The sequence below is a fragment of the Nomascus leucogenys genome, chromosome 18 (assembly GCF_006542625.1).
Source record: "Nomascus leucogenys isolate Asia chromosome 18, Asia_NLE_v1, whole genome shotgun sequence".
Taxonomy (NCBI): Eukaryota; Metazoa; Chordata; class Mammalia; order Primates; family Hylobatidae; genus Nomascus; species Nomascus leucogenys.
Window position 1 is genome coordinate 54,214,912 of NC_044398.1, and position 144,179 is coordinate 54,359,090.

At 40.1% G+C, this 144,179-nt stretch overlaps 1 protein-coding gene and 1 long non-coding RNA gene across 3 annotated transcripts; one reads left to right on the top strand and one right to left on the bottom strand.

The window, feature by feature from the left end:
- Positions 1-1,967: 1,967 nt before the first annotated feature.
- LOC105738962 lies at positions 1,968-25,520 on the bottom strand. The gene is made up of 2 exons (XR_001114804.1): positions 25,203-25,520; positions 1,968-2,412 (listed from the first exon to the last, which is right to left on the bottom strand). It is a non-coding gene; the product is annotated as an uncharacterized LOC105738962 (long non-coding RNA).
- Positions 24,300-97,989, top strand: MKX (mohawk homeobox). Of its 2 annotated transcripts, XM_012502757.2 has the most exons (7): positions 24,300-24,442; positions 26,636-26,905; positions 28,683-28,842; positions 34,806-34,959; positions 35,388-35,723; positions 95,312-95,345; positions 95,451-97,989. In XM_012502757.2, the coding sequence occupies exons 2-7, from the start codon at positions 26,718-26,720 to the stop codon at positions 95,635-95,637; spliced, it is 1,059 nt and encodes a 352-aa protein (XP_012358211.2). In that variant the 5' UTR covers positions 24,300-24,442; positions 26,636-26,717; the 3' UTR covers positions 95,638-97,989. The 2 variants fall into 2 exon arrangements, with proteins under 2 accessions (XP_012358211.2, XP_030654509.1); XM_030798649.1 differs by lacking the exon at positions 95,312-95,345 and having other exon boundaries at positions 95,451-95,601.
- Positions 97,990-144,179: the final 46,190 nt, after the last annotated feature.

Below are 144,179 nucleotides of genomic sequence, written 5' to 3' on the forward strand. Positions count from 1 at the left end.
TAATACATCTTCCTATTTATTTGAATAATGTGACTTTATTTTATTATTTTATTTATCACATAAATAAATAAATAATAAATTTATTTAAATAAATTTTGATATGCTAATCACATATTCTATTTCTAGCTGATTAAGTATAGTATCTGTAATCATTTTTATTTCAGAAGTTGGGCTTTTAGTCAACACACTTAGTCCCTAGGTTAACATTTTTTCTTTGGAAAAGTCAGATTCAAATGCTATCAAATTATATCACTTTAGCAAACATTGCTCTTTCCAGAAAATTAAACTGGATTCTATATCTAATAATTTAAATTCTGAAAACAATGGTTTTCATGCTGTTTCTGAGCAGTGGAGGTTCTATCTGTGAAACATAAATTCAGTAGTATTCTCCATGAAGTGTGATGGACGATCAGCACATTCCTTCACCATCCCAATGACAGAATTCATTTCTGTCCTTCCTGGATGTATTAGTCTGTTCTCACACTGCAAATAAAGACATACCTGAGACTGGATAATTTATAAAGAAAAAGAGGTTGAATTGACTCACAGTTCCACATGGCTGGGGAGACCTCACAATCGTGGTGGGAGGCGAAAGCCACGTCCTACTTGGTGGCAGGCAAGAGAGAGAATGAGAGACTTATCCACTACCATGAGAACAGTATGGGGGAACCACCCCCATGATTCAATTATCTCCCACCAGGTCCCTCCCACAACACGTGGGAATTATGGGAGCTACAATTCAAGATGAGATTTGGGTGGGAACACAGAGCCAAACCATATCACTGGATTTATGTGTAACTGGAATATTCATTTTTTATACAGTTTTCTACATTCCAAAACCAGAAGACAGGGTATTTTAGAAGCCTAACGCAATGGTTTACAAGCTGTTCCCTAGAAATAGTTGTCCGGAGTTGCCTTAGGAGGTGTGTAGAAAGTAGGGGAAAAAAATCAAAGCAGAGAGAGGCTGGAGTTTGTAATATGGGAGATGGTGACTGGGCAGGACCTCTAGGCTCATATTTGCAAGAGAAATAGGCTATGTGGGGATCACATATGATCTCAGTGGCTTCACACCACAAATGCTATTTCTTGCTCCACAAACACCAGTGCAGACCAAAAAGCCTTCTCTTTCATCTGGTAAACCCATCTGCCACCATTGTGTGATGCCACTATATGTTAAAGACTGCTGTTGCTGCAATAAGAAAGGAGAAATGGAGGGTCCATGGAGGATTTTAGGGCCAGCTTGGATGTGGCAGTCTCCACTGGCCAGAATACAGTCACATGGCCCCTGTCTAACTTCCAGGGAGCCCAGGAAACCTCAGGAAGCACCTGGGATCCACAGCAAGTACAAATGATTTCTGCCACAAGACCTGACCCCCATTCCAATAAGAGCAGTGATTTGTATATTTCTTTACTTGTATGTAATATTTCCAAGGGGGATTTTATTTGAAGAGTTTCCTGGCTCAAAAGAAAAACATGTGTTAAGGCACCGATCTAATAATAAAAATGACTATTTCAAATCTAAGATGGCACAATTTAGGTATACTTTGGAGAATATAAAATTGGTGCTTTTGTGGTTTGCTCAAGTTGAGGGAGATTGATGGTAACAGGGTGATGTACTGACTTGTCAGAATCAAGAAAAAAGAGGTTGGGCATGGTGGTTCATGTCTGTAGTCCTAGTGCTTTGGGAGGCCGAGACAGGAGGATTGCTTGAACTCAGAAGTTCAAGACCAGCCTGGGCAACATAGTAAGACCCCATCTCTACCAAAAAAAAAAAATTGGCTGGACATGGTGGTGTGTGCCTGTAGTTCTAGCTACTCAGGCGGCTGAGAGGAGAAAACCGCCTGGGTCCAAGTGTTTGGGGCTACAGTGAGCCATGATCCCACCACTGTGGTACAGCCTGGACAACAAAGCAAGACCTTTTCTCTACAAGAAAATAAAATAAATCTTAAAAAAGAAAGAAGACATCATCACATATATAGAAGTTGAATTTATGTGAATATGAATGCCCATCATCCATTCCAATCTTTTTTAGCCTTCTTGTCTGACAGAGGCTGGAAAACTCAGGTCTGTGTTTCCAAAACTCCTTTGCAACTTGGATTCTGAATGTGACTGATCTGACAAATCAAATGCATTCCATGTGCGATACAGCATTTGGAAGTACGGTGGAGGCCTCACCTCTGTGGTTTTCTATTTCTTTCAGCAGTCCGTCTCATGGAGACATTTCAGGTTTTTGTTCCAGAATTAGCAGACTTTCTGGTGGTGTCCACATACAAGAGTCCCATGGGTGTCAGAGGTGAGGTGCAGGCCATCAGTGCTGTTGATGGGAATCACAGTCCTGCAACTAGCAGCAGTGGTGGTTTCTTGATCACAGCACTTCCTGACTGACGCACAGTGGGGTGGTGCTCTGGAGCTCTGAAAGAGACAGAAGCTCTTCCAGTACTTCTGCTCTGCAATGTACTTAGGAAGTCATTTCTGAAAACCTAGCACTGAGGGGTTAACCTGATCAGGTCTGCCAGATGCAGCCACCCTCTTGCTTTTGGTCATTTTTATTTCCATGAATCCGAAGGCCATGAGCTGAATGCTACAATGTCACCTTCACTGGCCACCTTATCGACAACACTTATAAGTCACCATGGTAATGGTCACTTCAGTTGTTTTTCAGGAACTTGGGACAGCTCCTATCCAGTTCAAACTGATTGAGACCACCCTTCAACGGGGCCTGTGCAAATGCCCAAGAGCTGACCTTTTGACATGAGAGGACCCAAAACTCTACCTGTAGATCATGTTAATAATGCCATTTTCTGAACATATGTCCTATGAAATGCCAGGCACCCTGACTACACTTGTGCAGATCACTGATTACTTCATTTTTCCTACAGCCAATCACCTTTTCCCATGCTTTAGACCACCCTGCTTCTCCAACCCATAAATATTCCTAAGCCTCATCTTCAAGGAGGTGGATTTGAGACCTGCTCTCCCACCTCCTCGTTTGGCTGCCTTGTGAATAAACTCTCTTTTGCAAAACACGTGTCACAGTGACTGATTTACTGTGTGTGGGCAGAAGGGACCTGGACCAGGTTGATACCAAATCTACTCAGAGTTTACTTCCCTTCTTCCTGCTCTTAAGCTCTTAATGATTTTCCTTGTCATTTAATGTCCTGTAATCAATCTTTTCCTCATTGAACTAGCTAGAGTGGATTCCGTTTGCACCAATTAAGCCCTAACTGCTACAAGACCCACATGTGGGACAATTATAAATCTTACCTTGATAAAAAGAAAAAGAAAATGACAGTAATATGTGGGAACATCTTAGTAACTTGCTTAAATGATCTCCCTCATCCTGTACCAGGCTAAATGCTACTCTTGTGCAGTCCCTACTTCTTAGCATTTTGTAGAAGCTGCTGGATTTCATAAATGAGCTGAACTTGGCCAAAGATGAGAGATGAGAAGAAAATGGCCCCAAAAATGTGACAGAGATAGCTGGGCACAGTGGCTCTCACCTGTAATCCCAGCACTTTGGGAGGCCGAGGTGGGTAGGTCACCTGAGGTCAGGCATTCAAGACCAGCTTGGCCAACATGGAGAAACCCCATCTCTACTAAAAATACAAAAATTAGCGGGATGTGGTGGTGCATGCCTGTAGTCCCCACTACTCAGGAGGCTGAGGCAGGACAATTGCTTAAATCCAGGAGGCAGAGGTTGCAGTGAGCCTAGATTGTGCCATTGCACTCCAGCCTGGGTGACAAAAGCAAAACTCTGCCTCAAAAAAAAAAAAAAAAAAAAAAGAAAACAGAAATGTGACAGAGGCTTTCCCTCCTTTTTTCCATTGCAGAGATCAGCAAACACTTTCTGTAAAAAGGCCAGACAGAAAATATTTTAGGCTTCATGGGCTGTGTGATCTCTTTAGGGACTACTTAAATCTACAATTGTAGTATGACAGTAGCCATAGATATTCTATACACAGGTATGGCTATGTCATCCTAATAAAACTTTATTTACAAAAATAGGCAGTGAGCCAGACTGGGCTTACAGATCATAGTTTGCGGATCCCTCTTCTACAGTAATAGTGTCCTTAATTTGCAGATAGGAACATGGCCACCTGGAATAAAGACTGCATTTCCCAGCCTTTCATGCAGCCAGGTGTGGCCAAGTGATTAACTGTGACCTATGAGATGCAAACAGTAGTGTGAGGAACTCCTAGGAAAGGCCATTAAAAAGTGTTGGGAACGAGGAAGCATGCATTTCTATTTCCCGTTCGTTCTCCTTTTCTCCTGGTTGGAATGTGGTCATAATGGCTGAAACCCTGGCAGCCATTTTAGACTGGATAATGATCTCAAGACAGAAAGCCTTGCATTGGGGAAGCAACAAAATAGAAAGTGACTAGATCCTTGACATGTAGGAATGTCAGGTGGATTTCTTGAACGTGAGAAGAAAGTAAGCAACCATCTTGTTTAAACTATTTTGATTTGGAGTTTTTCTGTTATAGCCAAACAATCTTAACAGATCAGGCAAAAATTCAAAAAGCATAGCAAATGAATGAGGACTGCTCAGTACCTAATTTTTGCTGGATTAATAAATGACTGTGAATTGAAGTATGCACTACATGAAATAAGGCTATTGGGACTTGTCTCAAAGATCTAAATGTCACCTTGAAGTACAAAATGCAAAAAGGTATTTGGTTTATATATTTGCAATACCAAATTTCAGCATATGAAGTATCTTTGTAGAAAGTCATTTGGTATTTTCATAATATAAAATAGAGAAAACTAAACTTCATTAAAGAGGATTAAAATAAGTCTAAATCTAGTTATAAAATGTGGATTAAAAATTTATAACTAGGGGCTTGGCACAGTGGCTCATGTCTGTAATTCCTGCCAAGGCCAGAGGACTGCTTGAGGCCAGGACTTGGACACCAGCCTGGGCAACACAGACAGACCCTGTCTCTACAGAGAAAAAATTTAAAATTTGCTGGGGATGATGGGTGCACCTGTACTCCTAGTTACCAGAAGGCTGAGGCAGGAGGATCCCTTGAGCCCAGGAGTTCAAGGCTGCAGTGAGCTATGATGACACAACTGCACTCCAGCCTGGGGGAGAGTGAGACTCTGTCTCTAAAAATAAACAATTAAAAAATTGTAATTAAAACACTCAGCAATTGTACGCTAAACTACCAACATAGTGTTCAGATTTATATCCATGTTCTAATCACTGTGCTACAGAAATAGCTTACTAACTAGTCATACAAATATTTCTCTACACAAAATAAATCATCCCATAGAGGTAGCTTTTCTAATGCCTGTCCATGCCCTTACCCCTCTCTATAATGAGTGTATCTCATTGGGTTCTATTTGTTTTTCTAAGTTAAGAAGAGAAAGACGAAACTAAGCTATAGCTGAGGGTTTTCTAAAGAAACAAATTATGTTGTGTGTATTTAAGGTATACAATATGATATTATGGGATACATATGCAGAGTAAAAAGGTTAATATAGTGAAACAAATTAACAAACATGTCTATCAACTCACACAGTTATTCATCTTTTTATTTGTTTTTGTGGCAGGAGCAGCTAAAATCTACTCATTTAGCATAAATCTTAAATACAGTAGAATTGTATTATCTATAACCTTCATCTTGTACATTAGATCTCTAGACTTGTTTATGCTACATATCTGCTACTTTGTATTCGCCGACCCACATGTCCCCATTTCTTCTCCCCTCCCCGACCCCTGCTGACCATTGTTGTATGCTCTGTCTCTGTATATTTGAAAACTTTTTAGATTCCACATATAAGTAAGATTATGCAATATTTTCCTCTCTGTGCCTGAAGAATTTCACTTAACATAATATCCTCCAGGCCCATCCATGTTGTGGCAAATGGCAACATCTGCTTCTTTTTTAGGGCTGAATAATACTCCATTCTGTATATAAATCACCGTACACACCCTTGCTATTCAAAGTGTGGTCCTTGAGCCATCAGCCCCACCTAGGAGCTTGTTAGGAATGCAGAATCTCTGGCCACACAGTATCGGAATCTGGTTTTAATAAGATCCCAAGGTGAATTGCACGCAAGTTAAAGTTTGAGACTGTTTGAGAATACTGCTTTTCAATTCTTTTGTACTGACATCAAGTAACAAATACGCTTTAACTTCTCTCAACTCTTTCAATCTCAAAAATACTAGTCACCTAAATAGAATGTTTCTGTACTTCTAAACTACCTACCAAGCACCAAAACAAAAAAAGGACTAAAATTAAAACATAGGTCTCATAGCATCACCTATTTTCCCATTGGGGGAAAAGGGAATATGTTTTCATTTCAAAGCACTTCTTTTTCCTAGGAAGCATCTAGGATTAGGCTCATCTCTTCTGATCCTCAGCTGAAGATGAAGAAAGAGATTCTAGTGATAAATTCTAACAATCAGGCGGGGTGCAATGGCTCACTCCTGTAATCCCAGCACTTTGGGAGGCCGAGGCGGGCAGATCACGAGGTCAGGAGATCGAGACCATGCTGGCTAACATGGTGAAACCCCATCTCTACCAAAAATACAAAAAATTAGCCAGGCGAGGTGGCGGGCACCTGTAGTCTCAGCTACTCGGGAGGCTGAGGCAGGAGAATGGTGCGAACCCGGGGGGCAGAGCCTGCAGTGAGCCGAGATGGCGCCACTGCACTCCAGCTTGGGCGACAGCGAGACTCTGTCTCAAAAAAAAAAAAAAATTCCAACAATCAGATGCCATACCTGTAGAATCTCTTGGGGATCCTACAGAGTCTGTTAAATTCTGATGAATAAAACTAATAGTTTTTTTATTGAGATATCAATTTTATTACAGGTCTGCAACAGTAAGTTATTATTTAGTACTATTTCCACTACATATATGTCAGTTTCATATCATTTCGAGAATATAAAAACTTGTATTACAAAGTAGAAATTGTGTTTTTCCCCCCAAAGAAAATCTCTGCTTGCAGTCCTGCTTGGTTAATACATCCAAATCTATGCTTCAGGTACTTGAAGGAGAGCCGCAAATGTAACTACAAGTTTAAAATGTAAACTTTGAAGAAAAGTTTACAGCTTCTAGAATTAAAATACTGAAAAGAAAAGTAAAAACAATTTCTAACCTTTGTCAAAGAATGATATCCCCCTTTTGGGGATATTTTTAAATATATTGGGTGGAATTCCATGATGGCTTAATTATGGCCTTGACTAAATGTGGAAAGACAGATTCTGTTGCCTTCTCAAGGTCTCTTTTCAATGAATAGTCTCTGTACAAATAGCATTTGCTATAAATAAAATTTCACAGTGAAAATCAACCCAAGCACATTGTACCTTATACCATTTTATTTTCTAAACTTTGGCTGAAATATTCAGAAATATTGGCAACTATATTACTTCTTTGGAAGAAAAACTAAGTAGTGAGATTCTTGGGCCCTTTTATGCTGGGAGTTTTAAAGAATTTTAGTACATTCCTGATAACTCTTAGAACTCACATCCTATGTATTTAAAAAGTTATTTTCCTGCCATTTTGACATATCAGCTCATATCTGAATTAAAGGCCTGTTTAAATGTCTAGATCAAGAACAGGAAGATTCATTAGAGATCTGTTGGTTGAATCCTGTATGGTTTCCTATCTGGCAATTTTAGGGACCAATTGTAGGGACCACCCATCCCACGTTGCAAAACACTGGAGGGTTTACTGGGATACATGATTTTTCAGTGCTAACACTGAGACAGTTGGTCACGCTACAATTTAGCAATATATTTTTCAGAGTGTGTGTGTATCTGTGTGTGTGTTAGTGAGTGGTTATGGGGTGTGTGTGCTTCTGTGTATGTGTGTCTGTGTGGAGGTGCATGGTGTGTGTATGTGTTTATGTCTGTGGATGTGTATGTGTGTATAAGCATGTGCGTTCAGATACATTTATTGTTATTATTTTTTTCCATGTGTTTAACATCCTTTTAGAGGATAATGACCAAATATAATACTTTTTCCAATCCCTGTTCTATGTGTGCAAGTAAGCCAGTAGTTAGGTATTTATCAACTCATCTTTAAGAAAAGTAAAACCTAAAATTCAGTATTTGCATTTTAAATAAAAAGAAAAATTCTCAAAAGAGAGACGTCTTGTCTTGACGATAGTATAGGTAACAGTTTTTGAAATGGTGTTTCCTTTCCAGCCCTAATAAACCCATATTTCAGGGGTGAATTCATTTTTAATTATGCAAAGCCGATAGACAGAGCCTTATATGGCAGCATACTGCCATTAGAAGAGGACATTCTCTGGGCCAAGTGGCTCAACATGTGTAACAAAAGATATTCTCACTTGCTTGTCAATTCTTTTTTTTTTAAATGTTCATAACATTGTGAAGTTGGCTGTATCTGCTGCTTTTAAATAACACTTCAGTGTAAAAACAACTGATGCTGAGTTGTTCAACTTATAACTTCTTAGATCCAAAATGTTGTCAGGATTAAGTGGCAGTTTTTACAAAGCCAATAAACTCTGTGATTTTCTTAGATGGAAACAATGAAAATCCATAACTGAATAATGATATTCAAAAAGGAGAAAGCCCCTCACCACGTACACATTTGAGGCAGTTATTAATTAAGCTCCTTATTCTAAAAACATATGTCTAATGGAAAAACTTTAACACTTATCCTGCTTTTCCAGTAAGACTATATTTCAGGACAACCAAAAAACACCACTTCATCTAGTGGGGTTTTATAAGAGAATACCATCTGTGAAGAGAGATAAAAAACTGAATGCTATGATAATCATTGTCAATCCCTAATGAAATTATTGACCCAGGCGAGAATTATCAACTAGTGTTGGAAGCAACTGATCTTAAAAGGATGAATGGGCAATCAGACATTCGCCGAGTACCAAAGTAATGCCAAAGCTTTCTCGCTAGTCACAGGTGAGAAATGTAAGTGTACAATAGAGGGACCAGGTTTTCATCACCAGAATCCAGTGATCAAGTTTAACCTCACTTATGGTGCAACCATCGAATATCATGTCTCCTGCTGTGACACACAATAAAATGCAAACCACCACCTGTGACGTATTCTACGAAAATGCTCAGTGTGAATCCAGCAAACTTTCAAATCTAACTTCTGCTTATGGAAAGCAGAGGGCATGAGAGAGTCAAATAACAGCACCAGAAAGCTTGCAGACAAATGAAGAAGGTGGAGAATTCTGTGGAGTCATTGGTCCAGCCCATCCAACAAGTCAGTGTGTTGCGAAAAAACATTAGGGATGGTGATTGATTGGAAAAAAACTTGGAGACAATACAACTAGATTCAAGATGTGGGCCTAGATTTGACTCTAGTTTGGACAGACTGGTTCTGAAGGGTGCTTTGAAGACAATGAAGATCTCAAATATGGATAAATTATAACATAAAGATTTATCAAATTTTAAAGTTAAAGCTCATTAACGTAGAAAACCAGGTTACAAAATAAGTTGCAAAGTATTATCTCATTTATACTAAAATATAAATATATGTAAATTATCTGAACGAATCTTTCAAATAGTTTTAACAGAAATAATCCCTGGGTGGTAGGAATATAGTGCTTTTATTTTCTTATTTTTGCTTATCTTATTTTCTAGCTTTCTTATTGCACAGATACAGCTTTTGTAACAATAAGTTGTATTTATTGGTTAAGAAACTAAAAGAATTGTGTGCTGAGGGTGGGAATTCCACAGTTCAATGACATCAGGGTTTTAGACCTTTCTGAGACCGAGCGCTGATCACTGCAATCAGTTTTGATGACTTTAAATAGAGAATTTGGATTAGGAGACCAGAGGTGAATTATAATCAGCTGGTCCAGAGCCAGGTCAGCACTTTAACTCTTCGTGTCCACAACTGAAGTTGTCAACACAGCCCAGATTTGCTGGACTCTTGGCTTTTATATGATCTCAAGCTCAGATTTTCAGCTGGAAAGGATTGATAATGAGACTGTGTGCTTACGGTGTTGCATTACATGAAAAGATACACATGAGAGCCCTAGAACAATGTCTAGCATCTAAGAGCTCCATAAATATCAGCTCTTGTTCCTGTGATTGTCTCTCACAGTGAAGGATTCCATTGTCCCCTGAGTCACTTAGGGCTGCAGGCCATCCTGGAGGCTCCCTCACTCCTCCCACAATGACCCAGTGGCATCTGTGGCTGCTCCATTCTTATAGAAAGAAAACCAAAATAATGGACATAAGATACGGGACTTCCATCATCCAGCATTTGCCCATTTATTGGCAGTCTTCTCATTTCACTTTCCGTTATGCATCCTAAGCTTCAGCCTTAAGCCACAATAATTTGTTCATCTTCTTGAGGATGTGACTATCATCCTCAAGGATATCTAATGTATAGTTATATAAAAGCGAAACGCATATAAAACACTCTTCATCTGCCCCCTTCAGGTAAAGATGACATTTAACAGTAATTGAGAAAATAACTGCCTTCCAAAAGACACTTAGGATTTAGAAATGTACCTGTCATTGTGTGATTTTGTTTCTGAAAATAACTTGTATTTTCTATTGAAAAACTCTGATTCTACTTAAAAACTTGGAAAAGGAATTTTCAAATCTACTTTAAAATCTCTTTAAAAGTTGCAGGGAATATGATAGTCATTTTTAAAAATAAAAGTGCCACACTTTTGGACTAATTTATAAGAAAAACTGACTGATATCAAAGAAGGCTTAAAAGCATAATCTCAAGCAAGCGCCTTTGTAAAATTTGCGGATGGGGTGGTAAATATAGTCAGAAATCCACCTCTTCTGTAGGAATCTATGTTTTGTCCTGAGATATCTGGGATTTTAGGGATGGCAGCAGTATGAAAAATGAAAAAAAAAAGGAAGCTAATGAGCAACATGAAAGTTTAGAACTTACTGGTAAAAGTAAGTACATAGTCAAATTCAGAATACTCTAATACTGCAATGGTGGTATGTAAATTATGTATATATTTAGTATGCAGGTTAAAAGACAAAATTATTAAAAATAACAATAGCTACAACAATTTACGAAGTGATACATAACATAAAAATATGTAAATTGTGGCCGGGCGCGGTGGTTCACGCTTGTAATCCCAGCACTTTGGGAGGTCGAGGCAGGCGGATCACGAGGTCAGGAGATCGAGACCACGGTGAAACCCCGTCTCTACTAAAAATACAAAAAAAAAAAAATTAGCCGGGCGTGGTGGCGGGCGCCTGTAGTCCCAGCTACTCGGAGAGGCTGAGGCAGGAGAATGGCGTGAACCCGGGAGGCGGAGCTTGCAGTGAGCCGAGATCGCGCCACTGCACTCCAGCCTGGGCGACAGAGCGAGATTCCGTCTCAAAAAAAAAAAAAAAAAAAAAAAAAAATGTAAATTGTGACATCACAAACGTAAAATGGGGGGAGCAGAAGTTAAGTTGTTTAAAACCAAAAACTGACAAACGGGATCTTATTAAACTAAAGGGCTTCTGCACAGCAAAAGAAACCATCAACAGAGTAAACAGACAACCTACAGAATGGGAGAAAAGTTTGGCAAACTATGCATCTGACAAAGGTCTAATATCCAGCATCTATAAGGAACTTAAACCAATTTACAAGAAAAAAACAAATAACCTTATTAAAAAGTGGGCAAAAAGCATGAACACCGTTCAAAAGAAGACATATATGCAGCCAAGAAGCATATGAAAAAAGCTCAACATCACTAATCATTAGAGAAATGCAAATCAAAACCACAATGAGATACCATCTCATGCCAGTCAGAATGGCTATTACTAAAAAGTCAAAAAATAACAGATGCTTGTGAGGTCGTGGAGAAAAAGGAACATTTCTACACTGTTGGTGGGAGTGTAAATTAGTTCAACCATTGTGGAAAACAGTGTGACTGTTTTTTAAGTATGAAGCAATTCAAATTACATTGCTTTCACTAAAAATAGCTTTGTTGATAATATTAATTATTTATTGACATAACATTTTGGTGGGAACAAAAATGTATTTGTATCATTAATAGAAAAAATTATTTTAAAATAGTGTTTATTTCATTGTTGCCTCTTTAAAAACCTTTCCATTTTTGCATGTTTTACAATTTACAAAATATATTAGCCCAATTGTACATCTATACCATCCATTACCAGTAAATGACTATATATCTATTAGAGCAGGCTGCCCTAAATATTTTTTACTGATAAGAATGTACAATCAAAAAAGTTTGAGGGCCATTGCTCCAGACCAATTTTCCTCAATGTGCGGTTTGAGAAACATCTATATCAGCACCATTATAGAGCCTGAAGCCCAGAAAACCTGACTTTGAGCATCTATAGGTGGGATGTGGAACCTGCATTTCTAACAAGTACCCCATGCTTGTGGTTCAACGGGTTGAAAAGCCTAGCACTGAGGGAAATAAAAAGCATTCCGTGGAGACCACGAATGCTTAGGAATAAGGCATTCTACTGACAGCCATAGGCTATATACAGTATCCATAGTCAGCAGTCTCCTTATTAGTCTTATTGAATTTGCAAGACCAATCTTAAGTGTATAAACTTCTTAGCCTCAGCAAAGAAATTATTTCCTAAAGGAAGATTCTGCAATAATTGCCCCTGTAAAAAATGTATGTTACCCACATGGGGCTTTATAGAGACTGCTACGGGCTGAATGTGTCCTCTCAAATTCATATATTGAAACTTATTCTCCAATTCGATAAGCTAAATGAGTCCTCTCAAATTCATATATTGAAACTTAATTGCCAGTGTGATAACATTAAGATAAGTGGAGCACTTAGGAGGTGATTAAGTCATGAGGGTGGAGCTCTCATGGATGGAATTAGGACATTATTTCCTAATGAAGGCCTTGAGTGAGTGGGTTCATTCCCTTCCCATTCTTCTGCCATGTGAGATGCAGCAAGAAGGCCCTCACCAGACACCAGATGCTAGCACCCTGATCTTGGACTTCCCAGCCTCCAGAACTGTAAGAAAGAAATTTCTATTCTTTATAAATTATCCAGCCTCAGGTATTTTGTTATAACAGCACAAAAGAACTAAGACGGTGGCCCTGCCATTGCAATTCCAGGGGCTGAATTATGTATTAATCATTGTGGGATCATCAGAGGATAAACTCATGAAAGGCTTCAGTTAGTGCAATTTCTTTTTCATTAATCAGAGGGCCAAGTTTAATAATTTTTAAAAAATGAGTAGATAAATAAACACTTCGAATAACCATGCCACCCTTAAACCCAGGCAAAGGGCTACTGCCCTGAATCCTTCTTTTAAAAGGCCTGCATCACACACACACACACAGTCATTTGGGATTGCGTGCTGAACAGGGCGCAGTGCAACTCTAAACCTAAATGTCTGCTCTTGTGACAACATCATTCAGGCCCATGGAAATTCTTCTACACATTGTTTGCTTTATGTCCTTAAAGTAAAAGGTGATCACATCCAAATGTTGTAAAGGTTTGGGTTGCACTGCTGAGAACACTGGAGGTGAACGCTGCAGGTGAACACTGCTTCTGAGAGCTGAGAGAAAAGACCAGTTAATCAACTCAACAGACCTTCCTTTTCAGAGAGCATGAATGCAATATATCTTTGCCTTATGCAGTATTGTTTCCCAGTAGTGCCTGGTATCATTTTTTTTGCTCATCTGTCACCTGGTTCTGGAGGTATTCAATATTTAGCAAAGCTTTGCAATAGTTGCAACTGGTAGCAAAAGAATGTTTTGCAATATTAAACAATTCATATCACACTTAAATCAGTAATTGTATAAATTTTGACAAATCACTCATGAAATCTGATATCAATACTTTCCATTGAAACCAGCCATGTATTGAACACTAGCAATGCAAATAATTTGTATAAAGATATTTTAAATTAATTTTCCAAAGATTAAATAAAATTTTAGATTTATTTGAAATTTTATATTCATTGTTTTTCTCTTTTAATTTTATACATAATTATTTTAGAATAAAAATAGCATTTCATAAATGATACATGAAAATGAGTTTAATTTAAACACCTGCCATATTTATTTCAATATACATTCTTTATAAAAACATATTCAGATTTTAAACACTTAATAGAATTGCATTTACTTGTAATCCTTCAGAACACAAATTAAGAGAAAATATTGATTATAATAACAGTGATTTTTGCTTAAAGACAAGAAAATTAAATTTAATATAATAAATATATTTTATATTTCTTTTATTACTCATTTAAACACTGCAAGCTTAACAGCAAGATATCCAGACATGTACAATAACAATTAAATGTAATTGTCTTTAACATTTTTCTAACTAAAGTCCTAACTTTCTATATGGTTTTTGATTTTCCAGCGAGATGGTATGTTCGTCAAGGTAGAAGGATGGGGCATATGTTACTTAAGTGTTTTAGCTTGATTTACAGGGTTTAAATATTTAGACATATGGTACGTGGGCGTCATTCGTACTCTTGCCTTAGGCTCCACAAATGTTAGGGGTAAGCCTGACGACCGTAACAATGAAAACAAGACAAAACAAAACAAAACAGAGACAAAATAATCAAAGAGGATCATGAAGTTGTAGGGCCACTGTCACCTTTTTCCTCAAAGCTACTGGTTTTCACCCCTCTTGGAATAGGCCACTTATAATCATGTCTACTCCCATAAGAAAACAACATTTCAGGGTCACTGAGGCTATTCCAAAGCATATTATTTTTCATTGTCCGGTGGAAAAGATGTTCTCCAGATTTTGAGAACCCTCAGAATATTCAGCAATAATTGGCTTCTGGGTGTGAGCCCGCACATGAAGATGAACATGAAGTGGAGCCTTTCTACCATGACGCTGAAGTTGTTAAAATCATCCTATTACAGGTGACACTGACCCTCCACTGCTCCCCACCTAGAAAAAATGTCACATACAGAATGAAAAGTGAACGTATTAGCATTGAGTTTCTACCTGTGAAGTGAGGAGTCGGAAGGTGTATAGCTGCATGTTTAGTTGTACCTGAAATTATGGAGACAAGGGTTTAGAGTTCTTTCTCTCTACCCTTCCTATATACCTTCAAAGAAGGGGCAGAGTTAAGTGATATAGCACATGAGCTCTAGGGTCTGCCTGACTGGGTTCAAATCCCAGCTCCACTAGTCACCAACTTTGTGATTTACGGTAATCCTATGCCTAGATGTCCTCTTCTGCAAAATGGGTACTAAAGGGTGGCTGTGAGAATTACATGAGTTAATTGCTTAGAATAGTGTGTGGATTCATAGGAAGTGCTTTGTATGTATTATGTAATTTTAAAATATCCTTTATTATGTCACCATTTATGAGTCTGGAAGAGTAGTATCAGGACATATGTCTTGGGCTGCCTGCTACTGCAGGTCTAAGAAAAAGTGTGACGTTTGGATATTGCAAGACTTCCCCTATCCTAGACTTCAGGCTGTTTAAATTATACAATTTAGGCCTGGCATGGTGGTTCGTGCTTGCAATCCCAGCAACTTGGGAAGCTGAGGCCAGGAGTTTGAGACCAGTCTGGACAACATCAGACACATCTGGACACACCTCTACAAAAAAAAAAATTAGAAATTAGCTGAGTGTGGTGGTATGTATCTGTAATCCCAGCTACTCGGGAAGCTGAGATGAGAAGATCTCTTGGGTTCAGGAGTTCAAGGATACAGTGAGCTATGATCACGTTACTGTACTACAGCCTGGGCAACAGAGCAAGATCCTATCTCTAACAATTTACATTAATAAACAAATAGTATATAATTAATTGGCCTAATGCCTTTTTCCTTTTCCCTTTCTACTAGCCCAAACTCCTTTCTCAGCAGGATTCATGATAGCCTACTCCATCAAAGCACTTTTAACAAACATCAGAGAAAAGCAGAACAAAATGATGCTCACACCTGCTGCCTGGCCTGAGGTTCCCTGGCCCAGATACTTGGGCAAGAATTAATCTTTCTTGTGCAGAGAATGAGTGGAGCCCCAGGAATGACTTCACTGCCACCCATAACAAGTTTATGCACAGAACACCTCTGTTCCAATCCCTCTCTCCCTTTAGCACTTTTCCAAAACAGGGGTTTTATAAAAGTGGGTTGCAGGGAGGTAGGTTAGATAAAGGCACGCACAGGGAAGAAAAGTCACAAGCTAACCTCTGTGTGTCTACCATTACCGCATTTTTTTTTCTCAACGGAAGTCCTAAAAATCTTTCTTGAAACCCAGAAGTTTTTGGCATAACGTTCAAAACAGCCTGATGTAAGAGGTGAAAATACTGTTTTTCAATCAGGCTCAAATTTCTGAAATAATGCTCTCTTTTGCATGTTTTCAGGAAGGATGTTGTGTAATATGGTTACAAAATTTTTAGCAGACACATAAAATGGTCATTCTATCATCTTTACGCTCCCTCATGCATTGCTACAGATAACTTATAGATTTACTGGATTCAAGCAACTTTATATCAGACACCCTAAAGCTTTTTAGATGAGGTATATTTATTTTCCGGTGCTTTCTTAACAGGTTTGTAAGCCAGGCAAGGATCGTGTCTTTTAAATCAGATTTGATGCAGTTCTTGGCACAGAACTTTGCATGCAGGTGCTCCATAAATACTTATTGTTGATTATTAAAAAGCAAACAATAAAAAATAGTTCAAATTTGGTGAGTTTTTTGGGGTGGTGGTGGTGGGGTGTCAGTCAGAAAACAGTAAGCGTTGAAAATTAATCAGCATTTTCCATGATTACATAAAACATAAGCATCAAAACCCAAGTACTAATACTGCACCTAAAGGCAGATCATATCAATAACTAAGGCATATCACATCAATAACTAAGGCATATCATATCAATAACTAAGGCACATCACATCAATAACTAAGGCATATCATATCATATCAATAACTAAGAAGAGGAAGAAAGAAAGGAAGGGAAGAAGGGAAAGAGAGGGTGAGGGGAAGGATGTAAGCAAGAAGGGAGGGAAAGAGGAAGAAAGAAATGAAGGAAGGGAGGGAGGGAGGAAGAGAGGAAGAAAAGATGGAAAGAAGGGAGAGAGGAAGAAAGGGGGGAAGGAAGGGAGGGAAAAGAGAGAGGGAGAAAGAAAGGAAGGAAGGGAGGGGGATAGAGGAAGGAAGGAGGAAAAAGAGAGAGAAGGACAAAGGGAGAGAGAGTAAAGAAAAGAAGGAAAGGAAAGGAGAAATGAAAGGAAATGAAAAAGGGAAGGGAAGGGAAGGGGAGGCAAGGGAGGGGAGGGGAGGAGAGGAGAGGGGAGGGGAGGGGAAAGGAAGGGAAGGGAAGGGGAAGGAGAGGAAAGGGGAAAGGAAAACAAAGGAAAAATTAAGATTTTTAAAAACAGTATAACACCAAATAAATGTAAAAATAATTAGGCCGATTCTCTAAACACATGCAACACAGTCTCAGGAGGCAAGGGGAGGAAGCACATTTTCTTTCCATCTCCTTTCCAGATCGCCCTGGTGTAGCAGCCTCTAGGCATCTAGAAAGCACTTTTCTTAAGCCCACCTGTGGCCACTGGGATCATTTTTTTTTTTACAAGTGTCTATTACTTAGGGTAAAGACTAAGTTCCTTTACCAAGGAAGCCCCCAAATACAGTGACTTAAATAAGGGGCATTTGTCTCCTTTGCAATGAGAGCTGAGTAGTGCAAGTCATGGGTCAGAAAACACAACCCCTCTCTGGCAAAATGCAGCTCGTGGCCTATTCCAATTTCTCAGGTAAGAATCGCTTTTACATCTTTAACTGGTTGGAAATAAAAAATAAAAGGAACAACACTATTGTGTGTGTATGTCTCTTCTCACGCTGCTAATAAAGATATATCTGAGACGGGGTAATTTATAAAGGAAAGAGGTTTAATGAACTCGCAGTTCCACATGGATGGGGAGGCCTCACAATTATGGCAGAAGGAGAATGAGGAGCAAAAGGACGTCTTATATGGTGGCAGCCAAGAAAGCTGCTGCAGGGGAGCTCCCTTTTATAAAACCATCAGATCTAATGAGACTTATTCACTATCACCACTATCACAGGAACAGCACGGGAAAGACCTGCCCCCATGATTCAATTACCTCCCACCGGGTCCCTCCCAGGACACGTGGGAATTATGGGAGCTACAATTCGAGATGAGATTTTGGTGAGGATACAGCCAAACCATATCAGCGAGAATGAGAATGACATAAATTCAATCTTCAGTGCCATTCAATCAAGTCTTACTGGAACACATCAACATTCATTCCTTAACTCGTTCGTAGTCAAATCTTGTCTACAGTTGCTTCTGCACCGCAATGATAGAGTTCAATTATCATGGGGGAGATCACAGGGCCCAGAAAGCCTTTGCTATCTGGCCCTTTACAGAAAAAGGTTTTTGGACCCAGGTTAGGTTAGCCTGATAGCTCTCACTGGAGTGGTTCATTCAAAGCCACAGGTTCCCTTTCTCTTGCGATTCTGCTGTTTCTTAGGTTATTATCTGCTTGGCTGACATGGGTCACTGCCTGTTACGGACTGACCTGTATCCCCTCAAAACTCATATGTGACACCCTAACCCCCAGTGGGACTGAACTTGGAGACAAGGCCTTTAATGAGGTGATTAAAGTTAAATGAGGTCAGCCAGGGATGTTGGCTCACCTTGGGTGGCTGAGGTGTGTGGATCACTTGAGGTCAGGAGTTCGAGACCAGCCTGGCCAACATAGCAAAACCCCATCTCTACTAAAAATACAAAAATCAGGTTGGCCACGTGGCAGGCACCTGTAACCCCAGCTGTTCAGGAGGCTGAGGCAGGAGAATTGCTTGAACCTGGGAGGCAGAGGTTGCAGTGAGCCAAGATAGCTCCACTGCACTCCAGCCTGGGTGACAGAATTAGACTCTGTCTCAGAAAAAAAAAAAAAAAAGTTAAATGAAGTTACAACAGTGGGATCCTAATTTGCTACAACTGGTGTCCTTTTTAAAAAGAGGGAGAGGTAGCAGACCTCTCTCTCTCTCTCTCTCTTTCTCCTCCTCTCTCCCCCACCCCAGCATGAGCACAGAGAAAAGGTCATGTGAGGATGCAGTAAGAAGGTGCTGTCTGCAAGCCAGTGGGAGGGGGAGAGAATTCACCAGAAACCAACCCTGCCAGCACCTTGATCTTGGACTTTGAGTCTCCAAAACTGTGAGAAAATACATTTCTGTTGTTTAAGCCACCCAGTCTGTGATATTCTGTGATGGCAGCTGGAGTGAACTAATACCCTGCCACATCCATGCTCCAACCCTTGGACACAGGAAGAGTTAAAGGGGAGAGAAGGGCAGCAATTTCCTTCTAAGCTTGTTGAGCAGAAGTTGCACACACATTGCTCCTGCTCACATTCAGTCCTTTGGTGAATTTATTCACTTATCCTACACAGATCAAAAATGAAAACAGAGAAGATGGATTTGGGGAGGGTCAACCAAAAGCATGACACATTTTGGAGCACATATCATGATTAAATATTTAAAATCTACTGATTTCCTGAAGTCCATTAGGTTTCATATGTAGAGCTGTACTGGCCTAGGGACAAAAGTCTTCACTATTTTTATTTAAAAGGACACTTTTTGACATAAAGCCTAATTGATTCTCAAACTAGAAGAGACTTCTGAAAGTAATTCTAGTATTTAAGTGTAAATGCATATTTTAAGGATGAAATATTCTGCCAGTTCTCCTCTAGACCCCAATGTATAGTATATTTTCTTGTGTGTAATATAGTGGACTCTAATTTGAGATCACTGAAGATACTTCGGTATCAAGAGAAAAGATGGGTTGTTAGGGGTCAGTGTCACATCAGGTCCCGTCTCAAGCAAGACCTGGAGTAGAACAAGACGTTAACCCACTTGGATCCCAGTTCTATTGATTGCTTATTATGTGTATTTTCTGCACTTATACATAGTTAATGGTTTTTAAAATTGTGGTGATAAAGTACTTGCATTTCTGGCCAGAATGAATTTGACTCATATATAATCATTATCAAAGGTTCCTATCTTGACTAGCTGCTTTGTGAAGAAAAAAAATTAATTCCCATTCCATGAAAAGTTGAGCAAGGAGAGAAGTACATTTTACTTTTTCAAACAATGGATGCTTTTTCATCATTTTTACAAATAATCTTATATTGCTTGTGATAGGTTATCCCTTCTTTGTTACATGATGTGTTTGAAAAGCTATGTGCAGTCACACTGTACTGTGGAAAATACAGCTGCTGGAAACTGATCTTCTGCTTCTAAGCTGATAAATTACTTCATCCTAGAACACCATTGAATCAACCATCTCAATCTGAACCATAACTTACTAAGAAGCCAAGTGGAAACAATTTTTTAAAGCATTAGATGAAAATACAAAAAGAAAAAAAAAACCTTCTTAAGCAAGATACAAAAACCAGAATTCAAAAAAGGAGACTGACATACTGATCTATTTACATTTAATCATTCTGTGAGACAAAGACAAAATAGATAAAAGTCAAGTCACAGACCAGGTAACATATTTGCAACATGTAAAAATATATATAGTGGAAAAAATGATTTATAAATAAGCATTATAAATCAATAAGGCATCTCATAAGGATATAAGCAAGGCAATTCAATTAAGAAATGCAAATGGATTATAAAGGAAAATGTTTTCAAACAATGAGGCATTATTTTACTCACCATTTAGGCAAACGTTATGAAGACTGAATATATGCAATGCTGTGTAGCATGTGAGGAAATTGGAGCGTGCGTGTGTCAGCGGTGGTGTAGGTTGGAGAAAAATTTGGAAGTATCTATCAAAATGTAAAAACCGTGTTTCCTTCAACCTAGAAATTCTACGTCTGGGTAACTATTCCTAGAGAAACACGTATGCATATACAGAAATAATCATATGCAAGGATGTTTGATGTTTATATAGTGAAAATTGGAAAGACAGACATATTCTTAGGAGAATGGTTAAGTAGATTATGGAGTCTTATGTAACAGTTTAAAAGAAGGAGTTACATGTATGCCTACTAATACATAAGCTCTTTAGGACATGACTGAATGAAAAAGCAAGAATTAGTTTAATACTCAGTATGTATATGTACGTTTATATACAGCCTCGTTTATTTTAAAAATTCATAAAGCAAAACTATAATTTATTTATTTTATGCATGTATGTAAATGCATAGAAAAAACTTGAGCAGATGCATATCCAACCTGCAATTGCCAGCTTTGGGTGGTTTCTCTGCAGAATGTGATTGGGTGGAAGTGGCTGAGAGGGACTTTCGCTTGTATTCTTCTTTGTTTGAGAGTGGATTTATGCAAAAGACCCTCCCTGTAAGAAGGCGTTATTCATTCTATATTATTTATGGAACTAAAATTAACTTATAATCAAAGCAGAAACACCTTGTGAGATCCTTCGTGGCCACCCATTCTACTACTTAGCTCACAGTGTTTCTGCAGCCGTATCTCTCACCACTTGTTCTGTTGTTCCCCTTACACACTCCAGTATGTATCTCTGCCATCAAACTGGCCACGTGTGAGCTGAACCTGCTATTTGTTCATTAACTTACTATTTTAAACCATTTGAGCCGGAAGTTGTAGTCATTCTCTGGCTTTGTAGTTTGCTTTATTGCTCATAAGTAATAACTGGAAAAAGGAGTTTTAAAACACTCATTATTTTCAAACACTTCGGCTAATATTTATTCTGAAATGTCAGGGTAACTTGGTAAAATATCAAAATGCTAAAACTGAAGACTTATTTTTTTTCTTTACCAGGAAGTAATAATTACATATATTTATAACTGCAGAGTCCAATATAATGAATTAATATTTCTTCCAAATGTTCTTACTTAACATCTTTCTAGCTTTAGCAAAGCAATATCTTACTTTCACATTAAAAAAAAACCCTTCATAATAGTGTAAGGCAGTTTGTGGAAAATTTATTATCATCGTCATTTTACGCTATACTAAATTCAGGCTAAACCATCGTCAAATTAACCAGAATTAAGATCAGGGCTCAAGTCTTCTGACTTCTGGTCTAAGTTGTTGGGTGTTTTGGGTTTTTTTCCCCCCTGCATAAGGCCATCTTCCACAAACTACATATGCTTTCTTAAAACTTTTAAAACTTTCTGAAACTGGAAGCTTTACTTCTGAGGATTATATATAGCATTTCACATACTGACATTGGATATAGCACAAGAAGCTAAGTAACATTTATTTTAGAAATAGGTGTCATTTAATAATGAATGTATTTGAACTGTGGGTTAAAATGAAGACAACACTTCCCTTTTGCATAGAGGATAAAACTTGCAAAAATAAAATAAATGCCCATTTGTATATTACAGAGGGATATTTCACACCATTTCACTTCTAGAATGGATCCTTCACTCTTCTTTCATTTTTAAATGGATTTTAATTATTAAATCATAGTCTAAGGGAATTACCATATGTTAATTTTTTAGTGAGTTGAGGCTTACTCAAATGTATTTTATTCCTATATCAAATGAAAAGTATTTTTGCATTAAGATTCTTGCTGTATATTTCATTTCAGACTTTAAGAAAACAAATATTACATGTAAGTATATCTTAAATAAAAGCGTTCTAAATGCATTTTTTAACTGAGTAAATATAGTTAAGTACTGAAACAACAAAATTCATTTGTCCTATACTAACATGTACTATAGTATATAGCCCAAAAAGTTAGTAGAATACTGGGAAATTGCAAGTAACTGTATCATGCCTATAGCTTTACCTGGGACAGCTGACCAAAAAATGTTTCAGGGGTGTGTTAGAGCTGATTTCATTACAATTCCCGGTGACTAACGCCACTGATAGAGACCTTAAAAGAGAAGGTGGCTCTTTCGTCCTATGAATTATCAATTAGATCTGCTCCTGTGGTGAAATTTGTTAGCTGAAAATTGGTGGCTGACACCTTAGGATTTACCCCTGTCTTTAAGTTCCTACAGCGAGGTCTGTAGACCAGAAGCCTGTACTGAACTCACACCACAAGGGCAGCGCCAAAGACAAGATGCAAGCCTGCAACAGCAAGTTATATAACGAAAGAGAACCGAGGACATCAGAACATGCTCCAATGATACTTTGTATCTTCCTGGTGCGCAAAAATGTAAACCGGCCTTCCTTTGTGGTTTACATTGTACCACTCCACAACGGTTTGCTATCGTGTAATTTAGGAGGTGACACATATGAAATTTGAGGGTGTGATTAGTCTGTAAAATAATAGCTTTGATATATATTTTAACCACTTCTAGCACCCCCCCAACACACACACACCACACACACACACACACACGAAGAAGATGCTAAGGTGGGCCACTGCCCCTGCTCTGGCCAGCCACATTTAGAGGGGAAAAGGACAAATGGTGCTATTTCTTTAAGCTTGGTGGGGGGAAATCTAAGTTTGTTCTTTAAAAAGGGCGAAAGTTCGCTAGGACCACAGGGCCTTCGGCGAGAGCGCAGGCAGCTTCGTCTTGGCACCTTGGGGATCTTCTGGGCTGCCAGAAGCTCTGAGCTTGCAGTTGTACCTAAACCGCCGCTTTCGATACTTATATTTGCGGTAATGCTAGGAAGCAAAGTATCATCACTCAGAGAATCTGGTAGCCATTCTCTCTCTTTGCCCTGTGTCCCAGCTTGTGATTCTTCTAAGTTCCATCTCCTTTGCTGCGTGCAGATCCCTGGCTCTGGGCGCGCCTCCTCTTCTGCACTTGGGTCACCGCAGGTTGGCCACCTGGGCTCAACTCATCCCATCCTTGCTTTCCCCCATCCCCATACCCAGCGGCGGCGGCAGCCTCACCAGCCCTTGTCCACGAGGTGAAAGTGTGCCTGGCTTTGACTGAGACAACTAGGACCCCAGAAGCCCATTGACATCAGAAAAGAGGCTCCTGGGCGCTAGCACTTCCCGCAATACGCTCCAGGGCTGTAGGTGCAAAACCAAGCTCTAACTTCCCTCCAGCTAATCGAGAGGAAAATACAGGGCGCGTCACAGTGGCCTCTCCCGCCTAGCCACGCGCGGTGAAATTTCCGGCAATCGGGCCAGCTAAGACACGGGATTTGCACCGCAGCCTCTCAGCTTGTGGAGCCGGAGCCGAGCGCTCCCGGCAGCTTCTCCAATTTCTCTCCTAAAGTGCGAAAGGAAAAGCCCCGTCTGCTCCACGACTGCAAGGCCGGCGGATCTGGGAGCTGCGACCGGCTCCGGAGGACTCGGCGGGCCCGGGGCTCCCCGGCAGCGGCTCCTCCGCTAGGGGTTAACAGCAGCCCCCGCGGCAGGGCGGGCGCGGACGCTTCCTCTCCACCCGCCCGGGAACGTGGATACCGCGCCCGCAGGATGTTCGCCGGCTGGGCCCGGCAGTCAGGAAACATGAGAAGGCCTCGCTATTCCTGTTCCCGGGCGGCGCGCGCCGGGCTGGGTAAATAAAGCCGAGACGACGGCGGTGGCGGTGGTGAGCGCGCTGGAGCCCGCGTGGAGAACATGCGGCGGGGATGGGAGTGCGCCTAGTCTCGAGGCGGGAGAGCCAGCCGCCCTGCAGCCGGCCGCCGGCCCCGCAGCCACAGGTACAGCCCCCGCGTCGCCGTGTCCCAGCCGGCTGCCGCGGAACGCCAGGCTCGCTCTGGCCCCTGCGCCCTGGGCGACCGTGCTCTCCCCGCCCTTCCCCCAACTTCCCTCCAAGGTCTGGTGGAGACGCGCCCGGGTGGCGGCCAAGGCTGGCCCAAGGGTCTGCGCGGAGCCTGGGAGCCCACCTGGCCGCGCCTCCTTTGCTTTAAAATTATTCGCCGGCGTTGGGGGAGGGGGATACTTCTGCAGGGAGTGACCTCCCCGGCCACAGTCTGGAGTGAATCGGGGTAAGTGATTTGAGAAGAGGCGCGGGTGGCCGCGCGCGGGAGTCCTGGGAGGGTCAGGAAGTGTGGTTCACACGCCCCCGGACCCCTTGCGACAGGACAGCTCTCGGACCTTTGCCATCGCTTGCCTCTGAGCCTGCTGCCTGCAGACCTAGAGCGCGCCGGGTGTCTGTGTCTGCGATCTCTACGTGGGCTTGGGGCTGCCGGGGAAGGGTCTGAGGTGGCTAACCTTGTGGTGACTTCGCTAGGAAAATCACGTCGTCGCATCTAAGAGGACGCGCTGGGGTGGCGCGGAGAAGGCCGGGCCAGGGAAGGGTGTCTTGTACAAATAAAGCAGCATGAACACACATCCCTAAGGGCACTGATTTTAAAAGAAAACACCAACGCGAGTCTTAACTGTAGAACAGGGGCTGCGAGCACGAAAATTCTCTTTGACACTTATCGCCGAGGCTATGTGCACACTCCAGGCACGTACCTGTCTGCGCGGGAGGACGCAGTCCTAGGGGACACGCGGCATCCAGCAGAGGTCTGACTTCACTTCCCTACGAACACAGACCGTAGCCGTCGTTTGATCGCGGTGGCCACCGTCCTAAATGTCACGAGTGGCCTCTGCTGCGGTGGCCGGAGGGCGGGGCGGGGGCGTTGGCGAGTGTGGGCACTTGGCGAGGCAGAGGGTGTGTGTGTGTGTGTGTGTGTATGCGCGCGCGCGTGTGTTACTGGAGTAGCAGCCCATGCCGCGGCTGGACGGGTAAAGGGGGCGCTGGCAGCGAAGCTGAGGCAGCTCGGAGGAAACGGGAGCTGTCCCGAGGCGCGAGGCGGGGAGATGGGGCGGGCGAGGGCGGCCGCGCGCCTTGGGGCTATAACTCTGCGGCTCCGCGGCAGCGCGGACTTGCTCCTGACGCCCGTGAGCGGCAGGCAGAGGCTCAGGGCCTCCGCGACCCCAGAGGTGAGCTGCTGGCTCTCCCTGACAGTGGCAGCCGTGGCCCGGGAGGTGCGCCGACCAAGCTGTCTCCTGCCTTGGGCTTCTGACACCTTTACAGCCTCTGAAAGGGTCCCCGGAGACACCCTTCAGGGACGGGTGTCGAGGGGCTCCGAGCCCGCGGCTGACACCCGCGCTGCGGAAGAGAATGGCACTGATTGAGGGCTCTGGGGACCTGGGTCCTGGCGCCTTGGACCTTAGGACCATGCACGTCCCGGGGCGCGTTGGGGGATGTTAGGAAGATTCGGGGAGAGAAGGGGGAGAAGTGGTGCTTTCGTCCTGACGCCACTTAACTTTTCCTTGTCCTTGAACCCAACCTCACCCCGGGGAACCTTAGCGGACAGAAGATGCGGGGGTTTCAACCAAACCATCCACGATCTAGAAAACACGAAAATCCCCCAAATTCCGGTATGGCCTGGGACTCATGAGCTGGGGGGTCTTGCGGATGCTGTTGGCACATTACCCCAAATCTTCCCTTCCATCCAACCCCTCCTGACGCCCCGAGTTGGGGCTCCCAGAGGCTTTAGTCTTCTGCTGTGATTGAAGAACCACGGGCGGCCTCACGCCGGTCGCGCTCCGCAGTCCGAAGTATGCCTCTCCCAGATTCAAACTGAAACCCAAAGGCACGTTTGAGAATTCGTTTCCTTTGCCTGTGCGGGTGAATGATTCCCGGTTGTAGTTCTGGGGAGGGAAGGGATGGGAGGATCGATCGCCTGGCAAGGAAGAGGGCAGGTACCTGTCCCGGAAGCCTGCAGGGGCGGGGGCGTGTAGCCAACTGGGGAGAGCCGCAGGGTCCCTGCCGGTTGCAGCAGCGCCGCTCCTCCCCTCGGCTCCGCAGCCCGGCGACCCGGCCAAGTTCAAGGCCCTGGACCTGCAGGGGTCTGAGCACTCTCAGCCAGTAAGTAACGAGATGCACCTTCCTCTCCTAGAAGCCGAGCCCCGCTGCGGAGCTCCCGGCGGCCCAGCCCCGAGGCTCTGGGGCCGCGCCGCGCGTCCCTGCCAACCGGCACCATGAACACCATCGTCTTCAACAAGCTCGGCGGTGCGGTGCTGTTTGAGGATGGAGGCGCCTCGGAGCGGGAGCGGGGTGGCCGGCCCTACAGCAGTATACTGGACAGTCCTCACGCCCGCCCCGAGGTGGGCATTCCCGACGGCCCGCCCCTCAAGGACAACCTCGGCCTGAGACACCGGAGGACCGGGTATGCGCACTCCCCTGGGGGCCCTGCCTGCCTGCGGCCCGGAGGGGTGGGGGCGGTGAGCTGTGCCGGGGTCCCGTGGCAACGCGGGCGTGTGGACGGGAAAGGGCCCGGAGTTCCCTGGGAGTGCAGGTCTGCCCCTCCAGGGCTCGCGCGTTCTCAGTTAAGGGGCTCCTATCTTAAAACATGAGGGATCAATTCGTCGGGGCAGCTCCAAGGAGCTTGGTGGAGACTAAGGGCGCCAGGAGCTGCCCCTCGGCCCTCGGCTGCCTGGACCTCGGAGTTGGGGGTTATTTGCCCCTCTCCGGACTGCGGGTGCCGGTGCGCGGCTAAGGGCGAGGAAAAAGGACTGAGCTGTGTGCAGAGAAACAGGCGAAGCCGAGCAGTCGGGGAGTCCAGGCTCAGGCTCCGCGGACTTCTCTTCGGTCACCACAGCCCCTCGCCAGAGCCCCGCGGCTCGCCTGGCCCAAGGAGTCGGGAAGGTCGCCTCCCGGCAGGGAGTCGCAGGCGTGCACGCGGCTCGGCGGGGCCAGCGGCGAACCCGGAGGGGGAGGCCCCGGGCTTGCGGGGCCGGGTTTGAGTTTAGCGGGGTGAGGGGTATGCTGGGGGGCAGTAGCTTGCGGGTGGGCCAGCTGCTCAGACTGCCGGTGAGTGGAGGGCAGGCTCTGCCTGGCCCGATCCCGGCGGCTCCCCGGGCGCCCCGCCGGGGAGGAGCAGCCTTCCTGGCGGCCTCCACCTGAACGATTGCATCAGCTGCTTGTTCTGCGGCGTCGCTGCTTAGTAAAACAGAGATTCGGTTTCGTCAAAATGTTACTACCAGTCGCTTCGGGTGGAATTGCATTTCAAAGTGTTTAAAGAGGCAGAAACCCAGGAGGCTCCGGCGCAGGCGCGCAAGCCTCGGGGAGCGGCTGGGCTCGCAGGCGGCCGCGCGCGACACCTCCCGGACCCGTGCGGGAGCGCAGCGCCCCAGGCCACACTCCAGGCTCCAGGCTCCAGGCTCCAGGCTCCAGGCTCCAGGCTCCAGGCTCCAGGCTCTTGGCTGCCTCTGCCTCTACCCTCTCTGAATATGCTTTTCCTGAGGTCTTTTTACTTTACCTGATGGGACAGAGCTTGCCGTACTTTTAACCTTCCCTTAGTCGGGAAACGGCCCGACAGTGCTTTTGGGTTCTGCAGCTTTCCTCCACAAACCACCACCTCCTTTGGAAAGTTTCCCCCTTTTCCTGAAAGATCAAAGGAAATAGCTTAAAGAGAGCCGGGGCGGCAGTGCTCCTTTGCTTTATTCCCTATGTCCAGTCGGCGACCTTTCCCCTGACCACAAGCGACGGAAAGCCTCTGGGAGCAGACAAGAGATCCCCGAGGGAAGTTTCGAGAGCCAGCTGCATACCCTGCCAGGCCTGCCAGGCCTGCCAGGCCAGGGCCACTCGAGGGCGCGGCGCCAGCGGGCGAGGGAAGGGTAGCAGTTAGCCCCGCTGCCCAGATCCGCGACTGGAATAGCAGTTTTCTTCAAATCACTTGACCTTCGTCTCCTAAACCTCTAACCTTGGGGTATTGGGTTCAAGGTATCCCCCTATTCAAGATAAACCTATCGAAATGATCTCCCCATCCAGAAACTGTGTGGCTCCCACTTCCTGCCTCTCCCAAACTCTGGGCGCGCGCAGAGCAGGGGCGCAAGGCAGGAATGCGCAGCTTGGATGCGGGGCCCGGGCTTGGCCGGGGCGTGGAGGGGCCGGGCGGGCAACCGCGTCGCTCACCAGGGCCTCCTCCTCTGCCCACGTTCCAGCGCCCGGCAGAATGGCGGGAAGGTGAGGCACAAGCGGCAGGCCCTGCAAGACATGGCGCGGCCCCTCAAGCAGTGGCTTTACAAGCATCGTGACAACCCGTACCCCACCAAGACCGAGAAGATACTCTTGGCCCTCGGCTCGCAGATGACTCTAGTGCAGGTAATCAGGATCCATTAACCCCCTGATCCGTTTCCCGGCGAGGGGCTGAAGAGCAGGAACGCTTAGGGTTCGTGTGGCTCTCCACGTGGCGCTTCTACCTGGAGAGGGCTGGAGCCGAGCTGTGGGAGTTTCTGAATTACCTCTCACCCTCATCCCTCAGTTCAGTGCAGATGCTCCGTGCGGGAGAGAATGCAGGATGCGCTGTCAGGGAGGGAAGGGAAAAGTAAACTGCAGACTTATGAGAAGGTTCAACACTAGTGAGCATCAGAATCGCCTGGAGAGCTTAAAACACAAATCGCTAGGCCCCACCTCCGAGTTTCGGATTCAGCAGGTCTGGAGTGAGACCATCATTTGTATCTCTTACAAGGCCCCAGGTGTTACTGAAGCTGAGGCTAGGGAGGAACCCCACTTTGAGAACCACGCAGTATGACGCTCCATATTAAGGCCCAATATTAAAGCTCAGGTACAGAGTAACTTTCAAAATTACCATTACTGACAGCTAGGAGTAGGGGATAGAAAGACAAGAAATGATATTTGGATCAACAACCCCCCCAACTTATTATTATTTTTTAATAGGAAGCATCCTAAGCATTAGCTGCAATCCGCAGCATTTTGCTCCTGATGCTTTTCTGCTGGGCTTAAGGAGAGGAGGCAGATTTCAGATGGTTGGGTTACTTTGCCAAGTGTAGAGAAATGGTGCAAAGTTTGTGTGTTCTCTGGTAGCAGCGTTACTTTACATTTGACTAGCTTTTCAAAACCGAATCTTACTGTTCACAAAACCACGATGTTGTAGGCAGCTACTATCAGAATTTTACACTTGACATAATCAAGAGTTGGGGCAGTTGTGTCAGTAAAAGACAGAGAGGACTGGAAATAAATAATTCTGGAACAAATGCTCTTCCCATCATGTCACAGTTTTTTTAAAATAAATGCGGTGGCTTGAACTTTTTACATGCAAACAGGCAAATTTATTCAGAAAGAAGAGGAGGAGGAGCTACATCAGGTGAGAAGTTTTGCACATTGCAGTAGCATTACCTGACTGTGAAAATTTGGCCATTCCACTAAATTTACAGTAAGCAGGAACTCCAAAAAGAAAAAAGGAACTAGTGGATAAAATAAAAATTGCTTTCCAGAGTATTTAAAATTTCCCTTTAGGAATTACTGGAAAGTTGGACAAGGCATGAAAGTTGACTTATAGTCAGGCTATCAATGCTAGAATATGTAATTTCTGCTTATTTTCAGAATATAATTATATACAAAGACATCTGTTTTCTTTCGTATTATCAGGCAGTGGTATTAATAGTGATTTGCTGCAGCAGTGGAGGGGAAAATTAATTTAGTGTTCTTGGCTTAATATCTGTTTAACATAAAACTATGAATCTTTTAGCGATTTACCAAAGTAGTTCCTAAATAAATTATTCCAGTCAGAAAAACCTGACTTATGAAAATAAATAACCTATGTTAAAATTTCAGTTTAAATAAGTATGCTATTTCTTTTTAAAATACACTAATTTATAGAGTTATTTGAATATTTCACAGTGATGTCAGCAATGAAACACTAGGTTATTTTGGCCAATTATATAGCTTTATATTTAATAGAGGCTATTCTTTCATACAGAAAGCAAAAGGACATTTATGCCATGTTTTAGGACTTTTTAAATTATGAAGTAGCATTTGTCATTAGGAGAGCCATTTAAACTTTCTTTTGGAGTAGTTTTGTTGAGCTGCAATACAAGTAGTTATAATTTTAAATTATTTGCCACCTGTAATGATAGTTCAAATACAAATAAAAATGCTTTTTACATTTAGATCTTGGTAAGGCTATTACATTTTTAAAATATGCTTTACATGAAATTTTCATTCAAAACACTTTTTTTCCTCTTACACTAGTGCTCAGAAAATAAAAATGCACAAAAATATGTAATTTTAAGTGGGGTAAAATAGTTTTTATAATAATAAATGACAACCGTATAATGATTTCAAATTTTATTATTAATGAAGCTGGTTTCTGAAACTTTAAAGTGATAGTGGAAAAAATAAAAATGTATAGAATTACCAATGGATCTTATGGCTGATCCTATGGCTGATCATTGTTCAAATGCTATAGAAGTACACTCTGTACTCTCAAAATATAAACAGCTTTATTGTGGAATAGTATAAAATGGTATGTGATTGGGGTTTGTATTATTGCAGGACATGGAACTTACCAAGGAATAATGAGTAGATGTTAATGCTTCCTCCTCTAATAATGGAAGTCTCATATTCCTGTGATATGTCCACATACAATTTGTTAAAACTGCTATGTTCCAAGATTCTGTCTCCTTTGTTGACATAACTCTGTTTTTGCTTGGTATTGAGTGTGCCTGCTGAGATATATATGCCATTATCAGCTACAAGGCTTATTATAACTGTTAAATGTTCAACAAAATCTCAGATCAGTCCTTATTCATTATTCCAAGTGTTATATTACATGGTGTGGAAATGAAGTGCTCAATATTTCAGTTGAATAGCTCAGAAGTTCATTAATTCAGTGTGTTCAAACATGGACAGATGCCAGTTTATCCCTTTGGGTGTACTGTAACAATTGCTCTGTCAACATGATGAATGTAAACACCTTTGTTAGAGTAGGATGAATATTATTTAGTTTTCCCTCCCAGCTTCTAGATGTTTGGCTTTCTAATATTTCACTATAAAATATGGGAGATAGACAGATAGATACTGATATAAATTATAATTATATAAATTAGTCATACCTAACTATCTCCCATATTTTATAGTGAAAGCTTAGACGCCCAAACGTCTATACATATATACACATATAGCATTCAGTTTGATATTAAAATTCTGCTCCAGAACCTTTTCTTGATAAGGAGACCTGTTTCATGTAAAATACAATTTGAAGAGAATATGAACGACAACCCGAAGGAATCCATATAGATTAAAAGTGGAAAATTTGAACCGATATTTTTACCTTCAGTGAAACAGATGGAATTTGCATTAATTCATCAAGAAAGAAATGCAAAACAAGTATATGCAAATTTGTTAACCAACTGTTTGCTGTTTGCAGGACCTACTGCAAATACGCATTAAAGACTTTGGAGTGTGTCTAGCTGTTAGGTTGTACTGAAAAAAACAAAACAAAAAACCCCAGCAGAATACATATATTACCAGATTGGGTGGTGGCCAGTTTATGAAATCAGTTTTAAAACAGTCTATATTAGACATCAGCAAACCTTTCTGGAAAATCACCTAAAGTGTAACTATTATAATATGGTTAAAAAAAAAGACTATGAGTATATAAAACATAAAAGAGGTATGACTCCTATACATGAAAAGTTAGTTAATCCCCTATGACATTTAAATTATTTAAATGTTCCCCCATTTTTGTCTGTTAGAAGGGTAGTGTATTACTTTTTTTTTTAATGAAGGCCATTGCATTTTCATTATAAGAAGACTTTCATAAGAATTGGATTTTACACTGTACTATGTGTGGTTGCTGTGTGAAGACTTAAGGTTAGTTAAGATTTAAGGTTAGTCTGAATTATATCCTGTTTAGTAAAGAAAGTTACAAAAATGTTTTGGAGTTGAATTCTAGTAAATATGAATGATCTAGGGGAAGTTGCAGGCTGTACTCTGTGTGTGAAAGGAGCAAAGAAGGACAAAAACACTCTTGCTGGAGACAGTACTGGTCAACAGAGGGAGGTTAGTACCTAGTAGAAAGGAAATTAACATTGCTGTAGGGGAACTCGGGCTGTATTCACCCACCTTAATTTTTAGAGCTAGCAAGGATATTAGGAACCATCAAATCCATTTTAGAGATGAAGAATTCAAAGTTCAGAAAAGTTGAATAATTTATCCAAATTCACACAGCATGGTTTTGGCAAATTCAGAACAGGAAGCCAGGTCCTCTTCCATTGTGTGGTGATTATGGGATAACAGGACATTTATGAGGATTTGAAGAAGTGAAGTGATTAAATCAAAATGGTGCATCAATTCTTGAATTTGATGATAGTTGCTAAGATCCATTTAAGAGAACAGAATGGAAGACAGGGAAGTTAGAAAGAGAAATGTTTTCAAATTCCCAGTTAGTAGTATGGTTAGATAAAGTAGTTGGATGAAGATTTTGGCAGTGAGTTGAAGAATCCAAGGGAAGTTTGAGAAATTTCATGAAGAAAGGGATCAGGCTCCTTGTGCTTCCACAGCTAATGTTCACTGGTGTATCCCAGTTAATTATTATGTAGTTCTTTTCCACGAGTCCTTCCAGGAGTGCAGAAGACAAAGCTTATTCATTCCTAGGACTTAACATCATGGCTAAAGTACAATAGTCACTCAATAATTTTGTTGTCTGTCTGTAGAGAATGGGAAGGACTGAGAATTTGAAGTCAGACTGAATCTTGGTAATAGTAACATAGCTTAGCAGGAAGAAGTATTGGTGGACTGACTTCTGAAATTCTATAGTGAGATAATAAGTCATTGCATATAAATTTGAAAGGATAACTATCATTGCTTCAGGTACAAAGAAGATAATATGGACTATATTGAATATTAAATACATATGGGAAACCCACCATGTGCTTACCCATGAGGACAGGGAGAAAAAGTATAATTTGAGGTTTTTTCAAAGTAGAATAATAAGGACTTGAGTAATGCACAAAAAATGTGTATTTATAGTATAAATCTAGAAAAAAAGTAGAAATTTCCAGTGCAAACATTGCCACACAAACCATTATAGTAATCTGGCCTTTCTTCAAAGCCTAGCTTAAATTCCTCAGTTTGGTCATGTTCTGGACCAAACTGGCAGAAAGACTTCATTCTCTTCCCATGTTTCATTCTTTTAAAGGCAAGTATCGCCCTTTTGAGTTTCTAAAAATCTATGCACTGATGATAACCTGATATTTTAGAAGAAATCTCAAGTATCAAATCCAGTAGCATCTTAAAAAAAAAAAAGAGTGGAAGTAGCTTTTCTTTGTCTTGAAATGTTTCTTTCTTTGCCTTCACCTATTTGTCTAAGAAACACTTGACTTTTGGCTTAAAGTGAGGAGTTCTTTGGTTTATTTTCCCCCTCTTCACCGATGGCTCTACCTCTGCTTGTTTTGCTAGCTCCGCTTTTGGAAGCGAACAGGTCCCACCTTTTACATCTCTAATGGTTTCCAAAGCTTGGTCCTTGACCCTGCTTTCATTCTCTCTACTCTTGCAGCTTTGACTATTACCTCTGTGCCTTTTCCTCTTGAATTTGCTCATCCCCTCCCTTCAATCTCAGATACCACTTTTATTTTCTTACCAGACATGTCACCAATATTAGCACCTCGAACTAGACATTGCCCAAGCCAAACATATCATTTTATCCTCAAAAAGTTTTATCTCTTTCCTCAAATGCACTACCCTTCTCTTGGTTCCACAGGTTTGATGACTCAAGGTCATCTTTAACTCTTCCCTCTTCCTCAACCCCTACAATTTCTCTGGAATTTCACTTCTATTTGTTCCTGCGTCCTCTTTATCGGGAATGCACTTCCCTTCCCTCTCGACCTGATCTATTCTGGACTTTCTTCAAAGGCTCACTTAAATTCCTCAAAAAGGCTGGAGTCATATATGAAAGTAACCCCTTTTTCCTTTGGACTCCTGTATCATTTTAATGTCTTGTCTGCCATTCATCACATTCTTTCTTATATTAGTTATTTGTATACCCTCCTACTTCTCTTACTGGACTTTCCTCTTACTAAAATTTTTTGATGTCAAGGCCTTTTCATTTTTCCTTATTCCACAAATACACTAAATGCTCAGTGCCTGTAGTAAGCAACATGTTTGTCAAATGAATGAATGGATGTGAATGTCCAGTATTCTTATGTCCTGGGAATATTTAATGATCAGAGGTGCTAAGAGAGGCTTAGCTCCTTTATGAGAAAATAATTGCACCATGGATAATGTTTTTAAGTTTTGTTAATTGAAAAATAATACCGTTTTAGGTGTCAAATTGGTTTGCTAATGCAAGACGTCGGCTTAAGAATACTGTTCGACAGCCAGATTTAAGCTGGGCTTTGAGAATAAAGTTATATAACAAGTATGTTCAAGGCAATGCTGAACGGCTTAGCGTAAGCAGTGATGACTCATGTTCTGAAGGTTTGTTAATATTTTTATTTTGCTTTCTTTATTTTGCCTCTATAGCAAGTTCACCATAATTGCTATTTTTAAGGTTGCTCTCACAAAATATGATGGTGCCATAATGGTTCTTTTTTATTGCATGAAGTAACTTCATTTTTATAATACTATAAATGACCAAAGGAATGATGGCCATTTCCTCTTGTTTATAGATATACCATGTGTCAGAATAACATATTCAGTGAAATTCATTAAAATTAAAATACGATAAGTGAGAGATGACATAAATATTTTCTTTCATTGCCTAAAAATTGATCTTGAATATCAAAGATAATTTTATATACTTTAAATATATTTCCTTTATATATTTTTAAGGATTAAATATAAGAGTTGGGTGGCTGGGGGAAAGTATGCATACCATCCTACTTAGTGATACTGTTCCACTTTAGATGGAGAAAATCCTCCAAGAACCCACCTGAACGAAGGGGGCTATAATACCCCAGTTCACCATCCCGTGATTAAAAGTGAGAGTTCGGTCATCAAAGCAGGAGTGAGGCCAGAGTCACGGGCCAGTGAGGACTATGTGGCACCCCCCAAATACAAGAGCAGCTTGTTGAACCGTTACCTTAATGACTCTTTGAGACATGTCATGGCCACGAACACTACCATGATGGGAAAAACAAGGCAAAGAAACCACTCGGGATCTTTTAGCTCCAATGAATTTGAGGAAGAATTAGTGTCTCCATCGTCATCAGAAACCGAAGGCAACTTTGTCTATCGCACAGGTAAGCCCGTGCTTTCTGTAGTAATTCCTGTGATACCTGTTTAAAGCACAGTTAAAACTGCATCCGAGGGATTTATTTTAACAGGTATAAAGGCATCAGATTATTCACATATTGCCAATAATTCAGTTTTAAAGCTTTCGTTTTGTTTAGAATTGCCAATGGATACATTTGTTAGTAGATTATGGTCTTATTGAGAAATTTTCAGTTTTCATATTAAAGACAGGAAGTCTCATTCTTTTTATATTTTTAATTTTAATTTTTTAATATTTTCACTTTGTTTTTATACAAAAATAACTCAAGATGAAAGAATTTTCATTCTTAATAATAATTTTAATCTTCATAATAACAATGTTTAGGGGGATATATACTGGCTTTTATGAATAATTTATAATAGAGGATAGTGCCGGCTTGTGGCCAGTCCTGCAAATAGTTTGTATTTTGTCTTTTCTGTTAAATGCTTTGATTGCTAAATAGTGATGGTAAATGAAAACAAATTAATAGGGTGTCAAGCTTTTGTGAAAGAAAGGTATAGGTCTGGCTTCCATTGCTCTGGAAATTTTACTCTCATTCCTGAAAAGCATAAGCAGGGCTGAAAAATAGCTTTTAAAATTTTACTTTCCTTCCAGAAATAAAGGATCGATTCCTACCTGTCCAAAACTTTCAGATGGAGTAGTAGGTTTGGTAAAAATTTCTATCTTGACTTCGGTTCCCAGAGAGGTTTGCTCTTAAGAAGTGTATGAGGTGACTTTGGAACAAGGAATATGCATGACCAACATCTGGTGTAGACAGAGTCTGGGTCCTGAAAATGTCAGCAAATGAGATTTAGAATATTAGAGCTGGAAATAACCTCAGAAAACATCTAGAACAGGCACATGACATCACAGATAAGAAAACCCAGACCAAGAACACATAGTAGGTACTCTCCTCCAGATCTCTGAGTCTACACAACAGATAGGAAGAACATCACTACTATAATCACTATTATTATCCCTACTACTACCAATCATGTATAGAGTAGTTACGATATAGTAGGCCCTAATGATATAAACTATACACATTTTACTACATCTTTTCTTCATAATATCAAGAAGTTTGGTTCATGAACAGTAAGGCTTTATTAAGAAATCTAAAGTTGCTCTGTTAATGTACCCTTTAGATCATTTCGCCAGCAATCTGATTTTCAAACGTCTACAAATATATATGAGACAAATGATCTACAAAGATCTCAGAGAAAATAGCAATACATTTCTAAAGAATTGAACAACCTCACTTTCCCTTTTCATCACCAACTCCAACAATAAAAACAAACTCCAAACACTCAGAAATACAGAAATCGTCTTGTAAATAATAATTGGGTCTAGGAAGAAGAAAAAATAGAATGAAATTTAGCCAATAATGAAAATGAAGATGGGCAAGGTGGCTTACACCTGTAATCCCAACACGTTGGGAGGCAGAGGCAAGAGGATTCCTTGAATCCAGGAGCTTGAGACAAGCCTGGGCAACATGGTGAGACCCCCATCGCTACAAATTTTTGTGTTTAATTACCCATGGTGATTACCATGCATGGTGGTGCATACCTGCAGTCCCAGCTACTTGGGAGTCTGAGGTGGGAGGACTGCTTGAGCCCAGGAGATCAAGGCTGCAGTGAGCCGTGATCATGCCACTGCACACCAGCCTGAGCAAGCGAGGGAGACCCTGTTGCAAAAGAAAAAAAAAAAGAAAATGAAGACACTACATATTAACATCTGACTATTGTGACCAGAGAAGAACTTGAAAGTAATTCAGAGTTTTATGAATGTTTATTTTTAGAAACAGGAAAAGAAATCACATTGTTCAAACAGATAATTGAAAAAAATAAAATAAAAAAGGTCAAATGGGAAGCTGAAAAATAAATAAGAGTTGACTCTTTTAAAACAATAATAAATTAAACAAGCAAAAATCGACACAAATTAAAATTGGAAATTACAAAGGAAGGAAACAATAATAAATAGTTATTAAACAAAAAAGGTTTTAAAAAATTATGATGAAGTACTACGCACAGTTGTTTGGCAATATACTATATGTAAATGTGTATTTAAATAAATTGGCATTCTCCACACAAATTAAAATTTCATAAACAAGAAAAGTTTTAAATGGCCAATAACTCAGGAAAAATTAAGATTTTTAGTCAATCCAGTTCCCAAAACACATGACTTAATACATCCATTTCTTTTCAAACTTTGAAGAAGTAATTAATGCTCGTGTTTTATACATTTTTCTGGAACGTATAAAAAATATCAATTTTTTTAAAAATGTAAATGTTATCCTACTTCCAAACCAGATTAAGACTGCATAAAAGTCAAGATCTTTATTTATAATACTGATACTATGAAAATACTTGAGAAATATTTATAATGTAATATTAATTGAAAAACAATTCAAAATTGTGGAAACACTATAATACAGTTATGACAGTACAAATGTGCATAGGCAAATACAAAAAAAAGACAAATACATTAATTTTAATAAGAGAGTAATTGGTAATTGGTAATCTTTTATTTAAAAATATTTTTCTTATAAAATTTTTAACATTGCCTGGTAAAAACATAGGTTAGATGCCTACGCAATTTTCCCAGTGTGGTGAGTCTTCTGAAAATGCATGCTCTTTTCAAAAGTGACAAAATATAAAGCCAGAATGAATAGCATACCTGTATAGTTGATTCTTTTCAAAGTTAAATATCTCGGTGGCTTATTTTTATTAAAGCATTCCAAAGGCACTTGGTCCATAGTATGGACTATTCATTTGCCAAATTCTATTTTTAAATAAAAGCCTATTTTTTTTTTTTTAGTTATGCAAGCAATGAGAAAGCAACCTAGACATGTAAACTGGTTTTACATGGGTGTGCATCAACTTAAAAAGGGCAGACTAAATGATTTGTTTTTATGGTTGGAGAATAAAGAAAGACTGGTGGCCTAAGACTGATCTGCTAGGTTTCAGGTCAAAACAATCAATGGCTGTCTTCGGTGGGAATTGAGTGACAGTGTTGCTGCAATTGTAGCTGGGTTACCAGGCATGTATAAATAGTAAAACAGGGGATTTCAAGAAATACTTTCTGAGCAACTGCTATGGTTTTCTCTGGCATACAACCTTCTTCTGAACTAAATAGAAATTTTCTAAGTCTGTATTAACACCCCCTCCCCCAGTGCTACAGTAGTACAAAGATTTTTAACTTTCACATTTTTTAAAAGAACACTTTACAATTTGTTTTTGTTACAATTTATTGCTAAGGAATTTTTCTTTTTTCTTTTTTTTTTTCCTTTTTTTTGAGATGGAGTCTTGCTCTGTCGCCCAGGCTGGAGTGCAGTGGCACGATCTCGGTTCACTGCAACCTCCACCTCCCAGGTTCAAGCAATTCTCCTGCCTCAGCCTCCTGAGGAGTTGGGATTACAGGCGCGTGCCACCACATCGGGCTAATTTTTTGTGTTTTTAGTAGAGACGGGGTTTCACCATGTTAGCCGGGATGTCTCGATCTCCTGACCTCGTGATCTGCCAGGCTCAGCCTCCCAAAGTGCTGGGATTACAGGCGTGAGCCACTGTGCCCAGCAGCTAAGGAACTTTATCCATTTATTCTCCCATTTTTGTTAGAGTAGCTGTCTTGTGATGAGTTTTATTAAATATATGGAATCAAATAGCCAATTGAGGCCAGGCATGGTGACTCACACCTGTAATCCCTGCACTTTGGGAGGCCGAGGCAGGCAGATCACCTGAGATCAGGAGTTTGAGACCAGCCTGGCCAATATGGTGAAACACCGTCTCCACTAATAATACAAAAATGAGCTGAGCATGGTGGGAGGCACCTCTAATCCCAGCTACTCGGGAGGCTGAGGTATGAGAATCGCTTGAACCCAGGAGGCAGAGGTTGCAGTGAGCTGAGATTGCACCACTGCACTCCAGCCTGGGTGACAGAGTGAAATTGTGTCTCAAAAAAAAAAAAAAAAAAAAAAGCCAGTTGAAAGTTGGTGTGAGAAAGGATAATGTATCACTGAATTTTATTTCACTTATTTTTATTAAATTCTAGGGGGCAGAATCTTGTAGATTATAAAGTAGTAATCCTAATTGAAGATATTGCTAGAAACATCAAAGCAAATACAAACATATTTTTATTGATTTTACATAGACATTATTTCTCTGTAATCCACAGTCTTTGGCTTCATGCCAGGGCCATAGCAGGCTCTCACTACAAATAGGTTGAAACATTTTTGACGGTAGTAATTTTACCATTGCAATTGGTCAGAGTTATTAAGGTCATTGCGTCTAAATGTAATTAATACTCAAAGGAAATTTAGTCACTCAGTGTCCGTTGAATTAAGTCATCTAAATTAAAATTATAATTTGTTTTTATCATGTGAGCTTAGCGAATGGTAATTTTCAGATGTTTGACTGAGTGAATTTCCTTCCAAACTGATGTCCAAGCCTCTAGCCCCCAGGTGGTCTGCTCTCTCTGCTTTCTGAGGTGCCAGGATAAGGACCCCCGGTGTAATATCCACCTCCATTCCTGTTGAACCAGGGCTCAGATTCTCCAGATGGAACTGTTTTTGCCACCTTACAGAGTGGGTTCTCACTGGAACCTTTTCTAACTTGAATTAGACTTTGACTTTACCCTCAGAACCAAGCCTATGGAATTTCTTTCTCTACTGAAGGAGGAAAGAGGTTTCTAAGAAGGAGTAAATCAGGCAAGTCTTGAATTAAAACCTGTGGAGTTCCCCTCCTGTTTTGCTCTACTTGAGGACAAGCCCTTGTTGCATTTTTCCCTTTCACAGATCACAGATGATCAGTCTATAAAGGCCTAGTGCAAGCCAGGTGCAGTGGCTCAAGCCTGTAATCCCAGCACTTTGGGAGGCCAAGGCCAGTGGATCATCAGTGGTCAGGAGTTCGAGACCAGTCTGGCCAATATGGCGAAACCCCATCTCTACTAAAAATACAAAAAAAAATTAGCTAGGCATGGTGGAGCATGCCTGTGATCCCAGCTACTAGGGGGAGAGAGGCAGGGGGATCACTTGAACCTGGGAGGTGGAGGTTGCACTGAGCCTAGATCACGAGATCATGCCACTGCACTCCAGCCTGGGCAATAGAATGAGACTCTGTCTCAAAAAAAAAAAAAAAAAAAAAAAAGCCTATTGCATTAGAATGGTTGTTCTATGAGCCCCCATGGCTCTGTTAGTATATACTTTATAAATTTATCCTGCTCCCAAGAGGTTGAATGTTTAAACTTTATCTTGTTAAACTCTCTAAAATCCCTCTTAATTAGACACATCTGGTATAAACCAAAGCGTCTAGGCAGATAGGAGTGTTTTCTATGTTAGTATGAATTAATCAGGCTAACTTCCCATCTGCTTGATGGAGGTGAATATCCCTGGGAAGAAATGAAGATTTTAATTGAGAGAAAAAAAGAAGTCATTTATTGGTGCATGGGACACTTTGGGAGGTAGTATCCATTTGGATGTCCTGCCGCATTGGAGACATGGAACAAAATGAGAGAACAAGGCAGTTTGGTTACTGGGGAAAGAGGAACAAGGACGTAGAAAGTTTGGGAGGATAACAAGTCCAACTGCCATCTCCAAACCTTTTTTCTTGGCTCATAATGACCCTCAGGGGAGAAAGTGTTCTTTTTTCTTTTTCTCTCTCTTCCTGCACACTGTGTACCTTAAAATTTAAGCTGGTATCAGTAATAAAATCTAGATATGTTCATGAGTTCAATAAACCATTGGATCTGCTTGGGCTTCAAGCTTAATTTATGGCATAGTTTCTTTGGAGAAATGTACTCTCCGTTCTTAACAACCAATGTAACAAGGACCCTTCTGGGACACAATCCATTGGCATATGAGGTGCTGCTCCTATGTGCATTCATTCCACATGCAAAAATGATAATTCGGAGCCACTCCCTGAAAGCTCTGGCTTAGACTCACCGGAGCCCTGTGTTTGGTGCTGGCCACTCTATCCATGAAACCATATTTAAATGAACCAGAAGAAAGGTTTAAAAAGATGCCTTGGCAGATCTTTTTGAGCAGTGAATATTCCCCCTGACAATATCTGTTTCCTTCATTTCAGCTTTTGTCTTGGGGGGTAGCTTAAAAAAGTCTTATGGTGGCATCAAGAGTCATCCGTGTTAAGGGCCCTGCATGAGTGCCTCGGTGCACACGCACGGTTTCTCTTTTGGGCTTTTATTGACCAGTAAGTCTACCTTGGATACTTATTTTCTTATTTTATTTCCCTTTCTGTGCTGTCACTTTCTTGGTTTTAGTGAAAGAATTAAGCTTTGCCTTTTTGGATTATTCCAGACATTCTTTTCCTGGCATGCAAATGACTGTTGATGTACTCCAGCAGAGAATAATAAAAGCCTCTATCACCAGTCCAGCGAGTGACATTTAAAGGATATTTGAAAGGTTGTCCAATTCCTTGTCTTGTACCTTACCTAACAAAGGCCATCTGGGAATGAGGTATTTCACATAAGTCCAATTTCCAGATAGCAGAAATTTAAGGACCAATTTAAAAAATAGAGAATTTTCTTCTCTTCCAAACTTACACTATTCAGCACAACTTTGGAGAGGTACTTTAATAATCTTTCTATTCTCTAAATGTCCTCTTCCTTGTATTTCTTATATACTGTTCCACCCTTTCAAATCAGTAACCTCAGGGTTAATCACAATCAGAAACTTGCCCCTCACTCGTTTGAATAAAGAGCCTTGTCTTCCTGACAGCCTTTTTGAAAGGGAACTTTTCTAATTACTTATTTCTAAGCAGAATCTTTTAAAATGAGATTTATACAAATGCTGACCCTTTGAATATGCAAGGGATTGCTATAGAATTATAAAATCTTAAGCACTATTCGGAATACCATAGATTCTTAGTAAACATTTATGAGTGATGATTGTAGCAAAACACATTGACATGGATTCTTTCTGAAGTTCAAATTAATTTGATGTTCGAAAATTACATTTCTTTCTGGCTTCACTTGCAAAAATTCAAATGCAATTGTACCAGGGTTTCACCCATTGTGAAGAACTGAGAGATTAATGGCAGACAAGAAAAGAAGAAAAGAAATATTGGCAACATGAGCTGTGTGCTGGCTCCTTCAGAGGTGGCTTTCCATTCACTTTTCATTGTTATTTGGTATCATGTGAGAGCCCGAAAAATCCTACATGTAGATAGATGCTGAGACTCGCACTTTCATAGTATATGGCTTACAAACAAATCGAAAGTATGAGGCAGTTTAGCCTAGAAACTGTACAGATATTTTAGGGTTGTGTTTGCTTCTGACATTTTTGTCCTTTTACATTGTGGTACCTAAAAAATGTAGCAACACTGATTTCATATTTGGCTGAATGTGGGCAAATTGTTTTCCGAAATGCAGCCGTATCCTATCTCTTTCCTTTGGTACTGGCTGTCACTGCCTTGTGTGTATTAAAAGCTTCTGGAGGCCCTGAAATGGTGTTGTATTAATTTTTATAATTCCCCTAGTGCTTACGACTGTGTCTTTCACGTATTTACTCTATAAATGTTTCTTCAGTGAATGAATTCGTGTTTTGATGATTTAGTATGTCTGCTCCTTAAATCATAAAAAACGTTAAATTTACTTAAGTATATGTTGATCTGTGTCTGTAAACAGAACAAGAGAAAGGGTCCTGAATACATTTGAATTGGTTTAAAAAAAGTTTTAAAAAGAAGAAAAATGTAAAGTAAAAAAAAAAAAAAACACTGAAGCTGAAAACAATGAAATGTTTAAGAGAATCAAAATAAAAACATAGAAAGAATAAAATGAAACTAAATCGATTTTCAAGTAAAAGAGTGACTTCCAAGGAGATGCAAGGATGAAAAATGGAGAAATTTAGACAGTTTAAAGAAAATCCACCAAAGAATAAAAAGCACAGCCAACAGACAAATAAAAACAAATGGAGATTTTACAAATTTGACTTCACTAAGTAATGGGATGTATTGTTTACCTAGTAGCATACACAACCTTGGAGGTGAGACTTAAGAAATAAAGCACAGATCTAAACCCACTCATTTAAACCCTGCAGCATGCCACCTTTACTGTCAAGGTTGACAAAAGTCAAAGTTGTGACTTTTTCAGAATGACTATTTTTAGCTGCATATGAGAATAGGAGAAAGTCCATACAGAAATTTTACACTTTCTGTCTCCTCCATGTGCAAGAGCAAAGATCCCATACATTTTTGATATTTTCCTGCTAAGAACAAGTTTACCAACGTGAAATTTTGATCTTGCAAATGCATTCTCTGTATTTTGGCATTACTGTTCTACTGATACTTATCAGCAAATCGATCATAATTGACTTTCTGATACTCAATGCATTTCAGACTTGCTTCAGTGGTCAGTCACATCCCGGGGCAGCTTCATAGAAGTGCTTGTTCATGTCACTATATTTAAGACTGTGTCAGTATTTCCATTAAGAGACTTTCTCATTCCCTAGGGCTTCTAAATAAGTCGTAAAAAATCAAGCCAAACTCAAAGCTGGCATAAAGGGGTCCTTTTTTTTCCTTCTTCTATGTATAAGGAATATAAGCACCTAACTCCCATTAATTCTATATTTAGTTAGGTTTGTAAATGCTTTATACACTGACGAGACCAAATATGATCCATTGATGCTTCTGTGGCCTCAGATTAAAAAGAATTTCAAAAAGTTTTTACTGTCTATGAAAATAACAAGACATTCTAATTAATGAATATAGAAGTGGTTTCTTTTCTCCCTTCTTCTTCTTTTTTTTTTGTTAGCTGTAGTTAGTTTTTTCCTTTCTGCCTCCCTACTTTGTTTCTAAAATTAAGAAGGTATTTTTCTGTGTTAAAATTTGTCTTGTTGATGTAACAGAATTTTTACACAGGGTAAATATGTGTTTCCTTCCAGTCCAGAGTTTTGGTACTTTTAATTTTGGAAGCCTGGTTTCTTGTTTTCCATTATAAATGATATCATTTATAACTGTGAGTTTTGAGGAAGTGAAAAAATATAATAATAAGCGTGTTCACTTTGCCCAATTTCCTTCACAAAATTTGAATATTTTTCTCAGTTTTCAGTTTAAATGAAGGGTGGTGTGTTTAAATAACAGCTGCGTAATGAACTTTTTCTCTCTTTCCTCTTTGACAGCTTCCGTTACCCAATTTCTCTGTTTCATTGTACTAAAGAAGTAAATAGTCAGGGATTTTTGTAAATCCAGCAATCAGCTTTTAAAGGATCTTCCAGATCAATCCCTTATTTTTCAGGTTAGGAAATTGCTTTAGCCTCTATACAAGGCCCTGAAAATGTTCACTTTTGGCTATGAGTTGCTCTGTTGCTTGGAGATGTGATCCTGATCCTTTGTACAGTAATTCTAACGGTTTTTGGCAGCTTCAGGTACTTAAATGTCTTTTACTTAAAAAATACTTAAATCATTAGTGTTGAACTTTTGAGAACTTGGAGTAGGTGTGTGTGCATTTCTAAAAGTTTCTCTGTTTTAATAGCTAGAGTGGAAAGGTTTTTACACAAGTTGATATTATAAATTGTGGGTTGTAATAGCCATACAGTACCTAGGGGTCATCTTTGGTTATTATGGGAAATAGAAATGGTTTGCAGAAGATCCCACACCGTTAATACTGGTGGCCAAAGGTTTCTGTGGGGTGTGTGTGTGTGTGTGTGTGTGTGTGTGTGTAGGTAGTAGTAGTAGTAGCAGCAGTAATAGAAATTAAATATAGTTGGAAAAACAAGGTTGCTTTTGAAGATGATCGGTGGCATCTCCCTTCTGCCTTGTACATAACACTGGAGACATTGAAGTTATTACCAGGAAGTGGCCAGAAACGACTTGAGGGATAACAACCCACTTTGAAAGTGGTTTTGAGGAGATAGATTAGTCTCAGTTTGAAGCAGCAACACCACTCTACTTTGAACAGTTTGGAGTCTTCCCCAAAGTGAGTCAGTAACTGTTTTTCCAAGCCCAGCAGGAGGTGCTACAGGGTGAACTTCACTTTTAGCATTTGCTCGGGTCACACAACCAAAAAAAGCAAAATTGAAGTTTAGACTTCACCGGCTCATGGTTTTGGGCAGCACCTTAGCAGTGGCCATGATTCTCTTAAGCGCTTTTTTCATGTCTTCCAGAATTGCTGGACTGCAGATAGGGGTAAAAAACTGCCTCTTGCCCACTGACTTCAGTACTTTTGAGTATTTTTGATACAGTGATAAATACGTACATCTTTTAAACACTGTGTTCACTTTTTGGTCCTATTACACACACATACACACAATTTTGTTTTTTTGTGTGCTGTTTTTGTTTTAAATGAAAATTTTGATCAGTTTGCATTTAAATAGAGAGAACATTTTTTACAATGTGATTTAGAGAGGAATATTTTAGTAATATAAAATTAAAATGGAAAAACAGAACTCAGATGAAAACGAAACCTTTTAAAATGCTGAAAGATGGTCAGAGACAACCATTCATAAAGTGGTATTTCCAAGAAACAGCTTGCTTCTTAAGTTTTCACATAGTTGCCTGTGTATTAAGAACTGATAGTCCCTTCAGCTGAGCCAGTCTCAGGTGATTGTGAACAAATCTCCCAGTATGGCAGAGACATTTCAAGTAAGAATGCCCTGTTCTGCCAAGACTGTCATGATACTAAAATGTACCCTTTTGCTAAGGGCCAAAATTCAGAGTCTCTCCTCCCAGTTTCTACACTGATGTAGACAACAGATGCACAAAAAGGCAAAGTGGTATGTCACATGGCTTCAGAGCAAAAGGATGGCTATCTGGCAAGCGAGAGAATTCCTTAAATGTTACTGGGGCTTACATTTCTAAACATAAAATTCCTAGCCAGAAGCTATTTGGTGCCAAGTGTCTTTGCTGTGATGCCTGAGCCTAGCAGGAAGCTGGATGGTTGCAATATTGTGGCTGGCTGTTGGAATCCACACACCCTTTGCTAATTTGCAACCAAGATTGAGTAATATGATTGTTTTCCATTTTTTTCTTATCATTGTTTTGGTTGCATCTAATCTTCGTATATTTTCTTCTCCTAGAATTCTCTTCTGAGCTGCTAAATCTATCCAGATGGGTCGTAACCTTGTCACTAGTGCAACTGGACTTGTTTTAGTTTTGATGGTGTCTCCTGGGTTCATTTATTTTAGACCTTTTTAGAAATATGGCACCAATTCATGTTTATGCAGCAACCCATGGGGACTCTAGCTTATCTAACTGTGCACTTTTTTTCTTTCAACTGTGTACTTTTTTCTTTCAGAAGATTTTGTATGTATATTTTTTTTTCTTAAAATGTGCTTGGAAAAGTATAAGCATAAATCATCTGGAATAGTAATTCTCAACTATCTTGAAAGGTGTGCGAGGACTATTTCATGGTTACTATGATTGAAGCAGTAAAATTTAGTTTATAGTTACAATAACTTTCCTCTCATTAGGAAAATAAAAAAAGCTCAACTTTATGATTTCACGACATATTACCAACCCTTAAATTCCATTCTAATCCCCACCCCCTGACACACACAGACTCCATGAAATGCTCATAGGACGCTCAGAGAAGAACCGTAGAGGCATATGACCCGTCTGTGCTATGTTTGACCTCACTTTGTCTCTCAGATGCTTTCATTAAAATGACAGCATAAAGGTCTGGGTAGAGGCTGGGTTGAAGGAATACACATCAAATGTATATTTTGATTACAGTAAAGTTCCCGCTGCTTCAACTGTGATTTGGAAAATGACTTTGTAGTGCCCCAGTTTTCTCTCCAACCAGCCTCCTTACCTACATGAAATTATCCACTTGTAGATGAGACCACAGGAAGCTATAATGTGGACAGAGCAGAGAGCAATGCCTTAGAAATCAGCAGCTCTGTTTGTTGGCCAGATCTGTTAGCAACTGGGTATGTGTTCTAAGGCAAGCCCCTTTATTAATCATGGCTTTCATCCCTTTAGCTGTAAAACGAAGATGTATGACAAGATAATCCATAAGTACCTTACACCTCTGACAGCGTGCAATTCTGTGCAATGCATAGGGAGACAAGGAAGCCCACAGTTTATATAAAGTCATAGCTAAATGCATATCGCAGTGTCTCTATTAGAACAGAACTTGGGCTCTGAGCCACAAGACAGGGACATTGCAAAGGAGCATTGGGGAGCATAGCACCAGTAAACCTCCCTGGTGGCAGATAAAGGACTCTGCCCAGTGGGGGTGTTGGGCCCTGAGCATACAGTAGGAGGCCAAGAGGGTAGATGACACGTGTTTAAATCTGGCAATGTTTGCCTTATGTCATGTGTCATTTTTTGGAGATCTCTCCCAAGATTACAGAAGTATGCTATATTTTAATTTTTCTGATAATTTGTATCAGAAGTATATTTTCTGCCATTTTTATTATTTTAAGTACATATTATATACTTATAATCTACCTACAATTTATTTTTGTAAATTATATGAGATCATAATCAGACTACTTTTTTCTCCGCCAAATGAACAGCCAATTGTCCCAACACATTTTACTGAATACTTCTACCTTTCCTTATTGATTTGAAATGCCACCCCTATTATATACTGACTTCCTTTATATGTATGCCTATTTCTGGACTCTGTTGTATTCTATCAAACTTAAACATATATTAATAGCATAACATTTGATTTCCTTTTTATTTTATTTTAAGTTCTGGGATACATGTGCAGGATATGAAGATTTGTTACATAGGTAAACGTGTGCCATGGTGGTTTGCTGCACCTGTCAACCCCTCACCTAGGTATTAAGCCCAACATGCTTTAGCTATTTTTCCTAATGCTCTCCCTCCCCCTGAACCCCCCATGACAGGCTCTAGTGTGTGTTGTTACCCTCCCTATGTCCACATGTTCTCATTATTCAGCTCCCACTTATAAGAGAGAACATGTTGTGTTTGGTTTTCTGTTCCTGCATTAGTTTGCCAAGGCTAATGGCTTCCAACTCCATGCATGTCCCTGCAAAGGACATGATTGCATTCCTTTTTATGGGTGCATAGTATTCCATGGTGTATATGTACTACATTTCCTTTATCCAGTCTATCACTGATGGGCATTTGGTTTGGTTCCATGTGTTTGCTGTTGTGAATAGAATAGTGTACCATTTTCGTGACTGTAGTTTTATTGCCCATTTTGATATATGACAGGGTATGTCTACTTCCAGTTTATTTTTTCAAAATATTCTCATCTAGGTCCTTGAATTTATTTTTCTAGTAGAAGTTTAAGTTTGATAATTCTATTTTAAAAACTCTTGTTAGAAGTTAATTTGGGATTTCATTGACTTTAAATGTTAGTTTGGGGAATATTTTTGTCCATGATATTTATATCAAGTCTTCCCACTGAGGGCATGGCAGATTTCTCCATTTATTCTGGTCACCTTTTTAGTTTTTATAGTTTTCTTTATATAGGGTTGGGATATTTCTCATTAGGTTAATTTCTGGATTTTTATTTGTTGCTCTTATTGTTTCTATTGCAGATGAGTTCTTTTCAATAATAGCTATAATGGATATACGGGAAAGCTGTTGCATTTTGTATATTTTTCTTATATCTAGTTCCATTGTTCAAGTACACAAGTATCTCATCTTCAGATAGTAAGTTCTGTGTATTTACTCTCCTTCTCTTTCCCTTCCTTCCTCCCTCCATTTATTGCATTATGTTGGCCAGGTTGACAAAACATCATTGACTCACAGCAGTAATAACACACATTAATGAGAATTTGTCTTATATTTTGCCATTGAGTATAATGTTTGCAGAAGGTTTCTGGTGTAATCACTTTATTGAGTTAAGGCATTCTCTTTCCATTCCTAGATTATTTAATAAGATATCTCCCAACCACATGCTTAACTGAATAGGTCATTGCATTTACAACAAACTGCTATTTCTATAGTTTTTAAGATTGTCATCTAGTTGTCCTCTTTTAATCTATCCAAGTTATTTACAGTAGAACATTTCCTAATGTTTAATCATCCTTGAATTCTTGGGAAAATTTTTATCCCATATCAATATAATATTCTTTTAATATATTTCTGGATTCAATTTATTAACATTATTTAATAATTTTGCATCGAAATTCTTAACTGAGATTTGTCTTTAGCTTTTTTTTTTCTAACGGTCTCCTTGCACAGTTTTAGTATTAGAGTTATGTTAGGCTTATGGAATGAGCTGGAATGTATTTTATCTTTTTCTACGCTAGGAAATTTTAAATAAAGTAAGCATTAGCTCTTCCTGATGCCTTGAAAGTTTAAAAGAATTCACTTGTGAAAGGATCTCAGCCTGAGATTCCTTGGTTCTCTACTTTTCCTCTTACGTTTCTCATCTTTCTCCTCCATTTTCTGAACAGTTTCAGCTTTATCTTCTAGATTATTATTAATAATTTGGTCTTTAACTTTTCCCCCATTCATACTTTAATCAACTTTTCTCTCTCTCTCTTTTTTTTTTTTTTTTTTTTTTTTTTTGAGACAGGATCTCCCTCCGTTGCCCAGGCTGGAGTGCAGTGGCACAATCATAGCTCACATCAGCCTCAAACTCCTGGGCTCAAAGAATCCTCCTACCTTGGGCCTCGAGAGTGGCTGGGATTACAGGCATGTGCCACCATGCCCAGCTAATTTTTAAATTTTTTTGTTGAGATGGGAGTCTTACTATGTTGCCCAGGCTGCTCTCAAACTCATGGCCTCAAGCAGTCCTGCTACCTTGGCCTTCCAAAGTTCTGAGATTGACAGATGGGAGCCAGCATGCCTGGCCCTATAAATCAATTTTTCTACTGCAGTTTTTCTTTTAAGTTTGGTATCTTATTTTTATTCTCCAAGAACATCTTTTTTTTCCTTATCACTCCTTTGTCATAGCAGCTATGATCTCTGTAGAGATCAGAAGTTACTAGAATCTCTACTCTGTACCTCTTAATGGCCTTAAAGTCTTTTCTAGGAACCCCCCTTAGACAGGTCCCCTAACCTATTTAAAGAGCATTTGTAGCAGCTTTATCCTGGGGTTAGATGACCCAGAAAGCTCTCTGTGGACTCAGAGAGGAAGAAGAGGTATGCCCTAGCTCTTCTGACAGCTGTCTCGTAACTGATAACCCTGATTCCCCTGGTAGGCCACTTATTCTCTGTGAACTGTGCACTTAGAACATCTGTGCCCTGTTGGGAGAAGCAGCTCACTCTCTCCACGGTCTTGCCCTCCACCTGTTTTGAGTTGTGGTTCCCTGTTTGGATTTCCCCACGAACTTGATGCCATATATATTTTCCTTTCCATGAATTTCTCAACTTTTCTGACTTGGCAATGGTACATTTTATTGTTTTTGAGCCCCATTAAGCATGTATTTGTTTTCAAACTTACATTTTGCAATTTAATGAGATTTTGAGAGAGAAATTAATAAAGCTTATTCAGTACCCCCTCTTAAAGGGTAATTCTATAACATAGACTTTTAGCAAATGATTTTATGGTAAAAGATGTTTTCCTTACTTCTGAGAGTTTTTATGGAGAATTTGCACACATTCAAAGTTAAGCATAGATTCTGAATATCAACGAATAATAAATACAGAGTAACTGTGCGCACAATGGAGCAGTGGGAATTATTGCAACATTCCTGGTAGGTGTCATGTACAAAAACATGATGCATTGTGATAGGTAAGACTTCTTCAACTACAGTTCTTGAATAAAGAGATAAATATAATTTAGTTAAATAAAAAAGCCATAATTATAATAATATGATATATTATTACTTGGCAGTTGTGCACCTAAGCTGTACTGTACTTTTGAAATGTGACTGGAGTCCAAGTGGATACTGTTTTACTGTGTCGTTAAGCATGTAGCACGCTAGACCTGACTTTTCTTTTTGTCTTTCCAGTGGAAAACTTAGGTCCTTTGAGTGAGGACTGCTGGGATTTTTTAAAGTAAAAACAAAGAGCTAAGAATTCCACTCCTTCTTGCCAATATTTCCTTCAAGCAAAATTATCAATTAATGGAGCATTAAATAACATATGCTTCATATTGCTTTTTTACCCTTTTGTACTTGGGTTATTTTAATAATTTTCAGCTAGTGCTACAAATGTAATTGACTAAAATTATACATCAAAATAAAACAAAACCATGGAAGGGAAAAGATTATCATATTTTGAAAACATACCAATAAAGTACATATTTAAATTTGCATATTTGGCTTATTGTGAAAATGTCAAAATAGTTTTGCTTTCTCCTAATACCTTCATTATTATTTCTTCTTTTTCTTCTTCTTCTTAATAATAATACAGTGTATTGCTTTGCTCAGCGCATTAGATTCTTCGTTGGTTTGTTTGACTGTGAATGAGCTGGCTGAGTATTTCACTATATTCCTATGTGCCTGAGCAGTGGTGAACTGACCACAGAATATTTTTCTATGAGTTTTCTTTCTTCCTTCAGGAATAAGTTTGATTGTTCATCCATCAGCAGGAGGAAACTGTGATGCTTACACAGTAACAAATTTAAAATAGCCACTGTTCCCAAGATCTTTCCAAGAGCAGCAAGCTTTCAGTGGAGTAACTAACATTTCTAGAGTCCTTTGCTTGCAGGGCACTTATCGTCATTGTGTTAGGCAGTCCCTATTATGCTGCATGGGTCTTTCCCTGAATTATAGAGCCAGTTCTCTGGTTCATGCTTTAAGGTGCTAAAATCACTCTGATGAGGTCGAGTTTTACATGTTATCACTAGTTGATCTTGCCACTGGGCAAACATCATGAACAGCAAATATCCAGACCTAATTTCTAGCTAACAATTGCAGCATACTCCTCCACCAGGCTTTCCCTGGGAATATGGGAATTTGAAGGGTTTTCTTTTCCAGTGTTTCTGTATATCCTGTTGGAGATGCTGATGGGCAGCGTCATCTCCATGCACATATTCTATGAACATATTAAGTGAAGCCTCTGCAACTAAGAAGGGCAAGAGAAATGCCAGACGTCCAGCCTGAGATCATGGCACCTGCATGGCCAGGAACAGACAGCTTGCATGCAGCAGTCAGGAATGCAGTATGTGGTTTCTGAATTCATTAACAATGTCAGGTTGAAAACTGATGACTAGAGTTATAAATCAGAGAATGGTTTTTATGCATATGTATTAGTTTTCTCTTGCTGCATAACAAATCATCACAAATTTCGTAGCTTTAAACAGCACCCATTTATGAGCCCAAAGTTCTGGAAGTTGGAAGTCTGGCATGGCATAGCTGGATTCTCTGCTCAGGGTCTCACCAGGATGACATCAAGGTGTCATTCTGGGCTCTAAGAGAGAACCCATGTACAAGCTTATCCAGGCCAATGGCACAGCTCATTTCCTTGTGGCTACAGGACTGAGATCCACATTTCCTTGCCTCTCAATTTCTAGAGGCTGCCCACCTCCCTCCTCTGTGGCCTCCTGGCACTTTTAAACCAACACCCGCATGTTGAGTCTTTCTCAGGCTTGAACCTGTCTGACTTCTCCCCCTGCCTTCCCCCAAGGAAAAAGCTCTGCATTTAAGGGTTCATGTAATTACATCAAGCCCATCCAGGTAATCTTCCTATTTAAGGTCAACTGATTGATCAACTTAATTACATCTGTATAGTTCCTTTTAACATGGAACATAACATATTCACAGATGTAATACCAGGTTGAAAAGTCATGAGGGCAAAATTCTTCCTATCCCAGCACAGATCATGTGGCAGTGGGATTTGGGTAAGGTTTTGCCCATACAACCACAAATGTTTAGACAATTAATATTATGATGAGTGTGAGCTTATAATTATAAAGTATAGAAAATGTACTGCTTTAAATGCTTTTGGTATGGCTAATCTACAAATGGAGTAATCAAATCCTGTCTAAATAAGTTAGTTGAAATTTACATAATTATTTACATATGAGCACAGAAAACACGTGTTCTCTTTATCCATTCAGTCAATCTTGCTTTCCTTAAGGTTACTTGTATTTTATCTCATAACATGAAGTAGGCATTTTCACATGCAGGCCAGCATCAGGCAATTGACAATGTGCTTTTTTTTGAGACAGAGTGTCACTCTGTCACCCAGGCTGAAGTGCAGTGGCATGATCATGACTGACTGCAGCCTCAACCTCCCGGGCTTAGGTGACCCTCCCACCTCAGCCTCTCCAGTAGCCTGACAATGTGCTTCTAAGGTCTCCCCCATGGCATGATGAATGTTTATGACACATAATAATGGCTGCTATTTATCAAGCACTTCCTATGTGCCTGGCATTGTGCTATGTGCTACACTTGCAGGTATTATTTTAGTTAGTCCTTACAATAACTCTATGAGGTACACATTACTATCCTTATTTTAAGGATGAGGGAACAGACTTAAATAGCAGAATGTGCTCATATAAGCTGAGATGTTGCAGAACCATGATTCGAATTCGTATCTGTTTGACTCTAAATCGTTCTTCAGCACTATCTTTTACTTTTTCCCAATCCTGGGAAAAGATGGCAGTTTATTTTTGAGAGATCCTTCTACCTGCTTTTATTAAGTCTTCCTCTACCTTTTTTTCCCACTATGCCCAGAGCAACCTATGTCTTTACGCTATGCCCAGCCCCCAGCCCATCCCATAGGTCCTCTGTCTGCCCTTCAATCTTCCGGAGTAAGTGGTTTTCCATCTGTCAATCGAGAACGGCAGGCCCTCATCTCAGGCAGCTGACGTCAGTGAAGTATGAAAACAGCACCATCAAAATAGCTTATACCAGGGCATAATAATGACAAAAATAGCTAGGGAGCCCTGTGCCAGGCACTGCACTAAGCGCCCTACATGTATTTTCTTACTCAATCCTCATAATACCCCATGAAGTAGGTACCTTATTATCCTCATTTCCCACAGGGTATTTTGAAAGCAGAATTTCTAAATCCTGAGGGGATTAACCGTGTGAGAGAGTTTGCAGGGAGACTCCTTGGCTTCTCCAGGCCACCCTAATCCTTTCCTCATTCTCGAAGATTAGGATCAGCCATGTAGCACCCTCATCTTCAGTAACAACCTTCAGTCTAGAATTTATTTCATCCCTCCTTCGTCTTACTTCAGATCCTTTCTCCCGGAGTGCCACTGTGAGCATTTGAGGCTGGAGAGAATGCCATTAGGACTTAGCATTCTCTGTAGCACAGGCCAGTGGCATTTTGGTCTTAGAATCCCAGGACGGACCACTGAACATCTCTGTAGAGAGGAGAGGGACTCCAGCAACATAACAGAGTGTCCAGGGCAAAGCAAGCATCTGCCTGCAGCAATTCTCTTGAGGGCCATAGAGGCCAAAACTATGGTAAAGGAAAGTACAGCATTTGCATGGAACAAGGGTTACAGGCTCCTTATTAGTGGGGAGAGCTGCTCCTTTGAAAGGGACAGCAAGTCTGTTAAGAAAACAAGACTGCAGTCAAGTTCCTTCCTATGGCCTAAAGATCTGAGTGGCCTCAGAATGCCAAAGGCAGGAAAGGAAGAGAGACCCTGCCTGGGGTCTGGGATCCAGGCCCTCAGTCACTGCCCCTGCCTGTAGATTTGACTTACACCCTTTACTTCACATCACTCTGTAAATCCACAGAAAATAAAGTTGCACCTTGATTTTCAGAATAGATACATTCCAAAAACAAAAGGTTTACATCTAATGAAGGTTTAAGGACAGCTCAGACACTTGGTGTTTTAAACTAATCTTGCCATAAATCGTTTTGTTATATGTACAGCGTAAGTCAACTTCTGTTTCCTAAGTTTAGGTTCTAAGATACCGAGTTTTTCTTATATTTGATGTTAACCAGCAATATCAACTTCCTTTGGTTGAGTCTGTCATTGTGTCGGCAGTAACGGCTTTTAAAATATTGCATCCTGGTTGTAAAATATAACTGAAATCACTGGAAAATATAATACTAAGTGGGCGAACTGTGACTACCATAGTTTGAAAACCACAAAAATGTTGTCTTGATGAGGGAGTACATACTCTGTTTTTGATCATCCTATATTAATGAAGATTGTTACTTTGAGAGAATAATTAATTTTAAAAAATGTCAAGCACTTTCTCCAACAGTGGGACTCAATGACATTCCTTTAAAACAACTTTCACTTTTAATCTATCATTAAAGCCAAAGGTTTTTTTAAATGTTAAAAGCTTGTCCTTGAACTAAAATAACATGGAACATTTTAAAACATGGCTCCAAGCTGCTCTACATACATTTTATTTAAACCACAGAGACTGCAGTTAGATTTCTCAGTGCCAGACAGACTACAAATTATAAATGTAGCAGAAGCGACTGTGAATTTCTCGATGTTGTAGTACCCAGCGAGCCTGGTTGTTTTTTTGGAGCTGTTCCTCCCTTTGGGCTCTACTCATGAATGACTTAATCCCTGTGTCAGATCAAATGTCATTCCTGTTGCCATGCAGAGAAAAAGCAAGCAAAGCCTCTTTTCTTTTTTTTTTTTTTTTTTTTTGTCTTTGCACAAATTTGCTGTACTCACCTACAGAGGAGCAGGCGAGAAGTAAAAAAAGTCACAAAATAGAAGTTGTAAAGTGAGGCTAGAACACAGTGAAACTCCAAATGTTGGATGTATGATGAAAATATCATCTAAAGCAGAACGCCATTGTTTACCATGGCAAGAAGAGGGGATAATATCCATGGTATCCACAGTTGAATTGTAAAAATATTTTTACTCAGGTCATTTTTGTACTTACTATTCTGGTATTAGATTAGCAAATCTAATGCCAGATTAGATCTAATAATATCTTATATTGTGTTGCACTGTGTACTGTAGAAAGTACCTGAACATCTGTTATTTTATTTGATCCTCATTATAACTCTATGAGGTAAAAATAAGGATAATTATTCCTGCTTTCACACAGCGTGGGAGGGAGTGCTCAACTCTTGCACAGCTACTTAATGGCAGAGCCAGAAAGAAAATTTAAGTCTCTAAGCTCCTGGTTCAGGCTCTTTCCACTCAATTTTACTGTGTTTTCCATCCTGGTTAAGTCAAGTCAAAATAAAAAAATCACTTACAGAATAGAACTCTCTAAAGCAGTCACTCTTAACTTCCTTTTGTACGTGGACTGCTTTAAAAATTGGGTAAAAAGCCTTGTATCCTTCTTCAGAAAAATGCACAGCCACCCCCTTAAACCCACACAAACACATAGACACTGTTGTGTAGCCCAGATGGCAACAAGGGTATCTCTGATCCTTTCTATCTAAATAGCAATCCCTTAAATACTTGATTGCACACTATGGAAGGTCAGACACTTCTGAAGATTTCTAGAGATGCCCAAGGGCTCCGTCTTCTAAGCATATGGTACATTTGGTGCTTGGGTCGTGTTGCCATTCCACATATGTGCTCCCTGTTCTGCATCGCGTGGATTCAGATGTGAAATGTACTCCCTTAAACGCCAGAAGATCCCCACTCTCAGAAAGCCTGTGCACGTGGTACACTTGAAGGAAGATTCAGAGGGAGTGAAGGAGGACCTTCCATCACAGCAATTCATATGACTTTATTATTGTTGTTTTTTTTAGAGACAGGGCCTTGCTCCGTCACCCAGGCTGCAGTGCAATGGCACGATCATGGCTCACTGCCAACTTGAGCTCTTGGGCTCAAGCCGTCCTCCCACCTCAGCTTCTGTAGTAGCTAGGACCACAGGCACTCACCACTCTGCCTTGCTAACATTTTATTTGCAGAGACGGGGTCTTGCTGTGTTTTGTCGCAAACTCCTGGCCTCAAGCAATCCTCCCACCTCAGCATCCCAAAGTGTTCGGATGACAGGCCTGAGCCACTGTGCCTGGGCACAGCAGTTTATATATTTCCTACAGAGCACTACTTGTCTTCATTCTTTAGTGCCCTTTGGCCACCCCCACATGGGACTCTTCCTTGCCTGCTTCACGTCCCAGCTCTCCAGCCTCACAGCACCTCACTGGTTCTACTCTTCCCCCTCCCACCCTTTCCTTTTACCTCCTAATCCCCAGTTGCCTCAAAATCCCATGTTCTTTACCTGTAGTGTAACCCAGGTCTCTCCAGTTTCAACTCCCAAATTCTGTTCCATGCTCAGACAACTTACTGAGAGGCTAAGCGAACTTAAGGGGCTTTCTAGGTCCCCTTCACCTCCCTTATAAGGCGTTGGGGACATTAAATGGTAGTGTATTTTCTTCATGCACACCTGTTTATAATTGTAGGAGTTTCAAGGATTCCCTAAAACATCATCCCCCTGGCTTAAGAATGCCATTCGAAGACAGCAATGGGAGTGTCTGGTCTTCTTGGATCTGTGAGTTTAGAGCTTTATTCAGGTTCCTTTTTGGAGCAGAGTTGATGATTAGGGACAGAGCGCTCTTTTGACCACTCCAGAGCTATATCCAAGCCAGGATAGCTGGTGTGGGGCATCATGGGATCCCATGCTCATGGCCCTCCCATCTCCTTCACCTGCCCAATCTAGAAGCAGGGGTTGGTATGGAAACTTCTAGGAAAAAAGAAAACAGGTCAGTTGATCCAACAAAAATCTGCCTTGGTTCGTGCTTATCAGTCTACCTGCTTCTTGTCCTTTATGGGAAATGATACCTGTTTTATAAGAAAAAGTGAAGGATGAACACAGTTGTTCATGCCTGTAATCCCAGCACCCAAGAGCAGGAGGATTGCTTGAGGCTGGGAGTTCAAGACCAGCCTGGGCAACATACTGGGACCCCATCTCTATAAAAAAAAAGTTTTAAAAATTAGCTGAGCACAGTGGTGGGCACCTGTAGTTTTGGCTACTGGGGAGGGATTGAGGCAGGAGGGTCACTTGAGCCCAGGAGTTCGAGGCTGCAGTGAGCTATGACTGTCCCACTGCGCTGCAGCCTGGACAATAAAGCAAGACCCAGAAAAAAAAGAAAAAAAGAAAGAAAAGAAAAAGAAAAGAAAGAAAGAAAGAAAGAAAGAAAGAAAGAAAGAAAGGGAAAGAAGGAAAGGAAGAAAGAAAATAAAAAAGAAAAAAGTGACAATTATGAAATAAGAATAGATAATGACATTAAATAGCATTTTAAAAGTAGATAGTGCTTTTAGGAAAGAAGTGTTTTAAAATATTAATATATTTTTAATTTGATTCAAATTTGAAACTATGTTATTCCAAGAGATGCATTCTTTTCCCAGTGATGAAGCTTCTCTTCTTGTTGATGGTCTGTGACTTTAAAGCACTGTTGCCTGGGATTTATCTCTGTTTCCAGGGTATTCTAGCACATCTAGTTTTGTTCATACCTGTGATTGGATAGTACAAAAAATTATTATCATCTTACTTGAAAAGTAATCATATGATTAGGCTAAGATTGAACACGTTTCTAAAGGAAACTCTTGCCAGTCCAATGATATGACTTATAAATATAATTGGTAAGCACAAATGTTTAGAAACAAAAACTGGCTGAGCACAGTGGCTTACGGCTGTAATCCCAGCAATTTGGGAGGCCGAGGCAGGCAGATCACTTGAGGTCAGGAGTTTGAGACCAGCCTGGCCAACATGGTGAAACCCCGTCTCTACTAAAAATACAAAAATTAGCCATATGTAGTGACTCATGCCTCTATTCCCAGCTACTTGGAGGCTGAGGCACAAAAATCACTTGAACCAAGGAGGTGGAAGTTGCAGTGAGCCAAGATCGTACCACTGCACTCCAGACTGGGTGACAGAGCAAGACTTTATCTCAATCAATCAATAAAAATAAAAAATAAAAAACTAGCAGAAATATGGAGTTAGAGATAGGCCAGAAATGGAATTAGGCCCATTGCCAATTCTGCAGTTGTGTGGAAAAGGTAGAAATTCTCAAACTGGGAATTAGCCTTGCCCATGCTGCCCGCAGAGGAGGAGTCCCTTCTGTGGGCCCTAGGCTTTAGCTTACTCTCTGATTGATCTATTGGAGGACATTGGGGAGTGTGTCCTTCTCATGCTAATGCAGAAACTAAAGATGAGCTGGTGAGAGGGGGAATCCAGTCCTTGTGACCAGTCAGTAGTGAATCCAGAATAAGAAGTTCCTTTAAACCAGGGATCAAGAATAGGAAGCAAAGTACATGGCCACAAATCAAGCCCTAGCTCATCTTCAACTTTTTCGTCGCAGGACAGTTCTAGGAATCTCTGCTTCCACAGGAATGCTATAGGAAACTATGATATCTCTGAACTTCTGAGGCATCCTCAGAATTCACTATGTCACTGTGAGATTTAAGGAACAGCCCACAGAGTGGTTCACTTGTTCATTCTTCCTAGAGAGCTCTTAGAATTGTGCTGTCTGATATGGTAGCCAATAGCCACATGAGGGAAACCAGCACATGAAATATGACTAGTCCAAATTGAGATATGTTTAAATATATGAGAAAAGAAAGCATGGAAAATATCTCATTGATAATTTCTATACTAATTACATGTTAAAATGATACTATTTTGTATATATTGGGTTAAATAAAATATTTTATTAAAAATACTTTCACCTTTTTCTTTCTACTGTAAGTGCATCTACTAGAACATGTTCAATTACTTACGTGGTTTGCATGTAGCTTATAATTCTATTGACAGCACTGCCGTAGAGTCATGGGGTTTCCCAAATGGTGGTGGTGGGAGGAAATTTATGGAAAGGGCTTTTATTATAACTCATGTTAAAGAAGAGGCATCAAGAGGGAAGTCAGAGTTTAATTTGGCTTAAAACTGGCTGGTATCCCTTTAATCCCACTCCAGAGGGGCGCAGAATCTTCATCTTCAGGAAGCCCTGCTGTCTTCATGGCCACTCACACATGTAGAACAGAGCCACATCTTCAGATCAGCTCACCCTTGTTTTGCTATTGTTACCAGTCCTACCAGAAATCAGTGCGAAGAACTGGTTTGTTCCCCTCGTTAAATGTTGACTACCCTATAGTACAGTCGTCCCTCCGTATCTTGGGAGGCTTGGTTCCAGGAACTTACCCTGCTTCTGCCACCAATACCAAAATCCACAGATGCTCAAGTCTGTTATGTAAAATGGCATAGTATTTGCATGTGACCTGCACGCATCCCCCTGTATCCTTTAAATCATCTCTAGATCACTTATAGTACCTAATACAATGTAAATGCTGTGGAAATAATTGCTATTTTTAATTTGTATTTTTTTGTATTATAAACTGTATTTTTATCTGTATTTTTTGTTGTATTGTTGTTTATTTATTAATTTACTTTTTTCTTTTGAGACAGTGTCTTGCTTTGTCACCCAGGCTGGAGTGCAAGTGACACAATCTCGGCTCACTGCAACCTCCACCTCCTGGGTTCAAGTGATTCTCCTGCCTCAGCCTCCCAAGTAGCTGGGATTACAGGCGCCCACCACCATGCCTGGCTAATTTTTTTATCTTTAGTGGAGACGGGTTTTCACCATGCTGGCCAGGCTGGTCTCGAACTCCTGACCTCAGGTGATTCACCTGCCTCAGCTTCCCAAAGTGCTGGGATTACAGGTGTGAGCCACTGCACCCAACCGGTATTGTTGTTTTTTATTGTTTATTTTTTTCCAAATATTTTTCAATTCACTGTTGGTTGGATCTGCAGATGCAGACATGGAGTTCCAACTGTATAGATTTGTCTCATTCATCCCTGGTACCCGACATATTATCTGGCGTATAGTCGGTTTTTTTTTTGAGAAGAAGTCTCGCTATGTCACCCAGGCTGGAGTGCAATGGTGTCATCCTGGCTCACTGCAACCTCTGCCTCCCGGGTTCAAGTGATTCTCTTGCCTCAGCCTCCCAAGTAGCTGGGACTAGAAGCGCACGCCACCACGCCCAGCTAATTTTTTTTATTTTAAAACAGATGGGGTTTCACCATGTTGGTCAGAATGGTCTCGATCTCCTGATCTCGTGATCTGCCCACCTCGTCTTCCCAAAGTGCTGGGATTACAGCCGTGAGCAACCGCGCCCTGCCTATAGTCAATTTTTTGATGCATTAAAGAAATAGAAAATGTACAGATGAATAAATGAACAAATAAATTAATGGTGCACAATAAACCATTATTAATTTCTGTGGGCTTAGGTATACAGGAGAAGGCCTTGTGATGGTCAGTGAGCTAAACCAGGGGAAAAAAAGTGTGAAGTGAGAAGTAAAGTACTTTTTACAAGGGGTGAGATACTTGCCAGGATGCACCAGTGGTCGCTCTGAGTTCTCTACAACCAGCATCTCTCGTGATTGTTGGGTGCGAATGCCATACTGGCTGTTAAATATTTCAATATTCTCTGGTTGGAAGGATTTCTTAGTTTTTTTTTTTTTAAATTAAATCAACTAAGAGAAGTCACGGTTTCCTTCTTTAAGAACAAAATGTAGAAGAACATTATTTAGAAAATGTATAAAGTTTACCATCTCCCACTCTCTCACTATTTTAAGGATACAAAGTTGGCTTTGGTTTAACCTGTTCACTTCTGATAGAATAATGCAGAGACCTGTTTAATTTCATCTACACTTGTATGACAGAAGTCACTGTACTTTCAAACAGAAGCATTTTTGTTTAGAGGATATAAGCTTTCATTTAGAAAAATACGCTTTTTAAAAAATAAAATTCCCTTAAAAACACAAATGGATTAGCTAGAGGAACATTTCAGTTTGGGTGGAAGGAAAGTTCTATTTTATTTTCATTTTTCTTTGAAATTCAAAACTTATTAAGTTAGCTTTGCAGAACTAACCCATACTTAGTGCCAATGCATGCTAAGTGTTGCCGCCGGTAACTGTCAGAGAGGATGCAGCAGTGTGGATGCAGTGTGGCAAGCCTGGAAGTGGCTGAATTTTTATGTTGCTTTTATTAATACCTCTCCACAGCAGTGCTGAGTTCCCGCATCCTCACGTTGCCTCCTAATTACCCAGGACCACGACCTTGGGCATTACAGACCTGATTTCTTTTTTTTTTTTTTCTACTCCATTCCTTTGTTTTATTTTATTTTTTTATTTCTTTTTATTATTATACTTTAGGTTTTAGGGTACATGTGCACAATGTGCAGGTTTGTTACATATGTATCCATGTACCATGTTGTTTTGCTGCACCCATTAACTCGTCATTTAGCATTAGGTATATCTCCTAATGCTGTCCCTCCCCTCTCCCCCCACCCCACAACAGTCCCTGGAGTGTGATGTTCCCCTTCCTGTGTCCATGAGTTCTCATTGTTCAATTCCCACCTATGAGTGAGAACATGCGGTGTTTGGTCTTTTGTCCTTGCGATAGTTTACTGAGAATGATGTTTTCCAGTTTCATCCATGTCCCTACAAAGGATGTGAACTCATCATTTTTTATGGCTGCATAGTATTCCATGGTGTATATGTGCCACATTTTCTTAATCCAGTCTATCGTTGTTGGACATTTGGGTTGGTTCCAACTCTTTGCTATTGTGAATAGTGCCACAACAAACATACGTGTGCATGTGTCTTTATAGCAGCATGATTTATAATCCTTTGGGTATATACCCAGTAATGGGATGGCTGGGTCAAATGGTATTTCTAGTTCTAGATCCCTGAGGAATCGCCACACTGACTTCCACAATGGTTGAACTAGTTTACAGTCCCACCAACAGTGTAAAAGTGTTCCTATTTCTCCACATCCTCTCCAGCACCTGTTGTTCCCTGACTTTTTAATGATGGCCATTCTAACTGGTGTGAGATGGTATCTCATTGTGGTTTTGATTTGACCTGATTTCTTTAAGAGATACCCACACCCACTACTTTTTCCTGGGTTACCTAACCCAAGGCCAACTTCCCTAGTTAGGCACAGTAGCATGGTGCCCAGGGCCCATGAAAATGTTTCAATTTCAATTTTTTTAATCACAAGAAAAATGAATACAATAATAATGAATACATCATAAGCCTGGATTATATACACCTATAGACCAATGCATTTGTAAAATATCATTTTTAATTTTTTTATTTAGGAAAGGGCACACCAAAGCACAAGTACCTAGAGCTGATGAAAGTCATAATGCAGTCCTGACCCCACTTTTTAATCCCCTGGGGCACATCTTTTTGCTTTCCAAAGGGACTGCTATTTTGTCATCAGACAGTTTAGCATCTTAATAACATGCTGTATGCTAAAGTATTAAATTAATCTCTCCCCATCAGTTCGTCAATCTGTTAACAAATAATCATTGAGAATCCTTTCTGCTGTGAGTTGGGGCTGACGCAGTGACCATGACAAACAGTACTTTGTGGTAGATGAGCATAGAACAAGGAAGTGTGCAAAATGCCACACAGAAATACAGGGTGCATACAGCACGGGACAGAGAGATCCCATCTAAATACATCTTTAAAATATTTAACTTTTATTGTATTCTTATGGAGATTCTTTATGGATTTAAGAGCAAGTGTAAATATAGATTCTTCTTTTCCTCGCTTTTATATCAAAGGTAGGCTATTCAACTCAACAACAAAAAAACCAAACACCTCAATTAAAATGAGCAAAGGGCTTAAATAGACATTTTTCCAAAGAAGATATACAAATAGTTAACAAGCACATGAAAAGATGCTCAGCATTACCAATCATTAGAGAAACGCAAATGAAAACTATAATGATACACCGCCTCACACCCACTAGGATGGCGATTATTAAACATACACACACACACACACACACACAGAAATTAACAAGGGTTGGCAAGGATGGGGAAAAATCAGGACCCTTGAGCACTGCTGGGATTGTAAATGGTACAGCTATGGAAAACAGTACGGTGTTTCTTCAAAAAATTAAAAATAGAGTTGTCATATGATCCAGCAATGCACCTTCTGGGTACATACCAGCAAGAGTTAAAGGCAGGGACTGAAACAAATATTTATATACCCACGTTTGTAGCAGCATTATTTATAACAAAACGTGGAAGCAGCCCAGTCGTCCATTGACAGAAGAATGGACAAATATATATATATGAATATTATTCAGCCTTAAAGAGGAAGGAAATTCTGACACATGCTACAACATAGATATACTTTCAAGACATTGTGCTAAGTGAAATAAGTCAGTCACAGAATGACAAATATTGTATGGTTCCATTTATATGAGATACCTAGAATAGTCAAATTCATAGAGACAGAAAAAAATGGTGGTCACCCACGGCTGGGGGAGGAAGGAATGAGGAGTGATAGTTTAATGAATATCAAGTTTCAGTCTCGAAGGTGAAAACATTTCTGGAGATGGGTAGTGGTAATGATTGCACGACCATGTGAATGTACTTAATGCCACAGAACTGCACAGTTAAAAATAGTTAAAATGATACATTTTATGTTATGTATATTTTACCACAATTTTTTAAAGAAAGTCTTCATCAAAACGATTTCAGATCATACAGGCTGCTAATAGGCTAGAATTATTTGTCTTTGATTTGGACTATGATGACTAGTGTATTTATCTCATAGCCAGAAAAAACAATAGTGATAGCCACAGTTGGTACTGTGTACTAACAATAAAAAATTACTTTGTTTTACATTTTTTAAAAAGGTAGCATATGGCTGGACATGGTGGCTTACACTTGTATTCTCAGCACTCTGAGAGGCCGAAGTGATAGGATTGCTTGGGGCCATGAGTTCAAGACCAGCCTGGGCACCATAGTGAGACTTTGTCTCTACAAAAAATTTAAAAATCAGCCAGGCATGGTGGTGCACACCTGTAGTCCCAACTACTCAGGAGGCTGAGGCAGTAGGATCACTTGAGCCCAGAAGCTTGAGTCTGCAGTGAGGTATGACCGTGCCACTGCACTCCAGCTTGGGTGACAGAGTGAGACTCACTCTGTACAAAACAAACCAACCGAAAAACAGGTATATATCCCTTTACTTTGAGATTTTAAATTTAATAATGTATGCTAGAGATGTTTCCATAATAGCACATGGAGAGCATTCACATTCTTTTTTTTACAGCTGCGTAGCATTCAATCCCAATTCCAAATAGCTCTCTGTAGGCTCGGATTCAGTTTGCACTCACTAAGGATGAGAATCCTTGTTTCCTTACAGCCTCTAGATGCAGTCTCATTAAACTCATTAATTATTTTATCCATCTGATTGGTGAAGAATGAATCTGAGCACCTCTCTATGTTTAAGGGCCATTCATAATTCCATTTTCCTGTGCACACATACTCATATTTCTTTTGATACAGACTCTCATGGATAATGTTTTATTAATTTGAACAGCTCTTTATGGAGGGAGATGAGCCTGTAATATTCATTAACAAATATTTTGCCCAAATTAGTTATATATCATTGTATATATTTATTTTAATAAAGATTTTTTCCTTATGTAGCCATTTTGAAATGTAATTACACTGATTATTTTTTATAGCTTCTAGAATTTAAGTGATAGCAAGAACTTCCTCATTTTAAAACTTTAAAGGGAGTATTGCAAGTTTTCTTCAAGGATTTCTATGGTCTCAATTTTCACTTCACATCTTTCATCAATTTGGAATATCTTAGTTTGAGGTATAGTATAATATGGGTGACAAAAATGTCCAACTTTATTTTTTTCCACAGTTACACAGTTATTCTAACACCATTTATTGTCCAGTCTTTCTTGTCCTCCCTAATTGGAAATACCATATTTTAAATTGAGTTGGTCTTGTCTTTCTATTCTCTTCTATTAATTTTTCTTTGGTCTTGTCTTTCTATTCTCTTCTATTAACTTTTCTTTTTACTCATGTTTCTGTCCTATGCTGTTTTAATTATGGAGGTTTTAGAATATGTTTAATGTCTGGTTGTGCTTATTCTTCCTCACTGTTCTTTTTTCATAGTTTTTCTAGCCAGTCTTGCTTATTTTTGCATATTAACTTTAGGGACAACTTGTCTATTTAAAAAATCCTTTTGTTATTTTTAATGAAATTGTGTTACATTTACAAAATAATTATAGAAAAATCAATATTTCTAGGATGTAGAATCCTCTTATCCAAACAGTTGGTATGTCTGTTCATGTCTTCTTATGTCACTTTTAACAATGTTTTAAGATGTTCTAAATTGGCCTTGAACACTTCTTATAAAATTATCCCTATGCATTTTATCTGTTTTATTGTTATAAGCAGGTCCTTTCTTCCATCGCATTTTCTAACTGCTTTTTATATAAGAAAGCCATACATTTCTATATATTAATATTGTATTCTGCCACCATCATAAATTTGCTTATCATTTTGGTAGTCTTTTAGTTTATTTTTTCTGTGTTTTCTTGTATTTTGCTACCATCATAAATTTGCTTATCCTTTTGGTAGTCTTTTTTTGGATACAGAGTCTCGTTCTGTCGCCCAGGCTGGAGTGCAATGGTGCAGTCTCAGCTCACTGAAACCTCCATCTCCTGGGTTCAAGCGATTCTCCTGCCTCAGCCTCCCGAGTAGTTGGGATTATAGGTGCACGCCACCATGCCTGGATAATTTTTGTATTTTTTAGTAGAGATGGGGTTTCACCGTGTTGGCCAGGCTGGTCATGAACTTCTGACCTCAAGTGATCCACCCGCTACAGCCTCCCAAAGTGTTGGGATTACAGGTATGAGCCACCAAGCCCTGCCAACTTGGAAGTCTTTTAGTTGATTTTTCTGTGTTTTCTAGTAATACAATCATATTTGTGAAGAGTGATGATTTTACCACCTCTTTGATTTTTTTTTTTTTTTTTTTTTTGCCATAGATATCTTTCTCTAGCTTATTGCATTGAATTATACTTCCATTGACCTTAGTGGTGTTATGTAAGTTGCTGGCTTTCGGGTTTCAATCAATGCCTGCTCAGATTATGGTTTTAGACTTTGAGGACCTGGGTTCCAATTTTTCCCTCTGCCAATCACTGAAAAACATTAGGTGAAACATTTAATTTCTCTGATTTACATTCATCTCTATAAAATGAAGGCAATACAAATACCTAACTCCCAGGGCTCTTTCAAGTTTCCAATATGATAACGATGGAGAAAGCACTTGGTAAACTGTGCTATATAAGAATTCTGTGTTATTCCTATTTCCTCCTACAGAGAATGCTCTTCTATGGCACTCTTTTAGGAATTATAAAACTGGACTTCCCTTTGTGGTCCTGCGCCTTTTTGTAATTCCATTTTCTACATATACTCCAAGGCTGGAAAGAAAAAGTGTTTTTTGAACGATGAGCAAATTCCTTTGCTGACATTTAACCAAAATGTATTCCAAACCTGAAGCTTTTTGGAAGCCTAAGAAAATGTTGGTCACCTTCTTGTAAAAAAGTGAAATAAAAAATGTTTATGTACCTCAGCACTTCCTGACTGAGCTGGAAGTGAGTGCACTGGCATGTTGTTATTTTGTGGTGTTTCAATTCTGGGAAAAATGAAACCAGAAAATATAGGAGATTTTTCAAGATTTTTGGTTGTGAAAATCTTTTCTTTCCTCCGCCCACTCCTCCACTTTGGTTAACATTGAGAAGGCCATAGAAGTTTGATTCAGCTGTAAGTCTTCTGCAAACTAATTCTGATCTGCGATCCTGCATTAAATTTCCTTCTCTTTCCTTCTCTTGCATTAAATTTGGTAGAGAATGAACCTCATGTCTAGAGATAGGACAGTGGTTCTTCTTTCACCCTTAGACACAACACTGCTGCCTGATAGCCTTGACTGAATGTATAATAACTTCGGTATGTAGGATGTTTGCATTCCTTTTGAAAAACGAGCTTCCATAACTAGTTTCTGTGCAGAGTTTTGTGTCCTGGTCCAATCTGATAAAATTTGCAAATTTGCTTTTCCTTTGTAAGAAACCACCCAGCAAGTGGCTTCACTTCTTCAAGGGTTTTAGTTACATATCAGCTGCCCCCGCCCTGCACCTCCCATACAGGCATCTAGCTTGCAAAGTAGTATGTGTGGTCATTGGTACGCCCGTGTGTTTCCTAATACCACTAACCTTCCTATTTAGACAGCTCTCTCTCTTAGGACCTCGTATCCAGCTGGGAAAGTTGTTTTTCCAGCAGCAGCCGCCTTTTCCCTTGGCTTCCTGGCCTATCAGTGGCTTTGGGAGATGCTTTTGGCTTTGTCTGTGCCTGGCTTCAGAAGAGAGTTTCGTACTCCCTCATTTTCCTGGATTCAGTTCTACAGCTAACTTCGAATAGGAGGAATTTGCCCTTTGTGGAAGGAGTGGAGATCAGTTTTGCACTGAAAGCTAATGAGGTCTTAATGTATTCTCTCCTGGAGATTGGTAGGAGGAGGACGTTCTAGTCTCCAGACAAGGCTGTGGATTAGCTTACTGACCTTAAAGGAAAGCATATTTGGAAACATATTCCTTCTTTTTGTGTGTGTGTGTTTGTGTGTGTATATATATATATATATATGTACATTTAAAAACATATTCCTTCGTTGTGTGTGTTTATATGTGTGTGTATATATATATACATGTACATTTGAAAACATTCCTTCTTTTTTTGTGTGCGTGTATATATATATACATATATACATATATATACACACACACAAAATAACTCTGTAAACTTCTTTTTATATTATGTTTATTTATATTATAATTTATATAATATATATTTCTCTATACAATATAATATGTAATATAAATATAAATTAATATATTTATATAATATAAAATAACATATTAATATAATATATAAATATATTATTAATTATTTTAATATTAATTATCTTAATATTAAAAACAATAATTTTATATTATATATACATTTATACATTATTTTATATCTATATATCTAAATAAACATACAAAGATATTAAATATAATATATCTTTTATATATAATAAATATATATATTATATATATTTATACATCTTTTATGTATAATTTTAATCTTTTATATACTTATGTATTTTATATATATTATCTATAGTAAAATCTGTTATATTTTATAATTTTATACGTATATATATAAAATCATCTTTTGTGACTCTCAAAGCTCAAACATGAGATAAAATCACGTGAGAATGCGCTGTGTGCCGTGATGTGCACTGTTTCAGTTCTTTAGAGGGAAAGTCCTTTGAAAACCCTTGTTTATTAAAACGTTAAGTAGCAATTGTTCCAACAGTAGCAGTGTCATCACTTACGTTAGCTAACTTCACAGAGTGCTTATCAAAGCAGATTTAGTAAATTAGAATAAAAGTCAAAATAGAAACAATTAAGTGAATCCATTAAAAACTTAACCCCTTTGTAGACATAGCCTGAACTGCTAGAGGCATCCAGCCTAGGAAATCATTTGTGGCTACTTTAACAGACCACTACTCCAAATGAAGGGCTTCATCCCTAAGTTTATTCAATAATAAAATAGGTACATACACCTACTGTGTACCCACAAAAATTAAAATTTTTTTTAAAAATTATGGAACAGGAGTCAGGGAAGACAACGTGTTAATTTTGGTAGAGGAAAACATTTTATTATTGTATAAATTAAAATGAACAACCTAGAAAATGAGAGTATGTGTTTAATGGATGATTTTTCTCGCTAAGAAAACTTCAGAGGACACAAACCACCTTCCTCTTGTTCACTACTGTGTTACTAGCTGTTAACGAAATGCAATGAAAATCTGTTGATTGATCGGTTTATTGATTGATCACTAGGGAATATAATAAGTACTTCCACCTTCGAAACACTCTTAGTTTAAAGAGGAAAGTATGTCTATCCTTTGTTATGTAGATATAACAGCAAGCAAAGAAAGCATGAAGGGCCAGAATTGATTTTTGGGTAATAAGGAACAGGCTTTATTCAGCGGAAATGGTTTACATTATTCCAAAAGCACAATTTTGCATTTAGTGTAAGATACAGTGGTAAAACATTGAGCTTTTGCTTTTTACCGATAGTGTAAACATTACTCCAAGATGTAGTCTCTGGAAATAATTTAGTTAACTCTTATTTTTATATGCATGTTCTGTTCTGGAGACTTGTTGCAAAAATTGATGGAAAGTTATTTTCTTTAAGTGACAGTTTGTTTACAGAAATTCCTTGAAATCTTGATGGTTATTGAGAAGACTGAAATAAATGTTGCCTGAAACTGCCTGTTTTAGGGCTACTCTACACCTTCCAAAGTAATACCATACTTTGTTAGTAAATCATCTAAAATCCATAAAGGTCGTAGAGACTGCTCCCTTTGTAAAATGAAATATTTATGTTTCAATCCCAAAAACATATTGTGAATCATTTTGTTGTTTTAAGTTGAGGGTACATAGTAAATTATTCCAGAATTATGGAGGCCAAATGTCATTCCCTCCAAAAGTTTGTGTAATATCTATTTATCTGCGAGCAGATGACTGCTCTGTATAATCAGAGGCAGACTTTGTCAAGTTAAGTCTAAGTAAACACAGCTGAACATAAGCAAGTTGGACTACAAGGTTTTTCTGAGCTTTGCCAATAGCATATGACCTTGGAGAATGCTGAGTTCTTACTACAATCTGCTTTTAATGGAAAGAAGAATTTTTTTGTTTCAAATTAACAAGTGATGATTAGAAGCTTGTTACGTTCTAATTTTTAGATGCAAGACAAATGAACATCACGCATGCACCCCAAAGACCATCTTTCTGAGGGAGTTATTCCCATGTTAGGGAGCTGAATTGAAACTCGGAAGGTGCGTGTGGAAGCCAATTAAATGGAGTCTCTTTCTATAAGAAAGCCTTTTTTGTTGTTGTTTATTTGTATTTTGTGGGTTTAAAAAAATTTTTTTTTGTCTTTGTGCCATTTCAATAGATTACAACTGTGGTTCCATATGCCAATAGCAAGTGAACTTTATCGACATATTCATTCTTCATGAAGCATCTGTCCTCAATAAGAAAGGAGCTTTGTGTTGTCATTAACTTTTGGTTTTCAATAGAAATTCTCTTTAACTTCTTTGCGCTTTCCACAAGTCCCTTTTTCTTCTCCTTTTCTTTTTAACATACATGTTTCTTTTCAGTCACTGAATAACTTCTTCTTTTAGTCTAGTATGGGGTCCAATATTACATTTTTAAGGGCACTTTGTGGCTAAAATAAAACTCCTATTAAATATTTCATGTCAAAAGGTGGGACTTTAAGTGAGAACTTTGGTAAAAGATGGATTAGTAGAGATTTGCCTTGAGACTTCTAGATTTTCAATATTCTCTGACTGGCCGCTCGCCAGACAGACCCTCTGTTCTTTCTGTTTCTTCACTTAAGGAAACTATTACTTTCTGCTTCACCCTTTGGGTGTACGTTTCTTTCTGAGAGTAAATAGAGTATGGATTAAGGATGTGTGACTAATAAATATTTTTAAATAATTCATCTTTCAAGACTGGTATTTTACACTTTTTTAAAATCACATGTTGAATAATATTAGCTGAGCATATGGAAAAATATTTAGATCTATGTGGTAAGATATTATACTGTAGTTACATTTATATAAAACTCTTATTGATTGATTGATTTACATACCTCTTTTTTTTTCTATATGTGACTGACTTTCCACATTAAAAGGAATGCATTGAGGAGAAAATATCAAAACACCCTGTCTTTCCAAATATGTTGCTAAGTAATTTCACATCGTGGTTTTCTTTTTGCAAAGAGCTGCATCAGACATCTCTGAGTACATCAACAGCTACACAGGAAGGTCCTGAAAACACCACATACTCTCAACACATCCAAATCAAACACTTTATGTCCTGCATCCTTCAAAGTGAAGCTTGGCCTTCTTCCTTGCCCCCCTTCCTCAGATGATGCCATTGCCAACCACCCAGTCACCCAAGGCAGAAATCTGAGAAACGTTTCAGACTCCCAGCTCCCACTCCCCCAACTCCATGTGGTCATTCCACGAGTCTCTCCTGTAAATCTCTCTCGAATTTTGCCTTTCCATCCCCCCTGCTACTCCCTTAATCCCCAGGACTCCTCACGTCTCCCTTAGGCTCCTGCCATGATCCCGCCTGGCTCCTTCAATCTGGTGTTCCACCAGGGCAAGAGGAATCTTTCCAACATCCAAATCTGATCCTGTTATTTAAATATTAGCGAGTGACTCCCCATGCCTGTCAGGATAGAGTTCACTTTCCTTATCTTGGCACACAGAACCACAAACCCCTCAATGCCTGGTCTCTGCTGATCTCTCTCGGTTCATTTTCCAGCTGCCCTTTCATATTCTCCAATCGTTTCAGCTCAAACAAAAACTCAAACACTTTCCCGGAGGAGTCAAGACATTGCACTTTCATAGGGCTCATCCCTCTCCTTGGGCTGCTTCTCTCCACTTGTTCATCTCAGTAACTCCTGTTCACCTTGACCTCAGGCTGAGGCATTCCCATCTTTTCCATGTCTTGGCACTCAGATAATGAAAACCTTGGTTGGGCACACTGGCAAGACCAGGGCAGGCTGCCTGCTGCTGGAAGCAATTGCGTGGGATCTCTTCCCTGCTGCCCCGCTGGTATCATCTTCTTTAGGGCAATTTTCATGACCACTGCCTCCTTATCCCTGCCATTGCTCCATCCCCCATCTGTTCCTACCATACTTACTACAATGAGCTATTGCCATTCATTCACCACAAAGTGAGCTTCTTTGTAATGAGATCCATTTGCATTTCGTATTTTGAGGGCTTGTCACAGTGCCCGGTATACAGCACACATTCAGTAAATGTTTGCTGAATAAACCAATGAACCTGTGAATAAGTAAACAAAGACAACATGAAGAAGAGCAAATTCTGTTACACTTGAAATGAGAAGATCTGACTTTTAGTGCTAGCCCTACTGTTGACTAACAATTTGGCCTTGGACCTGTCAGTGGGCTTTTCTGAGGCTCAATTTCCACATTATAAATTGGGGATTGTTTTGAAAATAATGGAAGTGTGCACAAAAAAGAAATGAGATAAATTGCAGGTTTATGACTTGCAAAATGCTCACTAAATACTGTTATTATCATCACGGGTTGTATTAAGGTGTCCTGGCCCTTTATTATATCAAAAAGGGGGAGAAAGAGGCAACATTCTGCATGCAAAGTATAGTTTTCCATACAACACTCACAAAAAGATAATTTGGTTTTCATTTGAATAACTTCAGATACATTGTAATGCGATTACATGTTCCCTATCTAAGTGCCAGGCATCCAAGGATGGCAACAATAATTCCAAGGAAAACTGAATATTTTTCCCATTCAGCAAGGCAGGGGGAAGAAGTTTTGAGATTGTCAGCCTATTTGTAAAATACCAGGATTATTTGAAAACATATATACATTCTTACACCAGTAAATCTGAGAATTTGAGAATACCAAGTATACTGGTTAAGAATGAAACAGTGATACAATTTAAGTCTTTTAGGTAACACGTGGTTACTTTGTGAAAAGTTGTGAAAAGGATGGATATAACAGATCCCCATAGAAAATTCTTACCAACAGATTAGAGAAGTAGCTTTTAAAAATTGGGAATTTCCAAAGGTGTCACCTACATTCAAATGCCATACTCTTCTTGAGTAAGAACCTTTACATTTAAAACTTGTCTCCAAGCCATTAAGAGTAACACACTGTCACATACCTATATGATTGAGTGGGTGATATACTTAGGATGCTAGTTCATGCACCAGCTCTAAAAGAGAACAGCAGAAGACTAGCTGCTGACATAATTTTGGAATTAGCCTTGGTATGCACGTTCTCACTCTCTGTGAAGATTCCATCCTAATGTTTTGCATATTATGGCTACTAACCAATTTAAGTGACCTTCTCCAAGGAGTCTCTAAAACTGGAAACTTTGTAATATGCAGCTTGTGCTCTTTTGAGAATTTTCCACACTCGAACATCAATCATAAACATAACATAACTGCCCTTGACCCAGCTTAGGCAATTCAAATACAAAAACTATTCTGGGTTGTTGCGTTACTTATTTTCTGATCCATTTCAAGGTAAATATTAAAAGTTTGCTGTCACTACAAAAACAATATTTGCAATTGTGGAGTAATTATTGCTGCAGCTCATTGAACATTATTGGGTACCCATGACTGACAGTGACTATTTCTAATTTTCACAAGAGTACCAATTGTTTGCTACTCTCATATCTATTTTACAGATGAGCAGAAAAAATAAAACTCAGAGAGATTAAGTTACTTGCCCCAAACCTTTTTGAATAAAATCCCAGCAGAACTGGGATTCAAACCCCAGTCTCTGAGGTCCCAAATCTATTATCTTTCCAGTGTAATTACTGTTCGAGGAATAGAGTGTGGTTAAGTTTGTACTAATTAGCAGTAAACAAGTGTGTTTAATTCAAGATAAGCAACAACAACAAAAAAGGCATGAATCCTACAAGAAAGCCGCTTTAGGAATTCAAATAGCTAATAGGTTATTCTTTTTCTCTGTGCCTTTATAACTACTAAAGTTAGCATGGAATTTCCATTTGAATACTTCTTCAATTAATCATAAGCTCCCAGTTCTAAAGTAACCTTTTGATATATGCTTCCAGCCCTTGTACCACACAGCTCTCATTACCCTTTTCTTCTTCAGTATAAAAATAATCATCTTTTTCCAACTCTGGCCCACTTTCTGCTTTTTCTATTTTCTTTATTATCATTATGATTAGTCACGTGAATAACTAATTAAATGCATTTTTACCTTTAGTAGGGCCCTTCCTCATCCCTCATCTCTCCTGTCTTTATTCTTCTCCATGAGTTCCTAAAAGCCAACACAAATACAGATTCCTTGCTCCTTTCACATTGGAAGTATTCTTCATTTTATGTGCATCTTCCTGTCCAAATAAGAGTCTATATATTAAGTTGCCTAACAAACCATCTATCTTGTTGGATGATTTTTATAAACCTCCTCAATTAAGCTGAAAATTGGCTGGATGATAGAACTAGTTACTGAGTACATGGAAAATATGAGATTTTTTTTTTTTCTGTTAAGCCTTACCGAGCATCTCTCCTTTCCTGTCTCCTATTCTTGTCTTATGCTGTGGGCGGTGTAATTAACATTGCCCAGAGGCCTGGGACAGTGGCTCACTTCTTCATGTGTATTGTGTCATACCTTGTTTTCAGCTCCCACTGTGGGTGGCCTGGGAAGGAGCGTTTCTCCTTCTATGTTCAGTAGATGTCTTCAGCTCCCTTGGGTTCAGACTCATGTGCAAACCACATGCAACGCAGACAGTGGCACACTACTGCTGGCCATTAACTGGGAGGGGTCTAACTGGAGAGACATTGAAAATAATAGAGGATGTCAGGAGCAATGGTGCTGGGACACATTTTGAGGCTCAGAGGTCCTCACAGTTCCTGGTTTCTTGTGAGAAACGATTCCGCCCTTGAATGCAAGGCTGGGCTATAACAACCCCTCTTGCTTCCACCTTCTGAGTGGTGGAAAAGTAACTAGAACTACCACACACCTGCAGGAGCTTGGGACTCTTGCAAGGAATGGAGGTTTTCCTGGCTGTTGTTTAAAAAAAAAAAGGGGGGACAATTTGTTTGTGCTTCTATGATGAAAATATGTAGTCTGTTTACTCTTGTGTACGATTGCCAGGCTTTTTTGTATGATACTTTGATTCAAGGCAGTAACTACTATCTGTTTCTCATTGCTCATTCACCATCTAGTTCTGGATGCCTGGAGAGAATTTAGAATTGGAAGATTAAATTTTTTTTGTTTGTTTGTTTTGTTTTGAGACAGAGTCTTGCTCTGTCGCCCAGGCTGGAGTGCAGTGGCACAATCATGGCTCACTGCAAGCTCCGCCTCCCAGGTTCACGCCATTCTCCTGCCTCAGCCTCCTGAGTAGCTGGGACTACAGGCGCCTGCCACACACTCAGCTAAATTTTTGTTAATGTATATATATTTTTAGTTGAGATGGGGTTTCACCGTGTTAGCCAGGATGGTCTCGATCTCCTGACCTCGTGATCCACCTGCCTCGGCCTCCCAAAGTGCTGGGATTACAGGCATGAGCCACTGGGCCGGGCCTGGAGATTTAATTTTTAAAGCATTTTGGAGTATGTGTAGTATATTCCAAAACCAAACCCAAAAAGTATAGATAAATGGATCTGGTTTGTCCTGGAAATGTCGTGTTTTCTTCCTTTTCTCTTTCGCACAGCTTTCTGCCTTTCCCTCTATTTCTGTTGCTTATTTTAAAATTGGTAGGAGTGTGTTAGTGGTTGTTAAAATATTACATTTCTCTCTATAATCATTGTATTAGTCCATTTTCATGCTGCTGATAAAGACATACCTAAGACTGGGTGATTTATCAAGAAAAAGATGTTTAATGGACTCACAGTTTCACGTGGCTGGAGAGGCCTCGCAATCATGGCAAAAGGCAAAAGGCACATTTTCATGGCAGCAGGCAAAAGAAGATGAGAGCCAAGCAAAAGGGGAAACCCCTTGTGAAATCATCAGATCTCATGAGAGTTATTCACTACCATGAGAACAGTATGGAAAAGACCTGCCCCCATGATTCAATTACCTCCCACCAGGTCCCTTTCACTGCACGTGGGAATTGTGGGAGCTACAATTCAGGATGAGATTTGGGTGGGGACACAGCCAGACCATAACGGTCATCAAAAGATAAAACAAAGAGTAGAAAAGATAAGAAAAAGCAGAAAATTGCTTTTAATCCCCCAGAAGTATTAGATTCATTGGCCATTTCTCTAAATCAGTAACTTTTAGCGACTAAAACAAATACGTTTTCTTTTTTATTTATAGGTGTTTTATTTACTTATAACCATATGTGACATCTGTAATGCAGTATGTATGGCTGGACATTTAAATACATTTAAATCATGTGAACATGCCATTCTTTTGTACTTAAATTTCTATGAAATGGCCTTGCAAAAACTTTTCTGTGTATTATACTTGTTCTTGCCTTTTCCTGGTAGTCATTCAGTTCTTGTTTGGGGGTATTTTTAAACCTAAGATCATCATGGTGTTTGTTCTCTCTCTCTTTCCCTTTCTTTCTTCATAATTTCTTTGATTCATGCTTAAGTACTGTAGTTTGAATGTCTGGTGATGCCTACAGAAATATCTCTCCTGCATATTACACTTCTTAACTCTGTAGTATAGATCCTTATTATTTTAGACCTGCTATGTTTAATTTTTGGTCATTGGGAGGAGTGGTCTCAGCACAGAATGACCCCACAGACTCTGGGGGAGGCACAAGCCCAGCTCATCTCTCAGCACACACACAGCCAAGAGTTGTCTCAGATCTCAAGCTCTGTCCCTAGACATATAGGTGGCTTTCAGATGGCCACCATTAGCAATTTAGTCCTCTTCAGCCCTATGGTTCCAGAAGCTGGTGCTGTGACATTCTGTGGCTGTTCAAAAGCAAAGCCATCAGAAGGCCTAGATAGGACCCTCTCTATCCTCCATCACAATTCAGTCCAGGATCCTAACCTCTGTGCTCTGCCTCAGTCATTTTTGTTGAGCAGTTGCCAAGCTGTTCGCCTGGTGGATCTCTACCCTAGTCCCTGTTCCTCTTTAGAGACCATGTAGCTCCAGCTACCTCGCAGGGCTGACCTAGAAATAACAGACTAAAAATAACCAAATACTCTATTCGTAAAACCTCATCACTATGTCAGTGTATAATAAAACAATGCTCTGTTCTTTTTGAGGCAGGCCTGAATAAAATATTCCAAGAGCAGCAGAAACTAAGTTCACTTTAGTTTATAAAAGCTTGTTATCCTACCCTAGAAAGAAATTCTATGTTAGGTTGAATAATTAGTTTTTGATGACCCCATGTGGAATACTATTTGTCACCTTATTTTCCCAAAGGAAAGATTAAGAAAAAAGTCAAAGACTTATAAAAATAAAAGGCCCTACCAGCACAGCAATTTTGCACTGGGCCAACATGTTTATTTTCAAAACAGAAAACACAGATCTCATGACAGTATATCATTACCATGGCTATTCCAGTTAGAAGAAGGAGGGTGATTTGCATATTCTGGAGTATCCTGTAATATAATACAATGAAAATCTTGGATTCCTTTGTTCTCAAGTGTGTATTAGTAATAATTCTCCCTGATTTATATGTCATAGCATAGTAAAAATTGTAAGAACCAGGCAAAGGAAATGCAAGTAAAGTGAGATGTTTTACCACCTTACCTGATGAAAAGCATTTTTAGAGGTATTATATCCATATTTAAGCAAAGATAGACAATAAATAGTATTTTTGAAGTTGGAATTACTGATTTCTGGGCGATATTTTCTTATAAAAGTGTTATATCTGCTATTCATATTTAATTAGAGTCAAGAACTTGGTTTATTAAAACAGAATTACCATTCAACCCAGCAATCCCATTAGTGGGTATATAGCCAAAGGAAAATAAATCATTCGACCAAAAAGACACATGCATTTGTATATTCATCGCAGCACTATTCACAACAGCAAAGACATTAAATCAACCCAGATGTCCATCAAGAGTGGATTGGATAAAGAAAGTGAGGTACATATACACCATGGAACACTACACAGTCATAAAAAAGAATTAAGTTATATCCTTTGCAGCAACATGGATGCAGCTGGAGGCCATTATCCTAAGCAAATTAACACAGGAACAAAAAATCAAATACCACATGTTCTCATTTATAAATGAGAGCTAAGCATTGAGTACACATAGACACAAAGAAGGAAACCATAAGCACTGGAGACTCCAAAAGGGCGGAGAGAGGGAGAGCAAAGCCTAAAAAGCTGCCTATTGGATACTGTGCTCACTACTGAGTGATGGGATCATTCACACCCCAAACCTCAGCATCACACAATATACCTGTGTAACAAACCTGCATATGTACCTCGTGAATTTAAAATAGTAGTTGAAATTATTACCAAAAAAATCTTGGTTCATTCGATACAGGCTTAAGATTGCTAGTTGACCCTTACTGAAATATTAGAAATCCAATAATATATATATTTTTTACTATGACAAGGTAATAGTGCCTTGTGCTGCTATACTTCAGTGAACACCAGGAATTCCAGCATGGTTCTTTACTAAAACAGTCCATTTAGAATGCTCCACACAGTAGTTCTCTTAGGGCAGCCCCTTCACCATGAACATCAGAACACCTGAGGAGCCTGTTCAAGTGCCATAGCCATGACCTACCTGAACACAATCTCAGAGATGGGATCCAGGAAGCTTCCCCTTTGAAGACTTCCCCAGAGAATTTTATTCTCTTCTCTAGAGCATCCTAAGAAAATGAATAAGAGGCTTGTATTAGTCCATTCTCACACTGCTGTAAAGATACTACCTGAGACTGGGTCATTTATAAACAAAGGAGGTTTGATTGCCTCACAGGTCTGTATAGCTGGAGAGGCCTCAGGAAATGTACAATCATGGTGGAAGGAGAAGCAGGCACCTTCTTCACAAGGCAGCAGGAGAGAGAAGAGTGAGCAAGAGCAGGGACAATTGCCTTATAAAACCATCAGATCTCATGAGAGTTCCCTCACATGACGAGAAGAGCATGGGGGAAACCACCCCATGATCTGATCACCTCTCACTGGGTCCCTCCCTTGACATGTGGGCATTACAATTCAAGATGAGATTTGAGGACACAGGCAAACCATATCAAGGCCTAAGGTATGACAGGAGAGACCCAGTAAGGGGCTTAGTACCTTTATAGAGCTTGGAGTGGCCCCTTAGCTAACAAAGGATGATTTGCACCCTGACTTCTTCAAGTCAGGAAGCAGGGTGCCACAGCCCTTCTTATGTGCTGGGCACTGTTTCAAGAGCTTTCCATTTAATACCTCATTTTATCCCCACAGCAACCGTATGAAGTAGGTGTTACAATGATCCCCATTTTATAGGTGAAGAAACCTAGATATAGTGTGTGTAAATAACTTGTCCAAGGTCACGTACTTAGTGAGTCCACTATGTTCCTGTGGCCCTAGGACAAATCCAGTGCCTCAGACAAATACTGTATAAGCAGGTGGTTTGGGATCTATGAAATGTTTTTTATTTTCCTCCCAAAAGATGAACTTGTTAGGTTTTTGTTGTTTTTTGAGATGGAGTCTCACTCTGTCACTCAGGCTGGAGTGCACTGGTGCGATCTCGGCTCACTGCAAACTCCGCCTCCTGGGTTCAAATGAATCTCCGGCCTCAGCCTCCTGAGTAGCTGGGATTACAGGTGCACGCCACCATGCCCAGCTAATTTTTGTATTTTTAGTAGAGACGGGGTTTCACCATGTCGGTGAGTCTGATCTTGAACTCCTGACCTCGTCATCTGCTGGCCTCGGCCTCCCAAAGTGCTGGGATTACAAGGGTGAGCCACCACACCCGGCTGACTTGTTAGGTTTAAGCAGTTTATCTCTTACTTTTTTCTAACAATATCTTGTATTCTAAATTTAGGTGGTAATCATGGAAAAAGGATCTGTATGCCATTGGAATTTAATAAGTGTATATTTAATAAATTAATAGGAAGGGAACATAATCGGATGCTTCCAGTTAGCAAGAGCTGTCCCCACTCACCCACGTGTGGCTTCCTTCAGCCAGAACCGGTTCTCCTTAGCAGGGAATCTTTCTCTAGGAGCAGAGAGGTTCTCATTTAAAAGTAGTGGTGACCGGTCTCTTCCTTTTTTTGGAGGCTACATTTCTTCTTGGTTTGGGATGTACATGCCTGGGCAAAATTTAGAGTAGATCTCTTGGCAAGATTTAAAGTGGAGACATGTTATTTAGTGTTCGTTTGGTCAAAAGGGGTCATGGGAGGACCGCTAGATTAGGGGTGCTCTGTAACCTCTAGCTCCAGCCACCTTCCCACGGGCAAGGAATTTTACCCCACCCTTATGCATAGTTCTTTTTTAATTTATACCCTTTGATACCATCAGCAGAAATCTTCCCAATTTTCATTTCAAAGTATACCTTCACCCCAGTTTAGGCTTTAAATACTGTTCCTAAATTAAAAGCAGAAAATTGCAGAACCTTTAAACATAGAAATGTGTGAACCCAGAACACCGACATGCCAAGTACAGTTTTAAGGTTTAAGTTTATTAAGAACATTGCAGCATATTTAAAATGTAGAAGAAAAACTGGTAATAGTATTCATCTTATGTCCAAAATGTGGTTTTTTTTTCTAGTAGTAAATACAGCAGATGAACAGTGAGTAGAGAAACTGCCATTTGCCACTCTTGTGAAAGAGCCAAGAAGTTTGTGAGCGTCACCTCTCTCTTTGTGTCATTTCTGGTGTTAATCAGTCAGACAGGTTTAACACAGAGATCTCCTAGTCTGAAGTGTCATTTCTGGAGATGGTAATTTGAGGAATACAAAAAGCATGGTAATAATGTGAGCCAATTCAAAGATACACTACAGTTCATGTATCAAAGGAAAAATACTTTTCGATGGTTTTTCAGAGATATTGAGGAGTTTGAAAATAGATGGAGGAGACAGACTTTCCAGCCAACTTCTAGATCATGAATGCACATTTTTTTCCATTTAAAAAGTCTTTTTTTGCTGAAGTCATGTTAGTCTTTTGTAGCCTAACACCATTCAGCTGTTTATTTATTAAACAAGTCAACCCTTCTAAAACTGCAGTGTGGTAACTATAAAGTGAATCGTGGGAGAAATAACCCTTGGGCTATATAGAACTGAAAGGATATCAATATTAAGATGTGGGGACAAAATTAAGGTTTAGCTAAGAAGTACTATAAATGCATTTAGGTTTCAGAACTAGTAGCCCAACCTGCATGTAAAAAGGAGTGCTTTTATGAACAATTAATGCCCTTTGCAACATACAAGCACACACAGAAGTTATTCATGCATAGTTAGGAAGTCATTTTCTGAGACTTTGGCTGGAAATCTAGGTTTCATGGATGAAACACTTTGGGTAACATCTCCAATATTCCCCTTGAGAAAATGAAGTAACAAAATCCATTAGACACTTAAAGCTAATAGATATTCTTTAATGTGGCTCCAGGTCTCTTTGTCTTGGCATGTTGTGGTGTTTTGGCACAAAGGACCATCAGAAAAGCCATTTTTGTCTTTGAAGATGATAGATTCTGCACACTTAATCCATTAATCTGAGCTTATGGGCTTTTGCCCAGAGTTAAAATATTTTCTCCTTACATAATGGTTTTCATATTAAATCATCAAATAACACTAATTTTTCTGGTGACTGCATTTAATTCCATTTTCTAAACGTAGAAAATTAAAGTGAGTAAAGTGAGAGAGGAGGTTAACTTTTTCTGGGTTTTTTTTTTTTTTTTGAACAAGGACTTCTATAGTGCTTGGTATATGTGCTCCAGCTCTCTTCTAAGTGTTTTATAAAATATGAACTCGTGTGGTCCACATAACTACCCTATGACTCCGGTACTATTATCCTTGTTTAATAGGTGATAAAGATGAAACGCAGAGAAGTCAAGCAGCTGGCCAGCTTGGCACGCGGATGCTAAGTGAGAGAGCAGAGGTGCAGCTCGTGCTGTCTAGGTTTAGAGTCTGGGCTCTGACCATTACACTACACGGCCTCTAAGGCTCCCTCCAGACCACCCTCGTGGTGAATACCAACAGCCAAGAATAGAAACGAGAATACTTAACATTTCCAGACCCCCTTTCTCATCCCCCACTGACACTGGCCTCCCCATAGACTGCATTCAAATCTTCAAAGTGAAATTTCAGGCTGAACTTTTTAAACTTGGGGAAGATGGAGCCTTTGAGATCACAGAGGAGCAATCTTGGAAGGTGGGACTATGCTGAATGACTTAGCATCAAGAATATTTAATGTGCTTAGTGAAAACAATCACTGGGTGGTGGTCTGTTTATTCTGAAAAGCTACTTTTAAGTTATAAGTCCTGCTTCCTGCACCTCCACTGGCCCAGAATGATGAGGCCAGAAGAGCTGTGCATTTTGCCAGAAAAAAAGAAACATCAGGAAATGACTAAAGAGCCACCAGCCAGGGCTGTAGCTCCCTAACATAAGGAGCCAAGCAGCACTTTCACAGGTCGACCTGAGGCATTGATACTCCTGCAGAAAAAAAGGTGTCCCATCCTTGTTATTAATGGAATTAATAACCTAGCCTGAGAGCTTCGAGATATGAAAATAGCCCCATCTTAACCAGGGAGCTCTTCACCGTTGGTTCAAAATAGAAAGGTCTGGGCTGGGCGCGATGGCTTACGCCTGTAATCCCAGCATTTTGGGAGGCCAAGGCGGGTGGATCATGAGGTCAGGTGTTCAAGACCAGCCTGACCAACATAGTGAAACCTGTCTTCAACATAGTGAAACCTGTCTCTACTAAAAATACAAAAATTAGCCGGGCGTGGTGGCGGGCACCTGTAATCCTAGCTACTCAGGAGGCTGAGGCCGGAGATTCATTTGAACCCAGGAGGCGGAGTTTGCAGTGAACCGAGATCGTGCCACTGCACTCCAGCCTGGACGACAGATACTCTGTTTCAAAAAAAAAAAAAAGAGAGACAGAGAGAGGTGTGGCTTTTAATTTTTATTCTCTGGCAGGAGCTAGTTGGGGGGACTATGCATTGACAGAAAGGCAGTTGAAGGTGAGGACCCTGTGGATCCAGGACATCTGGCTATCATTAGCCATCATGAGGGGACAGCCCACATGATGGGTGGCAGAAAGGAAAAGAATCTCTGGCCAGAATATGGAAGTCATGGCTGGAGGCAACACTGGCTTTATTTTTGGAAAAAAGTTGGCCGGGCGCGGTGGCTCATGCCGATAATCCCAACACTTTGCGAGCCAAGGTGGGCGGATCACCTGAGGTTGAGAGTTTGAGACCAGCCTGGCCAACACGATGAAATCCCATCTCTTCTAAAAATACAAAAATTAGCTGGGCATGGTGGCGGGCACCTGCAATCCCAGCTACTCAGGAAGCTGAGGCAGGAGAATCATTTGAACCCAGGAGGCGGAGGTTGCAGTGAGCCAAGATCGTGCCACTGCAGTCCAGCATGGGTGACAGAGCAAGACTGTCTCAGAAGAAAGAAAAGATTTTTCTTCTCTTCTCTTCCCTTTTCTTTTCTTTTCTCTTCTTTCTTTCTTTCCTTCCTTCCTTTTCTCTCATTCTTTCTTTCTTTTTTTCTTTCTTTCTCTTTGTTTCTTTCTTTCTCTTTCTTTCTTTCTTTCTTCAAATTCTGAAATAATTTTGGACACCTCTCATTCTTTATACCCCCAGGATAAATAATTTAGCTAGTCTATTGCAAGAAGAAAAAAAATACTAGGTCCACCCATCAAGATGGGGTGGGTTTCATTTTATTCATTTATTTATTATTCATTTCTCACCATTTAGAAAGCTTCCAAAGCTCTCCTATCTCCAGACCCACAAAGTCCAGGCTTCTAATAACTCTTTCATCTTCAGTAGCCTTGATCTTCACCAGGCTTTAGTTGCAGTCTCTTCCTGTCATGCCAAAGTTTTAAAGTAAAGCTCACTTTGGTCAGTGGGACTGGTAGAAGCATTTGGTCATCAGCAAATAACTGTTATGGGTTGTTGGGTGGTTTTTCTTTTCTTCCTTTTTTTTGGGGGGGAAATATCACTTAGAATGATTTATCTTTACTCATTCAAAAGCTCTAACTGTCCCAAAGAGAGGATAACCATAAAAATTTCCTCTGAAAGTGATGCAGCAGCAGCTGCCTAGGAACTGTTTAGCAGTCATTCGCTCAGGGCTATAGAGGAGCGGCTATAGGGATATCACACATCTATTAGAAATCACTCTACTGGGCCGGGTGTGGTGGCTCACGCCTGTAATCCCAACACTGGGAGGCCAAGGCAGGCGGATCACGAGGTCAGGAGATCGAGACCATCCTGGCTAACATGGTGAAACCCCGTCTCTACTACAAATACAAAAAAAATTAGCTGGGCATGGTGGCGGGCGCCTGTAGTCCCAGCTACTTGGGAGGCTGAGGCAGGAGAATGGCATGAACCTAGGAGGCAGAACTTGCAGTGAGCCAAAATCACGCCATTGCACTCCAGCCGGGGCGACAGAGTGAGACTCTGTCTCAAAAAAGAAAAGAAATCACTCTACTGAAAGTATAAAGAAGATCTCAAGACAACTTACTTGAATTCCCTATTCTACAATTTGGACAGATTCCTTGATATTACATATTAAATCATAAGGAGAAAAAAATCTGGTTTTGGTCTCTTTGTTATCTAAAATCCTAGCAAAAAGCACAGAGAAAAGTTTAATCCATTTTTAATAGGTTCTGTTGCCATAGGCTTTCTATATATACAATGCATTACGCCTTGCCATGGTCTTTGCAGGTGGCTTTATTGACAGAAGTTACTTGGATAATGCCATGCAGGGGTTAAAAACATGAACTTCAGGGCCAGGGGACCTGGCGCTGAGTCTCACAGCTTGCAAAGGTGCAAGTTCCTGGACCCCTCTAAGCTACAGTGTCATTTGTAAATAAGGGTGGTGGTGCTGTCACACAGGGTCATTGCAGGCGTTTAACCAAATAACATTAATAGAGTTTCTGGCATAGTGCCTGGCATAGAATAAGCACTCAATAAATATTGACAGCAGCATTAGATTCTCATAGGAGCGTGAACCCTATTGTGAATTGTGCATACAAGGGATCTAGGTTGTGCACTCCTTATGAGAATCTAACTAATGTCTGATGATCTGAGGTGGAATCGTTTCATCTCAAACCCCCCGCTCCCTGGTCTGTGGAAAAATTGTCTTCCACGAAACCAGTCCCTGGTTATTTTAAAGATAACTCCTTCTTGCCGTTTAAGTTTAAGTTGGATGGAGCTGGATTTTGAATTCTTTCAGGCTGTTTCTATTTCACAGGCAAAATCCACTGTCACACTGGGAAAGGCCAAGGGGTAAATGATTGTCTTATTTATTAACAAAAGGTAAGGAGAACACGGAAGTTCAGTAGAAAATGCAGGTTATAACACATGTCCAGAACGATGCCATTTTTAAAAATGTGTATAATACTTGTTTGGAAGGCCGTATATCCAAATGTTAATATTAGTTATCTCTGATTACCCCTTATTTTCTATTTTACACTTTTTCCTAGATTTTCTGCAGGGAAGATGTATTACTTTCTTATTAAAGAAAAACAACAAATGCTATATTTATATATATATGTGTGTGTGTGTGTGTATATATATATACATATATATACACACATATATTTTTTTTTCTTTTTTGAGACAGGGTCTCACTCTGTCACCCAGGCCCAAGTGCAGTGGCATGATCTCAGCTCACTGCAGCCTTGACTTCCTAGGCTCAAGTGCTCCTCCCACCTCGGCCTTCAGAGTAGCTGGGTCTACAGGCACACACCACCATGCCTGGCTAATTTTCAAAATTTTTAATAGACATGAAGTCTCAATGAGTTGCCCAGGCTGGTCTCAAACTCGTGGGCTCAAGCAATCCTCCCGCCTCAGTCTCCCAAACTGCTAGGATTACAGGCATAAGCTGCTGTATCCAGCCAACAAATGCTACTTATAAAAAGAAAGAACTGTATAGTCACTGTAGAACCAATTTGTAGAGGGGTATGGAAGCCTAGCTTCAGTCTCCAGGTACGGAGAAGTAGAGATGGAGTCTGTAGCAATGTGAGCAGGGAGCCCTGGGGACTGCTTATGAGCCCTGGGGGTCATTTGGTAAGGCACTGCAACTTCACAGCAATTGGTATTTCAGAATCTTCAGTGAGGTTTTTATACCTGCCCTACTCACCAGAGTCTTGTTCTTATCCTCAGTTGTTCCAAGTATGTGAATAACTCTAGAAACTGATCTGGTATCCCCAGAGGCTCTCTAGACTTCTGAGGTCAGTAACACACTAGACGCAGGCTCTGCGCACCTGCTATCAAAGTAATGGCCCCCAAACTTAACAGGTGTGCAGAAGCACAGTTTTCAAGCGTCTGGAGCTCTGACTTGCTTTGGATCATTATCACAGGTCCCGGATTTTTAATTGCTCTGCAAGGGCACTAGGCCAGGCCTCATAAGCAAGGTGAATATAGTCATGCATTGCTTAACAACAGGGATGTGCTCTAAGAAATGCAAATTTATCATCAGGCAGTTTCATCAGGTGCAAACCTCATAGTGTGTACTAACACAAACCTAGACAGCATAGCTTTCTGCATACTGAGGCTGCATGGTGCAGCCTATTGCTCCTAGGCTACAAACCTGTACAGTAGATCACTGTACTGACTACTGTAGGCAATCAGAACCAATGGTAAGCATTAAAAATATGTATCTAAACATACCTTCCATAGAAAAGACACAGTAAAATACAGTATAAAACAAGGGCCCCCTGCCCCCGGGCCACGGACCGGTAGCGGTCCAGGCTGCATAGCAGGAGATAAGCAGCTTCATCTGTATTTACAGCTGCTCCCCCATCACTCACATTACCGTCTGAGCTCCACCTCCTGTCAGGTCAGCGGTGGCATTAGATTCTCACAGGAGCACAAACCCTATTGTGAACTGCACATGTAGTTGTGCGCTTCTTTTTCTTTTCTTTTTTTTATTTTTATTTTTTTGAGACTGAGTCTAGCTCTGTTGCCCAGGCTGGAGTGCAATGGCAGGATGAGATCTCAGCTCACTGCCACCTCCGCCTCCCGGGTTCAAGCGATTCTCTTCCTCAGCCTCCCAAGTAGCTGGGATTACAGGTGCCTGCCACCATGCCTGGCTAATTTTTGTATTTTTAGTAGAGACGGGGTTTCACTGTACTGGCCAGGCTGGTCTCAAACTCCTGACCTTGTGATCCACCTGCCTCGGCCTCCCAAAGTGCTGTGATTACAAGCACAAGCCACCGCGCCTGGTCAGTCGTGCACTTTTTATGAGAATCTAACTAATGCCTGATGATCCGAGGTGGAACAGTTTTATCCTGAAACCTCCCCCATCCCTGGTCCATGGGAAAATGGTCTTCCACAAAACCAGGCACTGGTGCCAAAAAGGTTGAGGACTGCTGGTAAAAAAATAAAAAATTATGCATTTGTATAAGGCACTTACCATGAACAGAGCTTGCAAGGCTGGAAGTTGCTTTGGGTGAGTGAGTAAGTGAATGGTGAGTGAATGTGAAGGCCTAGGACATTACTCTACATTACTGTAGACTTTATAAACACTGGACACTTAGGCCACCCTAAATTTATTATAAAATTTTTTTCTTCTGTAATGAATTAATCTTAGCTTACTGTTACTTTTTTACTTTATACACTTTTTAAAAAAAAGTTTTGACTCTTTTGTAATAACACTTAGCTTAAAACACAAACACATTGGACAGCTGTATGAAAATATTTTCTTTATATCCTATTCTGTAAACCTTTTCCTGTTATTAAGGTTTTTCATTTTTGATTTTTACTTTCTAAACATTTTTGTTAAAAACTAAGCCACAAACACACACATTAGCCTAGGCCTGCACAGGGTAAGGCTCATCAGTGTCACTGTCTTCCACCTCCATGTCTTGTCCCACTGGAAGGTCTTCAGGGGCAATAACACGCATGGAGCTGTCATCTCTGATAATAGCAATGCCTTCTTCTGGAATTCCTCCTGAAGGGCCTGCCTGAGGCTGTTTTACGTTAACTTTTTTTTTTTTTTTTTTTTTGAGACATAGTCTTGCTCTGTCACCCAGGCTGGAGTGCAATGGCGCAATCTCGGCTCACTGTAACCTCTGCCTCTCAGGTTCAAGCAATTCTCCTGCCTCAACCTCCCAAGTAGCTGGGATTACAGGCCCCGCCACCACGCCCAGCTAATTTTTTTGTATTTTTAGTAGAGACAGGGTTTCATCATGTTGGCCAGATTGGTTTCAAACTCCTGGCCTCAAGTGATTCACCCACCTCGGCCTCCCAAAGTGCTAGGATTACAGGTGTGAGCCACCATGCCCGGCTACAGTTAACTTTTTAAATCTAAGTTGAAGGAGCACACTCTCAAATAACAACAAAAAATATACTAAACACATAAACCCAGTAACATAGTCATTTATTATTAGCAAGTATTATGTACTGTACATAATTTATGTGCTATACTTTATACATTTAGCAGCTCAGTAGGTGTTTTTTTGTTTGTTTGTTTGTTTTGTGATGGAGTCCCGCTCTGTCACCAGGCTGGAGTGCAATGGCGAGATCTTGGCTCACTGCAACCTCTGCCTCCCAGATTCCAGCGATTCTCCCACCTCAGTCTCCTGAGTAGCTGGGATTACAGGCATGCACCACCACGCCTGGCTAATTTTTTGTATTTTTTAGTAGAGACAGGATTTCACCATTTTGGCCAGGCTGGTCTCGAACTCCTGAACTCAAGTGATTCGCCCACCTCAGCCTCCCAAAGTGCTGAGATTACAGGCGTGAGCCATGGCGCCCAGCCTCAGTAGGTTTCTTTACACCAGCATCACCACAAACACATGAGCAATGTGTGGCATGACCACATTACGATGTCACTAGGTGATAGGAATTTTTCAGCTCCATTATAATCTTATGGGCCACTGTCGTATATATGGTTTGCCACTGACCGAATTATCATTAGGTGGTACACAACTGTACCTTCTTTTATTGTTTTAAAATATGAGTGGCTTCCTCTTCCCACTCAAATAATCCTAGTGGTCTGTCTTTGTTTTCCCCCTTGGCCGAGCTATTTCAGTAATGATTTCTCACTGGCTCATTTACTTCCCTTTCCATCATCTCAAAAGTTTTTTTTCTTCTACTCCCTCCATTTTAATTTAGGGAAGCATATATAATTTTTACATTATTTGATTTAAAAACCTGAATTCTAAATCTCACCTCATTTTATTTACGTTTCAGTGGCATATGTGAAACAAAAACATTTTTCCCTTTAGGGCTTATTTATTAAATTTTTTAAAAACCTCAGAGAAAAAGATTTGGCCACATTTTTGTCTCTTTTTATGGCTACAAATATAACATCAGGAATATATATCAGAATTAATGTGCTTCTGAGTTGCATTTTTCACAGTTGGCCACAGAGCTTTTTGCTTAGCTATCTCGAGTTGCATTGGAACTGAGTTTTCTGTATAATTTTTTCTCTACTTAACTGTAGAAGGAAACACATGTCCAAACTGAGGATAGCCCCACTTTAAGTTTCAACATGGTTTGGGTTTTGCAGCATCCAAGATTTTCCTAAATACACACCTCTTTTTTTTTTCTTTTCTTTTCTTTTTTGGTCTTAAAACACGCTCTTTTGGCTGGTTCAATAAGCCGTTCCTGCCAACCAGTTGCTTTTATGGTAATTGACAGTGTAGCTGATTTTTGGAACCTTGGAATCTAAAAAGGCATTTTAGCTCAGACTTTGGAGAGGCTGAGCCAAGCTACTTGCAGAGTAAGAGATACAGCCGAGCCAAATGTGGGGCCGTCAGACCCCAAGTCTGTGCATGCTAATGAACTGCTCTCAAGAGTCTACATACCAGGAGCTAGCTCCAACTTGCATTTTCCCTCTTTCACAACATGCACAATCCTTCCCTCTCCTGTCTGATTGTTTCTGGAGCTACTAGGTGCCACTTCTCGAGTGCAGCCGGTGAGACCACCTGTCAGCAGTGGACAGACGTGTCAGGACCCCTATGACCACCAGTGGTGGGTACACAGACCCACTGCTCCTCAAATACTGACCATGAGCTGAAAAGACACAACACACAACACACTTGAGCCAGAAAAGAGCTGATAAGTTTTTACCTCAAAGGGAAAGAGCATAAGAAAAAAAATTACAACACTTAATACAACCAGTTAGTATAATGAGAAGATTGTAAATTTTCTGAATTCCCCTCAAATGATATCAGTTCTCTAAAAGCTGCGACATTTCTCCAGATTTCATCTTAGCACAACAAATAATAAAAAAAAAATCTCCCCAAACTCCCAGATCTTTAGAGTCCTTGCTTTCCTAAAAAAGCACAAATGTTTCAGAGTCAAAGGGCTCTGTTTGCTATCTTCCTTTTGCCGGTTTGCCTCTTCTGGGAACCAGAACACGTTACTCCACAGGAGGTGGCTCTTGGACTCAAAATACCCAAGTGACACTGGGCAGCCCACCAGTAACAGCCTCAGGAAAAGCGTGCCCTTCTAACATCAATTCATTTTTTGAACTAAAATCACTTTGAACACAGAGACTGCCCACCCCCTGTACTTCCCAAGTGGGGGTAAGCAGCTTTTCCTGGTTGATTTCAGTCTTTGAGATTGAGCTTTGTTGTATGCAGTTTTCACACTGATTGATAGAGAATCAACATGTCTCTATTCTCCATTACTTTTTTTTAATAGAAATTCTTTTTTTTATTGTATTATTATTTATGTTCTAGGGTACATGTGCACAACGTGCAGGTTTGTTACATAGGTATACATGTGCCATGTTGGTTTGCTACACTCATCAACTTGTCATTTACATTAGGTATTTCTCCTAATGCTTTCCCTCCCCCAGCCCCCAATCTCCCGACAGGCCCCGGTGTGTGATGCAAGATGATTTTCTTCTGTTATTGGAAAGGAATCCAATCTATACCTAGTGACATTGAATGTGCCCATCTGCCTGAAAAATAAAATACAGAATTCAGTCTATTGAATCCTGTGTAGTACATTGCTGAGATTTGTAAAACCCGGTTAAGAATACCTGAATGGGAGTTTGAGTCTACGTTTTTGCACTTCAAAGGTATTTTCATAGGCACCAAAGTGTCAAACACATACACCCAAAGAGTAAGCAGAATTTTATAATTTCACAGTTGGCTGCAGTAAATGTGTTTCTCAGTGGAACAAGTTCAAGGAGTCAGCCACAGGGAGTGCTGGCTACAGCCAGGAGCTCATGGGGCTGCAAGACATACAAGTTGACTCCTCATCTAAAATAGAAGCTCTCTGTGGACCTGAGCCGTGAATTACATCTTCGACTTCCATATGCAGGCTCCATGCATTGATGGCATTGATGCATTGACGGGTTCTGCAACCCCTAACATATTTGATAGCCACAGGCTTTCTTCTTGTCTGTGCAGTAACCACTCTGAGATTGACAGTTCAGGTAGGGAACCGGGTTCTGGTCTCCTTCGCCTATGTGAGATGGCTTCATCTGGGAGCCAGAGCGTCAGTTACATAGTCTTCTCTAAATTATGTTTTGTTATTTCCCTAACGTTATTTAAGCCTCATGGAACTTATTCTGCTTTTGCCAAGTCTTTCCATTGAATAAATATCTCCATAACCTATTGCTTCACTTTGGCAACAGAATTGTTGCAATTTGTGGGCAAAATGGAGCAAAGGTCTAACTCATTTTGTTTTCCTCTGTAAATTTTGCTGGCTTTCCTTCTCCCAAACGAAAGCTTTGACTTGTTCTCTGTTCTGGTAGCGCCTTGTCTCTGTCCTTACTGAGTGAACATTTACAGATAGGAGAATAGAACTCAATAAAAAATGACTTCACAGATACCATGGAGACATGCTATTCATACACAAAGTCAGTAATAGTAAATAAATTAGGACACAAAGTGCTCAGAATTATGCCTGATACGTAGTAAATGATCTGTAAATCAGTAGTATCAGAGTTCTGTAAATTACAAATGATCATTCTTTTCCTGCATTTACATGAGTTACTTTATATTGCAAAATTATGGAAAGCAGCAAAGGTATAGCTAAGCATCCAGGCTGACCCTGTAAGAGCCAGAAGCTGGCAGAGCTGCAGAAGGTAACGATCTAACTGTTCACAGATCCAATTATTTCCCCCAAAGGATCCCTAAAACCTTATAAAATGCCGCCTGAGTAGTCAGTGAAAGGAGACCAAAGGAACTAACACTTGTTGTTCCATTCTGGGCCAGACACACATGATTTCATGTGTTCTTCACAACAACCTTGCCATTTGTTCACTAAATGCTTTTGTTTGGTTTGTTCGCCTTGTTTATTTAAGTTCCTTAGGTGAAGGGTTGTGAAAAGAGCTCAGAGTGACCCATGATTGTCTCGCAGTCTGCATCTTAAGGCTTAACTCAGGATATGTCAGCAGGCTTTCCCCATCCTTTTCCTTCAGAGAGGGCATTGAAGCTTGGCTGCCTCACGGGCATATAATTTATTTTGTCTTGACTATCTCTTCCTGGGAAGTTTTGCCCTGGTTAGACTGTATGATGATCATGTTGACGTTATTCTTCTCAAACCTCTTCTAGTTCTGTGACTCTCTTAGAACTCAGAATTGGAAATTAGGTTGCATTTCCTAACTAGCCTTGAGCAGTGCAGAGAAAAAGAAATTGTGAGAAATATTGGGTTGGCAGGGGCAGGTGGGGGGTAAAAGGAAGGGAGAGGACTAAGGGCAGGAAAAGACAGTTTTGCAAAGGCCGTAGAACTAGCAGAGAGCCTTGCATTTTCCAAGTTCCCTGTGTGCAGCACAGTGCCAAGTGCAGTAGCTCCCTAGTAATATTGATTATTGTTGTGGATGGTGATGATGATGAAGAGGGGCTTACCCACTATCTGGTTTTGGAGTCTCAACCCCACTCCTTTACTCAGATGCCATGCCAGTAGCCTCTCTACCACCTCCCTACATCTTTCCCTTCAGTAGGTAAATTTTTGTGTTACTCATACCAGATTCTTTTAGCCTAAGGACCTCGAGAACCCATTTTTGTGGGTTCTTTATATTTATGTGGTGTTAGGAGACATTCGTGTTCTGAGTGAAGCAGCAAATCTAAACCAAAGATGTGAGTGCAGAAGCAAAAGCTAGCATCCTAACTTTCATTTCCTGCAGCAGTAGCAGAAGGAGGCGTTCTTTTGGAAATTGAGGACTGGTGCCTGCTTCTTCTAATAAATATGCCAGGAAATCCTGTATTGCTATCACCATTGGGTCTGTTACTCATTTGCTAACTAGCAGAGGGAACTATTTGCCCATCCTTTGTCTGAAATAAATGTTTGATAACTGGCCAGGCATGGTGGCTCACGCCTGTAATCCCAGCACTTTAGGAGGCCGAGCCAGGCGGATCACGAGGTCAGGAGTTCGAGACCAGCCTGATCAACATGGTGAAACCCTGTCTCTACTAAAAATACATAAATTAGCCAGGCATGGTGGTGGGCGCCTGTAATCCCAGCTACTCAGGAGCCTGATGCAGAAGAATTGCTTGAACCCGGGAGGCGGAGGTTGTAGTGAGCCAAGATCGCACCACTGCACTCCAGCCTGGGCAGCAGAGCAAGCCTCCATCTCAAAAAAAACAAAAAAGAAAAAAGAAAATTTGATAAGCATGAAATTATGGAATCATTGAGCCAGAAACACCCACAAGATTTTCTAGAAACCCCCCTTTTTAATTTTAATTTTCTTAGAGACAGGGTCTTGCTCTGTTGCCCAGGCTGGAGTGCAGTGGCACAATCACTGCTTACTGCACCTTCAACCCCCTGGGCTCAAGCAATCCTCCTGCCTCAGCTTCCTGAGTAACTGGGAATACAGGTGAACACCCACCGTACCCAGCTATTTTTATTTTTATTTTTAGTAGAGATGAGGTCTCACTATATAGCACAGGCTGGTCTCGAATTCCTAGGCTCAAGCAGTCCCCCTGCCTTGGCCTCCCAACGTGCTGGGATTACAGATATGAGCCACTTTGCCCAGCCAAAACTCCCTGATTTTATGGTTAGAGAACTGAATCCCAGACATTGTGGGAGGTCATAATCTGCCCCCAAGTTACACTGCAGGTGGGTAGTAGGGCAAGGCCAGAACCTGTCCCCAAGTACAGTCAGCACTCTTTTCCTTATGCTGCTTGTCTCCTGATCCAAAAGGCCCAATTTTTCAGAGTAAATAACTTCAGATTTTTGTATATCTATGAGAGCTACCTTTTATTCTTTACTACCCACTGTCATCTTATTTCTGCCCCTTTGCAATTTTTTTTTGCATCTTAATATAAACTGCTTTATCTTTATTAAAAACAAACTAATTTTCAAACATATTTCCTGAAGAACTTTTACTTCTGGTCATTAGTGATGAAACTCCTGAGATGAGAAAAGAAAGGAAAAAAATAAAAATAATTGAATTTTTGCTTTTCTTTACAGACACTCTGGAAAACGGATCCAATAAGGGTGACAGGTGAGCAAAATGTTCCCATTGGCCACTCCTGCTTTTCAGCGATGGCATTTTCAATGCAAACTGCAGTGAGTTTGATCGTTTACTTTCTGTTTTGCTTAACTCCAGCGCAGCTAACAGAAAAGGACCAAGCAAGGATGACACGTATTGGAAGGAGATCAACGCAGCTATGGCCTTAACAAATCTTGCACAGGGAAAGGACAAACTGCAGGGAACTACCAGCTGCATCATCCAGAAGTCGTCCCATATAGCAGAAGTAAAGACTGTCAAAGTGCCGCTGGTGCAGCAGTTTTAAGAGCTTGTTGCTTTTCAGATCCAGTGGATGTTCTTTCTGGTGTTTTCATCAACCCTCATCCTAAGAGCCGAAGCAGGGATGAAAATGACTCTCTCCCAAACCTCTTCTTATTTTTAATTATCCCACATATATCATTTAGTTGCTTCTATAAAAGACATATAAATTATAAAAAACTCATTTTAATCAAAAATATTAACTTATTTTATGTTACTCAAACTATGCATAAAACGTCTGCATTACCATTACAGTAAGTGCCTTGCTTCCCGAAAATAAGCTCCAACGTGGGCATAGTTGAACAGCTATGCCTCAAAATGCCAACGCCATATGCTTATTAGCCTGTGTGCATCGTTCCAGACGGGCCTAATCATTCCAGGACTGAAACCAGAATCGCTGAAAGCCCTTGAAATACATTCAATAATTCATATGTTAAAACTTGGATATCTGTTCAACTCAAATGAAATCTTCCTTTTAAAAAAAGTCTACAGTATTGAAAATTGTTCAATGTGCTTTTCAGAGTGATAGTGAGAATTTTATGCATGTATCTTGCCTGCATATTTGATATGTTACAAACTTCCAAAATTCAAGGTGCAGCGATCCACATAATGTTGTACATTTAAGAAGTGATTCCTTCAAGCTAATTTAAAATTTCAATGAACACATGGTGACCAGGAAAACTTTTTTTCAAGCACTGTTGGAAAGCACCACAAAGCCCTTTAGAATTAATCTGGATTTGTTTCTCAAGTTCTGCTGAAGTTTAAAAAAAATCTTTATTATACAAATAACTCAAAATTTTCCTGTGTAATACTAAACCTGTAGTTTTAAAACATAATCCTGTTTGCATTAGAGCTCACTGTTTTTTTGTGATGGAAACTGTGTTCATATGGAATGACTAAAAATCTTTTATTTGGTTCGTTTCAAATTACAATTGCTGATGGACAATTTGTATTGCAGCGAGAACAACAGAATGAAAGAAATGTATCTCTGTGCGGCTATACATATACATACATAAAATTGATTTTTAAATTTAAAACATATGGAAAACAAAACATTGAACAGTTTGAATTTTGCCAAGTTGGACATTAAAGTAAAAATGAAGTGAAATCATGCATTGAAAGAAAACATTTTGTTTCTAAATTAGACTACCATTGAGTGAGAATAATCAATATCAAGAAAGAAGACTGTCTTTCTCAACTAAACAATAATATTCTAATCAGCTTGGGAAGACTTGAAACTTGAATAAACAGTGGAAATGCCAAATATAACAGAGGGTATGTGCTACAGAGAAGTAAAAGGGTTTGACTCTTTTATGATGGGATTTTTTTTTCTGGGTATGTAATCTATTTTTTTTTTTAACTGGAAAGCATTTTTGTCAGTGTGAATGAGGGTCAATAGTGCAGCCAAGTGGTGACATTTTTCTTTATTTTGCAAAATGCTTTTAAAACCAAAGGCTGCTCTAGTTGACAGACAGTATCAGTCTTGATCTACATTGTAGGACACGTTTTCATGTAACATAACATTTGGGGATTGGGTTTATTTAGTGTAATGAAGATAATTTGATATAAAAATATTTTGTGTATATATATATTTTTACTTTGTTTTCTAAATTGCTGTTTGCAGTAACAGTAAGCGCAAAGCAAAATATATAAGTTATGACTGTATGATCAGATGAAGTATGAGTTCTTTTGGTTTGCATCCTTAAATAGTTAGAGATCGCTAATAAAAACTTTGGAATCTTTGCAAAACAATACAAAAATGCCAAAATGTGAGCATGTCAATGAAAACTAAAGACAAATACTTCACTCTTTTTCATACTATTATAAGTTATTCTGGTATTAAATATGTTAATAAAAGTGTTTTGGTTTTGACATATTTCAGTTAAATGAATGAATGCTGGTTGTATTTTATTTGAACGAGTCATGATTCATGTTTGCCATCTTTTTAAAAAAATCAGCAAATTTCTTCTATGTTATAAATTATAGATGACAAGGCAATATAGGACAACTATTCACATGATTTTTTTTAATACCAAAGGTTGGAAGATTTTATAATTAACATGTCAAGAAGACTTTATAATAAGCACATCCTTGGCAATATCTCCAATTGCAATGACTTTTTAATTTATTTTTTCTTTTGCTGCTTTAACATTTTCTGGATATTAAAATCCCCCCAGTCCTTTCAAAGAATCTTGAACAATGCTGAGCCGGCAGCTGAAAATCTAACTCATAATTTATGTTGTAGAGAAATAGAATTACCTCTATTCTTTGTTTTGCCATATGTAATCATTTTAATAAAATTAATAACTGCCAGGAGTTCTTGACAGATTTAAAATAAAAGTTAATTTCTAGACCTCGATGATCGTATGGATTTTGTTTTCCTTTGAGAGCTGACCAGGTAGATGAAGCAGTAGAACAGAGGGGCCCATTATATTCAGCAATTCTCCTTAGACTGTTAAGGGATATGATATGGGAGTGCTGCATTTGTATTAGGTTTGAATTTCATCACCTTAGGCCACCAATCCAGCTTTTAAAGACTGAGGAAAAGGGAGTATGATGCTAACTATTAAAATGCGTAACTTTAAAATGAACATTTTCACATAATACCTTCTTTCCCTCACTAATACAATTGCATTATTTGTGGCGTGCCCTGCACTGGAGAGAAAACCTTGGCTTTGAAGCTGGACAGAACTACCTTTGAATCTCAGCTCTGTCCCTTACTACTTAGTCATTCTTATCTAGTTTCTTCATCTGCAAAGTGGCAGTAAGGAGCTATACCTTGTAGAGTTTGCACTAAGACTGAGATAAAATACAATACATAAAGTGCCTACCTCAGTGTCTGTCAGATAATAGGTGCTTGGTAACTGGAACGTATTATTGCATAGTTACAATTCCTCTATCCAGGCTTTATGCACAAGAAAGTAGAAATATTTAAAATAAATGGAACATAAGACACGGGTAGTTTAATGGACAGCTGTGGAGAGGTAGAGATGCCCGACAAGAAAAGCTGCTGTGCAATGGTGAAAGTTGGTATCAGAGTTAGAAAGGCCTTCAAGGAAGATTATTTTAGCATCATCACTTTGAACTTCCAGGCAAAAAGCATAAAGCGTTGCAAAGCCAAGGCAGAACAGACATTCCAACAGAAAACACAATATGTGCTGTCACTTCCTTCTTTGGGATAAACAAGGATTGCTTTCCCTCTATTTGTCCTGCTTGATACTGTTCAAGATGGCTAAGAAAAACTCAAGCTGCTGCCTGTGTTCTCCATCTGCTCCAAGTAGCAATGTTTAACAAACAGTGGCAACAGCCATAGCCTGCTTTTAAACTTATCCGGCTCAATGGTGTCACAGCATGCAAATAAACACAAAGAAGGGCAAGCCCCCCACGCTGCCCTGCCAGGGGTGGCATAGGCAAGTCATGCCTCGGAAGGCAGTGTGTTGTGGTGGTAAGAACCTGGGCTGGCATGCTCTGGCTTTGCTACTTCACTTCTCAGTACCTTTGGGGAATAAGCGTAAGCCTTCTTTCTATACCCATTGTTTGCACCTATAAAATTAGAGCTGTGAAATTTACCTACTCCAGTGATCTGTTGTGGGGCGTCAATGAGGCAGTCGATATAAAAGCACTTTGCAAACTGCATGGCACTGTACAAATGTTAGCGATTATGACCGTATTCCACACAGCCCTAAAAGGCCTCATGTCTCACACTTTTTGGCACTATAAACTGTAGTTTCCATGAAGCATATAGGACCCCTAGATTCTGTCAAATATGTGTTAGGGTCACCATCATTGGGTCCTTATGAGCACTAAGAACTTCTTGGTCCTGTTCTTTTTTTTTTTTTTTCCTTGAGATGGAGTCTCACTCTGTCGCCCAGGCTGGAGTGCAGTGGTGCGATCTCGGCTTACTGCAACCTCTGCCCCCTGGGTTCAAGTGATTCTCCTGCTTCAGCCTCCCGAGTAGCTGGGACTACAGGCGTGTGCCACCACACCTGGCTAATTTTTTATTTTTAGTAGAGACGGGGTTTCACCATGTTGGCCAGGCTGGTCTCCAACTCCTGACCTCAGGTGATCCACCCGCCTTGGCCTCTCAAAGTGCTGAGATTACAGGCATAAGCCACCGCGCCCAGTCAGTCCTGTTCTTCTTTGTAACCATTATGATTAGAATTAGAAGGCAGATTGCCACGCTGCAGGAATAGAATCCTGATTTCACCACTCTGAGCTTTGAGACCCATCTTAGAGATGGACTAAAACTTTGGTTTGGGAGAAGGGCGAATTGGCCACAATAAACTTTTTCTCTCAACGCGAGGAAAAACAGATTTTTGAGTTTGGAAACAAAGAAAAAAAGCTGAGGTGTTTTTACATTTTGCACAAATGACTCCATGCGAATTCACCCTAGGTGAGATGGTCTCACTAGGTCTTCTACAACAAATTTTAGCCCAAAGCCAGTTTCTGGAAATTTGACCTACAATGAGTCTAATCTGACAGATATTTTTGACATCTAAACAAAATTTAAATTTTTAATTACAAGTGTTTTAAAAAATGATAGATGTAATTTATGCTAATTGTAGAAAATTGTAAACAGTATAGAAGGGTACAAGATAAAAAGCACCTACATGGGGGTCTATTATTTTTGGATCTATTATAATTTATTTAGCAGATAGCCCACTGATGAATTTTTGGGTTATTTCCAATTTTTAATTATTATAAACTAGTGCTACTCAAAGTGCTATTTCACATTGGGATAAGGAGCTTGCAACAAAATGGATTTCTTTCTTCATTCAAGAAAGTCTTTCTATAAGAAAAAAAAGTCAGCTGAATTTACAGTGCTCTCAGCAATGCAGTTGATTTACATTAAGCAGCACTGATAAACAATGATTCAGGTTGGGCACAGTGGCTCACACCTGTAATCCCAGCACTTTAGGAGGCCAAGGCGGGTGGATCATTTAAGGTCAGGCGTTCAAGACCAGCCTGGCCAACATAGTGAAACCCCATCTCTACGAGAAATACAAAAAAAAATTAGCCAGGTGTAGTGGTGCATGCCTGTAGTCTCGGGAGGCTGAGACAGGAGAATTGCTCGAACCTGGAGGCGGAGGTTGCAGTGAGCTGAGATCACACCACTGCACTCCAGCCTGGGCGACAGAGTGAGACTCTGTCTCAAAAAACAAAACAAAACAAAACAAAACAAACAAACAAAAAACAATGATTCAATGAACATTCTTATGCCTATGTGTCTTCAGACACTTATACATCTATGGAATAGATAGCGAGAAGTGGAATTAATGGGTCAACTGATAAGCACATTAAGTTTTTTGATGAATGTTATCAAATTAGTATTTTAAAATTCTACCAATTTACACTTCCAACAATAAGCCTGTTTTCCTTCAACCTGGTCAAAACATTGAGTAGTAGTAAACTTTTCAAGAGTTGACAATGTGGTTGATAAAAATTATGTCTAAACATTGTTTTCACTTGTGCTTGTTTTAGATGAGTGGCCCTGTGCATAAGCTTCTTAGTATTTCTTTTTAGTAAACTGCTTGTTCATGTTTTTCTTTTTCTTTCTTTTTTCCCTTTACTTGTCCATTTGTAAGTGATTTGTATGAATTCATCGTAAATTAAAGAAAATTTAGTACTTTGTCTGTAATATATGCTATGTTTTCCCACTTTGTTAGGGTTTTTTTAACTTCACTTATCATATTTTGAAATTCAGAAGGCTAAGCCTCATCTGTGTGTATATTTAGGATACATAGAATGCTACTGCATCTATCTGGTCATCACAGAAGCAGTGTCACGTGGTAGTTCAGAGCATACACTCTGGAACCAGACTGCTTAGGTTCAAGTCACTTCTCTTGTGCTTACTGGCTCTATTAACTTGCACAATACACTGAACCCATCTATGTCTCAGTTTCCTCATCTGTAAAAGATGGTTGATAATAATATCTACTTCTTAGTGCTGTGAGGATTAAATTAGTTATTATATATAAAGTACTTACAATGCCACCTGGCATATAGTTAGTGCCAAGATTGTAAAAAGATTCATCCATGTTTTCTACTATCAGTTTTAGGATTTATTTTTGTATATTTAAATCTTGTATCCATTGGTGATTTATTTTGGCTAAGAAGTAAGCTAGGTATCTGGATCTCTCCCTGATCCTCCTAGCAAAAGAGAACCTAGCTGGCTGTCTCAAAACTGGTTACTAGATAATCCACTGATCTCAGTATTTGCTTCTGAGCTCTTTTCAGGGCCCTACTATAGTAGTGAATATAAATTCTTCAATATCATTTTTCCTCAGAATTTTCCTGGCTCTTTCTATATCTTAACTTTTAAGGATATACATGATACATTATATTATCAAATCTCTACTGCCCCCAAAATAATGTTGGCATTTGTGGAGTTCATGAATATATAGATCAGTTTATACTTTGCAATATTAAGTTCTATTATTCAGTTTTCTTCTTTCATTTGATCTCAGTAGAGTTTTAGTTTTGTTTCCTATTTCTTATTAATTTCATTCATTGGTATTTATTTTTGTCTTGCATCTGTCAGTGTAATTTTTCCATTTTTGTGTAATCTTAATTATCATTTGTTTGCAGACAAACTGTTGGTTTTTTAATATTACTTTTGTTAGCCAGACACTTAATTAGGATTCTTTTTTAAAAATTAATATTCCAAATATTTCTCTTGGACTTTGAGGTATACCATCATGTTATTTCCAAATAATGAAAATTTACTGATCCTTTTCTAATATTTATACTCTATTCCTTTCCTTTCCTTGTAGTATTGACTGGTATTTCCAGAACAATTTTTAATGACAGAGATGGTAAGCTCTCTTGTGTTTTTCCCTACTTTAATGGAATCACTTCTAGTGTTTAAATATTTAAGCTGTAATGGATATTGATTTGACAATTATTCTTTTTCATATTTTAAGACAATATTGTTTCATTCTGGATTGACTAAAATATTATATTATAAACGGATGTTGTATATTTTCCCAAACATTTTTTATTAAATTATAATGTAAAAAATTTGCAAGCCATAAATGTACAGCTCAACAAATTTTAACCTAGAGAATATAATTGTGAAAGCAAAACCAAGATCAAGATTAGGACCATTATAAGTATTCCCGAAGATCCTACCCCAGATGTAACTATTTTTCTGACTTCTACCCAGTTGTGAAATTTAAGTAAATTGAATCATAGAGTTACATTCATATTTCTATCTCTTTTTTTATTATTGTTATACTTTAAGTTTTAGGGTACATGTGCACAACATGCAGGTTTGTCACATAAGTATACATGTGCCATGCTGGTGTGCTGCACCCATTAACTCGTCATTTAGCATTAGGTATATCTCCTAATGCTGTCCCTCCCCCTCCCCCAACCCCACAACAGTCCCCAGTGTGTGATGTTCTCCTTCCTGTGTCCATGTCTTCTCACTGTTCAATTCCCACCTATGAGTGAGAACATGTGATGTTTGGTCTTTTGTCCTTGAGATAGTTTGCTGAGAATGATGGTTTCCAGCTTCATCCATGTCCCTACAGAGGACATCAACTCATCATTTTTTATGGCTGCATAGTATTCCATGGTGTATATGTGCCACATTTTCTTAATCCAGTCTATCATTGTTGGACATTTGGGTTGGTTCCAAGTCTTTGCTATTGTGAATAGTGCCGCTATAAACATACGTGTGCATGTGTCTTTATAGCAGCATGACTTATAATCCTTTGGGTATACCCAGTAATGGGATGGCTGGGTCAAATGGTATTTCTAGTTCTAGATCCCTGAGGAATCACCACACCAACTTCCACAATAGTTGAACTACTTTACAGTCCCACCAACAGTGTAAAAGTGTTCCTATTTCTCCACATCCTCTCCAGCACCTGTTGTTTCCTGACTTTTTAATGATGGCCATTCTAACTAGTGCGAGATGGCATCTCACTGTGGTTTTGATTTGCATTTCTCTGATGGCCAGTGATGATGAGCATTTTTTCATGTGTTTTTTGGCTGCATAAATGTCTTCTTTTGAGAAGTGTCTGTTCATATCCTTCACCCACTTTTTGGTGGGGTTGTTTTTTTCTTGTAAATTTGTTTGAGTTCATTGTAGATTCTGGATATTAGCCCTTTGTCAGATAAGTAGGTCTTTTTGATCAATATTATATTTGTGAAATTCCGCCATCTTGTTGCATGAATTCATTCTTGTAGCATCCATTCATTTTTCTTTATTGCTATATATAATTGCATCATTATGTGAATATAAAACAGATTATTTATACATCCTCCTGTTGATGGACATGTGGGTTTTCCATTTTGGGGGCTATGATGAATAACACTTCTATAAACATGCTCGTATGTTTCTTTTGGTAAATTTATGTATGCGTTTCTGGTAGACAGGAGCTAGACTTTTTGAGTTATGTTCAGTTGTAGTGGATATTATCAAACACTTTTCCATGCTGGTAACACCAGTTTACATCTCCAAAGCAGGGTATGAGAGATCTAGTTGCTCCATAGACTTGCTAATTTTGATATTTTCAGATGTCAGTGTTTTAGCTTTTATAATAGATTTGTAGAGGCATCTTATGATTTAACATTAAGAACAAACTGATATTGTTTAATATCAATGTGTAATTGATATTTAATTGGTGATTTTAATATGTAGTATTTGGATATTGTGGCAGTACCTGTTCAAGTTTTCTTTTTTTCTTTGAGACAGGGTCTTGCTGTGTCACCCATGCTGGAGTGCAGTGGCACAGTCACAGCTCACTGCCTCAACCTCCCTAGCTCAGGTGATCCTCCCCAATCACCCTCTTAAATAGCTGTGACTACATTTTTTTATTTTTTGTAGACACAGGTTTTTGCCATGTTACCCAGGCTGGTCTTGAACTTGTGGTCTCAAGCAATCCACCTGCCTTGGCCTCTCAAAGTGACTGGATTATAGGTGTGAGCCACTGTGCCCGGCCTCAGGTTTTTTTTAATTGAGACATTATAATTGTACATATTTATGGGGTACAACTTGATGTTTCAATGTATATATGTTGTAGAATGACCTAATCAGGGTAGTGTATCCATCACTTCATGCATTTATCATTTCTTTCTGGTGAGAACATTCAAAAGCCTCTCTTCGAGCTATTTTGTCACATACAATACCTTACTGTTAAGCAGGTTACCCTCCTGTGCAATCAAATACCAGAACTTATTCCTCCTAATTGTCACTTTGTACCCAGTGACCAACGTCTGCCCAGCCTCTTCTCTCCCCCTTCCCTCCCCAGTCTCTGGTAACTATTGTTCCACTCTCTGCTTCTAGGATATCAACATTTTTTTTAATGGACTTCATATATCAGTGGAATCATGTCTTTCTGTGCCTGCCTTATTTCACTTAATGTGGTGTCTTCCAGGTTCATCTATGTTGCAGCAAATGACAGGATTTCAGTCTTTTTCATGGCTGAATTGCATATATATATTACATTTTCTTTCTCCATCCACTCATTGTTGGACAGAGTTTGATTCCATATCTTGGCTATTATAACTAGTGTTCAATAAACATGGAAGTGCAGCTATCTTTTTGATATACTGATTTTATTTCCCTTGGATATATACTCAGTAGTGGGATTGCTGAATCACACGGTAGTTCTGTTTTTAATTTTCTGAGGAAGCTTCATCCTGTTTTCCATAATGGCTGTACTAGTTTATAATTTCACCAACAATGCCTAGGTGTCCCTTGTCTCTACATCCTCACCAACACTTGTTTTCTTTTGTGTTTTTGATAATAGCCATTCTAACTGGAGTTAAGTGGCATCTCATTGTGGTTTTGATTTGCATTTCCTTGATAATTAGTGATGTTGGGCATTTTTCTATATACCTGTTGGCCATGTTTAGGTTTTCTTTTGAGAAATGTCTTTTAAAGTATTTTGTCCCCTTTGAAATCAGGTTATTTTATTTTATTTCATTTTTTTTTTGGCTGTTGAGTTGCTTGAGTTACTTATATATTCTGGATAACTATCTTTTCCCCAATGTGTGTTCTTTGATAAGTACTGACTATTTGGATATTATAGCAGTGACTGTTCAAGATTTTTGTTTGTTCTTTACTTACTAATTTTTAAGTGTTCTTTAATATATTCTGGATATGAATCCTTCGTCAGATGTGTGTGTGTGTGTGTGTGAGAGAGAGAGAGAGAGAGCAAGTGTCTTCCAGAAAAATATCTTGCTACAACTGATTCTCCTTAAATGCATTTGTTTGATTAATTATTTATTGTCAGGTTGTAATAGAACCTCCAAAGGTTCCATTTCAGTAGAAACTGCCTATCTGGGATATTTTGTTTCATTTCTCTCTTCGGCTGCTCAATCACCATTTTTCATTGCATGCACAAGACTTTCTTCAATTTGAAACTCAAGTCCACTGTAAGCAGTGGAAATCCTATGAGTCAAGGGATGGGGCAGACACTTTCAGCCCTTGTGATCAGGAAATAGACCCGCTGACAAGCTGTACTTCCTTGTTAAGGCACCAAGACATATCCCTTCTGCTCTCCAGGCTGCATAACTGCGAATGGAAGAAGAACTTGGCCAGTTGCTCAGCAATCCCACAGCACTTTGAGGGTCAAGACTTCACATGGTCTAGTGCTGCCTTTTTCTCAGAGGCCTCTGTATTTTCACAAGCCATGCTTTTTCTAAGAACTTACAACTTGATGCCCATTTGGGGGTTCTCCTCTATAGCAATCCAGGTTCTCGTCTTGACAGAGGGAAACTAACAAATGATCTCTGTCCCTCCCTCCCTCTTTTCCTCTCTCCTACATCTTTCCTTGCAGAGCCAAGTCCTTATTTCAACTCCGCAGGCTCTGCCTAACACCTTCAAGAGCAGCTTCCCTGAGGTAGTTGAATTGGAGTTGGGTTTGAGAGGCAAGGCAGTCGAGGCACACAAAGGTGGCCATTTTCCCAGTCTCAATTTCTTAAGCTACAAACCTTGAGTCCTCAATATGAAAGGTGAAGTAACTAGAATTTTGATACTTCCTCTCATTCTCACATGTCATTTTTAATACTTTCTTGTTAATTTTACACTGTCAGTATTTATGCTACTTAAATTATTCTCTGAAACGGTAACTCTTACAGTTACTGAAATAGGTATGATGCTTACTGGGAATACTTCCATATGCTACTTCCCCTTCTTGAGGTCTCTATTTTGATTTTTCTTTTGATTAGATGGATGTTATCATTAATTTTGTTTTTAAAGTTTATCATGCGGATGTTGTATTCCCTCAGGTTGAAGCTGTCTTCTTTTCCCTTATATACTCCTGGTAAGTTAACTAGGTATAGAAGTCTGAGCTCTTATTTTTGCTTTCAGAACTTTTGTCATTGCTCCACAACTAATTGAATATTGCTGTGGCAAAATCTGACGTCAGCCTGATACATTGTCTACTGGATTGTTTTGGCTTTGGTTTTGTTTTTGTCTTTGCTTTGCCTGAGGGCACATACAATTCCTTATTTATACCTAAAGTTCACTCACTTAACCAGGATATATCGTGGATTTACAGACTGAAATCTGGAAAAAGAAATTGTTATATCTAAATTTCAGGAAAAAATCATTAGATCTAAATTATTTCCTAAGTTCCTTTTTTCTTTTATTTTTCTCAAAATTGCCTATTTGCTATATTCGTTTATTCAACTGTTACTTATTGCATACCTACATTTGCCAGGCACTTTGCTAAAAGTGTTGGGTATTCAGTAATGTGAATAAAAAAGTGCAGTACAATTCTCGATCAATCTCCCGCCTCGGTCTCTCATACTTATTTTTAGCAGTATCAAGTTTTCATGGTATTATTTTCATGTCTCTTGATTTTGCTTTGGCTTTGTTTATAATCTTCCATTTCTTCCTTGTCCTCAGGAAGCTCACTGTTGTTATTCTCCCCTCCGTGCTTGTTTTCTCTTTCATCCCCTCTTTGAGCTTGCTTTTCAAAATCTCTTTCCTCTTTAACTTTTTGGAGTATATAGAGTAATATTTGTCAGAAATTTTCTTCTTTCCTTGGAGAATTGCTCTTCATGCAGGTTCTTCATTTGCTTTTTCCTTGTTATGTTTGCTTTTCTCCTCTTTGAGAATAACATTCAAGTCTCACTTTTCATCCTTTATACTTACTAACACTCTTTGCTTAAAAATAGTTGCGGGGGTGGGGAGGGCACAGTGTCCATGGCAGGTCTTGGAACAACACCATGCTCATATTTCTTAGCAAATCTTCTCTGTCTCTACATGAGGATAGACCTCCTCTCTCCAGGGTGGGCAGATCTCCCAGGCAGGAATTAAAATGGCTTACAGTGAAGTGTGGTAGTTCTCACAGATTATTTCTTTGTTCACGTGACTCAGTTCAACAATTGTGAATCCGATTATTGTTTTTTCTGTTGTTTCAAACCTGCCTCGCTTCTAGTCAATTTTGGGGATAGAAAAAAAAATAAGCCTTTCAGCCCCACTTTTCCTTCCAATTCTATGTTATGAAACTAAACTCCCATTGGGATTTATCCCTTTTCCTATGGTCTACCCATGACTCAAGTCCTTGTCTTTCTAAGTCAAGGATTATTAGTTGAATATTTTAGGATTTTGCTTAACTTACTTTTAGAGCAATCTCTACCCTTCTTGAGATGTAGAAAGGCATGTGTCAACTCTTATATTCTCTCTCAAGTTAGTCAAAGTTTCACTGCATGGTGCAGATACTCTTCATATGCTGTAGTTGGGTCTAAACCAAGTTTCATCAAAGATGGAACTTTGCCCTCTGTTTTTCTTCTTCTTGTGCTTGTGGAAGGCTCTAGCAAAGGGCATAAGGTAAGTATAACTTTACGCTATCATCTTCTATCAGAAGTCTTGGGGCAAATTATATTCTTACTATTTTTCTTTATTGTGGTCCTAAAAATTCCTGTTCTGATATTTTTTTTACTTTCTTTGCTACATTTGTATAATTCTTAACACTTTTTTTTTTTGCCTGACACTATCATGTTACCTACAAATGATTTCTTTCTTCAAACAGCCTCAGTCTTGACTTTCCTAGTATGTCACAATACCCCCCTGAGGTCAATAATGAATGGAATAGCTATGAAGAAGTGATAACCTCTATCTCCGGTTCACTTTCTTACAGGCGTTCAGCTTAAATGTGTGCTATAAAATCTCTTCAACCAACAAGCCCAACCATTTATCACTATAGTCTTAACTACCTCTGCTTTTTGGATATCTTAATTCCCCAAAGGACTGTCAATTTAACCATAACTACCTAACAACTGCCAAGCCTCACTTTATGAGCTGCTGTTGAGAGTTTAGCTATTTAAGGCTGATTTTTAAAAAATTTTTATTGGCACTTCATGGCATTTGCTTGATTTACACTGCTGTAAATAACCACAATTAGGAAAATTTCTTTTCCTTTAAGGTATGGTAGGCAAGGGTGAAAATGGATCCTGAGTCATCTTTCTCCATATAGTTAACTCCCTGCTAGCACATTCTTCCAAGTTTGCCCAAGCTCAAAAAGTCAAATGTGGTCAGTTGTTGAGTGGGCAGAGACCTCCTTGGAAACCAAGAATGGATAGATCTGTTAAGGTAGCAGCTTTTTTCTACCCCAGCCTGAGCTGCTAAGGGGGTCTGCTCCTTTACCAGCCCTTTGGTCTTAAAACAAATGCTTCAATTACATTCACAGCTTCATGCATCTTATCAGGTATTCTGAGCTTTTGCAAAGGTATCTAAAGTAGGGGAAATCCAGTGATTTAAAAAAAGATGTCAGCCAGGTGCAGTGGCTCACGCCTATAAACCCAGCACTTTGGGAGGCAGAGGTGGGCGAATCATTTGGGGTCAGGAGTTCAAGACCACCCTAGGCAACATGGCAAAACCCCATCTCTACTAACAATACAAAAATTAGCTGGGCATGGTGGCACACACCTGTAGTCCCAGCTTCTTGGGAGTCTGAGGCAGGAGGATTTCTTGAACCCGGGAGGTGGAGGTTGCAGTGAGCCGAGATCATGCCACTGCACTCCATCCTGGGTGACAGAGCAAGACTCTGTCTCAAAAAAATAAAATAAAATAAAAGTAAAGTGAAGTCAAATATTACTCAGATATAAAAAGGAATGGAATTCTGATACATGTTACCACATGGATGAACCTTGAAGATATTGTGCTAAGTGACATAAGCCAAACAAAATGACAGACGTCTTATAATTCCACTTAGACGAAGTAGCTAGAATAGGCAAATTCACAGAGACAGGAAGTAGATTCGCGTATACCAGGGGCTGGGGGAGGAGGAATGGGGAGTGATTGCTTCATGGTTGCTGAGTTTCTGTTTGTGATAATAAAAAGTTTTAGAAATAGATAGTGCTGATGGTTGCACAACATTATGAATGCAATTAATGCCAGTAAATTACACACTTAAAATTAGTTAAAATGGCTTATTTTAGAAAAGTAATGTATTACTTTGAAAAAAATTGTCAAGAAGTAACTTTAGGACTTTTGATTCCTCCAGACTTACCTTCTGGGATACAGTGAGTAAATGCACATCCTGGGGCCCTGCCGTGGGATCCCATTCGTTCAGAATGCTGAGGCCCTTGACTGTCCCTCAGGGGATCACAGTCCAGCTCATTATCTTCTTCACCCTCTGAAGTTGCTCCATTCCTCTCTCCTCCCTCTCTCCCTCCCTGTATAGTCTCACTCCAAGTTCCTCTGACTTGTTCCTCCATTGTTCTCAGATCCTCCTCCCCTGCCTCGCTGCTTCTTTTTTTTTCTTTAGAGACAGAGTCTCACTCTGTCACCCCAGCTGGAGTGCAGTGGTGCCGTCACAGCTCACTGCAGCCTCGACCTCTCAGGCTCAAGCGATCCTCTCATGTCGGCTTCCCAAGTAGCTAGGACTACGTGCATGCACCACCATGCTTGGCGAATTTTTCAATATTTTTTTGTAGAGATAGAGTCTTGTTGTGTTGCCCAGGCTGGTCTCCAACTCCTGGGATCAAATGATCCTCCTGTCTCAGCTTCCCAAAGTGCCAGGATTACAGGCATGAGCCACTGTGCCTGGCCCCGTCTCACTTCTGAGTCTGAATGGTGCCAAGCAGAGTGTGGCAATTCCAACTAACACCTGCTGAGATTTAAGAAAGCACACTCACCACTTCTGTGCTGCCACAAAGTCCTTCTGGGCAGAGCCCACAGCTCCTCCCACTCTGCAGCCCTTCCTGAGAACAAAACAGCACTTGGACTACGTGGTCGGCCACAGCCTGGGCCCCACTGCCTGTGCGGGAAACAGGCCAATCTCTGGAACCAGCCAAACCACCAGTTGGGCTGGTGACCACTTTGACCCCTGGCCCAGCCCTAAAGCCCTCAAACCAGGTAGCACAGTTTGCTTTAGCTTCACCACCAGAAGTAGGGGGCAGGTATAGGACCCTGGTGAAGGCAGGGACGGGCAGGAGTAGCTCATGGCACCAATCCGCAAAAATGGAGAAGCCTTAAGTAGTGTTTAAAGGAAAGATCAGGTCGGGCATGCCCACGCCTGTAATCCCAGCACTTTGGGAGGCCGAGGCGGGCGGATCACTTGAGATCAGGAGTTCGAGACCAGGCTGGCCAACGTGGTGAAACCCCATCTCTACCAAAAATACAAAAATTTGCTGGGGGTTGTGACAGGTGCCTGCAGTCCCAGCTACTCAAGAGGCTGAGGCAGGAGAATCGCTTGAACCTGGGAGGCGGAGGTTGCAGTGAGCCAAGATCATGCCATTGCACTCCAGTCTAGGTGACAGAATGAGACTCTGTCTCAAAAAATAAAAAATACACAAATAAAGGAAAGGTTAGTCCTTTCCCTAAATGCTGCAGAGGTGGGGCAAAGCAAACACCCGGGTGAAAGCAAACGCCGGGGCAGGGGCAACAGCCAGAGTAGAAAAGACATTAGGCTGTGTTGTGGAGTTAAAGCAAAGTCACCCATTTGTATACTAAATGGCAGTCCAGGATAGAGGTGGGCAGAATCCAAGACAACATCAAAACTTTGGGGTAATTCCACATTAATTCTGTGGAATTAATGTGGTCATTAAGCAAATTGATTTTTAGTGAATTTGCTTTCAGGAAATTGATTTTCAGCCACAGCGTCCGTTGCACTAGTATAGCAAGAGAAAACTAGCATGCCAATATAGTTACTAAATATGAGTGATATTACCTAGTCATGATGAATCATTCCAGGCTCCAGTGCTGAGCTCCAGGAACTCTGGAGAAGTGGAACGTAATTGCATGCATCTGCTCAAATTCGCTAAGAATGATCAGAGGAGGCCGGGCGTGATGGCTCACACCTGTAATCCCAACACTATGGGAGGCCAAAGTGGCTGGATCAGCTGATGTCAGGAGTTAAAGACCAGCCTAGCCAACATGGTAAAACCCCATCTCTACTAAAAATACAAAAAATTAATGGAGCATGGTGGTGAACGCCTATAATCACAGCTACTCTGGAGGCTGAGGCAGGAGAATCACCTGAACCCGGGAGGCAGAGGTTGCAGTGAGCTGAAATCGCGCCACTGCACTCCAGCCTGAGAGCGAAACTCCTTCTCAAACACAAAAAAATAATTATCAGAGGAACTTTCGCACGAGCAGGTAAAGGTGGAGAGAAACAAAGTAGCCAAGCTTAGGAGGCAGAGTGGGCTGAGCAGCCAGGGCCAGGCAGGAGCATAGAGGGGTACTGCTTATTAGCCTAAGAAAAACATCATTAGGAAGGAAATTTGCTACCGAAAACCCGGCCATCGTATATCATGCAATCCAAAGCCAAATACATTGGGAGGTTTTTGTTTATCCACTGTCTGGAATTTTCCATACTTTTGCCATTGACCAATGGAGAAACAACCTCAGCTTTAAGCTGGCTCATTAAGGCCTTTCAGAAAAGAGCCAGTGGATTTAGCATCTCATCCCAGAGGGAAGGCTCCTGATCACATTAAAACCAGAACGGAGCTGGCTGGCTGTTTCCTGCACTGCGCTATTAGATGAAAGTGTCCAGCACTGAAGTCTCTGGAATTACATTTCACTTTCTTTTCTGCCATTGTTATTCCCATAAATAAGCTACACAGGCACATTACATCTCCACCCCGGCCCCCACGCCTGTTTTACTTTCTTACTACCTTTTAAATCTTTTCTCCCCACCCTGTATCTTCCCTTTCCTCTCTCTCCCTTTTCCTCTTTATGTAGCTTCTTGATCATTTGTCTCCAAGTTGAAGTCAGAGCTCTTGTACTAAAAACAAACAAAAAGCTCAAACAAGCAAAACCAGGAGCCCAGGTGTAAAAAGTTCTTGTGGCAACTCCTCTCTACTGTGTTTGGGTAACCTGCAGAATGAAAACAGCATAGTGTCATGTTTCAATATGGTTTCACTGTTGAAGCTACAAGGATCAGATTGCATCTCCCAATGGTAGGCAGTCTCTCTGGAAAGACCGTGATTGATTCCTGGACCAACTTCTTTGGGAGAGAAGTTCAAAGCTCAAAAAGGAGATTGGAACCCAGAGCGGGGACCCAGGTAGGCATGAAGGAGGTCTCTGCTTTTCTTGGTCAGACATCACAGAGTCTAATGTTTGGGAATCGCCCTTGAACAGCGGATGTGAAATATGGCATTTTCAAACCGACACCTAGAAAACGAAGTTGCAAAACAAGGCTGGATGGCTGGATTTGCTACCTGAGTCCCATCTGGAGCTGTGACCTTTGTACGCAAGCTCTACCTTGCAAGGCAGACCACCTATATTTTCAATATTTTCGGAGTTTATTCCCCTCTGGTTATGTCCATCCATGATTAAATAATTTTCTTCACCGAGCCAACAAAATTTCTTTGCCAGGGTTTAGGTCTGAATGTCTTAGGATGAATGTGTCCTTGAGGCCATCAGCACGACCCTGCAGAGGAGAGACTGTGGTAAGAACAGACTTGGAGTTTCTCTCGAAAAGGAGAATCACCCCTCCCCCTCATTTTTAACTTTTTATTTCCATAGGTTATTGGGGAACAGGTGGTGTTTGGTGACATGATTAAGTTCTTCCGTGGCGACTGGTGCAGTGACCTGGATGAGATTGGAGACTATTATTCTAAGTGAAGTAACCCAGAAATGAAAAAGGAGAATCTCCTTCTAATGCTAACTTTAGTGTGTTGGTCTTATTTCGTGATGGAAGTTGGTATTTCTTTGGCCTTTTCCTGCTCAATTCACTTAATGGTCTCCATCTTCCTTTCCAAAACATTTGCAGTCAGTTATTAATTTTTGCTCAAGAGAATTAACTCAGTTAAAAGAAATCATGTACTGTTGTAGCCAGTAAACCCACCCATCTCTCTCTCTCTCTCTGTGTGTGTGTGTGTCTCTCTCTCTCTGTCACACACACACACACACACACACACACACACACACACACACAATCTGCAAGTCGGGTATGCTGCCACCAGGTGGCGTAGTACTTTAACTTTGCTGTTAAAAACCAGAAGTCCTAAAACCCTGGTCCGGATCATCTTTGTCAAAATGAACTGAGATAATTGTTTAAAACATAAATTCTCATTTCCTGTCCCAGACCTACTCAATAAAATCTCTGAGGATAAGACTGAGGAAATGTTTGTTTTTTTGTTTGTTTTTTGAACAGTTCTCAGGTGAATCTGAGTCACAACTGGTTTTCAGAATTTCTGATACAAACTGTGACACATATTTACACTTTTTTCTTAAAATTCAACTGATTTTTCCTTAAACAAAATTCCCTCGGCTTCATAATAAAATCTTCCATATTTCATTTATCAAAATATAGAACTGTTTTCTAAGTTTACAAAGATGACCTCCAAAATGATCTTCCCTCAGACTATTTTTTTCCCTTTTCTCTTCATGCTGGAAAATCTTCTTAAGCTGTCTTCCATATTACTAACGTAGTTTTCTTTCTTTTTCTTTTTTTTTTTTTTTTTTTTGAGATGGAGTCTCACTCTGTCTCCCAAGCTGGAGTGCAATGGCGCAATCTCAGCTCACTGCAACCTCTGCCTCCCAGGTTCAAGCGATTCTCCTACCTCAGGTTCCTGAGTAGCTGGGATTACAGTTGCACACCACCATGCCCAGCTAATTTTTGTATTTCTTTTTTTTTTTGAGATGGAGTCTTGCTCTGTTTTCCAGGCTAGAGTGCAGTGGTGCGATCTCGGCTCACTGCAACCTCCGACTTCCTGGTTCATGCCATTCTCCTGCCTCAGCCTCCCGAGTAGCTGGGACTACAGGCACCTGCCACCATGCCCGACTAATTTTTTATATTTTTAGTAGAGACAGCGTTTCACTGTGTTAGCCAGGATGGTCTCGATCTCCTGACCTCGTGAGCTGCCCGCCTCGGCCTCCCAAATTGCTGGGATTACAGGTGTGAGCCACCGCACCAGGCCCCATATTACTAACATAGTTTTCTGAGATATCAATTGAAATCTTTTATTTCATCTTGTATTTTGTAGTATTCCTTCCTTGTCCCATTTAATATATACTTTTAAATCTCAGTTTGGTGACTTATTTCAATCCTATTTCATAGAGCACATGTTTTCTTAAATGTTAGTAAGAGTCCATAGCAGATGCTGTCTAAAATTGACTTCTTTTTTATGCAACAAATCTTTTATAAAAGCGTATTCTCATTGCCTTTTGAGTATTATATTTTCCTTCTTACATTAGGGAGTTTATTCCCAGGCCCCATATGAGTCAGAGTACCATCAGGAAAACAAAACACACTAGATAGTTGAAACTGGGAAGCTACATACAGAGAATTGGTCACAGAAGTGATGGAGGAGATGAGAGGTCAAACAGGGATGCTGAGGACTGGAGAGGTGAGAGGAGCCCAGGAGCCAGGCCACCAGAAAGAAGCTGGGACCCCCATGGGCCGGCCTGGAGGAGCTGAGACCACAGAGGGAGAGGCAACACTTAGGGAGCTGGAGCCATGAAGGAGACAAGGCCACTGCCCGAGGGGCCTTCTGATGCAGAGAGAGAATGTCCTGGCTTCTCCCTCCCTCCCACCTCAGCCTCCAATGGGCCAGGGAGCCTGGGATACAGAGAAGGGAGAGAGCAGAGGAGGGGAAGCAGAGGGAAGCCACCTCCATCGTGCTGGCTTGCTGGACTAGCTTCCTCTCCACTCTTCTGTGAACGGTCAGCGTTCTCTACTGGCCTAGTATTTGGGCTGAAAGTGAAACCTGCCCAATTTTCCAACAAGCTGAATGCCCATAGAACTGAAGCTTGCGAAACTTACATTTGTACAATGAGATGCACCTGCTGCTGCTTATTGGCCATTCCTCTTCCTTACCCATCTGACATGGTTTGGCTGTGTCCCCACCCAAATCTCATCTTGAATTCCCACGTGTTATGAGAGGGACCCAGTAAGAGGTAACTGAATCATGGGGGCAGGTCTTTCCCTTGCTGTTCTCATGAGATTGAGTAAGTCTCACAAGATCTGATGGTTTTAAAAGCAGGAGTTTCCCTGCACAAGCTCGCTCTCTTTGCCTGCCACCATCCATGTGAGACGTGACTTGCTCCTCCTTGCCTTCCAGCGTGATTGTGAGGCCTCCCCAGCCACGTGGAACTGAGTCTGTTAAACCTCTTTTTCTGTATAAATTACTCAGTCTGGGGTATGTCTTTATCAGCAGCGTGAGAACAGACACCATCCCTAGTGCCTGTTTTCCTGCATGTGGTTATGATGAGACCCCTCACTTGACCACCCGCTGCCTGATGAACACCTCCTCTTCCTCACCCTTCTTGTTGTCCTTCCCAGCTATATAAACCCTTAACTTCCATCTGCAGGGAGGGAGGGATTTGAGGTTTGGCGGCCGTCTCTCTGGCTGTTGTCACCCGAAAAAGCCTTTGTCCGTGGCAGTACTCATTGTCTCCATGATTGGTTTTCTGTGCAGCAAGCAATGGGACCTAGACTGAACCCCTGGTGTTAGTAACAACGGAATGCCTCTCTGATGCCCCTAAGAAGGTGCCTGCCATTCCTAAGCAGGTGTGACCCACTAACTAGAGGAATGAGGTAAGAAGTTGGGGGTTCCCTGGCAGCACATCTCCTCTCTGCTTTAGGGGAAGCTGCCCTTCCAGTGCCAGCTGCTCTCACTGTTCCTCCTCCTGGGCCTGTGGCTGAATCATCATGGCCCCCTGCCTCTGCCTCTCCAGGGGCAGCTCCCCCCACATTCAGCCTCCCCCTGAGCCTCCCCACCCAGCCTCCCCCTAGCCAGCCTGTCTTTGCTTGACCTCCTTCCTGATGCTGCTGCCTGAGAAACTTCTGAAAGCCCAGCACTGACCACTGCCTGGCAGGGCTCCTGGAGCCCTGCAACTTCATCCTGACTTATCCTCCTAAAAGATGATGTGTTGAAAGAAGATCCTTACTCCTGCTGAAGAGGCTTCATCCCCCAGCACTGCTAGGGGGTGTCTTCGTCAGGACCTGTGGGCTGAGCCTCCCTTACAATGGCTGAAAGTCCTCTAAGAGGGTGTCCCCTCTCTGTCTCATCATCTTTCCTCACACTAGGACCCAACAGACATTCATGGAGTTTGAGACCCTCTCTATTTCTTTCCTGCAAGGCCACCACAACCAGGGACTCTGCAAGGCTCTAAGGACACAAATGAACAGGACAAAGCTCCTGCCCCAAGGAGCTCATGGCCCCACTAGGACAACAGGCAAATAAAGAGGCACTCCCAGGACAGAGGAAGGGCCAGACAGGGTGGGCAGAGCATGCAGGGTGTGCAGGGAGGAGGGGCACCTCGTCCCACCTAGGAGTGGCAGTGGTCCGTGGAGGCTTCCTGTGTGGGTACATCTAAGAGGGGACCTGAGCTCAGGAGGTGACAGGAATGGGTAGGGCTAATGTCAGACAAGGGAGGTGCAGGGAAGGGCCTCTAAGGTAGAGGGAAGAGCATGACCAGAGGTCTGGAAGTGGAAGAAAGCCAGGTGCCTGCACAGCCTGCATGGCAGGGAGTGGGTGGAGAGCTGAGAACAAGTTTGGGCGTGTTTTGAGAGATCTGGGAGCTGTGGCACCAGATTACGGAGGGCCTTGCATGCCAACTCAACCACACTCTAGGCTGAGGGAAGGGGCACCCAGCGAACACGTGTCAAAACATCCCATTTGTCTTTTAGCAAGAAATTACCCTGGCTACAGTAAGTAAAAGGGTCTAGAGGGAAGCCAGTCCAAATACCGGAAAGCTGTGGCAATAGTTAATTAAGGCTAGAGACGAAGACATCCCAGACTAGGGGATAGCAGAGGGGATGGAGAGAAGAGGAAGGATGGCTTAGGAAAAATAACAGCACTTGGTGGCTGACTGGGTATGGGTGTCAGGGAGAGAAAGAGGGCAATATTGAGGCCTGACTTGGGTGATTGGAGGAATGAGAGGAGAACTGAAGTGGTGAACATTGATTGCAAACCAGTAGGGTAAGGGTGATTTCCTTTTTGAACTTGATGAGTTTGAGACATCTGTGAAAAATCTGCTTGATCTACCTGGCTCTGGAATGCAGCAGCTACCTACGAAATATAAGGATGCTGGCTGAGCTAGACATACCGATGTTCAAATTAACAATCCTTCATTACTTTATAAACTCTGCAGTGTATGATACAAGTGGCAAAGAATACTGAAAACACTCTGCAGTTGACCCTTGAACAACACAGGCTTGAACCGTGAAGGTCCACTTGCAGTTGGATTTTCTTCAGCCTCTGCCACACCCTGAGCAAACAAGACCAGCTCCTCCTCTTCCTCCTCCTACTCAGCCTACTTAGAATGAAGACGATGAGGATGAAGACCTTTATGATGGTCCACTTCCACTTAGTGAATATTTTCTCTTCCTTATAATTTTCTTAAGAACATTTTCTTTTCTGCAGCTTACTTTATTGTAAGAACACAATGTGTAATGCATGCAACCTACCTACAAAATATATATTGTTTTCTTTCTTTTCTTTTTTTTTTTTTTGAGACAGAGTCTCACTCTGTCACCCAGGCTGGAGTGCAGTGGGACGATCTTGGCTCACTGCAACCTCTGCCTCCCGGGTTCGAGTGATTCTCCTGCCTCAGCCTCCCAAGTAGCTGGGATTACAGGCATGTGCCACAATGCCTGGCTAATTTTTTGTATTTTTATTAGAGACAGGGTTTTCCATGTTGGCCAGGCTGGTCTCAAACTCCTGACCTACAGTGATCTGCCTGCCTCAGCCTCAAAAGTGTGGGGATTACAGGCATGAGCCACAGCACGTAGCCAGCCTACAAAATATGTGTTAATCGATTTTATGTTATTGGTAAGGCTACTAGTCAATAGTACACTATTAGTTAAACTTGGGGGGAGTCAAAAGTTGTATGCAGGTGCGTTGGTGCCCCAATCCCCACATTGTTCAAGGATCAGCTATATTTGGAAATGCCCCACAATGCTGTTTCTAAGATTGTGACAGAGACACAGGTTAGTTTTAAAGACAAGGACTTTGAGTAGAGTGTCTTGTAGGAACACGGGTCAGCAGGTCACCTGGAGCCAGAAGACAGATTAGAACACATTGTGAGGGTAGTAGACATGGCAGCCTGCACATAAACCCTTCGTGGACCTGGCTGGTGTCTCAGGAAGCTCTGCCTCACAATTACTGAGCAGGACAAACAAGACAGTCTCCCCAAGCAAATGTGGCCAAGTCAGGAACTGTGACATTTGGTCTCTATCAAAAAAGTCTCCAGAGAGCCCAAAACTCATTTTGAGCTGTTTCATAGAGAAACTGTTTGAGGAACATGACTGGCCTCATACAGCACCTTTAAAATAACAGCTTTCCATTAAGCTGTAAACACTAAGGAAAACAGGGCTCACAAATATTTTTTAACCAGCTTTCAACAGAGCATGGCCTTATGCAGGTACCCGAGCTGAAACACTGCTCTCCTTCTGTGAGGAGCTATGGGGCCTCCTGCAGACATGAACATGTGCTCAGGGCATGGTTGTTTGTGGGTTTTTCCAGGAGCAAGACAGAACAGGAATTCTCCACATCACTGTTCATGTGAAATATTCTTTGGCTCTGTGTATCAGTCTGTTCTCACCTTGCTATAAAGAAATACCTAATACTGGGTAATTTATAAAGAAGAGGTTTAATTGGCCCATGGTTCTGCAGGCTGTACAGGAAGCATGATGCTGACATCTGCTCAGCTTCTGGGGAGGCCTCAGGAAACTTACAGTCATGGCGGAAGGTGAATGGGAAGCTGGCATGTCTTACATGGCTGGAGCAGGAGGAAGAGGGCAAGGGAAGAGGTGCCACAAACCTTTAAACAACCAAATCTTGAGAGCACTCACTCACTATCACAAGAGCAGCACTGAGGGGGAAATCCACCCCCAGGATCCAATCACCTCCCACCAGGCCCCACCTGCAACACTGGGAATTACAATTTGACATGAGATTTGAACAGGGACACAGACCCAAGCCACATCGCTCTGTTTCATGAAAACATACTAGAATGAAAGTCATGGTAAAGTGAATATGGATTGACCACTGAAATACCATTCTTTCTTTTAAAAAGTAATTATTGACAATTTACTAGATCCCAGGTACTATGATAGATACTGGAGAAATGAAGCTAAATGATAAGATTTCTGTTCTTCTGAGGCGTGCTTTCTAATGCACAGAAAAAGAGAGTAAACAAAGAAACAAATGAAGAAAACCATTCCAACTGGTGCTGAGTGGTATAAAGTACTATAAACGGGGCCAGACACAGCGGCTCATGTCTGTAACCCCAGCACTTTGGGAGGCCAACACAGAAGAATCACTTGAGCCCAGGAGTTCAAGACCAGCCTGGGCAATAAAATGAGACCCCAGCTCTATTTTTTTTAAAAGTCAAAAATTTAGCTGGGTGTGGTGGCACGCACCTGTAGTCCCAGCTACTACAGAGGCTGAGGTAGGAGGACCGCTGGAGCTTGGGAGATCAAGGCTGCAGTGAGCTATGCTCACACCATTCTATTCCAGCGTGGGTGGCAGAGTGAGACTGTCTCAAAAAACAAACTACAAACGAGGGGCAGGGGGCATAGGGAAGAATGTAATATGAGCTGGGGTGGGGTGTGCAATTAGAATAGTCAGGAATATTTAGTCCAAACATTTCACTGAGGAAATGTTTGAATTAAACCCAAATGATGTTGGACACAGTGGCTCATGCCTATAATCCCAGGGCTTTCGGAGGCTGAGGCAGAAGGATTGCTTAAGGCCAGGAGTTCAAGACCAGCCTGGGCAACATAGGAAGACCCCCATCTCTACAAAAAAAAAAAAAAAAAAAAGATTAGCCAGGCATGGTAGAGTGTGCCTGTCGTCCTGACAACTCAAGAGGCTGAGGTGAGAGGATGGCTTGAGCCCAAAAGTTTGAGGCACTGAGATGTAATCCAGCCTGGGTGACAGAGGGAGATCCTGTCTCAAAACAAAAAGAAGAAAAAAACCAACCCAAATGACACACAGGAGCCATAGGAAGAGTGGGGTTTGACTATCACAGGCATGAAGACCTGGAAGTGCTCAAGCTCAGTGCGTGTATATTCTAGAAACCAAAAGAAAATCCAGTTAGGAGGAGCTCAGTGAGCAAGAGGAGAGTGGTAAGACAGAAGTCACAGAGGTGGGCAGGACCAGATCCTGTAGATCTTTATAGCCACAGTGGTGAAAATTGGATACAGAACTAGGAGACTTTATTTGGTGATGACTACTGGACCAGCCAGAGCCCCAAAGGAAACGAGAGGCCCCTTAGCTGAGCTTCTGAAAAGAATGCAATGAAGGGATTATTTTAAAAGCAAGGTTAAGGGAATTAACAGAGCTTGTTGAGGATTCAGATCCTGGGAAAGACAAAAATACCTTTAAAAAGGGTTGGATGCCGTGGCTCAGGCCTGCAATCCCAACACTTTGGGAGGCTGAGATGGGCAGATCACTTGAGGTCAGGAGTTCGAGACCAGCCTGGCCAACATGTTGAAACCCTGTCTCTATAAAAATACAAAAATTAGCCAGATAGTCCCAGCTACTTGGGAGGCTGAGGCACAAGGATCACTTGAACCCAGATGGTGGAGGTTGCAGTGAGCCAAGATGGTGCCATTGCACTCCAGCCTAGGCAAAAGAGCGAGACTTGGCCTCAAAACAAAAAAAAGCGATGGGGGGTGGTGTTGGTGGTGCAGAGGTAGTGTAGTGGGAGCTAAGCCATAGAGGAAGGATCACTCAACAGAAGATGTCGTCATAGAAGAATGCAGCCATGGCATCAGGGGGTTGCAAAACAGTGAGGGAGGAGGTGATGGGGAGACAATATCTCACCTCTCTCTGTTCCCACCCTCCCATCTCCTGCTAGTGCCTTCCACTGGCTGAACCCAACCAAAGCCAGAGCAAAAGGGTGACCAGATTATGAAGTCCCCATGGTCATTATCCCAGGGCCAGGATTTGGCAGAAATTTGGCAGGTTTTGAGGTTGGGGAAAAAGGGAAAATGACCTGGCCCAATGTTAGCTATTTATAACAGCTTTTTGACAAATAGATTTAGGGGATACAGGTGCAGTTTTGTTACATGAATGTATTGCAGAGTGGTGAAGTCTGAGCTGTTAGTGCATCCATCACCCAAATAGTGTACATCGTACCCATTAAGTAATTTCTCATCCTCATCCCGCCTCCCATCTTCCCACCCTTCCTAGTCTCCAATATCTATTATTCCACAATGTATGCCCATGTGTACATATTATTTAGCTCCCCCTTATCAGTGAGAACATGCAGTTTGACTCTGTGTTTCTGAGTTATTTTACTTAAGATAATGGCTTCGCTGGGTGCGGTGGCTCACGCCTGTAATCCCAGCACTTTGGGAGGCCAAGGCGGGTGGATCACGAGGTCAGGAGATTGAGACCATCCTGGTTAACACGGTGAAACCCCGTCTCTACTAAAAATACAAAAAATTAGCTGGGTGCGGTGGCAGGCGCCTGTAGTCCCAGCTACTCGGGAGGCTGAGGCAGGAGAATGGCGTGAACCCGGGAGGCGGAGCTTGCAGTGAGCTGAGATCGCGCCACTGCACTCCAGCCTGGGCGAAAGAGCGAGACTCTGTCTCAAAAAAAAAAAAAAAAGATAATGGCTTCAAGTTATTTTTTTTGTTTTGTTTTGTTTGTTGTGTTGGATTGTGTTTTTTGTTTTGTTTTTGACATAGAGTCTTGCTCTGTTGCCGGTGGAGTGCAGTGGCACGATCTCGGCTCACTGCAACCTCTGCCTCTTGGGTTCAAGCGATTCTCCTGCCTGAGCCTCCCAAGTAGCTGGGACTACAGGCTCCCACCACCAAGCCCGGGTAATTTTTGTATTTTTAGTAGAGATGGGATTTCACCATGTTGGCTAGAATGGTTTCGATCTTTTGACCTCATGATCCGCCTGCCTTGGCCTCCAAAGTGCTGGGATTACAGGCATGAGCCATTACACCTGGCCAGTGGCTTCAAGTTCTATCCATGTTGCTGCAAAAGACATGATTCTATTCTTTTTATGGCCAAGTAGTATTCCATGGTCTATATGGAATTTTTTATTATTCAGGCATCCACTGATGGACACTTAGATTGAGTCCATAGCTTTGCAATTGTGAATAGCGCCACAACAAACATACAAGTACAGGGAACTTGATATAATAATTTCTTATCCTTTGGGTAGAGACCCAGTAGTGGGATTGCTGGACTGAATGGTAGTTCTGTTTGTAGTTCTTGGAGAACTCTCCATAATCTATTCCAGCGAGATTGTACTCATTTAGATTCCCTTCAACTGTGTATAAATGGCCAGGCACAGTGGTTCACGCCTGCAATCTCAGCACTTTGGGAGGCTGAGGCAGACAGATCACCTGAGGTCAGGAGTTCGAAACCAGCCTGGCCAACATGGCGAAACCCTGTTTCTACTAAAAATACAAAAATTAGCCAGGCATGATGGCACACGCCTGTAATCCCAGCTACTAGGGAGGCTGAGGCAGGAGAATCGCTTGAACCTGGGAGGTGGAGGTTGCAGTGAGCTAAGATCATGCCATTGCACCCCAGCCTAGGCAACAGAGCAAGACTCCATCTCAAAAAAAAAAAAGTGTATAAGCATTCCCTTTTTCTCCACATCCTCGCCAATATCTGCTGTTTTTTTGACTTTATAACATCTTTTCCAAAACAACAATATAAATACAGCAAGAAAACATTCACCAATGTTCTAACTTACTCTACTTCTCAGTAGAATAAAGAACCAAACTCACTATGCAAGGAAACCCACCTAAAATGCAAATGGGGTCCACAACTTCCTGTTCGTATTACAAAGAGAATGAGATTTTCTCTTTGAAAAACATTTTTAGTCTTCTAAGACATTTAATGATCTCTAAAATCAATCTGCAGGTATTTATTACATCCAAAGAATGTCATAAAAATAGGTCAGGAAAAAATGTTCTAATTTAGTGGGATTTTTCCAATGCAGCCCTGCCATAGTGTTGGGGGCGATCCTTTCGTGACTTAAGAGAGGTCTTTCTTTGTTCAACTTTCCCTATAAATTCTTTCCAGATGACTCCAGGTCTTGTCAGTCTCCACACACCCCAATTCATCTGTATGATATTCTTTGCCTATTCCCTGTAGCAGGGTTGGTAAGAGTGAAAATTCCCACTGCCACCAAACTGCCTGGCACACACAAGCAAACACAGAGAAACAACACAGCACAATGTTAAAGTGTGTGTGCTTGGCTGTCAGCCTGCCTGTGTCCCTGGCTGGGCCACCTACTTAACCAAGTAACCCTGGGCAAGTTGCATAACCTCTTTGTACCCTGGTTTCATCATCTATAAAATGAGTGATAATAATAGTACACGTTGCATACTATCATTATGAGGATTGAATAAATGACAATTTCTAGAGGTTTCAAGCAGCATCTGGCCTGCACTAAAATGCTTTCCCCTGTGCACAGAAGGCTTCCTGTAGGACACACTCTAGTATACCTCCTACCTTGCTGCTGTACGCATGTTGGAAGACCATTTCCCCCAAGTGGGATGGAGGACTCCCACAGGGTACAAACTGAGTTCTGGTCATTTCTGAATCCTCAGCACTCTCCTCACTGCCTCATCTCTTCATTCCACAAATAATTACAGAAGGCTTACTATGTGCATGATCTGGAATCTGCCTCTAGTTTGGTGAATAGATGAATTGCATCATTGCATTTTTCTGTAATTGTCTCATGGGTATAACATGTCTTGTCTCGCCAAATAGATGTGTAACGTTCTGGAGAAAAGAGGTAATATCTTAAATTTATCTCAATTATATTTAAAGATATCTATGACTTTTATTTTTTCTATGAATCACCCTATTTTGCCAAAGCCAGTGAAAGGAGTGCCAAAGTTAACAATATTGCATTTATACGTCAATAACTTTTTATACCTTTTTCTCTTCAATAGAGGAGATAAAATGTACATATAAACAACTGTCATGCAATATAGAAAAGACTGAGTGCTGGATAAAATGCAGAGGGGATTCAGAAAACGGTAGAATTACTTTTGGTTCTTAACTCATTAAAGTTAAGTACAAGTAATAGAAAGCATTATGTTAGCTTAAACATAAACAAAAAGGATATGCATTCAAAAATATCCTCATAGAATTCAAGGACAATTGGGCATTACAGGACACCTGAAGCAGGAACTGGTAAACTGAAGAAGTCCTTCCATTTTGGTACAACTGAAAACCATCATTCTTCACGTGCATCTGTTTCATTCCTTTCTTTTTCTTCAGGTTACCTTTCTTGTCTCTCTGCCCTAATGGCACTGAGGTTTATGTCGCATCATTCTAACCACAGCTGACAATAACTGGCCATCTCTTAGTTTGAATTCCAAATCGTGTAGAATTTAATAGACCTGATTTAGGGCCAGAGAAGGGATGCCAGTGAGCCGATCAGAGCTCAGAAAAGATGTCTCTTCAAGGGCTCAGGGATTAACTCTGTGGAGGATAAGGTTCTGGAGCCTCCAGGAGGATGGCTGTGCCCTAGAAATAAGAGCATCCATGTGCAAGACTCTCCCCCACTAGCTGAGGTCATTTGAGAGTCCCCAGAATAAGAGTCTGCTAGAGGCGGCTTCATACTGGCTTCCAAGAACCAATTGTTAAATTTTCAGGAATTTTCTGATCCAGTTGTTAAACACAGCCCTGTTAAAAATTAAACTATATTAATTCATAATTAGAAACAATATTAAAAATGAAAATAAAGCAAGGCACCCATCCAGTAATCCCAGTACTTTGGGAGGCTGAGACAGGAAGATCAGTTGAAGCCAGGAGTTTGAGACCAGCTTGGACAACAAAGTGAGATGCTGTCTCTAAAAAACATTTAAAAAAATTACCTGGGTGGCATAGTGTTATGTTCCTGTAGTCCCAGTTACTCAGGAGGCCAAAGTAGGAGGATTGCTTGAGCCCAGCAGTTCAAGGCTGTAGTGAGCTATGATTATATCACTGTACTCCAGCCTGGGCAATGGACCAAGACTTAATTTAAAAAAAGAAAAAGAAAAAGAAAAAAAAAGATAATACATACTCAGAACTCATTATTCTAATTATTTTTTATATGTTACTATTAGCTATGTCTTAAGTTTCTTTTTCTCTGTTGTATCTGCGTGGTGGAAAAACTCAATGGCTGTATAATGCTACTGGGGTGCAACTTCACATTCTGTGACGTCACATTAGTAGCTAGAAATGAGCCAGGTAGGAGTACTTAGACCATGGAATTGACAAATACTGTAAATCAGACCTTGATTTGTTTTTTTGTTTTGTTTTGTTTTGTTTTTACTATTGCTATTTTTTAATTGTCTAAATGAGGGATTAGCAAACTATGGTCTAACACAGCTTGCCACTTATTTTTGTAGAATCCACAAGCTAACATTAGTTTTTAGTTTTTAATGGTTAGGGGAGGAAAAAGAATGATATTTAATGACATATGAAAGTTATGTTAATTGTAAATTTTAGTATTTATGGATGAGGTTTTATTGGTACACAGACATGTTTACCACTGTCTATTGCTAATCTGTGCTATAATGGCAAAGTTAAGTAATTGCAACAGAGACTACATGGCCTGCAAAGATAAAATATGTTATGGTTCTTTACAAAAGTTGTTTTTCTGATCTGACCTAGATTGAAGAAAATATGAAGAATACAGATTCTTAAATATTAAAATTAAGAATGTTGTGTCTCTTAGTGTTAAATTATGATTAGCACAAAAAAAATTAAGCAAATGTCCTTTTGGAATTTAAAAACTATTATACAAATCCACAAAGAGATCCCTCCAATCACTGACAAACAAGTGAAGTTCTGACATATTTCTTGATTGCTTCACTTTCTTTTAAATGAAAATATTACCCAACATTCATGAAGTGAGTGATTTCTTTGCTGAATCAGACAATAATCAAACATTTATTCATAACTTGATACTGTGACATGATTGCTGGCAATAGTATTAAAAACACTAGTAGTGAAGAAATGACATTAGGGAAGATGGCAGAGTAGGCAGTGGCAGGAGTTCATCTCTTCACCAAAACAACAATTGTGTTGGCAGGATTTCTCTGATGTAAGTATTTCGGAAAACTGTAGTCTATTTGAAGGCTTGCAGCTTCCAAGGGAAGTCTTTTCCTATAAATCATGGTTAATTTCAGCCAATTTCAGCAGTTAAAATGGTAGGAGCTACCCAGCCACAGCTGCCAACCCTGAGCCCTGTGCCAGTCAGCTGTTTCAACATTCCTAGAGGAACTTATAGCAACTAGTACAGCTAGAAAAGACATTGTCCTTTGAAAAACGCTGGGATCAGTTCTAACCACTGGTGGCTGCTTCTGATTGTGGAGGTATAGACACAGAGGTAAGCTGCCATTGTTGCAAGTCCCACCCAGCAGCTGAAGAGGCTTCCAGGGAATGTAAAGAAATAAAGTTTGTTTTCACCCTTTATTTCTGCCCCCCCCCCACCTTTTTTTTTTTTATGGAGCTAGATATTTAAGGATTAGGACATTGTAAAGCAACTGCACGTGTGGAGGAATTTAGAAAGTCACTGCCCATGCCCAGAGAAAGACAACAGCTCAGAATACTACCCTAAGTTTACACCTCAAGCTGATCCTAGCACAGAGACACCCTGTAACAGTTAAAAAACAAACCAAACAAAAACAAAAACAGAAAAACAGCAAACCCTGGGGAAGGGGTTGAATCTGATTTCCATAGTTGCCACACTATAAGATTCAAATGTCCAGTTTTAAACAACCACCAAAAGAATTACAAGTCATATAAAGAAATAGGAAAGTATGGTTTACTCAAAGGAAAAAAATTAATTGGAAGAAAATATCTATAAGAAAGATTAGATGATGTCTTTACTAGACAAAGATATGAAAACAACTGCCTTAAAGACTCTCAAAGGACTAAAGTAAGACATGGATAAACTCAAGAAAATAAGATATGAACAAAATATAAATATCATTAAAGAGATAACATAAAAAACAAAACACAAAATTCTGGAGTTTGGAATTACAATAACTGAAATTTAAAAAATTCACTAGAAAAATTCAAAAGCAGATTCGAGCAGGCAGAAGAATCAATCAACTTAAAGATAGATAACTGAAATTTTGAGTCTAAGAAACACACACACAAAAAAAAAATTGAAGAAAAGTGAACAGAGCCCAAGGACAGTGGAACATCAAGTATACCAACGCATGCATTGCGGGAATCTTAAAAAATATATACAGGATCGGGGTAGAGAGATTATTTGAAGAAATAATGTGCAAAAACTTTCCAAACATGATGGGAAACATGAATCTACAAGCCCAAGAAGCTCAACAAATTCCAGATATAATAAAGAGACCACACCAAGACACATTATAATAAACTTATCAAAAGACAAAGAGAGAATCTTGAAAGCAGGAAGAGATAAGAGACTTATCACACACACAGGACCTTTAACAAGATTATTAGCAGATTTCTCATCAGAAACTTTGAAGGTTTCAAAGTGCAGAAAGTGTGGAAAGTTATTCAAAAGTGTATTCAAATTGCTGAAAAAAAAAACTGTCAACTGGGAATTCTATATCTAGAAAAACTATCCCACAAAAATAAGGGAGAAATTGAAACATTCCTAGATAAACAAAAACTGAGGGCATTTATTACTACTAGATCTCAAAAGATCTTCAGATTGAAATAAAGGGACATTAAATAGTAAATCAAGGTCATATGAAGAATAAAGATCTCCAGTAAAGGTAAATACATGGACAATTAAAAAAACTAGTTTTATTGTAACTTTGATTTGTAACATGATTAAAAAAACAAATGTGTTTTAAAAACCAATCATTAGTCTATGTTTTGAGGCTCACAATATATAAAGATATAATTTATTATATTAATAACTGAAAGGGGATGGAGACAGAGCTGTATTGAGGCAGAGTTTTTGTATGCTATTGAAGTTAAGCTACTGTAAATTCAAATTAGTGTTATAACTTTAGGATGTTCAGTGTAATACCCATAGTAGCAATAAAGAAAATAACTATAGAATGTACACTAATGAAAATGAGAAAGGAATTAAAACATTTTCCTACAAAAATCAATAATACACAAAAAAAGAGAAATGTAGGAAATAAGGAACAAAAAAACTATAAGGAATATAGAAAATAAATACAAAATGAAGAAGTAAACCCTTCTTATTAGTAATTACTTTAAATATAAATGAATTAAAATCTCCAGTCAAGAGACAGATTAGAAGAATGAATTAAAAAAAAAAGTGATCCAACCATTTGCTGTCTACAAGATACTCACTTTAGCTCCAACACCACAGATAGGTTGAAAGTGAAAGGATGAGAAGAGATATTCCACACAAATAGTAACCAAAAGAACTCTGGGGTGGATAGGTTGAAAGTGAAAGGATGAGGAAAGATATTCCACACAAATAGTAACCAAAAGAACTCTGGGGTGGCAATGCCAACATCAGACAAAATGTGCTTTAAATTTAAGAAGGTTGCAAAAGACAAAGAAGACATTAAGTTTATAAAAGACAAAGAAGACTTTACAAGAGACATTAATATGTAATGTTTGCTTTGTCTCTTGTAACCTTTTTAAATTTAAAGTGTATTAATTTTACTATTACATATTAATAAAAATTTCAATATAGCAAAAAGACAGAAATACTTATACACCTAATAACAGACTCCCAAAATATATGAAGGAAAAATTGACAAAATTGCTCTTCTTTTGCTTCAGAATACTCTCATCATAAAAATCTTGACCCTAGTTAAATCTAACTCTGTATCTATTTGGCATCTTCTCTGGTGCAGTTATCTAGGGGTGGATTTTTAAAAAGCATAACTATGTTCATTGGTTTTGTTTTAATTCATTATCATGAACCGTGGGAACTTAATGCTCTCTGTTGGTTATACTACATTTTTTTTTCAGTCTGATCACTTTTCCATGCTTCTGGAAAAACACTTCATATTTTCTTCCCCATTCTTTCTCTCCTTCCCTCCCAGCTTGTGACCTTGCTTCTTATTTCACCAAGAAAATGAAAGCAACCAGAAATGTCTTCCACTAGTTCCAACCACCACATCCATCTATAAACTGTCTTTTGTTCCCATATTCTCTACTTTCTCTCCTGTCATAATAATACACCTACCCTTTTTACTAGAGTGTTAGATATCACCTTCTCTTGCCTATTAAAAGATAATGTTCCAGCAATTCTTTCCCCTTTATATTAATTTTCCTCTCTCTTGAATCATTTCTATGTAGCACTTCAATAAGGTTTTCACCCTTATACCACTTCACTGAAATTGCTTTTGTCCCCACCACTGATGAACTCCACTTTGCTAAATCCAATGGTCAACTTCATCTTCATTTTACCTGGTTCATCGGCAAGATTTAACATCAATTATGTCATCCTTTCTGAAGCACTTTCTTCACTGTGCTTCCAGGACAACCTCTCTCTGGCCACATTTTTCAGTCTGTTTTTCTGGTTCTTTCTCATCTCCCTTACTTCTAAACATTGATGTACCCCAGTTCCTTGAGTCTCTTATCCTATCTATAAACACTCCTTTGGAGATCATAAACTATCTAATGACTTTAAATATTATCCGTGTAATGGTAACTCACTGATCTACTTTGATGATCCAAACTACTGCCTGAATTCATCTATACAAGTGCCTACCCAATATCTCCATTTAGAAGTCTTATTAAACTTAATATGTCCAAAACTGTGTTCCTGGTATTTCCATCCAAGGCTGCTCCATCCACAGTCTTCTCTTTCTTAGTTAATAGCAACTTTATCCTACCAAAAACCTAGAGCCATCCTTGATTCCTCTATTTCTTTCACATCCTGTATCCAGCTGGTCAGCAAATCACATCAGCTGTTCCTTAAAAATAAGCTAGAGTCTGTTTTCTCACCACAACCACAGCTACTACCCTGGTGCAAGCTTCCATCCTCCCTCATCTAGATTACTATAAAGCTTCATAACTTGTCTCCTTGTGTCTTTCCTTCCTTTCAGTCTATTCTCAAAACAGAAGTCAAAGTGATCCTATTAAAATTTAAGTCACATTATGTACCTTCTCTGTGCAAATCCTTCCAATGGCTTCCCATCTCACATAAAGTATCATAAAAACCCAAGTGCTCATCTTAACCTACAAAGCTCTGCATGATCTTCCCCGTTCTGCCCATAACCTCTCTGAAATCATCTCACTAACTCGGTCTTCTCCAATCACTCTGGAAGATGTCTTCCTGCTCACCACCTTCCTTAGCTCTTCCCATTATTAAAAACTATATATATCTATAACTCCACTAGATTGTAAACACCATGACGGCAGGATTTTTTTTTTTTTTTTTTTGGTCTGTTTTGCTATATGCACAGCACTGGAATAGTGTTTGGAGGCAAGGGAAGGATATATGAGATAGCTAGGGCCTGGTATTGAACATTTTCACTGTAGACATGGTGATATGGTTTGGCTGTGTCCCCACCCACACTTTACCTTGAATTGTAGCTCCCATAATTCCCACACGTTGTGGGAGGAACCTGGTGGGAGATAATTGAACCATGGGGGCAGTTTCCCCTGTACTGTTCTCATGGTAGTGAGTAAGTCTCACAAAATTTGATGGCTTTATAAGGGGAAACCCCTTGCACTTGGTTCTCATTCTCTTTTTTCCTGCTGCCCTGTAAGATGTGCCTTTTGCCTTTTGCCATGATTGTGAGGCCTCCCCAGCCACAGACACGTGGAACTGAGTCCATTACACCTCTTTTTCTTTATAAATTATCCAGTCTTGGGTATGTCTTTATTAGCAGCATGAGAATCAACTAATACATACGGATTTTGTCATTCAAAGGGATATCATTATGGCTGTAAATAGCCATTTGATAGGGGGATCCTGCAGTCATTTTGAAAGGAATAATCATTTCCAAACTCATGATTTTTTCCAGAGACTACAAATGAGGACAAAGATGAGGTGACATTGGTGGTATTTTACATTGATATTTTTAAAAATGCATCTGTACCTTATTAGCATTTGAGGAATCAGTGACAGGCAATGTGCTGTAGAGAGATAGTTAGTGGACAAGAAATAGGAGATCCTTCCTGTGAGGCAAAAAGATGGGGCAAGGCCACGAGGAAAGTGAGAGGAAAAGGCCAAGAGTGATACAAGCTTTGGCTCTTATGATGTAACCGAAATACAACTAAGACCCCCTACCCCCACTCCTGGCCTAGCCTCAGCACATACATTTTAATTCAAAGAACTGCACTCTAAAGAAAAATGCACATTAAATCAGTTCCAACTTTTACTTAGGGAGAAAATCGCCAAGAAATGTGGAGGGAACTACACTTTTAGTGCACAGCAAATCATGCCGCGTCCTCTCTATGGGTCTCCTCCACTTTCAAAACTCACCACAGAAATTGCTACTGACCCCAGAAACCTCTTTTTCCCTCCTCTCATCTCCTAATCCAAACCTCTCCGTGGCCAAGTCCTGCTACCTCCCATTATCCCTCCATTCATCCTCCCTTTCCTCTCCAGCTTTCTTTCTCATGAATAATCTTGTTTTTTCCAATGTAATCCCTATGTCCCATTTGTCCAGTTGTGTCTCTGGCTCACCATGAACTCAATTCTGCATTATCAAAACCTGAGCTCTGAGCTGACAAAGCTGTAATTATCTCTAGAGAGGCAGAGGGAGGTACAGGAAAGGCTGAGACCACAAAACATTAATAATTTTCTTCTCCATCACAGTAGAATAAAGTCTCTTTTCCCTCCCTGGATTTCAAGTGTCTGAAAATATCTAATTTCAAAAGAAGGAGGAGGAAGAACCCCTTGGAAAGACAGAAATACCGGTGAAAAGAGAAATCCCTCTCTTTGACTAGGGATTTCAGCCAAGTGAGCTAAAAGGCCAGGATTCTTTCTAACCGTCCATGCCACAAGATGTAAACCAATCTATTTACTCAGCAAAATATTTCCTTATTACATTTTGAGTAATTTCCCATTGAAAACAAACAGTGCATGTCAAAAAGCTCCAGGAGTCCCTCAGGCCCTCGGGGCTTAGAATGGGCCCATCTCAGTCATCTTTCCTCTGCTTTCAAGAGAGGGAACCAGACAAGTTTATTTTTACTTTTGTCTTGCTATTTTGATTTACCAAATGTCACTGCTTAATTGAGTTTTGAAAAAGACAAACAAAAGCAGCAACCATCTCAGTTTAGACTGACTACAGAACGTTTGAGCTGATCTTATCAGACAAAGAATTCAACCATATTTTATTTACCAATAGAGATACTGGGAGTAGTCAAGATTACCAACCTTGATGTAGGATGCCCAGCTGTCATTAACTCTTCATCAATTAACCATTGAAAAAGAAACAAAATTATTTCACTTTCTTTTTTTTTTTTTTTTACTGATTATCAACACAATTCATTGGCCAATCCACTCTTTCCCTACTGACGTGAAAGGCCACTTTCGTCATTTACTGAAGTATATTTAACTCTACGCTGTTATAATAACTTCTTTGTTCTGGCAGTAAAGCCCCCGACTTTTAATTTCTGTGACTGTATGATTAATTTTAACATCTTATATGATATTAGATTGGTGCAAAAGTAATTGCAGTTTTTGCCATTAAAAGTAATGAAAGTAACACATCTACTTTCATATCTACCAGAATGGCTAAAAATAAAGAATAAACATTACCAAGTGGTGGTATGGATTCAGAGCAACTAGAGCTCTCAAGTACTGCTGGTGGGAATGTAAATTAGAACAGATGTTTCTAAACTGTTTGGCAGTGTCTATTAAAGCTAAACATAGGTACTGTATACTCTATGACCTAACATTAACCCTCCTGGCTTTCCCTCTAGTAACAATGAGTATTTACTTCCATCAAAAGACATGTGCATGAATATGATAGCTAAAAATCAGAAAACAACCCGAATGTTTATCACCAGTGAAAAATTTATTTTTTAAAATGTTGGCATATTCATGAAATGGAGCACTATGAAGCAATGAAAATAATAAACTACTGCTACATGCTGCAATATCAACGAATCTTAAAAGCCACACACAAAAGATTAAAAGATTAATCTTATTAATTTATTAATTGTATTAATTGATTACACTAATAAGAAATTCAAAATAAACAAAACTAATCTATGGTAATAGATGTCAGGAGATAGTTGCCTTTTGTTGGATTTACTGACTGAGAGGGGTGCAAGGAAGCCTTCTGAAATATTGGAAATGTTCTATAACCGGATCTGGATTGTGGTTGTATAGGTGTATACATATAAAAATACTTATTGAGCTGTACACCCAAGATTTGTGCATTTCACTACATTTATACCTCAATAATTTTTTTAAATATTGCCTTTTATTTTTATTATTTGGGGTAAAATTTATGATCATTTGACTGATTTTGATAAAAATCTCTATCATTATTTACATATAAAATCAGAGTGCATTTAGCATCATTGTAGTTTTATTTATTTTTAAAATATTCCTCTTTTAAAATGATGCTGTTTTCTTCATGTAAGTATAACCCAGATGTCAACTGCACTCAACAAATATTTTGACATTCTAATTAAATTCTCTTGAACACTCTCCCAAATGCAGTGAGAAACCCAGAGGAGGTGAACCCACGATGAGAGCTTGAGGTATTGTTTATAAGCTCCCCAGGCAATGTGCAGAATGTCGAGAACCAATAGCCTGGTTGACTTGACTCACTTGAGTCCTGCTGAAAGCCAGTAGCTTGAGTGGCAAAAACACAGCACTATGTTGCAATCAGAAAGAAAGAATGAGACCTTTTAATGTGGGCTGGTCAGTTCCCTTAAAAAGAAATCAGTGAATCTTCTGCTAGAGAATAATGCTGACTGTTAGTATTCTGAGGCCCAAGTGAAGGGAGAGGACCAGAGGTCTCACTATTGAAGATGTCAACTTTCATTTGATCTGCCTATTTTCTTTTTTTTAAAAAATTTATTATTATTATACTTTAAGTTTTAGGGTACATGTGCACAACGTGCAGGTTTGTTACATATATATACATGTGCCACGTTGGTGTGCTGCATCCATTAACTCGTCATTTAGCATTAGGTTGATCTGCCTATTTTCAATATGGCACTATATTAGGCTATTTTTTTCATTGCTATAAATAAATACCTGAGACTGGGTAACTTGTAAGAAAACAGGTTTAATTGGCTTGCAGTTGGGCAGGCTATACAGGAAGAATTGTGCCAGTGTCTGCTCATCTTCTGGGGAGGCTTCAAGAAGCTTACAAGGAGGGATGAAGGGGAAGCAGGAGAAGACAGGTCACATGGCAAAAGCAGGAGCAAGGGATGGGGAAGGTGCTACACTTGATAACAACCAGACCTCATGAGAACTTACTCACTATTGCAAGGACAGCACCAAGCCATGAGGGATCCACCCCTATGACCCAAACAGCTTCTACCAGGCCCCCCCCAAATCTCATGTCCTTCTTATATTGCAAAATGCAATCATACCTTCCCAGTAATCTCCCAAAGTCTTAACTCATTCCAGCATTAACTCAAAAGTCCAAAGTCTCATCTGAGATAAGGCAAGTTCCTTCTATCTATGACCCTGTAAAATAAAAAACAAGTTACTTACTTCCAAGATACAATGTGGGTATAGCCTTCGGGTAAACATTCCTGTTCCAAAAGGGAGAAATCGGCCAAAATAAAGGGGCTGTAGGCCCCACTCAAGTCCAAAACCCAGCAGGGCAGTCATTAAATCTTAAAACTCCGAAATAGTCTCCTTTGACCCCATGTCCCACATCCAGGGCACACTGGTGCAAGAGATGGGCTCCCAAGGGCTTGGGCAGGCACCTCACACTCACTTTTCTGCTTCTGCTGTGCGTCAAGTTCAGGCTTTAAAAATGGGGAGAAGTAGTGACACAACAGTATGGGGTCAAGGAAGGATCCAGGAGACTAACTGCTTGGTGTAAGGCCTTTCAGCCAACCTTTCCAACTCCCACCACACTCTACACTCTTGTCTTCATAACCTGACATCTAGAATCTGTGAGCTTTTCTGGGGCTGTGTGTAGAAACTGGCTTACTTCTTATTGGTTTCTTTGCTCATAGGTTTAGATTTCAACTTTCTGTCTAAAGTTAGTCACCATTTACCTGCTTACAAAATGTTGGTAATAGATCTTGTTTGCTAAGTCTTCTATGTGTGTCTTTTTTAAAAAGACCATATAGCCTATTTTAAATCTCAATTTGAGTCTTTGCCATTTTTTCTTTTCTCTTTAGTACAATTTACATAAGGTGAACAAATCTTAAATGTATAATTAAATGAAGTTTTACATATTCATACACTTGTGTATCCAACTCTCAAGTCAAAGTATAGAACATTTCCAGCACGCTAGCAGGCTCCCATCTAACACCGTATTGTAGATTGGGTTCTCTTGGAAGCAGATTCTGAGACTGTATTGTGTCCAGGATATTTATTATTGAGTAATCATGATCAACACCTACTGATCATGAGGGAAGGAAGCAGGCCTGGGTAGAAGAGGTCAAGGTGTCATGCGGGACCTTCAGCCTCAGCCAAACCCACAGAAAGCTCTGGAGCTGAAAGCGTCCTCTGAATTGTCCTGTCCAATGGACAGGTGACTGTCCAAAACGGCCAGTCCTTTGTCTTTATACCCCCACCTGGATCCATTATTAGCTGTAAACTGCTTCTGGAAGAGTGTGTGACCCTGGTCAAGGCACTTCTGTGTTGCTGATGCAATCCCTAAATCAATGACAGCTGATGGCTGTTGGCAGACAATACTCCTTGCAGCCGAAGGAGGAATCTGGCCTCTTCATGTGTACCACACCCTCCTTGTCAAAAACCCTCTAAGAAAAACATCATTCTAACTCCTGTTACCTTAGATTAGTTTTGATTGCTTTTAAATTTCTTTTAAATGGAATTACACAGTATGGACTAATTTCATTCTAGTTTAGTTTGTTCAGCATTACATATGTGAATTTCATCATGTTGTTGCGTGTAGCAGAAATCATTCTTTTTCATTGCTATATAATATTTCATGGTAAGAACAAACCACAGTTTATATATCCTTTCTTCTGTTGATCAACATTTGAATTGTTTCCATTTGGGGCTATTAGAAATAATCTTTGCTTTCTTTTTCATTGGTTTCTGCCTTAGCTTTATTTTTCCTTCCTCCTATTTGGGTTTAATTTGCTCTTCACTTTCTAGTTTCTCAGAAAGGAGGCTGAAATTATTGATTTTCGACTTTTCTTTTTCTACCCTATTCACTCAAAAGTATAAATTTCCATTTGGTCAGAAACTGCATTCCATAAGTTTTGAAAATATTTCATAATTAGTGTTATGACTTCTTTTCTGATACATGTATTATTGAAGTTGGAGATTCTCTACTTGTTTTTCTATTATTGATTTCAAGTTTAATTCTACTGTAGTCAAATAACATTTTCTGTATGTTCTGAGTCTTTGAAATTTTGGGAGACTTACCCTCTGTTCTAGTATAGGCTCTATTTTGGTAAATCTTCCATGTAGGCCAGGTGTGGTGGCTCACACCTGTAATCCCAGTACTTTGGGAAGCCAAGGTGGGTGGATCATGAAGTCAGGAGATCGAGACCATCCTGGCTAACACGGTGAAACCCCATCTCTACTAAAAATATGAAAAATTAGCTGGGCATGGTGCTGGGCACCTGTAGTCCCAGCTACTTGTGAGGTTGAGGCAGGAGAATGGCATGAATGCAGGAGGCAGAGCTTGCAGTGAGCCAAGACCACGCCACTGCACTCCAGCCTGGGTGACAGAGCAAGACTCTGTCTCAAAAAAAAAAAAAAAAAAAAGTTCCATGTAAACTTGAAAAAAAAACGTATATTCTGCAGTTATTGAGTGTGATTTTCTATACTTGTGAATCAGGTTCAGATCTTCCATATTCTTATTAATATTTTTTCTTTATTATTATCAATTGCTGAGAATAGTGTATTAAAATCCCTGACTATAATTGTGGATTACCAATTTCTACTTCTGGATCTATGAACTTTTGCTGTACATATTTTAACTAGGTTAGGTGTATACAAATTTAAAATTATCATGTTTCCTTGATGAATTGGCTCTCTTATTATGAAAACTCTGTCTCTATTAACATTTCTTTCCATAAGTCCCATCATGTGATATTAATATAGTTATATCAGCTAGCTTTTGTTTAGTGTTTGCATGACATATCTTTTCTCATTCTTTTATTTTTCCATTTTCCTGTGTCATTATCAATAAGTCTCTCTTAAATAGTATTGTATTTAAAGTATGTCTCTTGCAAACAGCATATAGTAATTTCTTGTTTTAACCAAATTGGCCCATTGATCCAGCAAAGGAAAGAGCTGGTAATTGCAAGTTCACTTCACAATTAGAATTTCAACTCATCTAGTCTCTTTGTTTCCACAATTCTCCCATGTCTTTAAAAATACAAGTTTGGAAAATCTTGGGATTCTTCTTTAGTTATTGCAGCCAGAGCACTGACCTATTACATCCTTCCATGAAGCGCAAGTCTCTGTGTTGTCATTTAATAGCAAGGGTTTTTGTTTGTTGTTCTTGGCTGTTGTTTTTAAAGACAGGGTCTCATTCTATCATTCAGGCTGGAGTGCAGTGGAGGAATTATAGCTCAGTGTAACCTCAAGCTCTTGGCCAGAAGCAATCCTCTGCCTCAGCCCCCAAGTAGCTAGGATTATAGGAACGTGCCATCATGCCCAGATTTTTATTTATTTATTTACTTATTTTAGAGACAGGGTCTTGCGATTTTGCCTAGGCTGGTCTGGAACTCCTGGCCTCAAGTGACCCTCCCTCTTTGGCCTCCCAAAGCACTGAGATTACAGATGTGAGCCATTTTGCCCGACCTAATAGCAAGTTTAACTGTACACATTCAAGTGATAACTACTTTATTTGATCTAAATTCTATTATCTTATTTAATGGTTTGTGGCTATTTTTCATTTTACTTTTTGATAGATTTATCTTTTTAACTAATAAAACAGATATTCTATTCTATACCCCCAGAAGTCACATGGCCCCTCGATACCTAAACACAAAACAAACAAAACTACTGACTCTCTCAATTGCAATCAAAAAGAAATAGAATGCCCTCTCCGAGATTATAGGGGCTTACATTTTCATGGAGAATTTTGCTTCTGAATGTTTGTGCCTTCCATTCTCAACATCTCTGGCAGTTACTCTCATAGCTGCATGACCCTTGCAGCTTCATTCTGGCCCAGATGTGTTCCCTATTCCCTTTTCTCACACTCCCCGCCCCCCCAAGCTCCTAATCACTCTAAACCTGTTTTTTTATTTGCTCATTTTATTTTTTTTTAAGATAGAGTCTCACTCTGTCTCCCAGGAGTGCAGTGGCACCATCATAGCTCACTGCAGCCTCTAACTCCTGGGCTCAACTGATCCTCCCACCTCAGCTTCCCTAGTAGCTTGAAATACAAACAACACCACCATGCCTGGCTAATCTTTTTCTTTTTTTTCAATTTTTTTGGTAGAGATGGGATCTTGCTATGTTGCCCAGGCCAGTCTTGAACTCCTGGCTTCGAGCAATCTTCCTGCCTCAGATTCCCAAAGCACTAGGATTATAGGCATGAGCTACCATGCCTAACCTCAAACCTTATACTAAGCTTTTCTTACCTCCAAACCTTTTGTAAAGTCTTGTCTGAAGACTTGAGGTAATGAAGGGAGTGTGAATTATAGCCAAGCAATCAATATATTATCAAATGGGGTGAATCTCCTCCTAAAAGTTCTTTGATCATCTTGGCCTTACAGATCACTCAGAAGTCACCTTTTTCCACAGGGAACTGTTCTCTTAACTTGCTAAATTGACCTCTTTCTCTCAACAGACCTCAAATTTTGTGTAGGCAGCCTTTTAGCTCTTCACTTCTATTCAATTCTACCCACCTCTGCAGATCCAAAAACTGACTGGCACATTAAGCTAGAAAAAGGACATGTGTCTCTGTGTTGTATGCTTACCAGCACCAAAGTATCTGCTTGTGATTTTCAGTTTCAGTCTTTCCTCCCAAATTATCTCTGTATTAATAGAAACAATCAATAGAAAGACTGCTTTTTCCCACTGACTTGACTTACGCTATAATTCTTTTCTCTCTCTCTATTCCTTTGTTTGTTCTATAAGAAGTTGCCTTTCAATAAAAGTCAAGCCTAAATTCTTGATCATAATTAAGCAAGAAATTGTATCTATTCACTATTCTCCCCTCCCATTATGTAAAACAAGATATTTAACAGTCTTTATCTCGTATCTCCCAACTCCCAATTACTGTTAACATAATCTAAGCTTTTAGATCCAAATTACAAATATTAATTATTTTACTTTATTTATGTTACTTTTCAAGTACACTTGTCAGTCTTCCCAGGAGTACCAGCCCGAAGCCATCAGGGTCAACTCTCTCTCCACTCTTTGCTCTTTTCTAATTGACATACTTGCTTTTGTAGAAACCAGGTAAATATTGATGCAGACTTCTGTGTTGCATATTTATTTGTTTGTTTCAGTGGGAATTAGGAAGGAGAAAGGAAATTACCTGCCAGCTTAAATGCAAGGAACATTAACAGCATCTTGACCTAGAAATCTTTTTTTTTTTTCTTTTGAGACGGAGTCTTGCTCTGTTACCTGGGCTGGAATGCAATGGTGTGATCTCAGCTCACAGCAACCTCCGCCTCCCAGGTTCAAGCGATTCTCCTGCACCAGCCTCCTGAATAGCTGGGATTACAGACGCCCACCACCTTGTCTGGTTAACTTTTTGTATTTTTGATAGAGATAGGGTTTCATCATGTTTGCCAGGCTGGTCTCGAACACCTGACCTCAGGTGATCTGCCCGCCTCAGCCTCCCAAAGCGCTGGGAGTACAGACGTGAACCACCACACCTGGCCTAGAAATCTTTAAACTCACTTTTACTGATGCAAGGTTTCCTATTATAATTCATTCCTTAGATTATATTATATCCAATTTTTAAGTATAAGTTGGTGCTCTTACCCCAGTCCTACCTAATTTACTCCTTCAAGTTTCTCCCCTTACACTGAACCTCCCATCAGTTTTAGGCCCCCATCCTTGCACTTGCCTAGGAAAAGTCTATTAACAAAATGCAGATTTACTTGAATATTCACCTCAGTCTGCTTTTATTTTTAAATGCCTGCAATCTTTCCACTGCTTAACACAGACTTTATTTCTAAAACTCTGTTTAAAATTGATTTCTTTGGTAAATTAAATGCACCAGCAGAGCTATTATTTAAGGGAAGCTTTCAGTGAATCATTTTGCAAAGTAAAGTATTTTTTTGCAATATGTATTAACTCCTATCCCAACCATTTCCACCTCCTCTTCCCACTAACAACAATAACAAAAAAAATCTGTTTTGTAAATTTGGATTTTTGAATAGTAAATGGAGCTTACCATATTTCATTCTAAAACCAAATATAAACGTTTACAGACTCTGCACTGTGACTCTCTCATATCCATATAAATAATTATGCCTTCTCTGTACTTGAGAACTATTTCTTTTTACTGATTTCACTTTCTTTTTTCTTTTCTTTTTTTCCAGATCGTGTAGATGCTTAAAGGGAGCTGAAACGAGATGAGAAAGATCAAGATAAATAATTGTTTCTCTTTGTAAATGTTACAAACCTTTTAATTTTTCCTCCTAGGCTCAAAGCTCCTTTAACTTTGTTCTGTCATTATTATTGGCCTCTCAGAGATAAAGCATATATGCTAAATAGGATGTCCACACTGGCAGATTTTTATATTTGGTGCGCTTACAGGCAATGAAATCAGCAGCCTAGAAAACTCAATTCATTGCTAGAGTTCAATTTCTAGCAAAAACCATTACTCCAATGTGAATGTCCATTCCCATTTCAGGTATTTCTTGGCATGGTACTTTTCCTAGCACTGAGCCTTTGATGTAGTTAGTAATGATGACTATTACGGGGACAAAGGATCCAAAAATGAGAAAAACTTTCAGTAAAAGATAAGCTTTTGCAGTTGTCCAAGAAACACAATGAAGCGGTGTTATTCAGCCATGGTGCTCACTAGAGAGCAGGTCCTATCTGCTTCTGATGATTAAGGGAGAGTGTTCAGCAGGCTTCGTGCTGAAGTAATTAGTGGAATTTTTTATTACATTCTGACAGGTTCAATACACAGTTGTTTGGTTACTCTCTACAGTCGGAACGCACATGGAAAACACATGTGGCATTGACTGGAGTTTGTTCCACTCTAGAAGTGTTGATAAAATATTTTTTTAAATGTAACTCACAAGCCTGTCACATTCCTCGGCACTACAGGATGTAAACCCACCTCCTAGTCCAAGGGTGAGATCTTTGCAGAGAACGCCATTGCTACCATGCTGTCTCTGACACTCCAAACCAGTACTGCCCCGCCCCAGCCATGACCTTGGCCTCAGCCCGAACCATTTTCTGGAAGTCTGCTCAGCACAGGAAAGCTCTGTGTTCCAGACAGGGAAGATACCACACTGGAGCTTGCTCTCATTCCCTTCTTCTTCCAGCTTTTGCAAGGGTTCTGTGTTCCTAGAACCCGAGCACCAGGCTACCAGCAAAATCTAGATCTAAATCTTAGAAGGCAGTAACATATATAAACAGCTAATGAACACAGAGTAAGTAAAATCACCAAGTCTTTGCGATTCCTCTCTCTCAACAGTTATCATCTATCTTGAATCTATCCATTATCACTGTCAGTATTTTAATCCTGACTGCCTTCATCTCTACCTCGGATGAATACAATAATCTCCTAAAACATCTCTTGCCTCCAGCATTATTTTCTTCTACTGTGGCCAAAATAATCTTCCTAAAATGCAAATGTTGATCATGTTTCTTTCCTTCTGGAAACATTTCACCGGCTCCTTGGACCTATCTTCAGGATTAAGTTTAAATTCCCTGGCATGGATTAACTGGGGTGACAGATCATTAGTTGTCTAAACCAATCACTGTTTTTTTAAGGGATGGGTCTTGTTCTGTCACTCAGGTTGGAGTGCAGTGGTGTGATCATAGCTCACTGCAGCCTCAAATTCCTGGGCTCAATCAATCCTCCTGCCTCAGCCTCCCAAAGTGCTGGGATTGCAGGCGTGAGCCACTGCACCAAGCCAAACCAATCTTTACTGAGTATGAAGGACGGAAGATGATAATAGTTATGCTGAGACCACAGGTGTAAATAGAGTCTCTTCTAGGGCAAACAGATATGCATAGTCACCCAGAGCATAAACGGACATATCTTCGTGATCTAATCCCAGCTAATCTCTCCAACTTCACTTCCCAGTCTTTTCCTCTTCTTGCATATGTTATTCACACTGCCTTGAATTCTGTTCTTATCACTGGCCCCTTCACCTGGACAGCTCTCAATTAATGCCTCACATCTCTGCTGAGGCTCCTCTTGTTTTCAGAAGCAGCCCTAACATCTTTTTTTTTTTTTTTTTTTTATTCTTTTTTTTTTTTTTTTTTTTTTTTGAGACAGAATCTCACTCTATCGCCCAGGCTGGAGTGCAGTGGCGTGATCTCGGCTCATTGCAACCTCCACCTCCTGGGTTCAAGCGATTTTTGTGCCTCAGCCTCCTGAGTAGCTGGAATTATAGGGGCCCACCACCAGGCCGGCTAATGTTTGTATTTTTAGTAGGGATGGGGTTTCACCATGTTGGCCAGACTGATCTCGAGCCCTAACCTCTTGAGACCGAAAGAAGTGCTCCCCTTTGGATGCCCTCTCACTTTCTGTACTTTCCAGCCCCGGCAGTGACGATAGCATGTTATTTGTCTTTTCCCCCAGTGCATCATCACCATTTGTGTATCTCCCCCGGATGGTGCTAAATTCTTTGAGAGTAAACATCCTGGAATTGGTTGATTCTCAATACATATGAGTGAATTAATGAACTCCAAGTGCCACTGGAATTGGGAGGTGACAGATCTGGAGAGCTTGCAGGGAGATGGTATTTGAGCCTGTCCCTGAAAACTGGGTAACATCAGGGAGCCTTAGGAGGCTGGAGGCACAGCCAGGGAAGTGAAGCCATCACTGCTGCTGAGGATGGCATGGGCCTGGCACATCACGGCACTGGGGACTGGAATTGGCTTCGCCCTGAAGTTCTGGCACAAGATAAATCACCCTGTTTTTAGTAGCTAACCTAGAAAAACTACATACCCACCAAAACTAAAAATAAATAAATAAATAAATAATAAAATGTAATGAATAA

Bases quoted from the DNA above. Each gene is read 5' to 3' on its own strand.
- MKX (XM_012502757.2), top strand. From the start codon at position 26,718: ATGAACACCATCGTCTTCAACAAGCTCGGCGGTGCGGTGCTGTTTGAG. The intron at 34,960-35,387 runs GTTTGTTAATAT...GTTCCACTTTAG, and splicing joins TGATGACTCATGTTCTGAAG to ATGGAGAAAATCCTCCAAGA. The intron at 95,346-95,450 runs GTGAGCAAAATG...GCTTAACTCCAG, and splicing joins GGATCCAATAAGGGTGACAG to CGCAGCTAACAGAAAAGGAC.